This window comes from Caloenas nicobarica, chromosome 1, assembly GCF_036013445.1.
Source record: "Caloenas nicobarica isolate bCalNic1 chromosome 1, bCalNic1.hap1, whole genome shotgun sequence".
Classification (NCBI taxonomy): domain Eukaryota; kingdom Metazoa; phylum Chordata; class Aves; order Columbiformes; family Columbidae; genus Caloenas; species Caloenas nicobarica.
Window position 1 is genome coordinate 31153102 of NC_088245.1, and position 116742 is coordinate 31269843.

Sequence of the window (116742 nt, forward strand, 5' to 3'; positions counted from 1 at the left end):
GATGCAGGGCAATGGCTGCACAAGGTGGAATGGAAAGGTTTGCAGGCTTCATTCCTGTCCCTTGTGTGCTCTCTGTTTCCTGGCAGCGACACTTCCTCTGCTCCAGCATCTTCTCATTGCTAATGGCGGAGGTTCAGCAGTGACTGGGGAAGCGTGGGAAAAGAAAAGGCTTTGTATTAGTTTTACAGCAGGCTGGGCCAAAGGCTGTACTGGGAAGTGGCTTCTGGAAGTACAGCACTAATGCGCAGATCCAGATACCAAAAACCGAACACTCAAATGTGTCAACAACAAAGCTACAGCCTGGGGGCTACAGCCACAAGTGGAAAATTGTGTTCCATGGAGACAGGGATCAACTCCTTGTGGTTTTTGCCTTGTTTCCTGGCCAGCTCTTTCTCCCATCTCTCTTTTAGACTGCTTTACTGGGCTGTGACCTACCGAGGGAGTCCCAAATGACTTCTGAGCCTAATCCTGGGTTCTGGACTGGCTCTCCCTGAGCCCCAGGCAAAGCGGAAAAACTTCTCGCAGGTCCTGGGTTGATCTTGCCTGCTGCACGTGTTGTTTCAACTGAATCTCCAGCTGTTGGGAAACGTCAACAACTTGTAGGCGGCAAACCAAAAGCAAGCCAAAGAGAGAGCTCTGAAGTTACTCACTTCTGTGGAAATCCGCAAGGTGGGAGGCCATCGAGACTGCATTTGTCACCTGCCGACAGAATGTTAAAATGTTTTAAAATCCCGGGCTATGATGACGACCCGCTCCGCTCTTCTCGCTTGGCGCCCCTGGGACTGCATCCTGCTTGGAGAGGCCATTGAGCTCAGCAGCCCTGCTGGGACTCCTGGCTCGTGGCTTTTAGCCATCAGGATAACTACATCCGTGTTCCTCAATGTCATCACCATCTAATGCTACAACGGCAGCAGGAGCATCAAGAGAATTCAATCAATTGCAAAATACAGCTAACAGATAATCAGCAACATGGAAAATAGTATAGGACGAGAATCATACAGGTTCCAGCAGAAAAAGGAATCACCTCCAGTCCACCAAACGAACCAAAGCTCACCTTTCTTCTTTGTTTACCAGCTTGCTGGGCCACCTCAGAACAGCTCTTCTTCATGTCTCTCTGGACACTGGGCTGGGACTCTCTCTTCCTCCCTGCGTATTCCATCACCTTTGTCTGAGATGCCTCCAGAAGCGTCTCCAAGCTGTACAGCAAATTAGTAAGGAAAGTGTGACATAAAGCAACAGTCGGTCTTTTTCACCTCCTCTTAGGTAAGCAGCACAGCCATGGCTTGCTTCATCTGTAATGCGCTTGACAGGCCAGGAATTGCTGAGAGCAGCCAGCGCTCCAGTGCCACACATCACTTGGAGGGCTCAAAGTTCACCTGAAGAGAGGAAGAAAAGACTTCCTTCCCTCCCAGCAGAACTGCAGGCAGCCTGCATTTGCAAGGCCTTGTGTAACTTTCTAAAACCAGGGACTCGTGCAAAGAAGCGCCTTACAAGATGGAACATGAGGCTTGAATTTGCTCCCAAGCGGTTAGTATGTGCTGTTACGTTAAGAGTTCAGTAACGCTTGACTACTACTCAACGTGCTGGTTTTTTTAAATCACTAAAAAGCCATGCCTGGTAGGTTCTTCCTCCAGCGCGCCATTACTTCTCCGTGTTTTCTCCGGAAGCGCTTCCAACTGGCGTTTCTTCTCAGACGGCCTCTTCGATTCCCTGCTTTCGCTCCCACGCTTTCAAAATACAAAGATACTTCACACACAGAGCACAGGAACAGGATCCCTATGCAGAACGTCAGACAGATTTCTCCAAAGAAGTCAGGCCTTCAGGATGAAGCGCTCGGCACCACCACAGCCCAAGGAAAGTCTGCAGCTGAAGGTACCAAATGCCTCTCCACAGCCACTGTCTGAAGTGCTGCCTGAGGTCTCAACCTCACAAGTGTTCTAAAGCAGAACACAGCGAAGCCAGTCCCTGTCTGTCAAGTCCTTAACAAAGACGGCATTAGGTGGGACTAAAGTAGGACCGGCTGTAGTCTCATGGGGCAACTCTCAAAGCCAGAAAGCTGGGGAGTGAGGCAGCAGGACTTTCAGGGCAGCCTGTAGTCAGTAGAACAGATGAAATGGTCTCTCCCAGGCTCTTTGGGAAAACCTCTTCTTCAAATTTCCCCACCCGAATATGGACCTAGGCTCTGGTAGGTCGTGAAAAGGGAAGGTTCTGACTAGCTTACTGAGGCAGAGGCTTGCAGGTCTTTGTGAAGGGCCTCAATGGTCTTGGCTTGTTGCTGGGCTGTGGCTTCCAGCCTGGCCATTCCAACTTGGAGCCTGAAAAAGAAGTACAGGTCTTATCACAGAAGTCCACAAGACCACAAATCCCAAAGGAAGAGTGTGATAGAACCTCATCTAAAACAAAAGCGAAAACCATGTAGTACTATCTTGCCGGGATGCAGGAAGACAGTCCAGTTGTTTTCCCGCAATCGCAGAAAGCAAAGCCTTGCCCCACTGTGTGACTTCCTTACTGTTGCAGGCGTTCTTCCAGCTCTGGGATAGCCGCAGTTCCAGAAGATGTGACCAGAAGGCTCTGCAGGTTCCTGGAAGCTGTTAGCTCCCTCTCCTTATTCTCTATGGCATTCTCCAGGGACTTGGCATAACGCTCGCTCCGGATAAGCCGTTCTTGCAGTTCCTGCAGCTGTCAAACCAAAGCAAGAATCGCCAGCAGTCAGCTTAGGTTTGATAAAAAGGAGCGGACCCCCAACTAAGGCTCTGTTCCTCACTCTGGTTTGCAACAGAAAAGGCCTGGGCCCCTGCCAAGAGACAAGAGACAGGCTTTCTCCCTACCTGAGATTTAGAGCTGTCCAGTTCCTTCTGCAGCTGCAGTTTCTGTTCCTGCAGGCCCCTGCTGTAGCGCTTCTCGGCTTCAAGTGAAGCTTCTGCCAGGGAGTACTTTCTGAAAGTGTTGGCAAACTCCTGCTGCAGCCATGTGAACCGTCGCTAAAGAAACGGTGTTGCATGAGCATGGAGAAGTCAATAAGAAGATGACAACAGGACACATGCTTTTAGGCATGGGATCATATCATTAGATTGATCTTCAGCATGGCCAGCAGCTGGAGGGAGGTGGTTCTCCCCTTCTGCTCTGCTCTGCTCTTGTGAGCCCCACCTGGACTACTGCATCCAGCTCTTGGGTCCCCAGCATAAGGAAGACATGGGCCTGTTAGAGTGGGTCCAGAGGAGGGCCACAGAAATGATCAGAGGGTTGGAACCAGGGTGGTGGCACACTGGACCAGGCTGCCCAGAGAAGTTGTGGATGCCCCGTCTCTGGAATTGTCCAAGTCAGGCTGCACGGGGTGTTGAGCAACCTGATCTTTGGAAGATGTCCCTGCCCACAGCAGGGGCTTGGACCAAATGATCTTTAGAGGGCCTGTCCAACCCAAACCATTCTATGCTTCTATGACTCAGTGAATTCAAAGATGAGAGATTTTGGCCACCACCAGCAGGCATCTGCTGGCACCTTTCTCAGCTGAGCACACCCAAACTATCCGCAGCTCATCATGAAGCTTTCTCTTTCCTAATACACAGAAAAGGCTTCCGTATTTTCCTCCTCAGAACAGAGGCTGAGAGGCTGTGCCACCGGCTTTTTTCTAACCGACTGTTTTCCCTCTTTATGCAGCACTTCTGCTTCACAACGGGAACAGAATGAGGTCCGAAATAGACTTCAGGTCCCAATTCAAAAACTGCCTCTCAGCAGCACTCCTAAAGGAACTCCGTAGCAAGAACAGGCCTCCTGACACTGACAGGCTTGCTTTACAGATATCTGCATCAGGCCCTAAGAGTCACCTGACTGTCGCCTTGACAATCGGTTTGTGTCGAAGCCTCCTTCTTGAGCGGAAGCTCTTCTCTCTCCAGCGCACAAACCTGAGCGAGCAAGAGCACAGACCGACAGACAGTGAGGAAAGGCATCTGCAGCAACCCTGCAGCATCACGCTGCGTTTCAGCAGCTGGGCTTAAGAAGCGTAACAATTATGTTAGCTCAGGAAGACAAAGCACCTCATCCAAAGAAGAGGAGTCAAAATCTTCTTCTTCTTGTGCTGCTCCTGCAGCTGGCAACACATCTACAAAGAGGTAAAAAGCGCCACGCTGCTGGGAGTGCTTATTTCACTCTGCTATTCCCCATCCGCTTCAATCCAGAGAAGCTTACAAAGGGAACCATTTAGTCCGTCAGGAAATTACCATTGTGGCGCTCCTCTGCAACAGGCCGCGCACACGCTCCTTGTTGGTTTGCAGCTGGAAGCAGCACGGCATCCAACAGTTCCGTTAGACCTTCAGAATCCGTCTGTGTAAATATAAAGATACGCGTTAGAACTGCCACTTCCAAAGAAGGGCAATGAAGCTGGTGGAGGGTCGAGAGAGCAAGTCCTCTGAGGAGCAGCTGAGGGAATCAGGGCTGTTATTCAGAAGATAAGGAGGCCAAGGGGAGACCTTATCGTTCCCTACAACTACCAGAAAGGAGGTTGTGGCGAGGTTGGTGTCAGTCTCTTTTGCCCAATGTGCAGTAATAGGACAAGAAGAAAGAGTCTTATGTTGTTCCAGGAAAGGTTTAGATAGGATATTGGGAAAAATTTCTTCACTGAAAGAGTAATCAAGCACTGCAGCAGGCTGCCCAGGGAAGCCGTTGAGTTACCCTTCAACCATACGCTTGGACTCGATGACCTTAAGGCTCTATTCTGACCTAAGCGATGCTAGGATTCTACCTCAGAATCAAAAGGGGAGTCATCGTCTTCTTCTTGTGCTGCTCCTGCTGCTGGCAACACACCTACAAAGAGGTAAAAAGCGCCACGCTGCAGAGAGTGCTTCTTTCAATCTGCTTTCCCCCACCCGCTTCACTCCAGAGAAGGCTACAAAGGGAACCATTTAGTCTGTCAGGAAATTACCGTTGTGGCGCTCCTCTGCGACAGGCTGCGCACACGCTCCTTGTTGCTTTGCAGGTGGAAGCAGCACGACAGCTGACACTTCTGTTGGACCCTCAGAATCCGTCTGTGTAAATATAAAGATACATGTTAAACCTGGCACTTCCAAAGAAGGGCAATGAAGCTGGTGGAGGGTCTAGAGAAGAAGTCCTGTGAGGGGCAGCTGAGGGAAGCAGGGCTATTCAGTGAGGAGATAAGGAGGCCGAGGAGAGACCTTATCGTTCCCTACAACTACCAGAATGAAGGTTGTGGCGAGGTGGGTGTCGGTCTCTTTTGCCACATATGCAGTAATAGGACAAGAAGAAAGAGCCTTATGTTGCTCCAGGAGAGGTTTAGATGGGTTATCGGGAAAAGTTTCTTCACTGAAAGAGGTATCGAGCACTGCAGCAGGCTGCCCAGGGAAGTGGTTGAGTCACCCTTCAACCATACGCTTGGACTCGATGATCTTAAGGCTCTATTCCAACCTAAGTGATGCTAGGATTCTACCTCAGAATCAAAAGGGGAGTCGTCGTCGTCTTCTTCTTGTGCTGCTCCTGCTGCTGGCAACACACCTACAAAGAGGTAAGAAGCACCACGCTGCTGTGAGCGCTTATTTCAATCTGCTTTTCCCCATCCACTTCACTCCAGAGAAGCTTACAAAGGGAACCATTTAGTCTGTCAGGAAATTACCATTGTGGCACTCCTCCTCCTCGACAGGCTGCACACACACTCCTTGTTGCTTTGCAGATGGAAGCAGCACGGAATCCAACAGTTCCATTGCATCTTCAGAATCCGTCTGTGTAAATTAAAAGACATGCGTTAGAAGTGACACAGACTCCTTCTCGAAGATCTTAAGGGTCTGTTTCAACCTAAGTGATGCTGGGTTTCCAAGCCTGAGTCAGAAGCAGCAGCAGAAGGTAAAGAGCCAAAAAGTAAGCACGCCCAGCCGGGCCCCACCTTCAGAGAAGGTACCTCAAAATCAGACAGGGAATCAAAATCTTCCTCTTGCTGTGCTCCAGCTTCTGGCAAGGCACCTTCAAAGGAAATAAGAGGCACAATGCAGTTGTGAGTGCTTATTTTACTGTGCCTTCTCCCATCCCATGGGCCCTGCCTTTAACAAAGGGTTCTCATTCCCCTTCAGGCCACAGCGATTTGTCCTCATCACCTCCTCCACGGTGGGAGATCCTACCTGCTCCAATATGCGCAGGTGCTCCCAGGGGAGGGGCAGCAGTCGTCCCAGAGGAAGAGATCTCAGGTACTGCTGCACCTCCTGTGCCTCCTACAGAGCATTCTCCTGTCCTTTTACTTCTTGCGTATTCCTCCAGGATCTTAGAAAGACTATATACAAAAAGGAAGGAAACGAAATTGGTGAACGTACCCCCATACTTGCATACGCTCTCTACTGGAAGTGCAACAGCCATTCTGGAGCCATCGTACACATATTCAGAACCAGGTGCGAAAGGTAACACACACACACGCGCGCACACACACACGTACACAGAACTGACTGCAGTCCTGTTGCAGACTGAAGTACTCACTACAGGCATGTTCACAGTACAGGTGCCTGTTCCTGTTGATGGGGTAATTCACCCCTGCTGGCTACAGTCTCATGTTATAAACCCCCCTCTTCTCCATTTTGGGGGCCAGCGAGACTGACATCTAACTACAAGGCTTCTACCTCAGTGGGATGCTATACTAATGCTGCAGCCACTCTTCACGCCAAGCTGGGGTAACGTCTCCTGAAACTCCTTCCGGACTTTGAAGGGTTTCAGAAATTCCCATCCTTATTCTGAGGCCCCGAGAGTGTAGAGAGCTCCTAAGTGGGATGCCAAGAGGCCAACAAAGATTGCGGTTGCATTCCAAGCACTGCAGGGGTTAACTACATTGCACAGGTGTCATGTTCTAACAACCCTGGCAGAGGGGCAGTTGGGGCTCTGGAGAGAGACCACTTTCAGGGTTGCTTCATAAGCAGAAGTAAAAACAAAACAAAAAACCCCAAAGAAACAAGAAAACAGTAAAAACATGCTCCAGGCCAAGGCTGCTACGCAAAACGGTGCATTAGCACAAGACTGCTACTGTGCCAGAAGCCTGCAGCGAAGGAACCAACCGCTTGTTTTGCTAGAGCAATCGTCAAGCATGCTTTGTTCCGAAAGCTGTGGGTTTTTACTCCATGGAAGGAGATGCATCAGAAGATGTCACTGAGCCCAGCTTCAGAAAAGGTCTCAACACCCCATTCAAGCAAAAAGGGCTGTACATCAGCGCGGACATGCTGACAATGCAGCTGCTCTAACAAGGATGTCAAACACTTACCCAGAAGTAAACTGATCGAGATAACCCATATCTGTGAAGTCGTCCTTGCCGTGATGAGAAAGAACAGCACCATGCTGAAGAAGAAGCCGTGCTACATTCGTATTCCCAGCATAAGCGGCAATCTTAAGAGTGGTCCTAAAGCGTCCAAGAAACCATAGGAAATAGATCAGCTTCTGCAGACATTGACTTGCCCTTACTTGACTCCTCCTTTGCTCCTCAAACAATTCGTTTCCCCTCCTACAGGCAGAGTGAAATTACAGCAAAACGTGTGGATGCGTCGGACAATTGAGTGTGGTGGGACCTCAGGAGGCCTCCAGGCCAAGCGTCTCCCCAGAGCAGACTCAGGAGGTCTGTGTGTGTGTGTGCCTGTGTGCATGCGTGCATGTGTGTGCACGCTCACGCGCACGTGTGCGTGTGTTGGCACCACAGCCAACGCTTTCTTGCAGTCCTCAGTGCAGAGATCATCCCCTGAGGTAAGAGAGCAGCAGAGTGTGGGTCTGCTTTCCCAAGTGGCACAGAACGAGCTCCTTCTGGGCAGCTCCTGGTTCTTTTTCAAAGCTCATTCCTATAGCTCCCAACAATCCAATCGGAACAATGCTCAGGAGTCCCACGCACGCTTTTGACAAAACTTCACCTTTGACACTTATCTCGAGCGTTCACGTCAGCTCCGTTTTGAAGGAGGAACTCAACCATCTCTTCACGGCGCTCGATGATCGCAACGGCAAGAGGAGTATATCCCAACTGAAAGGAGAAATCGTCTCCCTTAGAAGAACACAGGAAAGTCAAGCGAGTTTGGGGAAGAGAAGCCTTACCCAAAGCCCAAGCTTACGTCATTCCGAGCATCAATATGGGCATTGTGCTCGAGTAAGAGCTCCACCATCGATTTGCTGGGCATGACAGCAGCCATGTGAAGGGCAGTGTTGCCACCAGCACCTTTGTGGTTGGGGTTGGCGCCGTGCTCCAGCAGAGCAGTCACGCAGTCTTTGTGCTGATGCTGTACTGCCTGGAAACAAGCCACAAGGGAGGAGTAACTTCCAACATGGACATTTCTCTCTCTCACAACTCCTGCATCTTTGCGACACGGGAAAGTACGAGCGTCTTCAAAGATTACGTAATATATGCTCCTTCCCCACTGACTGCAACATACCTGTTTCTACGCAGGCCTACGTAAAGAATCCCGCGAGGCAGGTATCGCTCAGTGCATCACTGACAAGCCCCACGTACAACTGCCTAACATATTCCACGTACCAGCATCAGCGGCGTTTTCTTAAACATGCCACGAGGGTTTAGCTTGCACTTCTTGCCTGCCAGAAATCGAACGACATCTGCATGGCCGTTCGCACAAGCAAGATGCAGAGGCGTCCTAGAAATTAAATACAGCCAGTTAACACAGACAAGACAGCTGAAGACATCGTTTCGGGCTGCGGTGCCCACCGCCTAGGGCCACAAGGCTCAACTGCCAAAAAGGAAGCCAAAAGCCAGCTTTCTCGTGCCAGAGCCGGTGGCAGCACTTGCACACCCAAAGCCTGGGGCTGGCTAGGCACAATCCTCAGCACATCTGCTGAGCCAGGAGGCATCTCCTAAGCTGTGTCAATGAAGCTGCACGAACGGACTCCTGTGCCCAGGCACTGGTCCCTGCCTCCAGCCAGGCCTGCCCGGCCACCCAGCACAGCAAAGGACATGGCGTCTTGGCAGCCTGGAGCTTCTGGAGGCCACGTAAGTCTACGGAGACCGTGGAGTCTGCGTAAGCTCCTGGCTTTGCCCCCGGCGAGTCCTGCACCGGATGTGTCCTAGAGACAGGGGAGATGGGATTTCTAGCAGCAACGGGAAGCTGTGCCCTGTGGCTCTGCGGCTCCATGTACCGCTCAAGCAAGACCGGCAACAGTCAGGCAAGAGGAAAGGAGCCGTCTCTGCTTGCACAAAGGCCTGCGGAGCTCCACAGAAGGGTCACTACAGGGAGCAGGCTGGCAGAGCAGGCAGAGTGGCGCATCCGCTGGCCCCTGTCCCAGCTCGGGCGGGCCTCCGGTAAGGGCAGCGCTGTGGAGCCGGCCTGTCCCTAGGGTGCTTGCGATCGTGCTGGGCTTCGCTGGCTCTTCCAGCCAGGGCACGTGGATCTTCGCTACGGGCACTGCCCGCTCCTTACTGCTTGTTGGCGTCCCGCGAGTTGATGCGGAATCTCTTCCGCCACCAGATTCCTTGCAGCCGGGCGAGGTCGCCGCTGGCGGCCGCGCTGTGCAGCCCGCCCCGGCCCTTCTCCCGGATCTCCGAGGCCCCGGCGGTGCTGGGTGCGCAAGCGCTGTCGGACGGCGGCCGCTCCCGCGCGCTCCTGAGCAATGCCATGAAGCACTGCATGCTTCGCGGCGACGAGGGCACAGCCCGCTCCGGGGTGAGCAGCCGCAGGAGGCGCCCGGTGGACTCTGCCGAGCCCCGGGAGAGCAAGGAGAGGAGGCGCGGAGAGGGCAAGTGAAGCCCAGACCCGAGCCCCTCGTGGACAGTTGTAGAGGGCGCGGAGAGGGCAAGTGAAGCCCAGAACTGAGCCCCGGGCGGACAGTTGTAGAGGGAGCGGAGAGGGCAAGAGCAGCCCAGAACCGAGCCCCGGGCGGACAGTTGTAGAGGGCGTTGAGAAGGCGAGAAGAGCCGAGAAGAGGCGAGTCCCGAGCGGGTCGCAGCTCCCGACGCTCCGAGCCACACACGCGCTGCCGGTCCCGCTGTGGCGGCGACAGCACTGAGCGCCGGCGCCTGCAGGGGGCGGCTTCACAGCGGCAGCTCGGGGCGTCACAGCCGGAGGGACGGGGGCGTCACCGCGGGAGGGACGGGGGCGTCACCGCGGGCGGGGGGACGCCGGCCCCGGGCGAGCGGGCTGCGGCTCCGGCGTTGGGGCTCCCGCGGGGCCGGGCGGCCGGGAAGTGCCTTTGCCAATGCGCCATTTGCACAGCTGCGGTTCAGGAGCCCAATTCGCTGCCGTGTGCAGACTGTTGAAGGATGCGTCCGTCTGCGTCGGGCGCGGTTCTGGGGGAGAATACGGCGGGGGTGGCCACAGACGGGGCTGCTGAGGAAGCGCTGAGCGCGCAGCAAAGCTTCGCCCTGTCCCACTGTTGCTAGACAGCCCAAAAGACCAGACAAGTGACTTCTGTGGGAATCTCGAGGTCCCTTGCCACCTGGCTTCCCCCTCCTTCCCTGCCTTGTGTCACCAGATTGCGTCATGCTGAAGCAGTAGGCTCTGACTGTGTTCAGTGCCACCTGAAGCCAAAACCCCAAGCAAGCCCGAGCTTAGAAACTGAAGGGCAGGTACATTTGCAGTCTGCTGGACTGCAGGGCAGGTACATTTTGCATGCAAGAGTGGGTGGGTTATTGAGAGGGAGGCCAAGACCTGTCTTTGAAAATGTGCCATTTACAGCATATGTGCTATTCAGGAGACCAATTTGCCTGCTCCTTAGGAACAAAATGTTGAAGGATGCGCCCCCCTGTGCAGTAAAATGCAGTAGGAGTGGACACAGAGGGGCTTGTTGACAGCCGCTGCACAGACACAAACACACAGTCATTTGCTTCGTGGCGGCCAGAGGTGAAAGCACCTGTTAGCTCCCTCTCCCTCTTCTTTAAAATCACAGCAAGAATCCCCAGTAGTCAGCTTAATTTTGACAAAAAGGAGTGGACTGCTTTGACTCTCATGTCAAGTCTCACAGGCCATGTTACTTCTTCATCTTGTATACTGGCCCCTCTCCTACGTCTGCAGTGATTTCCTACAGCCTTCCTTCAATGCTGCCGCAACACTCGTCCTCACTGTCCAGGACCCCAAACATCTCATTTGGTGAAGGATCCGACCTGCTCCGGTCAGTGCGGGGGTGCCCAAGGGAAGGACAGCAGTTGTCCCAGAGCAAGAGCTGTCAAGTACTGCTGGGCCTTGTGGGCCTCCCGCAGGATATTCTCCTGTCCTTTCACAGCCGGCATATTGCTGCAGCTGCTTAGGAAGGCTACATACAGAAAGGAAGGAAATGCATTTGGTAAAGATACTGATAACAGGAACAAAAATCCTGTAGAAACACCTAGGCATAATGTAACAAGACTAGGCCTGATGTAGCAAGACCAGGCATAATGTAACAGAAACCTAACAGAGAAACGATAGCTCTAGAGAGACTGGACATGAGGCAAAGCGGGCTATCCTTGGCTTGCAAGCTGGGAAAGCGGAATATTCCACTAAACGAAGAGCGGGGTACGTGACTTTTGCTGAGCAGCAGCACAAAATGACAATATGCTTGCCGAAGAAACTAGGTCAAGAAGCTGACACCGGGGGGGGCACCAGGTGCAAAGACTGCCGGGGACCACTAGAGACCCCCGATGAAGACTCTCGAATACCAAAGATGGACTTCCGGGAAAGGGTGGGGTTACGTAAATAATTTAGGCTTAATGTAGTAACTGAGCGGTAGAGACAAATGAATATGCAACAGGTATATGGAATAAATACCAAAAAGTGCAAATCACGCACACGCTCGATTAGAGGAGCAATCCTCCGAGCGTCCGGCGTACTGTAATAAAAGTGCCTGGTGTTTAAGACTTTCAAAACAGTGTTAGAGAGTCTTTTTTTGCTGACTTTTCGATATCAATACCCCCACACTTGCATACACTGTGTACTGGAAGAGCAACGGTCGTTCATGAGCCATCCTACACATCTTCACAGCCAGCTGATAAAGAGTAAGGCACAGACGCGCACACACACACAAACACACACGCACGCAGGGCTTACTGCACTACTGCTGGAGACTGAAGTGCTCACTACAAGCACTGCAGGGTTTATCTGGGTTGTGTAGCTGCCTCACCTCATGCTAATGGCAGCTCGGGCCTCTCTCCTCTGTGAAGGAGAGATCCGCTTTTGTCTCGAGTGCTGAGGTGGAGGCAGCAGTCCCACGTCTGTGGGAGAGAGAGAGCTGGCAGCAGCTGTGGGGTGGACATGATAGCAAGCAAAGAAAATATTGCCTTGCACTTGATTGCTGTGCTCTCATCAGCTGTTGCTGCGAAACATGGAGGGTGGCTGGGGCAGTGATGTGCCCAGAGAGTCTCCTGCGTGGAGACAAGACCCATGTGCACCCTTTCCCTGGGTGCTTCCAGCACCGACACCCACACACTGTGGGGAACCAGTGCAAGACATGCAGGAATGAAAAGAATTGCTTTCGGTCAGATGTGTTGCGTTCCCTGACGCTACCTGCTGCCAACTAGGGAAGAGATGCTGAGTCAGGCTTTTTGTGACGCCGGTGTTGGAGTTCAGAAGCTACATACTGCCTAGCAGCGACCTGGTGGTGGACAGGAGGAGGGAGGGCCAGAACCATTCTGGTCCTCTCTAGTGCTCTCTGTCACTGGAGCTGTCTCTCTCCCTGCACACCCCCAACATCAGGGCAAGTGCTGTGCTCAGGTGTTGCAGAGGGGTTGAGCAGACTGCTAAGCAGCCAGATTTCACCTGCTTGCACATCACCACGGAACTTACTGCTGCTTATTTCCTTGGCCTTTATGGGGAGTTTGCAGGACTGTTCCTGGGCAGAGGTCTCTTTCTGAGTTATGTGCAGAATGGGTCCAAATAACAGTTTGAAGGTACGTTTGGTATCTTCTAAAGGCTGTTTTGCTGTTAGAGCCCGGAGATCCCTTAACATTCACCAATGTGAAGGGTGGTTGACTGGAGGGGCAAGTCTGTTTTTGCCAAGTGTGCTTTGCCATCTTTGTGAAGGGCGGCTTCTCGAAGTCGTAATGCCTAGCTGGCTATCTCCTTGCACTTGAAGTAATGAGGACTGGGCCAGGTGGACCTCCAGAGCTGGCCGCTTCCACTGCTGCCCAGCCAGACCTGAAGCACGATGCTGCTTCTGCACTTGCAGGTCTCAAAGCAGGGCTTAGAAATCAAGATTCCCTTGGCTAACTCTATGGCCATTCTTCACTGGTGGCATCAGACCTCGCAACATGGCTTGGTGTCTGAGGAGCTTGTTGCCATCTTTGTGCCTGGCGATGCTGGCTACAGTCTGCGGTTGTTTTGTCTGTTGCATGTAGCCCGAGGAAGACTACAGTTGCAGCTAAGCTGAGGTCAGAATTGGGCTAAAGGCTCATTTAGTCGGGCAGGAGGTGTAGCCGAAGGAAAGCGGGCCTGCAGCTTGAAGTTTCCAGACCACAGAAGACATTTGTGCCTTGAAAAGCCCAGCATCATCGAGGGTGGAAGGAGTCTCGTCTCGCCCACCTCATCGGTCCCTGCCCTGCTCAACGCAGGGTCAGCCAGGGCAGGTGATATAGGGCCACATCCAGTTTGGAGCATCGCCAAGTGTGGAGACTTCGCAAGCTCTCTGTGGCACAAAGAAGCCACCAGCAGGCTGAGCTGGGGCCTCAGGCCCCAGGCCAGGTGTCTGGGGCCTCCAGCCCATGGGACAAGGAGGCCCACTGAGGCGCAGGCAGAGGCCGCCAGGCCCTGTCTCAGCTCTGTCAGGCCATCCCTGTCTCCACCTCTGTCTCAGCTCTGCCTGGTCCTGGCCACAGCCCTCGGTGCTCCAGACCTGCCCTCGACCTCCCCGTGGCCCTGCCTGGCCAGCACTGGGCTGCGTCTGAGCCTGCCTGCCAGCACTGGGCCTGATCCCCAGCCCGGCCTGGCCTGACATCTCAGCTTGCCCTCAGAGCCGCTGCCTCACCGGGCACTTGCTTGTCCCTCTGGGCTCTTGGCTGCGCCGTCTGCCTGCCCGGGACTGCCCGGCTGGCTATGGGACCCCCTTGTGCTCCCCGTCCCCAAGGGAGCAGCATGCCTGTGCTGCTCCCTGACACCGCTCTCTCACCACCCCCACAAGAGAAAATGTTTTTCCTTAGGCTGAGGTGGCATTCCCCCATTCCAGCTTTTGCCCACTTCTTCGCACCTTTCCCCTCGGTGGGCTACAAATCCATCAGATCCCTGTGGGAGCTGCAAAGCTTCCATGGCTACCAGAAGCTCAACCACCACCTTCTGCCCAGACCACCAGGAGGATTGCTCTAGAAAGGCGGGAAGAGTCTGGTAACTGATTATTAGCAGTAGCTCAGCGCTAGTCCCCGATCTGAGCACAATCATGGCTCAGGGCTCCCCAGAGGAAAAGGACACAGATGTGTGCTCCCTGTTGCAGACGTCTGCACGACTGATATTCCTTCAGAGCAAGGACAGAGAGAGACGTGTATCTAGTGGAGTGCCTCGAGGGTCAGTACCGGGGCCAGTATTATTCGGTATATTCATCAATGACTTGGATGAGGGAACTGAGTGCACTGTCAGCAAGTTTGCTGGTGACACCAAGCTGGGAGGGGTGGCTGACAGGCCAGAAGGCTGTGCTGCCATCCAACGAGACCTGGACAGGCTGGAGAGTTGGGCGGGGAAAAATTTAATGAAATATAACGAGGGAAAGTGCAGAGTCTTGCATCTGGGTAGGAACAACCCCAGGTTCCAGCATAGGTTGCGGAATGACCTAGTAGAGAGCAGCGCAGGAGAAAGGGACCTGGGGGTCCTGGTGGACAGGAGGATGACCGTGAGCCAGCGTTGTGCCCTTGTGGCCAAGAAGGCCAATGGCATCCTGGGGTGTATTAGAAGGGGGGTGGTTAGGAGGTCGAGAGAGGTTCTCCTCCCCCTCTACTCTGCCCTGGTGAGACCTCATCTGGAATATTGTGTCCAGTTCTGGGCCCCTCAGTTCAAGGACAGGGAACTGCTGGAGAGAGTCCAGCATAGGACAACAAAGATGATGAAGGGAGTGGAGCATCTCCCTTATGAGGAAAGGCTGAGGGAGCTGGGTCTCTTTAGTTTGGAGGAGACTGAGGGGAGACCTCATTAATGTTTCTAAATACGTGAAGGGTGAGTGTCACGAGGATGGAGCCAGGCTCTTCTCGGTGACAACCAATGATAAGACAAGGGGTAATGGGTTCAAACTGGAACACAAGAGGTTCCACTTAAATTTGAGAAGAAACTTCTTCTCAGTGAGGGTAACAGAACACTGGAACAGGCTGCCCAGGGAGGTAGTGGAGTCTCCTTCTCTGGAGACATTCAAAACCCTCCTGGACGCATTCCTGTCTAGCCTCATCTGGGCGTTCCTCCTCCGGCGGGGAGATTGGACTAGATGATCTTTTGAGGTCCCTTCCAATCCCTAACATTCTGTGCTCCTGTGATTCTGTTAAGTGCCCACATGGGTTGAGAGCCTGAGTGAGCCTTCAAAGATAGGACTGTCCCCATCCAAACCCGCGAGGTCCCAAGCGCTCCAGTTGGGCAGCAAAACGAAGACACGGACTAGACGACACAGTTTATTAAATAGCAAGCTGCAACAGAACAACTGGAACTAGATGCAGGGCAATGGCTGCACAAGGTGGAATGGAAAGGTTTGCAGGCTTCATTCCTGTCCCTTGTGTGCTCTCTGTTTCCTGGCAGCGACACTTCCTCTGCTCCAGCATCTTCTCATTGCTAATGGCGGAGGTTCAGCAGTGACTGGGGAAGCGTGGGAAAAGAAAAGGCTTTGTATTAGTTTTACAGCAGGCTGGGCCAAAGGCTGTACTGGGAAGTGGCTTCTGGAAGTACAGCACTAATGCGCAGATCCAGATACCAAAAACCGAACACTCAAATGTGTCAACAACAAAGCTACAGCCTGGGGGCTACAGCCACAAGTGGAAAATTGTGTTCCATGGAGACAGGGATCAACTCCTTGTGGTTTTTGCCTTGTTTCCTGGCCAGCTCTTTCTCCCATCTCTCTTTTAGACTGCTTTACTGGGCTGTGACCTACCGAGGGAGTCCCAAATGACTTCTGAGCCTAATCCTGGGTTCTGGACTGGCTCTCCCTGAGCCCCAGGCAAAGCGGAAAAACTTCTCGCAGGTCCTGGGTTGATCTTGCCTGCTGCACGTGTTGTTTCAACTGAATCTCCAGCTGTTGGGAAACGTCAACAACTTGTAGGCGGCAAACCAAAAGCAAGCCAAAGAGAGAGCTCTGAAGTTACTCACTTCTGTGGAAATCCGCAAGGTGGGAGGCCATCGAGACTGCATTTGTCACCTGCCGACAGAATGTTAAAATGTTTTAAAATCCCGGGCTATGATGACGACCCGCTCCGCTCTTCTCGCTTGGCGCCCCTGGGACTGCATCCTGCTTGGAGAGGCCATTGAGCTCAGCAGCCCTGCTGGGACTCCTGGCTCGTGGCTTTTAGCCATCAGGATAACTACATCCGTGTTCCTCAATGTCATCACCATCTAATGCTACAACGGCAGCAGGAGCATCAAGAGAATTCAATCAATTGCAAAATACAGCTAACAGATAATCAGCAACATGGAAAATAGTATAGGACGAGAATCATACAGGTTCCAGCAGAAAAAGGAATCACCTCCAGTCCACCAAACGAACCAAAGCTCACCTTTCTTCTTTGTTTACCAGCTTGCTGGGCCACCTCAGAACAGCTCTTCTTCATGTCTCTCTGGACACTGGGCTGGGACTCTCTCTTCCTCCCTGCGTATTCCATCACCTTTGTCTGAGATGCCTCCAGAAGCGTCTCCAAGCTGTACAGCAAATTAGTAAGGAAAGTGTGACATAAAGCAACAGTCGGTCTTTTTCACCTCCTCTTAGGTAAGCAGCACAGCCATGGCTTGCTTCATCTGTAATGCGCTTGACAGGCCAGGAATTGCTGAGAGCAGCCAGCGCTCCAGTGCCACACATCACTTGGAGGGCTCAAAGTTCACCTGAAGAGAGGAAGAAAAGACTTCCTTCCCTCCCAGCAGAACTGCAGGCAGCCTGCATTTGCAAGGCCTTGTGTAACTTTCTAAAACCAGGGACTCGTGCAAAGAAGCGCCTTACAAGATGGAACATGAGGCTTGAATTTGCTCCCAAGCGGTTAGTATGTGCTGTTACGTTAAGAGTTCAGTAACGCTTGACTACTACTCAACGTGCTGGTTTTTTTAAATCACTAAAAAGCCATGCCTGGTAGGTTCTTCCTCCAGCGCGCCATTACTTCTCCGTGTTTTCTCCGGAAGCGCTTCCAACTGGCGTTTCTTCTCAGACGGCCTCTTCGATTCCCTGCTTTCGCTCCCACGCTTTCAAAATACAAAGATACTTCACACACAGAGCACAGGAACAGGATCCCTATGCAGAACGTCAGACAGATTTCTCCAAAGAAGTCAGGCCTTCAGGATGAAGCGCTCGGCACCACCACAGCCCAAGGAAAGTCTGCAGCTGAAGGTACCAAATGCCTCTCCACAGCCACTGTCTGAAGTGCTGCCTGAGGTCTCAACCTCACAAGTGTTCTAAAGCAGAACACAGCGAAGCCAGTCCCTGTCTGTCAAGTCCTTAACAAAGACGGCATTAGGTGGGACTAAAGTAGGACCGGCTGTAGTCTCATGGGGCAACTCTCAAAGCCAGAAAGCTGGGGAGTGAGGCAGCAGGACTTTCAGGGCAGCCTGTAGTCAGTAGAACAGATGAAATGGTCTCTCCCAGGCTCTTTGGGAAAACCTCTTCTTCAAATTTCCCCACCCGAATATGGACCTAGGCTCTGGTAGGTCGTGAAAAGGGAAGGTTCTGACTAGCTTACTGAGGCAGAGGCTTGCAGGTCTTTGTGAAGGGCCTCAATGGTCTTGGCTTGTTGCTGGGCTGTGGCTTCCAGCCTGGCCATTCCAACTTGGAGCCTGAAAAAGAAGTACAGGTCTTATCACAGAAGTCCACAAGACCACAAATCCCAAAGGAAGAGTGTGATAGAACCTCATCTAAAACAAAAGCGAAAACCATGTAGTACTATCTTGCCGGGATGCAGGAAGACAGTCCAGTTGTTTTCCCGCAATCGCAGAAAGCAAAGCCTTGCCCCACTGTGTGACTTCCTTACTGTTGCAGGCGTTCTTCCAGCTCTGGGATAGCCGCAGTTCCAGAAGATGTGACCAGAAGGCTCTGCAGGTTCCTGGAAGCTGTTAGCTCCCTCTCCTTATTCTCTATGGCATTCTCCAGGGACTTGGCATAACGCTCGCTCCGGATAAGCCGTTCTTGCAGTTCCTGCAGCTGTCAAACCAAAGCAAGAATCGCCAGCAGTCAGCTTAGGTTTGATAAAAAGGAGCGGACCCCCAACTAAGGCTCTGTTCCTCACTCTGGTTTGCAACAGAAAAGGCCTGGGCCCCTGCCAAGAGACAAGAGACAGGCTTTCTCCCTACCTGAGATTTAGAGCTGTCCAGTTCCTTCTGCAGCTGCAGTTTCTGTTCCTGCAGGCCCCTGCTGTAGCGCTTCTCGGCTTCAAGTGAAGCTTCTGCCAGGGAGTACTTTCTGAAAGTGTTGGCAAACTCCTGCTGCAGCCATGTGAACCGTCGCTAAAGAAACGGTGTTGCATGAGCATGGAGAAGTCAATAAGAAGATGACAACAGGACACATGCTTTTAGGCATGGGATCATATCATTAGATTGATCTTCAGCATGGCCAGCAGCTGGAGGGAGGTGGTTCTCCCCTTCTGCTCTGCTCTGCTCTTGTGAGCCCCACCTGGACTACTGCATCCAGCTCTTGGGTCCCCAGCATAAGGAAGACATGGGCCTGTTAGAGTGGGTCCAGAGGAGGGCCACAGAAATGATCAGAGGGTTGGAACCAGGGTGGTGGCACACTGGACCAGGCTGCCCAGAGAAGTTGTGGATGCCCCGTCTCTGGAATTGTCCAAGTCAGGCTGCACGGGGTGTTGAGCAACCTGATCTTTGGAAGATGTCCCTGCCCACAGCAGGGGCTTGGACCAAATGATCTTTAGAGGGCCTGTCCAACCCAAACCATTCTATGCTTCTATGACTCAGTGAATTCAAAGATGAGAGATTTTGGCCACCACCAGCAGGCATCTGCTGGCACCTTTCTCAGCTGAGCACACCCAAACTATCCGCAGCTCATCATGAAGCTTTCTCTTTCCTAATACACAGAAAAGGCTTCCGTATTTTCCTCCTCAGAACAGAGGCTGAGAGGCTGTGCCACCGGCTTTTTTCTAACCGACTGTTTTCCCTCTTTATGCAGCACTTCTGCTTCACAACGGGAACAGAATGAGGTCCGAAATAGACTTCAGGTCCCAATTCAAAAACTGCCTCTCAGCAGCACTCCTAAAGGAACTCCGTAGCAAGAACAGGCCTCCTGACACTGACAGGCTTGCTTTACAGATATCTGCATCAGGCCCTAAGAGTCACCTGACTGTCGCCTTGACAATCGGTTTGTGTCGAAGCCTCCTTCTTGAGCGGAAGCTCTTCTCTCTCCAGCGCACAAACCTGAGCGAGCAAGAGCACAGACCGACAGACAGTGAGGAAAGGCATCTGCAGCAACCCTGCAGCATCACGCTGCGTTTCAGCAGCTGGGCTTAAGAAGCGTAACAATTATGTTAGCTCAGGAAGACAAAGCACCTCATCCAAAGAAGAGGAGTCAAAATCTTCTTCTTCTTGTGCTGCTCCTGCAGCTGGCAACACATCTACAAAGAGGTAAAAAGCGCCACGCTGCTGGGAGTGCTTATTTCACTCTGCTATTCCCCATCCGCTTCAATCCAGAGAAGCTTACAAAGGGAACCATTTAGTCCGTCAGGAAATTACCATTGTGGCGCTCCTCTGCAACAGGCCGCGCACACGCTCCTTGTTGGTTTGCAGCTGGAAGCAGCACGGCATCCAACAGTTCCGTTAGACCTTCAGAATCCGTCTGTGTAAATATAAAGATACGCGTTAGAACTGCCACTTCCAAAGAAGGGCAATGAAGCTGGTGGAGGGTCGAGAGAGCAAGTCCTCTGAGGAGCAGCTGAGGGAATCAGGGCTGTTATTCAGAAGATAAGGAGGCCAAGGGGAGACCTTATCGTTCCCTACAACTACCAGAAAGGAGGTTGTGGCGAGGTTGGTGTCAGTCTCTTTTGCCCAATGTGCAGTAATAGGACAAGAAGAAAGAGTCTTATGTTGTTCCAGGAAAGGTTTAGATAGGATATTGGGAAAAATTTCTTCACTGAAAGAGTAATCAAGCACTGCAGCAGGCTGCCCAGGGAAGCCGTTGAGTTACCCTTCAACCATACGCTTGGACTCGATGACCTTAAGGCTCTATTCTGACCTAAGCGATGCTAGGATTCTACCTCAGAATCAAAAGGGGAGTCATCGTCTTCTTCTTGTGCTGCTCCTGCTGCTGGCAACACACCTACAAAGAGGTAAAAAGCGCCACGCTGCAGAGAGTGCTTCTTTCAATCTGCTTTCCCCCACCCGCTTCACTCCAGAGAAGGCTACAAAGGGAACCATTTAGTCTGTCAGGAAATTACCGTTGTGGCGCTCCTCTGCGACAGGCTGCGCACACGCTCCTTGTTGCTTTGCAGGTGGAAGCAGCACGACAGCTGACACTTCTGTTGGACCCTCAGAATCCGTCTGTGTAAATATAAAGATACATGTTAAACCTGGCACTTCCAAAGAAGGGCAATGAAGCTGGTGGAGGGTCTAGAGAAGAAGTCCTGTGAGGGGCAGCTGAGGGAAGCAGGGCTATTCAGTGAGGAGATAAGGAGGCCGAGGAGAGACCTTATCGTTCCCTACAACTACCAGAATGAAGGTTGTGGCGAGGTGGGTGTCGGTCTCTTTTGCCACATATGCAGTAATAGGACAAGAAGAAAGAGCCTTATGTTGCTCCAGGAGAGGTTTAGATGGGTTATCGGGAAAAGTTTCTTCACTGAAAGAGGTATCGAGCACTGCAGCAGGCTGCCCAGGGAAGTGGTTGAGTCACCCTTCAACCATACGCTTGGACTCGATGATCTTAAGGCTCTATTCCAACCTAAGTGATGCTAGGATTCTACCTCAGAATCAAAAGGGGAGTCGTCGTCGTCTTCTTCTTGTGCTGCTCCTGCTGCTGGCAACACACCTACAAAGAGGTAAGAAGCACCACGCTGCTGTGAGCGCTTATTTCAATCTGCTTTTCCCCATCCACTTCACTCCAGAGAAGCTTACAAAGGGAACCATTTAGTCTGTCAGGAAATTACCATTGTGGCACTCCTCCTCCTCGACAGGCTGCACACACACTCCTTGTTGCTTTGCAGATGGAAGCAGCACGGAATCCAACAGTTCCATTGCATCTTCAGAATCCGTCTGTGTAAATTAAAAGACATGCGTTAGAAGTGACACAGACTCCTTCTCGAAGATCTTAAGGGTCTGTTTCAACCTAAGTGATGCTGGGTTTCCAAGCCTGAGTCAGAAGCAGCAGCAGAAGGTAAAGAGCCAAAAAGTAAGCACGCCCAGCCGGGCCCCACCTTCAGAGAAGGTACCTCAAAATCAGACAGGGAATCAAAATCTTCCTCTTGCTGTGCTCCAGCTTCTGGCAAGGCACCTTCAAAGGAAATAAGAGGCACAATGCAGTTGTGAGTGCTTATTTTACTGTGCCTTCTCCCATCCCATGGGCCCTGCCTTTAACAAAGGGTTCTCATTCCCCTTCAGGCCACAGCGATTTGTCCTCATCACCTCCTCCACGGTGGGAGATCCTACCTGCTCCAATATGCGCAGGTGCTCCCAGGGGAGGGGCAGCAGTCGTCCCAGAGGAAGAGATCTCAGGTACTGCTGCACCTCCTGTGCCTCCTACAGAGCATTCTCCTGTCCTTTTACTTCTTGCGTATTCCTCCAGGATCTTAGAAAGACTATATACAAAAAGGAAGGAAACGAAATTGGTGAACGTACCCCCATACTTGCATACGCTCTCTACTGGAAGTGCAACAGCCATTCTGGAGCCATCGTACACATATTCAGAACCAGGTGCGAAAGGTAACACACACACACGCGCGCACACACACACGTACACAGAACTGACTGCAGTCCTGTTGCAGACTGAAGTACTCACTACAGGCATGTTCACAGTACAGGTGCCTGTTCCTGTTGATGGGGTAATTCACCCCTGCTGGCTACAGTCTCATGTTATAAACCCCCCTCTTCTCCATTTTGGGGGCCAGCGAGACTGACATCTAACTACAAGGCTTCTACCTCAGTGGGATGCTATACTAATGCTGCAGCCACTCTTCACGCCAAGCTGGGGTAACGTCTCCTGAAACTCCTTCCGGACTTTGAAGGGTTTCAGAAATTCCCATCCTTATTCTGAGGCCCCGAGAGTGTAGAGAGCTCCTAAGTGGGATGCCAAGAGGCCAACAAAGATTGCGGTTGCATTCCAAGCACTGCAGGGGTTAACTACATTGCACAGGTGTCATGTTCTAACAACCCTGGCAGAGGGGCAGTTGGGGCTCTGGAGAGAGACCACTTTCAGGGTTGCTTCATAAGCAGAAGTAAAAACAAAACAAAAAACCCCAAAGAAACAAGAAAACAGTAAAAACATGCTCCAGGCCAAGGCTGCTACGCAAAACGGTGCATTAGCACAAGACTGCTACTGTGCCAGAAGCCTGCAGCGAAGGAACCAACCGCTTGTTTTGCTAGAGCAATCGTCAAGCATGCTTTGTTCCGAAAGCTGTGGGTTTTTACTCCATGGAAGGAGATGCATCAGAAGATGTCACTGAGCCCAGCTTCAGAAAAGGTCTCAACACCCCATTCAAGCAAAAAGGGCTGTACATCAGCGCGGACATGCTGACAATGCAGCTGCTCTAACAAGGATGTCAAACACTTACCCAGAAGTAAACTGATCGAGATAACCCATATCTGTGAAGTCGTCCTTGCCGTGATGAGAAAGAACAGCACCATGCTGAAGAAGAAGCCGTGCTACATTCGTATTCCCAGCATAAGCGGCAATCTTAAGAGTGGTCCTAAAGCGTCCAAGAAACCATAGGAAATAGATCAGCTTCTGCAGACATTGACTTGCCCTTACTTGACTCCTCCTTTGCTCCTCAAACAATTCGTTTCCCCTCCTACAGGCAGAGTGAAATTACAGCAAAACGTGTGGATGCGTCGGACAATTGAGTGTGGTGGGACCTCAGGAGGCCTCCAGGCCAAGCGTCTCCCCAGAGCAGACTCAGGAGGTCTGTGTGTGTGTGTGCCTGTGTGCATGCGTGCATGTGTGTGCACGCTCACGCGCACGTGTGCGTGTGTTGGCACCACAGCCAACGCTTTCTTGCAGTCCTCAGTGCAGAGATCATCCCCTGAGGTAAGAGAGCAGCAGAGTGTGGGTCTGCTTTCCCAAGTGGCACAGAACGAGCTCCTTCTGGGCAGCTCCTGGTTCTTTTTCAAAGCTCATTCCTATAGCTCCCAACAATCCAATCGGAACAATGCTCAGGAGTCCCACGCACGCTTTTGACAAAACTTCACCTTTGACACTTATCTCGAGCGTTCACGTCAGCTCCGTTTTGAAGGAGGAACTCAACCATCTCTTCACGGCGCTCGATGATCGCAACGGCAAGAGGAGTATATCCCAACTGAAAGGAGAAATCGTCTCCCTTAGAAGAACACAGGAAAGTCAAGCGAGTTTGGGGAAGAGAAGCCTTACCCAAAGCCCAAGCTTACGTCATTCCGAGCATCAATATGGGCATTGTGCTCGAGTAAGAGCTCCACCATCGATTTGCTGGGCATGACAGCAGCCATGTGAAGGGCAGTGTTGCCACCAGCACCTTTGTGGTTGGGGTTGGCGCCGTGCTCCAGCAGAGCAGTCACGCAGTCTTTGTGCTGATGCTGTACTGCCTGGAAACAAGCCACAAGGGAGGAGTAACTTCCAACATGGACATTTCTCTCTCTCACAACTCCTGCATCTTTGCGACACGGGAAAGTACGAGCGTCTTCAAAGATTACGTAATATATGCTCCTTCCCCACTGACTGCAACATACCTGTTTCTACGCAGGCCTACGTAAAGAATCCCGCGAGGCAGGTATCGCTCAGTGCATCACTGACAAGCCCCACGTACAACTGCCTAACATATTCCACGTACCAGCATCAGCGGCGTTTTCTTAAACATGCCACGAGGGTTTAGCTTGCACTTCTTGCCTGCCAGAAATCGAACGACATCTGCATGGCCGTTCGCACAAGCAAGATGCAGAGGCGTCCTAGAAATTAAATACAGCCAGTTAACACAGACAAGACAGCTGAAGACATCGTTTCGGGCTGCGGTGCCCACCGCCTAGGGCCACAAGGCTCAACTGCCAAAAAGGAAGCCAAAAGCCAGCTTTCTCGTGCCAGAGCCGGTGGCAGCACTTGCACACCCAAAGCCTGGGGCTGGCTAGGCACAATCCTCAGCACATCTGCTGAGCCAGGAGGCATCTCCTAAGCTGTGTCAATGAAGCTGCACGAACGGACTCCTGTGCCCAGGCACTGGTCCCTGCCTCCAGCCAGGCCTGCCCGGCCACCCAGCACAGCAAAGGACATGGCGTCTTGGCAGCCTGGAGCTTCTGGAGGCCACGTAAGTCTACGGAGACCGTGGAGTCTGCGTAAGCTCCTGGCTTTGCCCCCGGCGAGTCCTGCACCGGATGTGTCCTAGAGACAGGGGAGATGGGATTTCTAGCAGCAACGGGAAGCTGTGCCCTGTGGCTCTGCGGCTCCATGTACCGCTCAAGCAAGACCGGCAACAGTCAGGCAAGAGGAAAGGAGCCGTCTCTGCTTGCACAAAGGCCTGCGGAGCTCCACAGAAGGGTCACTACAGGGAGCAGGCTGGCAGAGCAGGCAGAGTGGCGCATCCGCTGGCCCCTGTCCCAGCTCGGGCGGGCCTCCGGTAAGGGCAGCGCTGTGGAGCCGGCCTGTCCCTAGGGTGCTTGCGATCGTGCTGGGCTTCGCTGGCTCTTCCAGCCAGGGCACGTGGATCTTCGCTACGGGCACTGCCCGCTCCTTACTGCTTGTTGGCGTCCCGCGAGTTGATGCGGAATCTCTTCCGCCACCAGATTCCTTGCAGCCGGGCGAGGTCGCCGCTGGCGGCCGCGCTGTGCAGCCCGCCCCGGCCCTTCTCCCGGATCTCCGAGGCCCCGGCGGTGCTGGGTGCGCAAGCGCTGTCGGACGGCGGCCGCTCCCGCGCGCTCCTGAGCAATGCCATGAAGCACTGCATGCTTCGCGGCGACGAGGGCACAGCCCGCTCCGGGGTGAGCAGCCGCAGGAGGCGCCCGGTGGACTCTGCCGAGCCCCGGGAGAGCAAGGAGAGGAGGCGCGGAGAGGGCAAGTGAAGCCCAGACCCGAGCCCCTCGTGGACAGTTGTAGAGGGCGCGGAGAGGGCAAGTGAAGCCCAGAACTGAGCCCCGGGCGGACAGTTGTAGAGGGAGCGGAGAGGGCAAGAGCAGCCCAGAACCGAGCCCCGGGCGGACAGTTGTAGAGGGCGTTGAGAAGGCGAGAAGAGCCGAGAAGAGGCGAGTCCCGAGCGGGTCGCAGCTCCCGACGCTCCGAGCCACACACGCGCTGCCGGTCCCGCTGTGGCGGCGACAGCACTGAGCGCCGGCGCCTGCAGGGGGCGGCTTCACAGCGGCAGCTCGGGGCGTCACAGCCGGAGGGACGGGGGCGTCACCGCGGGAGGGACGGGGGCGTCACCGCGGGCGGGGGGACGCCGGCCCCGGGCGAGCGGGCTGCGGCTCCGGCGTTGGGGCTCCCGCGGGGCCGGGCGGCCGGGAAGTGCCTTTGCCAATGCGCCATTTGCACAGCTGCGGTTCAGGAGCCCAATTCGCTGCCGTGTGCAGACTGTTGAAGGATGCGTCCGTCTGCGTCGGGCGCGGTTCTGGGGGAGAATACGGCGGGGGTGGCCACAGACGGGGCTGCTGAGGAAGCGCTGAGCGCGCAGCAAAGCTTCGCCCTGTCCCACTGTTGCTAGACAGCCCAAAAGACCAGACAAGTGACTTCTGTGGGAATCTCGAGGTCCCTTGCCACCTGGCTTCCCCCTCCTTCCCTGCCTTGTGTCACCAGATTGCGTCATGCTGAAGCAGTAGGCTCTGACTGTGTTCAGTGCCACCTGAAGCCAAAACCCCAAGCAAGCCCGAGCTTAGAAACTGAAGGGCAGGTACATTTGCAGTCTGCTGGACTGCAGGGCAGGTACATTTTGCATGCAAGAGTGGGTGGGTTATTGAGAGGGAGGCCAAGACCTGTCTTTGAAAATGTGCCATTTACAGCATATGTGCTATTCAGGAGACCAATTTGCCTGCTCCTTAGGAACAAAATGTTGAAGGATGCGCCCCCCTGTGCAGTAAAATGCAGTAGGAGTGGACACAGAGGGGCTTGTTGACAGCCGCTGCACAGACACAAACACACAGTCATTTGCTTCGTGGCGGCCAGAGGTGAAAGCACCTGTTAGCTCCCTCTCCCTCTTCTTTAAAATCACAGCAAGAATCCCCAGTAGTCAGCTTAATTTTGACAAAAAGGAGTGGACTGCTTTGACTCTCATGTCAAGTCTCACAGGCCATGTTACTTCTTCATCTTGTATACTGGCCCCTCTCCTACGTCTGCAGTGATTTCCTACAGCCTTCCTTCAATGCTGCCGCAACACTCGTCCTCACTGTCCAGGACCCCAAACATCTCATTTGGTGAAGGATCCGACCTGCTCCGGTCAGTGCAGGGGTGCCCAAGGGAAGGACAGCAGTTGTCCCAGAGCAAGAGCTGTCAAGTACTGCTGGGCCTTGTGGGCCTCCCGCAGGATATTCTCCTGTCCTTTCACAGCCGGCATATTGCTGCAGCTGCTTAGGAAGGCTACATACAGAAAGGAAGGAAATGCATTTGGTAAAGATACTGATAACAGGAACAAAAATCCTGTAGAAACACCTAGGCATAATGTAACAAGACTAGGCCTGATGTAGCAAGACCAGGCATAATGTAACAGAAACCTAACAGAGAAACGATAGCTCTAGAGAGACTGGACATGAGGCAAAGTGGGCTATCCTTGGCTTGCAAGCTGGGAAAGCGGAATATTCCACTAAACGAAGAGCGGGGTACGTGACTTTTGCTGAGCAGCAGCACAAAATGACAATATGCTTGCCGAAGAAACTAGGTCAAGAAGCTGACACCGGGGGGGGCACCAGGTGCAAAGACTGCCGGGGACCACTAGAGACCCCCGATGAAGACTCTCGAATACCAAAGATGGACTTCCGGGAAAGGGTGGGGTTATGTAAATAATTTAGGCTTAATGTAGTAACTGAGCGGTAGAGACAAATGAATATGCAACAGGTATATGGAATAAATACCAAAAAGTGCAAATCACGCACACGCTCGATTAGAGGAGCAATCCTCCGAGCGTCCGGCGTACTGTAATAAAAGTGCCTGGTGTTTAAGACTTTCAAAACAGTGTTAGAGAGTCTTTTTTTGCTGACTTTTCGATATCAATACCCCCACACTTGCATACACTGTGTACTGGAAGAGCAACGGTCGTTCATGAGCCATCCTACACATCTTCACAGCCAGCTGATAAAGAGTAAGGCACAGACGCGCACACACACACAAACACACACGCACGCAGGGCTTACTGCACTACTGCTGGAGACTGAAGTGCTCACTACAAGCACTGCAGGGTTTATCTGGGTTGTGTAGCTGCCTCACCTCATGCTAATGGCAGCTCGGGCCTCTCTCCTCTGTGAAGGAGAGATCCGCTTTTGTCTCGAGTGCTGAGGTGGAGGCAGCAGTCCCACGTCTGTGGGAGAGAGAGAGCTGGCAGCAGCTGTGGGGTGGACATGATAGCAAGCAAAGAAAATATTGCCTTGCACTTGATTGCTGTGCTCTCATCAGCTGTTGCTGCGAAACATGGAGGGTGGCTGGGGCAGTGATGTGCCCAGAGAGTCTCCTGCGTGGAGACAAGACCCATGTGCACCCTTTCCCTGGGTGCTTCCAGCACCGACACCCACACACTGTGGGGAACCAGTGCAAGACATGCAGGAATGAAAAGAATTGCATTCGGTCAGATGTGTTGCGTTCCCTGACGCTACCTGCTGCCAACTAGGGAAGAGATGCTGAGTCAGGCTTTTTGTGACGCCGGTGTTGGAGTTCAGAAGCTACATACTGCCTAGCAGCGACCTGGTGGTGGACAGGAGGAGGGAGGGCCAGAACCATTCTGGTCCTCTCTAGTGCTCTCTGTCACTGGAGCTGTCTCTCTCCCTGCACACCCCCAACATCAGGGCAAGTGCTGTGCTCAGGTGTTGCAGAGGGGTTGAGCAGACTGCTAAGCAGCCAGATTTCACCTGCTTGCACATCACCACGGAACTTACTGCTGCTTATTTCCTTGGCCTTTATGGGGAGTTTGCAGGACTGTTCCTGGGCAGAGGTCTCTTTCTGAGTTATGTGCAGAATGGGTCCAATTTACAGTTTGAAGGTACGTTTGGTATCTTCTAAAGGCTGTTTTGCTGTTAGAGCCCGGAGATCCCTTAACATTCACCAATGTGAAGGGTGGTTGCCTGGAGGGGCAAGTCTGTTTTTGCCAAGTGTGCTTTGCCATCTTTGTGAAGGGCGGCTTCTCGAAGTCGTAATGCCTAGCTGGCTATCTCCTTGCACTTGAAGTAATGAGGACTGGGCCAGGTGGACCTCCAGAGCTGGCCGCTTCCACTGCTGCCCAGCCAGACCTGAAGCACGATGCTGCTTCTGCACTTGCAGGTCTCAAAGCAGGGCTTAGAAATCAAGATTCCCTTGGCTAACTCTATGGCCATTCTTCACTGGTGGCATCAGACCTCGCAACATGACTTGGTGTCTGAGGAGCTTGTTGCCATCTTTGTGCCTGGCGATGCTGGCTACAGTCTGCGGTTGTTTTGTCTGTTGCATGTAGCCCGAGGAAGACTACGGTTGCAGCTAAGCTGAGGTCAGAATCGGGCTAAAGGCTCATTTAGTCGGGCAGGAGGTGTAGCCGAAGGAAAGCGGGCCTGCAGCTTGAAGTTTCCGGACCACAGGAGACATTTGTGCCTTGAAAAGCCCAGCATCATCGAGGGTGGAAGGAGCCTCGTCTCGCCCACCTCGTCGGTCCCTGCCCTGCTCAAAGCAGGGTCAGCCAGGGCAGGTGATATAGGGCCACATCCAGTTTGGAGCATCGCCAAGTGTGGAGACTTCGCAAGCTCTCTGTGGCACAAAGAAGCCACCAGCAGGCTGAGCTGGGGCCTCAGGCCCCAGGCCAGGTGTCTGGGGCCTCCAGCCCATGGGACAAGGAGGCCCACTGAGGCGCAGGCAGAGGCCGCCAGGCCCTGTCTCAGCTCTGTCAGGCCATCCCTGTCTCCACCTCTGTCTCAGCTCTGCCTGGTCCTGGCCACAGCCCTCGGTGCTCCAGACCTGCCCTCGACCTCCCCGTGGCCCTGCCTGGCCAGCACTGGGCTGCGTCTGAGCCTGCCTGCCAGCACTGGGCCTGATCCCCAGCCCGGCCTGGCCTGACATCTCAGCTTGCCCTCAGAGCCGCTGCCTCACCGGGCACTTGCTTGTCCCTCTGGGCTCTTGGCTGCGCCGTCTGCCTGCCCGGGACTGCCCGGCTGGCTATGGGACCCCCTTGTGCTCCCCGTCCCCAAGGGAGCAGCATGCCTGTGCTGCTCCCTGACACCGCTCTCTCACCACCCCCACAAGAGAAAATGTTTTTCCTTAGGCTGAGGTGGCATTCCCCCATTCCAGCTTTTGCCCACTTCTTCGCACCTTTCCCCTCGGTGGGCTACAAATCCATCAGATCCCTGTGGGAGCTGCAAAGCTTCCATGGCTACCAGAAGCTCAACCACCACCTTCTGCCCAGACCACCAGGAGGATTGCTCTAGAAAGGCGGGAAGAGTCTGGTAACTGATTATTAGCAGTAGCTCAGCGCTAGTCCCCGATCTGAGCACAATCATGGCTCAGGGCTCCCCAGAGGAAAAGGACACAGATGTGTGCTCCCTGTTGCAGACGTCTGCACGACTGATATTCCTTCAGAGCAAGGACAGAGAGAGACGTGTATCTAGTGGAGTGCCTCGAGGGTCAGTACCGGGGCCAGTATTATTCGGTATATTCATCAATGACTTGGATGAGGGAACTGAGTGCACTGTCAGCAAGTTTGCTGGTGACACCAAGCTGGGAGGGGTGGCTGACAGGCCAGAAGGCTGTGCTGCCATCCAACGAGACCTGGACAGGCTGGAGAGTTGGGCGGGGAAAAATTTAATGAAATATAACGAGGGAAAGTGCAGAGTCTTGCATCTGGGTAGGAACAACCCCAGGTTCCAGTATAGGTTGCGGAATGACCTAGTAGAGAGCAGCGTAGGAGAAAGGGACCTGGGGGTCCTGGTGGACAGGAGGATGACCGTGAGCCAGCGTTGTGCCCTTGTGGCCAAGAAGGCCAATGGCATCCTGGGGTGTATTAGAAGGGGGGTGGTTAGGAGGTCGAGAGAGGTTCTCCTCCCCCTCTACTCTGCCCTGGTGAGACCGCCTCTGGATTATTGTATCCAGTTCTGGGCCCCTCAGTTCAAGGACAGGGAACTGCTGGAGAGAGTCCAGCATAGGGCAACAAAGATGATGAAGGGAGTGGAGCATCTCCCTTAGGAGGAAAGGCTGAGGGAGCTGGGTCTCTTTAGTTTGGAGGAGACTGAGGGGAGACCTCATTAATGTTTCTAAATACGTGAAGGGTGAGTGTCACGAGGATGGAGCCAGGCTCTTCTCAGCGACAACCAATGATAAGACAAGGGGTAATGGGTTCAAACTGGAACACAAGAGGTTCCACTTAAATTTGAGAAGAAACTTCTTCTCAGTGAGGGTAACAGAACACTGGAACAGGCTGCCCAGGGAGGTAGTGGAGTCTCCTTCTCTGGAGACATTCAAAACCCTCCTGGACGCATTCCTGTCTAGCCTCATCTGGGCGTTCCTCCTCCGGCGGGGAGATTGGACTAGATGATCTTTTGAGGTCCCTTCCAATCCCTAACATTCTGTGCTCCTGTGATTCTGTTAAGTGCCCACATGGGTTGAGAGCCTGAGTGAGCCTTCAAAGATAGGACTGTCCCCATCCAAACCCGCGAGGTCCCAAGCGCTCCAGTTGGGCAGCAAAACGAAGACACGGACTAGACGACACAGTTTATTAAATAGCAAGCTGCAACAGAACAACTGGAACTAGATGCAGGGCAATGGCTGCACAAGGTGGAATGGAAAGGTTTGCAGGCTTCATTCCTGTCCCTTGTGTGCTCTCTGTTTCCTGGCAGCGACACTTCCTCTGCTCCAGCATCTTCTCATTGCTAATGGCGGAGGTTCAGCAGTGACTGGGGAAGCGTGGGAAAAGAAAAGGCTTTGTATTAGTTTTACAGCAGGCTGGGCCAAAGGCTGTACTGGGAAGTGGCTTCTGGAAGTACAGCACTAATGCGCAGATCCAGATACCAAAAACCGAACACTCAAATGTGTCAACAACAAAGCTACAGCCTGTGGGCTACAGCCACAAGTGGAAAATTGTGTTCCATGGAGATAGGGATCAACTCCTTGTGGTTTTTGCCTTGTTTCCTGGCCAGCTCTTTCTCCCATCTCTCTTTTAGACTGCTTTACTGGGCTGTGACCTACCGAGGGAGTCCCAAATGACTTCTGAGCCTAATCCTGGGTTCTGCACTGGCTCTCCCTGAGCCCCAGGCAAAGCGGAAAAACTTCTCGCAGGTCCTGGGTTGATCTTGCCTGCTGCACGTGTTGTTTCAACTGAATCTCCAGCTGTTGGGAAACGTCAACAACTTGTAGGCGGCAAACCAAAAGCAAGCCAAAGAGAGAGCTCTGAAGTTACTCACTTCTGTGGAAATCCGCAAGGTGGGAGGCCATCGAGACTGCATTTGTCACCTGCTGACAGAATGTTAAAATGTTTTAAAATCCCGGGCTATGATGACGACCCGCTCCGCTCTTCTCGCTTGGCGCCCCTGGGACTGCATCCTGCTTGGAGAGGCCATTGAGCTCAGCAGCCCTGCTGGGACTCCTGGCTCGTGGCTTTTAGCCATCAGGATAACTACATCCGTGTTCCTCAATGTCATCACCATCTAATGCTACAACGGCAGCAGGAGCATCAAGAGAATTCAATCAATTGCAAAATACAGCTAACAGATAATCAGCAACATGGAAAATAGTATAGGACGAGAATCATACAGGTTCCAGCAGAAAAAGGAATCACCTCCAGTCCACCAAACGAACCAAAGCTCACCTTTCTTCTTTGTTTACCAGCTTGCTGGGCCACCTCAGAACAGCTCTTCTTCATGTCTTTCTGGACACTGGGCTGGGACTCTCTCTTCCTCCCTGCGTATTCCATCACCTTTGTCTGAGATGCCTCCAGAAGCGTCTCCAAGCTGTACAGCAAATTAGTAAGGAAAGTGTGACATAAAGCAACAGTCGGTCTTTTTCACCTCCTCTTAGGTAAGCAGCACAGCCATGGCTTGCTTCATCTGTAATGCGCTTGACAGGCCAGGAATTGCTGAGAGCAGCCAGCGCTCCAGTGCCACACATCACTTGGAGGGCTCAAAGTTCACCTGAAGAGAGGAAGAAAAGACTTCCTTCCCTCCCAGCAGAACTGCAGGCAGCCTGCATTTGCAAGGCCTTGTGTAACTTTCTAAAACCAGGGACTCGTGCAAAGAAGCGCCTTACAAGATGGAACATGAGGCTTGAATTTGCTCCCAAGCGGTTAGTATGTGCTGTTACGTTAAGAGTTCAGTAACGCTTGACTACTGCTCAACGTGCTGGTTTTTTTAAATCACTAAAAAGCCATGCCTGGTAGGTTCTTCCTCCAGCGCGCCGTTACTTCTCCGTGTTTTCTCCGGAAGCGCTTCCAACTGGCGTTTCTTCTCAGACGGCCTCTTCGATTCCCTGCTTTCGCTCCCACGCTTTCAAAATACAAAGATACTTCACACACAGAGCACAGGAACAGGATCCCTATGCAGAACGTCAGACAGATTTCTCCAAAGAAGTCAGGCCTTCAGGATGAAGCGCTCGGCACCACCACAGCCCAAGGAAAGTCTGCAGCTGAAGGTACCAAATGCCTCTCCACAGCCACTGTCTGAAGTGCTGCCTGAGGTCTCAACCTCACAAGTGTTCTAAAGCAGAACACAGCGAAGCCAGTCCCTGTCTGTCAAGTCCTTAACAAAGACGGCATTAGGTGGGACTAAAGTAGGACCGGCTGTAGTCTCATGGGGCAACTCTCAAAGCCAGAAAGCTGGGGAGTGAGGCAGCAGGACTTTCAGGGCAGCCTGTAGTCAGTAGAACAGATGAAATGGTCTCTCCCAGGCTCTTTGGGAAAACCTCTTCTTCAAATTTCCCCATCCGAATATGGACCTAGGCTCTGGTAGCTCATGAAAAGGGAAGGTTCTGACTAGCTTACTGAGGCAGAGGCTTGCAGGTCTTTGTGAAGGGCCTCAATGGTCTTGGCTTGTTGCTGGGCTGTGGCTTCCAGCCTGGCCATTCCAACTTGGAGCCTGAAAAAGAAGTACAGGTCTTATCACAGAAGTCCGCAAGACCACAAATCCCAAAGGAAGAGTGTGATAGAACCTCATCTAAAACAAAAGCATCTTTGAAAACCATGTAGTACTATCTTGCCGGGATGCAGGAAGACAGTCCAGTTGTTTTCCCGCAATCGCAGAAAGCAAAGCCTTGCCCCACTGTGTGACTTCCTTACTGTTGCAGGCGTTCTTCCAGCTCTGGGATAGCCGCAGTTCCAGAAGATGTGACCAGAAGGCTCTGCAGGTTCCTGGAAGCTGTTAGCTCCCTCTCCTTATTCTCTATGGCATTCTCCAGGGACTCGGCATAACACTCGCTCCGGAGAAGCCGTTCTTGCAGTTCCTGCAGCTGTCAAACCAAAGCAAGAATCGCCAGCAGTCAGCTTAGGTTTGATAAAAAGGAGCGGACCCCCAACTAAGGCTCTGTTCCTCACTCTGGTTTGCAACAGAAAAGGCCTGGGCCCCTGCCAAGAGACAAGAGACAGGCTTTCTCCCTACCTGAGATTTAGAGCTGTCCAGTTCCTTCTGCAGCTGCAGTTTCTGTTCCTGCAGGCCCCTGCTGTAGCGCTTCTCGGCTTCAAGTGAAGCTTCTGCCAGGGAGTACTTTCTGAAAGTGTTGGCAAACTCCTGCTGCAGCCATGTGAACCGTCGCTAAAGAAACGGTGTTGCATGAGCATGGAGAAGTCAATAAGAAGATGACAACAGGACACATGCTTTTAGGCATGGGATCATATCATTAGATTGATCTTCAGCATGGCCAGCAGCTGGAGGGAGGTTGTTCTCCCCTTCTGCTCTGCTCTGCTCTTGTGAGCCCCACCTGGACTACTGCATCCAGCTCTTGGGTCCCCAGCATAAGGAAGACATGGGCCTGTTAGAGTGGGTCCAGAGGAGGGCCACAGAAATGATCAGAGGGTTGGAACCAGGGTGGTGGCACACTGGACCAGGCTGCCCAGAGAAGTTGTGGATGCCCCGTCTCTGGAATTGTCCAAGTCAGGCTGCACGGGGTGTTGAGCAACCTGATCTTTGGAAGATGTCCCTGCCCACAGCAGGGGCTTGGACCAAATGATCTTTAGAGGGCCTGTCCAACCCAAACCATTCTATGCTTCTATGACTCAGTGAATTCAAAGATGAGAGATTTTGGCCACCACCAGCAGGCATCTGCTGGCACCTTTCTCAGCTGAGCACACCCAAACTATCCGCAGCTCATCATGAAGCTTTCTCTTTCCTAATACACAGAAAAGGCTTCCGTATTTTCCTCCTCAGAACAGAGGCTGAGAGGCTGTGCCACCGGCTTTTTTCTAACCGACTGTTTTCCCTCTTTATGCAGCACTTCTGCTTCACAACGGGAACAGAATGAGGTCCGAAATAGACTTCAGGTCCCAATTCAAAAACTGCCTCTCAGCAGCACTCCTAAAGGAACTCCGTAGCAAGAACAGGCCTCCTGACACTGACAGGCTTGCTTTACAGATATCTGCATCAGGCCCTAAGAGTCACCTGACTGTCGCCTTGACAATCGGTTTGTGTCGAAGCCTCCTTCTTGAGCGGAAGCTCTTCTCTCTCCAGCGCACAAACCTGAGCGAGCAAGAGCACAGACCGACAGACAGTGAGGAAAGGCATCTGCAGCAACCCTGCAGCATCACGCTGCGTTTCAGCAGCTGGGCTTAAGAAGCGTAACAATTATGTTAGCTCAGGAAGACAAAGCACCTCATCCAAAGAAGAGGAGTCAAAATCTTCTTCTTCTTGTGCTGCTCCTGCAGCTGGCAACACATCTACAAAGAGGTAAAAAGCGCCACGCTGCTGGGAGTGCTTATTTCACTCTGCTATTCCCCATCCGCTTCAATCCAGAGAAGCTTACAAAGGGAACCATTTAGTCCGTCAGGAAATTACCATTGTGGCGCTCCTCTGCAACAGGCCGCGCACACGCTCCTTGTTGGTTTGCAGCTGGAAGCAGCACGGCATCCAACAGTTCCGTTAGACCTTCAGAATCCGTCTGTGTAAATATAAAGATACGCGTTAGAACTGCCACTTCCAAAGAAGGGCAATGAAGCTGGTGGAGGGTCGAGAGAGCAAGTCCTCTGAGGAGCAGCTGAGGGAATCAGGGCTGTTATTCAGAAGATAAGGAGGCCAAGGGGAGACCTTATCGTTCCCTACAACTACCAGAAAGGAGGTTGTGGCGAGGTTGGTGTCAGTCTCTGTTGCCCAATATGCAGTAATAGGAGAAGAAGAAAGAGTCTTATGTTGTTCCAGGAAAGGTTTAGATAGGATATTGGGAAAAATTTCTTCACTGAAAGAGTAATCAAGCACTGCAGCAGGCTGCCCAGGGAAGCGGTTGAGTTACCCTTCAACCATACGCTTGGACTCGATGACCTTAAGGCTCTATTCTGACCTAAGCGATGCTAGGATTCTACCTCAGAATCAAAAGAGGAGTCATCGTCTTCTTCTTGTGCTGCTCCTGCTGCTGGCAACACACCTACAAAGAGGTAAAAAGCGCCACGCTGCAGAGAGTGCTTCTTTCAATCTGCTTTCCCCCACCCGCTTCACTCCAGAGAAGGCTACAAAGGGAACCATTTAGTCTGTCAGGAAATTACCATTGTGGCGCCCCTCTGCGACAGGCTGCGCACACGCTCCTTGTTGCTTTGCAGGTGGAAGCAGCACGACAGCTGACACTTCTGTTGGACCCTCAGAATCCGTCTGTGTAAATATAAAGATACATGTTAAACCTGGCACTTCCAAAGAAGGGCAATGAAGCTGGTGGAGGGTCTAGAGAAGAGGTCCTGTGAGGAGCAGCTGAGGGAAGCAGGGCTATTCAGTGAGGAGATAAGGAGGCCGAGGAGAGACCTTATCGTTCCCTACAACTACCAGAATGAAGGTTGTGGCGAGGTGGGTGTCGGTCTCTTTTGCCACATATGCAGTAATAGGACAAGAAGAAAGAGCCTTATGTTGCTCCAGGAGAGGTTTAGATGGGTTATCGGGAAAAGTTTCTTCACTGAAAGAGGTATCGAGCACTGCAGCAGGCTGCCCAGGGAAGTGGTTGAGTCACCCTTCAACCATACGCTTGGACTCGATGATCTTAAGGCTCTATTCCAACCTAAGTGATGCTAGGATTCTACCTCAGAATCAAAAGGGGAGTCGTCGTCGTCTTCTTCTTGTGCTGCTCCTGCTGCTGGCAACACACCTACAAAGAGGTAAGAAGCACCACGCTGCTGTGAGCGCTTATTTCAATCTGCTTTTCCCCATCCACTTCACTCCAGAGAAGCTTACAAAGGGAACCATTTAGTCTGTCAGGAAATTACCATTGTGGCACTCCTCCTCCTCGACAGGCTGCACACACACTCCTTGTTGCTTTGCAGATGGAAGCAGCACGGAATCCAACAGTTCCATTGCATCTTCAGAATCCGTCTGTGTAAATTAAAAGACATGCGTTAGAAGTGACACAGACTCCTTCTCGAAGATCTTAAGGGTCTGTTTCAACCTAAGTGATGCTGGGTTTCCAAGCCTGAGTCAGAAGCAGCAGCAGAAGGTAAAGAGCCAAAAAGTAAGCACGCCCAGCCGGGCCCCACCTTCAGAGAAGGTACCTCAAAATCAGACAGGGAATCAAAATCTTCCTCTTGCTGTGCTCCAGCTTCTGGCAAGGCACCTTCAAAGGAAATAAGAGGCACGATGCAGTTGTGAGTGCTTATTTTACTGTGCCTTCTCCCATCCCATGGGCCCTGCCTTTAACAAAGGGTTCTCATTCCCCTTCAGGCCACAGCGATTTGTCCTCATCACCTCCTCCACGGTGGGAGATCCTACCTGCTCCAATCTGCACAGGTGCTCCCAGGGGAGGGGCAGCAGTCGTCCCAGAGGAAGAGATCTCAGGTACTGCTGCACCTCCTGTGCCTCCTACAGAGCATTCTCCTGTCCTTTTACTTCTTGCGTATTCCTCCAGGATCTTAGAAAGACTATATACAAAAAGGAAGGAAACGAAATTGGTGAACGTACCCCCATACTTGCATACGCTCTCTACTGGAAGTGCAACAGCCATTCTGGAGCCATCGTACACATATTCAGAACCAGGTGCGAAAGGTAACACACACACACGCGCACACACACACACGTACACAGAACTGACTGCAGTCCTGTTGCAGACTGAAGTACTCACTACAGGAATGTTCACAGTACAGGTGCCTGTTCCTGTTGATGGGGTAATTCACCCCTGCTGGCTACAGTCTCATGTTATAAACCCCCCTCTTCTCCATTTTGGGGGCCAGCGAGACTGACATCTAACTACAAGGCTTCTACCTCAGTGGGATGCTATACTAATGCTGCAGCCACTCTTCACGCCAAGCTGGGGTAACGTCTCCTGAAACTCCTTCCGGACTTTGAAGGGTTTCAGAAATTCCCATCCTTATTCTGAGGCCCCGAGAGTGTAGAGAGCTCCTAAGTGGGATGCCAAGAGGCCAACAAAGATTGCGGTTGCATTCCAAGCACTGCAGGGGTTAACTACATTGCACAGGTGTCATGTTCTAACAACCCTGGCAGAGGGGCAGTTGGGGCTCTGGAGAGAGACCACTTTCAGAGTTGCTTCATAAGCAGAAGTAAAAACAAAACAAAAAACCCCAAAGAAACAAGAAAACAGTAAAAACATGCTCCAGGCCAAGGCTGCTACGCAAAACGGTGCATTAGCACAAGACTGCTACTGTGCCAGAAGCCTGCAGCGAAGGAACCAACCGCTTGTTTTGCTAGAGCAATCGTCAAGCATGCTTTGTTCCGAAAGCTGTGGGTTTTTACTCCATGGAAGGAGATGCATCAGAAGATGTCACTGAGCCCAGCTTCAGAAAAGGTCTCAACACCCCATTCAAGCAAAAAGGGCTGTACATCAGCGCGGACATGCTGACAATGCAGCTGCTCTAACAAGGATGTCAAACACTTACCCAGAAGTAAACTGATCGAGATAACCCATATCTGTGAAGTCGTCCTTGCCGTGATGAGAAAGAACAGCACCATGCTGAAGAAGAAGCCGTGCTACATTCGTATTCCCAGCATAAGCGGCAATCTTAAGAGTGGTCCTAAAGCGTCCAAGAAACCATAGGAAATAGATCAGCTTCTGCAGACATTGACTTGCCCTTACTTGACTCCTCCTTTGCTCCTCAAACAATTCGTTTCCCCTCCTACAGGCAGAGTGAAATTACAGCAAAACGTGTGGATGCGTCGGACAATTGAGTGTGGTGGGACCTCAGGAGGCCTCCAGGCCAAGCGTCTCCCCAGAGCAGACTCAGGAGGTCTGTGTGTGTGTGTGCCTGTGTGCATGCGTGCATGTGTGTGCACGCTCACGCGCACGTGTGCGTGTGTTGGCACCACAGCCAACGCTTTCTTGCAGTCCTCAGTGCAGAGATCATCCCCTGAGGTAAGAGAGCAGCAGAGTGTGGGTCTGCTTTCCCAAGTGGCACAGAACGAGCTCCTTCTGGGCAGCTCCTGGTTCTTTTTCAAAGCTCATTCCTATAGCTCCCAACAATCCAATCGGAACAATGCTCAGGAGTCCCACGCACGCTTTTGACAAAACTTCACCTTTGACACTTATCTCGAGCGTTCACGTCAGCTCCGTTTTGAAGGAGGAACTCAACCATCTCTTCACGGCGCTCGATGATTGCAACGGCAAGAGGAGTATATCCCAACTGAAAGGAGAAATCGTCTCCCTTAGAAGAACACAGGAAAGTCAAGCGAGTTTGGGGAAGAGAAGCCTTACCCAAAGCCCAAGCTTACGTCATTCCGAGCATCAATATGGGCATTGTGCTCGAGTAAGAGCTCCACCATCGATTTGCTGGGCATGACAGCAGCCATGTGAAGGGCAGTGTTGCCACCAGCACCTTTGTGGTTGGGGTTGGCGCCGTGCTCCAGCAGAGCAGTCACGCAGTCTTTGTGCTGATGCTGTACTGCCTGGAAACAAGCCACAAGGGAGGAGTAACTTCCAACATGGACATTTCTCTCTCTCACAACTCCTGCATCTTTGCGACACGGGAAAGTACGAGCGTCTTCAAAGATTACGTAATATATGCTCCTTCCCCACTGACTGCAACATACCTGTTTCTACGCAGGCCTACGTAAAGAATCCCGCGAGGCAGGTATCGCTCAGTGCATCACTGACAAGCCCCACGTACAACAGCCTAACGTATTCCACGTACCAGCATCAGCGGCGTTTTCTTAAACATGCCACGAGGGTTTAGCTTGCACTTCTTGCCTGCCAGAAATCGAATGACATCTGCATGGCCGTTCGCACAAGCAAGATGCAGAGGCGTCCTAGAAATTAAATACAGCCAGTTAACACAGACAAGACAGCTGAAGACATCGTTTCGGGCTGCGGTGCCCACCGCCTAGGGCCACAAGGCTCAACTGCCAAAAAGGAAGCCAAAAGCCAGCTTTCTCGTGCCAGAGCCGGTGGCAGCACTTGCACACCCAAAGCCTGGGGCTGGCTAGGCACAATCCTCAGCACATCTGCTGAGCCAGGAGGCATCTCCTAAGCTGTGTCAATGAAGCTGCACGAACGGACTCCTGTGCCCAGGCACTGGTCCCTGCCTCCAGCCAGGCCTGCCCGGCCACCCAGCACAGCAAAGGACATGGCGTCTTGGCAGCCTGGAGCTTCTGGAGGCCACGTAAGTCTACGGAGACCGTGGAGTCTGCGTAAGCTCCTGGCTTTGCCCCCGGCGAGTCCTGCACCGGATGTGTCCTAGAGACAGGGGAGATGGGATTTCTAGCAGCAACGGGAAGCTGTGCCCTGTGGCTCTGCGGCTCCATGTACCGCTCAAGCAAGACCGGCAACAGTCAGGCAAGAGGAAAGGAGCCGTCTCTGCTTGCACAAAGGCCTGCGGAGCTCCACAGAAGGGTCACTACAGGGAGCAGGCTGGCAGAGCAGGCAGAGTGGCGCATCCGCTGGCTCCTGTCCCAGCTCGGGCGGGCCTCCGGTAAGGGCAGCGCTGTGGAGCCGGCCTGTCCCTAGGGTGCTTGCGATCGTGCTGGGCTTCGCTGGCTCTTCCAGCCAGGGCACGTGGATCTTCGCTACGGGCACTGCCCGCTCCTTACTGCTTGTTGGCGTCCCGCGAGTTGATGCGGAATCTCTTCCGCCACCAGATTCCTTGCAGCCGGGCGAGGTCGCCGCTGGCGGCCGCGCTGTGCAGCCCGCCCCGGCCCTTCTCCCGGATCTCCGAGGCCCCGGCGGTGCTGGGTGCGCAAGCGCTGTCGGACGGCGGCCGCTCCCGCGCGCTCCTGAGCAATGCCATGAAGCACTGCATGCTTCGCGGCGACGAGGGCACAGCCCGCTCCGGGGTGAGCAGCCGCAGGAGGCGCCCGGTGGACTCTGCCGAGCCCCGGGAGAGCAAGGAGAGGAGGCGCGGAGAGGGCAAGTGAAGCCTAGAACCGAGCCCCGGGCGAACAGTTGTAGAGGGCGCGGAGAGGGCAAGAGCAGCCCAGAACCGAGCCCCGGGCGGACAGTTGTAGAGGGCGTTGAGAAGGCGAGAAGAGCCGAGAAGAGGCGAGTCCCGAGCGGGTCGCAGCTCCCGACGCTCCGAGCCACACACGCGCTGCCGGTCCCGCTGTGGCGGCGACAGCACTGAGCGCCGGCGCCTGCAGGGGGCGGCTTCACAGCGGCAGCTCGGGGCGTCACAGCCGGAGGGACGGGGGCGTCACCGCGGGAGGGACGGGGGCGTCACCGCGGGCGGGGGGACGCCGGCCCCGGGCGAGCGGGCTGCGGCTCCGGCGTTGGGGCTCCCGCGGGGCCGGGCGGCCGGGAAGTGCCTTTGCCAATGCGCCATTTGCACAGCTGCGGTTCAGGAGCCCAATTCGCTGCCGTGTGCAGACTGTTGAAGGATGCGTCCGTCTGCGTCGGGCGCGGTTCTGGGGGAGAATACGGCGGGGGTGGCCACAGACGGGGCTGCTGAGGAAGCGCTGAGCGCGCAGCAAAGCTTCGCCCTGTCCCACTGTTGCTAGACAGCCCAAAAGACCAGACAAGTGACTTCTGTGGGAATCTCGAGGTCCCTTGCCACCTGGCTTCCCCCTCCTTCCCTGCCTTGTGTCACCAGATTGCGTCATGCTGAAGCAGTAGGCTCTGACTGTGTTCAGTGCCACCTGAAGCCAAAACCCCAAGCAAGCCCGAGCTTAGAAACTGAAGGGCAGGTACATTTGCAGTCTGCTGGACTGCAGGGCAGGTACATTTTGCATGCAAGAGTGGGTGGGTTATTGAGAGGGAGGCCAAGACCTGTCTTTGAAAATGTGCCATTTACAGCATATGTGCTATTCAGGAGACCAATTTGCCTGCTCCTTAGGAACAAAATGTTGAAGGATGCGCCCCCCTGTGCAGTAAAATGCAGTAGGAGTGGACACAGAGGGGCTTGTTGACAGCCGCTGCACAGACACAAACACACAGTCATTTGCTTCGTGGCGGCCAGAGGTGAAAGCACCTGTTAGCTCCCTCTCCCTCTTCTTTAAAATCACAGCAAGAATCCCCAGTAGTCAGCTTAATTTTGACAAAAAGGAGTGGACTGCTTTGACTCTCATGTCAAGTCTCACAGGCCATGTTACTTCTTCATCTTGTATACTGGCCCCTCTCCTACGTCTGCAGTGATTTCCTACAGCCTTCCTTCAATGCTGCCGCAACACTCGTCCTCACTGTCCAGGACCCCAAACATCTCATTTGGTGAAGGATCCGACCTGCTCCGGTCAGTGCGGGGGTGCCCAAGGGAAGGACAGCAGTTGTCCCAGAGCAAGAGCTGTCAAGTACTGCTGGGCCTTGTGGGCCTCCCGCAGGATATTCTCCTGTCCTTTCACAGCCGGCATATTGCTGCAGCTGCTTAGGAAGGCTACATACAGAAAGGAAGGAAATGCATTTGGTAAAGATACTGATAACAGGAACAAAAATCCTGTAGAAACACCTAGGCATAATGTAACAAGACTAGGCCTGATGTAGCAAGACCAGGCATAATGTAACAGAAACCTAACAGAGAAACGATAGCTCTAGAGAGACTGGACATGAGGCAAAGTGGGCTATCCTTGGCTTGCAAGCTGGGAAAGCGGAATATTCCACTAAACGAAGAGCGGGGTACGTGACTTTTGCTGAGCAGCAGCACAAAATGACAATATGCTTGCCGAAGAAACTAGGTCAAGAAGCTGACACCGGGGGGGGCACCAGGTGCAAAGACTGCCGGGGACCACTAGAGACCCCCGATGAAGACTCTCGAATACCAAAGATGGACTTCCGGGAAAGGGTGGGGTTACGTAAATAATTTAGGCTTAATGTAGTAACTGAGCGGTAGAGACAAATGAATATGCAACAGGTATATGGAATAAATACCAAAAAGTGCAAATCACGCACACGCTCGATTAGAGGAGCAATCCTCCGAGCGTCCGGCGTACTGTAATAAAAGTGCCTGGTGTTTAAGACTTTCAAAACAGTGTTAGAGAGTCTTTTTTTGCTGACTTTTCGATATCAATACCCCCACACTTGCATACACTGTGTACTGGAAGAGCAACGGTCGTTCATGAGCCATCCTACACATCTTCACAGCCAGCTGATAAAGAGTAAGGCACAGACGCGCACACACACACAAACACACACGCACGCAGGGCTTACTGCACTACTGCTGGAGACTGAAGTGCTCACTACAAGCACTGCAGGGTTTATCTGGGTTGTGTAGCTGCCTCACCTCATGCTAATGGCAGCTCGGGCCTCTCTCCTCTGTGAAGGAGAGATCCGCTTTTGTCTCGAGTGCTGAGGTGGAGGCAGCAGTCCCACGTCTGTGGGAGAGAGAGAGCTGGCAGCAGCTGTGGGGTGGACATGATAGCAAGCAAAGAAAATATTGCCTTGCACTTGATTGCTGTGCTCTCATCAGCTGTTGCTGCGAAACATGGAGGGTGGCTGGGGCAGTGATGTGCCCAGAGAGTCTCCTGCGTGGAGACAAGACCCATGTGCACCCTTTCCCTGGGTGCTTCCAGCACCGACACCCACACACTGTGGGGAACCAGTGCAAGACATGCAGGAATGAAAAGAATTGCTTTCGGTCAGATGTGTTGCGTTCCCTGACGCTACCTGCTGCCAACTAGGGAAGAGATGCTGAGTCAGGCTTTTTGTGACGCCGGTGTTGGAGTTCAGAAGCTACATACTGCCTAGCAGCGACCTGGTGGTGGACAGGAGGAGGGAGGGCCAGAACCATTCTGGTCCTCTCTAGTGCTCTCTGTCACTGGAGCTGTCTCTCTCCCTGCACACCCCCAACATCAGGGCAAGTGCTGTGCTCAGGTGTTGCAGAGGGGTTGAGCAGACTGCTAAGCAGCCAGATTTCACCTGCTTGCACATCACCACGGAACTTACTGCTGCTTATTTCCTTGGCCTTTATGGGGAGTTTGCAGGACTGTTCCTGGGCAGAGGTCTCTTTCTGAGTTATGTGCAGAATGGGTCCAAATAACAGTTTGAAGGTACGTTTGGTATCTTCTAAAGGCTGTTTTGCTGTTAGAGCCCGGAGATCCCTTAACATTCACCAATGTGAAGGGTGGTTGACTGGAGGGGCAAGTCTGTTTTTGCCAAGTGTGCTTTGCCATCTTTGTGAAGGGCGGCTTCTCGAAGTCGTAATGCCTAGCTGGCTATCTCCTTGCACTTGAAGTAATGAGGACTGGGCCAGGTGGACCTCCAGAGCTGGCCGCTTCCACTGCTGCCCAGCCAGACCTGAAGCACGATGCTGCTTCTGCACTTGCAGGTCTCAAAGCAGGGCTTAGAAATCAAGATTCCCTTGGCTAACTCTATGGCCATTCTTCACTGGTGGCATCAGACCTCGCAACATGGCTTGGTGTCTGAGGAGCTTGTTGCCATCTTTGTGCCTGGCGATGCTGGCTACAGTCTGCGGTTGTTTTGTCTGTTGCATGTAGCCCGAGGAAGACTACAGTTGCAGCTAAGCTGAGGTCAGAATTGGGCTAAAGGCTCATTTAGTCGGGCAGGAGGTGTAGCCGAAGGAAAGCGGGCCTGCAGCTTGAAGTTTCCAGACCACAGAAGACATTTGTGCCTTGAAAAGCCCAGCATCATCGAGGGTGGAAGGAGTCTCGTCTCGCCCACCTCATCGGTCCCTGCCCTGCTCAACGCAGGGTCAGCCAGGGCAGGTGATATAGGGCCACATCCAGTTTGGAGCATCGCCAAGTGTGGAGACTTCGCAAGCTCTCTGTGGCACAAAGAAGCCACCAGCAGGCTGAGCTGGGGCCTCAGGCCCCAGGCCAGGTGTCTGGGGCCTCCAGCCCATGGGACAAGGAGGCCCACTGAGGCGCAGGCAGAGGCCGCCAGGCCCTGTCTCAGCTCTGTCAGGCCATCCCTGTCTCCACCTCTGTCTCAGCTCTGCCTGGTCCTGGCCACAGCCCTCGGTGCTCCAGACCTGCCCTCGACCTCCCCGTGGCCCTGCCTGGCCAGCACTGGGCTGCGTCTGAGCCTGCCTGCCAGCACTGGGCCTGATCCCCAGCCCGGCCTGGCCTGACATCTCAGCTTGCCCTCAGAGCCGCTGCCTCACCGGGCACTTGCTTGTCCCTCTGGGCTCTTGGCTGCGCCGTCTGCCTGCCCGGGACTGCCCGGCTGGCTATGGGACCCCCTTGTGCTCCCCGTCCCCAAGGGAGCAGCATGCCTGTGCTGCTCCCTGACACCGCTCTCTCACCACCCCCACAAGAGAAAATGTTTTTCCTTAGGCTGAGGTGGCATTCCCCCATTCCAGCTTTTGCCCACTTCTTCGCACCTTTCCCCTCGGTGGGCTACAAATCCATCAGATCCCTGTGGGAGCTGCAAAGCTTCCATGGCTACCAGAAGCTCAACCACCACCTTCTGCCCAGACCACCAGGAGGATTGCTCTAGAAAGGCGGGAAGAGTCTGGTAACTGATTATTAGCAGTAGCTCAGCGCTAGTCCCCGATCTGAGCACAATCATGGCTCAGGGCTCCCCAGAGGAAAAGGACACAGATGTGTGCTCCCTGTTGCAGACGTCTGCACGACTGATATTCCTTCAGAGCAAGGACAGAGAGAGACGTGTATCTAGTGGAGTGCCTCGAGGGTCAGTACCGGGGCCAGTATTATTCGGTATATTCATCAATGACTTGGATGAGGGAACTGAGTGCACTGTCAGCAAGTTTGCTGGTGACACCAAGCTGGGAGGGGTGGCTGACAGGCCAGAAGGCTGTGCTGCCATCCAACGAGACCTGGACAGGCTGGAGAGTTGGGCGGGGAAAAATTTAATGAAATATAACGAGGGAAAGTGCAGAGTCTTGCATCTGGGTAGGAACAACCCCAGGTTCCAGCATAGGTTGCGGAATGACCTAGTAGAGAGCAGCGTAGGAGAAAGGGACCTGGGGGTCCTGGTGGACAGGAGGATGACCGTGAGCCAGCGTTGTGCCCTTGTGGCCAAGAAGGCCAATGGCATCCTGGGGTGTATTAGAAGGGGGGTGGTTAGGAGGTCGAGAGAGGTTCTCCTCCCCCTCTACTCTGCCCTGGTGAGACCTCATCTGGAATATTGTGTCCAGTTCTGGGCCCCTCAGTTCAAGGACAGGGAACTGCTGGAGAGAGTCCAGCATAGGACAACAAAGATGATGAAGGGAGTGGAGCATCTCCCTTATGAGGAAAGGCTGAGGGAGCTGGGTCTCTTTAGTTTGGAGGAGACTGAGGGGAGACCTCATTAATGTTTCTAAATACGTGAAGGGTGAGTGTCACGAGGATGGAGCCAGGCTCTTCTCGGTGACAACCAATGATAAGACAAGGGGTAATGGGTTCAAACTGGAACACAAGAGGTTCCACTTAAATTTGAGAAGAAACTTCTTCTCAGTGAGGGTAACAGAACACTGGAACAGGCTGCCCAGGGAGGTAGTGGAGTCTCCTTCTCTGGAGACATTCAAAACCCTCCTGGACGCATTCCTGTCTAGCCTCATCTGGGCGTTCCTCCTCCGGCGGGGAGATTGGACTAGATGATCTTTTGAGGTCCCTTCCAATCCCTAACATTCTGTGCTCCTGTGATTCTGTTAAGTGCCCACATGGGTTGAGAGCCTGAGTGAGCCTTCAAAGATAGGACTGTCCCCATCCAAACCCGCGAGGTCCCAAGCGCTCCAGTTGGGCAGCAAAACGAAGACACGGACTAGACGACACAGTTTATTAAATAGCAAGCTGCAACAGAACAACTGGAACTAGATGCAGGGCAATGGCTGCACAAGGTGGAATGGAAAGGTTTGCAGGCTTCATTCCTGTCCCTTGTGTGCTCTCTGTTTCCTGGCAGCGACACTTCCTCTGCTCCAGCATCTTCTCATTGCTAATGGCGGAGGTTCAGCAGTGACTGGGGAAGCGTGGGAAAAGAAAAGGCTTTGTATTAGTTTTACAGCAGGCTGGGCCAAAGGCTGTACTGGGAAGTGGCTTCTGGAAGTACAGCACTAATGCGCAGATCCAGATACCAAAAACCGAACACTCAAATGTGTCAACAACAAAGCTACAGCCTGGGGGCTACAGCCACAAGTGGAAAATTGTGTTCCATGGAGACAGGGATCAACTCCTTGTGGTTTTTGCCTTGTTTCCTGGCCAGCTCTTTCTCCCATCTCTCTTTTAGACTGCTTTACTGGGCTGTGACCTACCGAGGGAGTCCCAAATGACTTCTGAGCCTAATCCTGGGTTCTGGACTGGCTCTCCCTGAGCCCCAGGCAAAGCGGAAAAACTTCTCGCAGGTCCTGGGTTGATCTTGCCTGCTGCACGTGTTGTTTCAACTGAATCTCCAGCTGTTGGGAAACGTCAACAACTTGTAGGCGGCAAACCAAAAGCAAGCCAAAGAGAGAGCTCTGAAGTTACTCACTTCTGTGGAAATCCGCAAGGTGGGAGGCCATCGAGACTGCATTTGTCACCTGCCGACAGAACGTTAAAATGTTTTAAAATCCCGGGCTATGATGACGACCCGCTCCGCTCTTCTCGCTTGGCGCCCCTGGGACTGCATCCTGCTTGGAGAGGCCATTGAGCTCAGCAGCCCTGCTGGGACTCCTGGCTCGTGGCTTTTAGCCATCAGGATAACTACATCCGTGTTCCTCAATGTCATCACCATCTAATGCTACAACGGCAGCAGGAGCATCAAGAGAATTCAATCAATTGCAAAATACAGCTAACAGATAATCAGCAACATGGAAAATAGTATAGGACGAGAATCATACAGGTTCCAGCAGAAAAAGGAATCACCTCCAGTCCACCAAACGAACCAAAGCTCACCTTTCTTCTTTGTTTACCAGCTTGCTGGGCCACCTCAGAACAGCTCTTCTTCATGTCTCTCTGGACACTGGGCTGGGACTCTCTCTTCCTCCCTGCGTATTCCATCACCTTTGTCTGAGATGCCTCCAGAAGCGTCTCCAAGCTGTACAGCAAATTAGTAAGGAAAGTGTGACATAAAGCAACAGTCGGTCTTTTTCACCTCCTCTTAGGTAAGCAGCACAGCCATGGCTTGCTTCATCTGTAATGCGCTTGACAGGCCAGGAATTGCTGAGAGCAGCCAGCGCTCCAGTGCCACACATCACTTGGAGGGCTCAAAGTTCACCTGAAGAGAGGAAGAAAAGACTTCCTTCCCTCCCAGCAGAACTGCAGGCAGCCTGCATTTGCAAGGCCTTGTGTAACTTTCTAAAACCAGGGACTCGTGCAAAGAAGCGCCTTACAAGATGGAACATGAGGCTTGAATTTGCTCCCAAGCGGTTAGTATGTGCTGTTACGTTAAGAGTTCAGTAACGCTTGACTACTACTCAACGTGCTGGTTTTTTTAAATCACTAAAAAGCCATGCCTGGTAGGTTCTTCCTCCAGCGCGCCATTACTTCTCCGTGTTTTCTCCGGAAGCGCTTCCAACTGGCGTTTCTTCTCAGACGGCCTCTTCGATTCCCTGCTTTCGCTCCCACGCTTTCAAAATACAAAGATACTTCACACACAGAGCACAGGAACAGGATCCCTATGCAGAACGTCAGACAGATTTCTCCAAAGAAGTCAGGCCTTCAGGATGAAGCGCTCGGCACCACCACAGCCCAAGGAAAGTCTGCAGCTGAAGGTACCAAATGCCTCTCCACAGCCACTGTCTGAAGTGCTGCCTGAGGTCTCAACCTCACAAGTGTTCTAAAGCAGAACACAGCGAAGCCAGTCCCTGTCTGTCAAGTCCTTAACAAAGACGGCATTAGGTGGGACTAAAGTAGGACCGGCTGTAGTCTCATGGGGCAACTCTCAAAGCCAGAAAGCTGGGGAGTGAGGCAGCAGGACTTTCAGGGCAGCCTGTAGTCAGTAGAACAGATGAAATGGTCTCTCCCAGGCTCTTTGGGAAAACCTCTTCTTCAAATTTCCCCACCCGAATATGGACCTAGGCTCTGGTAGCTCGTGAAAAGGGAAGGTTCTGACTAGCTTACTGAGGCAGAGGCTTGCAGGTCTTTGTGAAGGGCCTCAATGGTCTTGGCTTGTTGCTGGGCTGTGGCTTCCAGCCTGGCCATTCCAACTTGGAGCCTGAAAAAGAAGTACAGGTCTTATCACAGAAGTCCGCAAGACCACAAATCCCAAAGGAAGAGTGTGATAGAACCTCATCTAAAACAAAAGCGAAAACCATGTAGTACTATCTTGCCGGGATGCAGGAAGACAGTCCAGTTGTTTTCCCGCAATCGCAGAAAGCAAAGCCTTGCCCCACTGTGTGACTTCCTTACTGTTGCAGGCGTTCTTCCAGCTCTGGGATAGCCGCAGTTCCAGAAGATGTGACCAGAAGGCTCTGCAGGTTCCTGGAAGCTGTTAGCTCCCTCTCCTTATTCTCTATGGCATTCTCCAGGGACTTGGCATAACGCTCGCTCCGGATAAGCCGTTCTTGCAGTTCCTGCAGCTGTCAAACCAAAGCAAGAATCGCCAGCAGTCAGCTTAGGTTTGATAAAAAGGAGCGGACCCCCAACTAAGGCTCTGTTCCTCACTCTGGTTTGCAACAGAAAAGGCCTGGGCCCCTGCCAAGAGACAAGAGACAGGCTTTCTCCCTACCTGAGATTTAGAGCTGTCCAGTTCCTTCTGCAGCTGCAGTTTCTGTTCCTGCAGGCCCCTGCTGTAGCGCTTCTCGGCTTCAAGTGAAGCTTCTGCCAGGGAGTACTTTCTGAAAGTGTTGGCAAACTCCTGCTGCAGCCATGTGAACCGTCGCTAAAGAAACGGTGTTGCATGAGCATGGAGAAGTCAATAAGAAGATGACAACAGGACACATGCTTTTAGGCATGGGATCATATCATTAGATTGATCTTCAGCATGGCCAGCAGCTGGAGGGAGGTGGTTCTCCCCTTCTGCTCTGCTCTGCTCTTGTGAGCCCCACCTGGACTACTGCATCCAGCTCTTGGGTCCCCAGCATAAGGAAGACATGGGCCTGTTAGAGTGGGTCCAGAGGAGGGCCACAGAAATGATCAGAGGGTTGGAACCAGGGTGGTGGCACACTGGACCAGGCTGCCCAGAGAAGTTGTGGATGCCCCGTCTCTGGAATTGTCCAAGTCAGGCTGCACGGGGTGTTGAGCAACCTGATCTTTGGAAGATGTCCCTGCCCACAGCAGGGGCTTGGACCAAATGATCTTTAGAGGGCCTGTCCAACCCAAACCATTCTATGCTTCTATGACTCAGTGAATTCAAAGATGAGAGATTTTGGCCACCACCAGCAGGCATCTGCTGGCACCTTTCTCAGCTGAGCACACCCAAACTATCCGCAGCTCATCATGAAGCTTTCTCTTTCCTAATACACAGAAAAGGCTTCCGTATTTTCCTCCTCAGAACAGAGGCTGAGAGGCTGTGCCACCGGCTTTTTTCTAACCGACTGTTTTCCCTCTTTATGCAGCACTTCTGCTTCACAACGGGAACAGAATGAGGTCCGAAATAGACTTCAGGTCCCAATTCAAAAACTGCCTCTCAGCAGCACTCCTAAAGGAACTCCGTAGCAAGAACAGGCCTCCTGACACTGACAGGCTTGCTTTACAGATATCTGCATCAGGCCCTAAGAGTCACCTGACTGTCGCCTTGACAATCGGTTTGTGTCGAAGCCTCCTTCTTGAGCGGAAGCTCTTCTCTCTCCAGCGCACAAACCTGAGCGAGCAAGAGCACAGACCGACAGACAGTGAGGAAAGGCATCTGCAGCAACCCTGCAGCATCACGCTGCGTTTCAGCAGCTGGGCTTAAGAAGCGTAACAATTATGTTAGCTCAGGAAGACAAAGCACCTCATCCAAAGAAGAGGAGTCAAAATCTTCTTCTTCTTGTGCTGCTCCTGCAGCTGGCAACACATCTACAAAGAGGTAAAAAGCGCCACGCTGCTGGGAGTGCTTATTTCACTCTGCTATTCCCCATCCGCTTCAATCCAGAGAAGCTTACAAAGGGAACCATTTAGTCCGTCAGGAAATTACCATTGTGGCGCTCCTCTGCAACAGGCCGCGCACACGCTCCTTGTTGGTTTGCAGCTGGAAGCAGCACGGCATCCAACAGTTCCGTTAGACCTTCAGAATCCGTCTGTGTAAATATAAAGATACGCGTTAGAACTGCCACTTCCAAAGAAGGGCAATGAAGCTGGTGGAGGGTCGAGAGAGCAAGTCCTCTGAGGAGCAGCTGAGGGAATCAGGGCTGTTATTCAGAAGATAAGGAGGCCAAGGGGAGACCTTATCGTTCCCTACAACTACCAGAAAGGAGGTTGTGGCGAGGTTGGTGTCAGTCTCTTTTGCCCAATGTGCAGTAATAGGACAAGAAGAAAGAGTCTTATGTTGTTCCAGGAAAGGTTTAGATAGGATATTGGGAAAAATTTCTTCACTGAAAGAGTAATCAAGCACTGCAGCAGGCTGCCCAGGGAAGCCGTTGAGTTACCCTTCAACCATACGCTTGGACTCGATGACCTTAAGGCTCTATTCTGACCTAAGCGATGCTAGGATTCTACCTCAGAATCAAAAGGGGAGTCATCGTCTTCTTCTTGTGCTGCTCCTGCTGCTGGCAACACACCTACAAAGAGGTAAAAAGCGCCACGCTGCAGAGAGTGCTTCTTTCAATCTGCTTTCCCCCACCCGCTTCACTCCAGAGAAGGCTACAAAGGGAACCATTTAGTCTGTCAGGAAATTACCGTTGTGGTGCTCCTCTGCGACAGGCTGCGCACACGCTCCTTGTTGCTTTGCAGGTGGAAGCAGCACGACAGCTGACACTTCTGTTGGACCCTCAGAATCCGTCTGTGTAAATATAAAGATACATGTTAAACCTGGCACTTCCAAAGAAGGGCAATGAAGCTGGTGGAGGGTCTAGAGAAGAAGTCCTGTGAGGGGCAGCTGAGGGAAGCAGGGCTATTCAGTGAGGAGATAAGGAGGCCGAGGAGAGACCTTATCGTTCCCTACAACTACCAGAATGAAGGTTGTGGCGAGGTGGGTGTCGGTCTCTTTTGCCACATATGCAGTAATAGGACAAGAAGAAAGAGCCTTATGTTGCTCCAGGAGAGGTTTAGATGGGTTATCGGGAAAAGTTTCTTCACTGAAAGAGGTATCGAGCACTGCAGCAGGCTGCCCAGGGAAGTGGTTGAGTCACCCTTCAACCATACGCTTGGACTCGATGATCTTAAGGCTCTATTCCAACCTAAGTGATGCTAGGATTCTACCTCAGAATCAAAAGGGGAGTCGTCGTCGTCTTCTTCTTGTGCTGCTCCTGCTGCTGGCAACACACCTACAAAGAGGTAAGAAGCACCACGCTGCTGTGAGCGCTTATTTCAATCTGCTTTTCCCCATCCACTTCACTCCAGAGAAGCTTACAAAGGGAACCATTTAGTCTGTCAGGAAATTACCATTGTGGCACTCCTCCTCCTCGACAGGCTGCACACACACTCCTTGTTGCTTTGCAGATGGAAGCAGCACGGAATCCAACAGTTCCATTGCATCTTCAGAATCCGTCTGTGTAAATTAAAAGACATGCGTTAGAAGTGACACAGACTCCTTCTCGAAGATCTTAAGGGTCTGTTTCAACCTAAGTGATGCTGGGTTTCCAAGCCTGAGTCAGAAGCAGCAGCAGAAGGTAAAGAGCCAAAAAGTAAGCACGCCCAGCCGGGCCCCACCTTCAGAGAAGGTACCTCAAAATCAGACAGGGAATCAAAATCTTCCTCTTGCTGTGCTCCAGCTTCTGGCAAGGCACCTTCAAAGGAAATAAGAGGCACAATGCAGTTGTGAGTGCTTATTTTACTGTGCCTTCTCCCATCCCATGGGCCCTGCCTTTAACAAAGGGTTCTCATTCCCCTTCAGGCCACAGCGATTTGTCCTCATCACCTCCTCCACGGTGGGAGATCCTACCTGCTCCAATCTGCGCAGGTGCTCCCAGGGGAGGGGCAGCAGTCGTCCCAGAGGAAGAGATCTCAGGTACTGCTGCACCTCCTGTGCCTCCTACAGAGCATTCTCCTGTCCTTTTACTTCTTGCGTATTCCTCCAGGATCTTAGAAAGACTATATACAAAAAGGAAGGAAACGAAATTGGTGAACGTACCCCCATACTTGCATACGCTCTCTACTGGAAGTGCAACAGCCATTCTGGAGCCATCGTACACATATTCAGAACCAGGTGCGAAAGGTAACACACACACGCGCGCGCACACACACGTACACAGAACTGACTGCAGTCCTGTTGCAGACTGAAGTACTCACTACAGGCATGTTCACAGTACAGGTGCCTGTTCCTGTTGATGGGGTAATTCACCCCTGCTGGCTACAGTCTCATGTTATAAACCCCCCTCTTCTCCATTTTGGGGGCCAGCGAGACTGACATCTAACTACAAGGCTTCTACCTCAGTGGGATGCTATACTAATGCTGCAGCCACTCTTCACGCCAAGCTGGGGTAACGTCTCCTGAAACTCCTTCCGGACTTTGAAGGGTTTCAGAAATTCCCATCCTTATTCTGAGGCCCCGAGAGTGTAGAGAGCTCCTAAGTGGGATGCCAAGAGGCCAACAAAGATTGCGGTTGCATTCCAAGCACTGCAGGGGTTAACTACATTGCACAGGTGTCATGTTCTAACAACCCTGGCAGAGGGGCAGTTGGGGCTCTGGAGAGAGACCACTTTCAGGGTTGCTTCATAAGCAGAAGTAAAAACAAAACAAAAAACCCCAAAGAAACAAGAAAACAGTAAAAACATGCTCCAGGCCAAGGCTGCTACGCAAAACGGTGCATTAGCACAAGACTGCTACTGTGCCAGAAGCCTGCAGCGAAGGAACCAACCGCTTGTTTTGCTAGAGCAATCGTCAAGCATGCTTTGTTCCGAAAGCTGTGGGTTTTTACTCCATGGAAGGAGATGCATCAGAAGATGTCACTGAGCCCAGCTTCAGAAAAGGTCTCAACACCCCATTCAAGCAAAAAGGGCTGTACATCAGCGCGGACATGCTGACAATGCAGCTGCTCTAACAAGGATGTCAAACACTTACCCAGAAGTAAACTGATCGAGATAACCCATATCTGTGAAGTCGTCCTTGCCGTGATGAGAAAGAACAGCACCATGCTGAAGAAGAAGCCGTGCTACATTCGTATTCCCAGCATAAGCGGCAATCTTAAGAGTGGTCCTAAAGCGTCCAAGAAACCATAGGAAATAGATCAGCTTCTGCAGACATTGACTTGCCCTTACTTGACTCCTCCTTTGCTCCTCAAACAATTCGTTTCCCCTCCTACAGGCAGAGTGAAATTACAGCAAAACGTGTGGATGCGTCGGACAATTGAGTGTGGTGGGACCTCAGGAGGCCTCCAGGCCAAGCGTCTCCCCAGAGCAGACTCAGGAGGTCTGTGTGTGTGTGTGCCTGTGTGCATGCGTGCATGTGTGTGCACGCTCACGCGCACGTGTGCGTGTGTTGGCACCACAGCCAACGCTTTCTTGCAGTCCTCAGTGCAGAGATCATCCCCTGAGGTAAGAGAGCAGCAGAGTGTGGGTCTGCTTTCCCAAGTGGCACAGAACGAGCTCCTTCTGGGCAGCTCCTGGTTCTTTTTCAAAGCTCATTCCTATAGCTCCCAACAATCCAATCGGAACAATGCTCAGGAGTCCCACGCACGCTTTTGACAAAACTTCACCTTTGACACTTATCTCGAGCGTTCACGTCAGCTCCGTTTTGAAGGAGGAACTCAACCATCTCTTCACGGCGCTCGATGATCGCAACGGCAAGAGGAGTATATCCCAACTGAAAGGAGAAATCGTCTCCCTTAGAAGAACACAGGAAAGTCAAGCGAGTTTGGGGAAGAGAAGCCTTACCCAAAGCCCAAGCTTACGTCATTCCGAGCATCAATATGGGCATTGTGCTCGAGTAAGAGCTCCACCATCGATTTGCTGGGCATGACAGCAGCCATGTGAAGGGCAGTGTTGCCACCAGCACCTTTGTGGTTGGGGTTGGCGCCGTGCTCCAGCAGAGCAGTCACGCAGTCTTTGTGCTGATGCTGTACTGCCTGGAAACAAGCCACAAGGGAGGAGTAACTTCCAACATGGACATTTCTCTCTCTCACAACTCCTGCATCTTTGCGACACGGGAAAGTACGAGCGTCTTCAAAGATTACGTAATATATGCTCCTTCCCCACTGACTGCAACATACCTGTTTCTACGCAGGCCTACGTAAAGAATCCCGCGAGGCAGGTATCGCTCAGTGCATCACTGACAAGCCCCACGTACAACTGCCTAACATATTCCACGTACCAGCATCAGCGGCGTTTTCTTAAACATGCCACGAGGGTTTAGCTTGCACTTCTTGCCTGCCAGAAATCGAACGACATCTGCATGGCCGTTCGCACAAGCAAGATGCAGAGGCGTCCTAGAAATTAAATACAGCCAGTTAACACAGACAAGACAGCTGAAGACATCGTTTCGGGCTGCGGTGCCCACCGCCTAGGGCCACAAGGCTCAACTGCCAAAAAGGAAGCCAAAAGCCAGCTTTCTCGTGCCAGAGCCGGTGGCAGCACTTGCACACCCAAAGCCTGGGGCTGGCTAGGCACAATCCTCAGCACATCTGCTGAGCCAGGAGGCATCTCCTAAGCTGTGTCAATGAAGCTGCACGAACGGACTCCTGTGCCCAGGCACTGGTCCCTGCCTCCAGCCAGGCCTGCCCGGCCACCCAGCACAGCAAAGGACATGGCGTCTTGGCAGCCTGGAGCTTCTGGAGGCCACGTAAGTCTACGGAGACCGTGGAGTCTGCGTAAGCTCCTGGCTTTGCCCCCGGCGAGTCCTGCACCGGATGTGTCCTAGAGACAGGGGAGATGGGATTTCTAGCAGCAACGGGAAGCTGTGCCCTGTGGCTCTGCGGCTCCATGTACCGCTCAAGCAAGACCGGCAACAGTCAGGCAAGAGGAAAGGAGCCGTCTCTGCTTGCACAAAGGCCTGCGGAGCTCCACAGAAGGGTCACTACAGGGAGCAGGCTGGCAGAGCAGGCAGAGTGGCGCATCCGCTGGCTCCTGTCCCAGCTCGGGCGGGCCTCCGGTAAGGGCAGCGCTGTGGAGCCGGCCTGTCCCTAGGGTGCTTGCGATCGTGCTGGGCTTCGCTGGCTCTTCCAGCCAGGGCACGTGGATCTTCGCTACGGGCACTGCCCGCTCCTTACTGCTTGTTGGCGTCCCGCGAGTTGATGCGGAATCTCTTCCGCCACCAGATTCCTTGCAGCCGGGCGAGGTCGCCGCTGGCGGCCGCGCTGTGCAGCCCGCCCCGGCCCTTCTCCCGGATCTCCGAGGCCCCGGCGGTGCTGGGTGCGCAAGCGCTGTCGGACGGCGGCCGCTCCCGCGCGCTCCTGAGCAATGCCATGAAGCACTGCATGCTTCGCGGCGACGAGGGCACAGCCCGCTCCGGGGTGAGCAGCCGCAGGAGGCGCCCGGTGGACTCTGCCGAGCCCCGGGAGAGCAAGGAGAGGAGGCGCGGAGAGGGCAAGTGAAGCCCAGAACCGAGCCCCTCGTGGACAGTTGTAGAGGGCGCGGAGAGGGCAAGAGCAGCCCAGAACCGAGCCCCGCGCGGACAGTTGTAGAGGGCGTTGAGAAGGCGAGAAGAGCCGAGAAGAGGCGAGTCCCGAGCGGGTCGCAGCTCCCGACGCTCCGAGCCACACACGCGCTGCCGGTCCCGCTGTGGCGGCGACAGCACTGAGCGCCGGCGCCTGCAGGGGGCGGCTTCACAGCGGCAGCTCGGGGCGTCACAGCCGGAGGGACGGGGGCGTCACCGCGGGAGGGACGGGGGCGTCACCGCGGGCGGGGGGACGCCGGCCCCGGGCGAGCGGGCTGCGGCTCCGGCGTTGGGGCTCCCGCGGGGCCGGGCGGCCGGGAAGTGCCTTTGCCAATGCGCCATTTGCACAGCTGCGGTTCAGGAGCCCAATTCGCTGCCGTGTGCAGACTGTTGAAGGATGCGTCCGTCTGCGTCGGGCGCGGTTCTGGGGGAGAATACGGCGGGGGTGGCCACAGACGGGGCTGCTGAGGAAGCGCTGAGCGCGCAGCAAAGCTTCGCCCTGTCCCACTGTTGCTAGACAGCCCAAAAGACCAGACAAGTGACTTCTGTGGGAATCTCGAGGTCCCTTGCCACCTGGCTTCCCCCTCCTTCCCTGCCTTGTGTCACCAGATTGCGTCATGCTGAAGCAGTAGGCTCTGACTGTGTTCAGTGCCACCTGAAGCCAAAACCCCAAGCAAGCCCGAGCTTAGAAACTGAAGGGCAGGTACATTTGCAGTCTGCTGGACTGCAGGGCAGGTACATTTTGCATGCAAGAGTGGGTGGGTTATTGAGAGGGAGGCCAAGACCTGTCTTTGAAAATGTGCCATTTACAGCATATGTGCTATTCAGGAGACCAATTTGCCTGCTCCTTAGGAACAAAATGTTGAAGGATGCGCCCCCCTGTGCAGTAAAATGCAGTAGGAGTGGACACAGAGGGGCTTGTTGACAGCCGCTGCACAGACACAAACACACAGTCATTTGCTTCGTGGCGGCCAGAGGTGAAAGCACCTGTTAGCTCCCTCTCCCTCTTCTTTAAAATCACAGCAAGAATCCCCAGTAGTCAGCTTAATTTTGACAAAAAGGAGTGGACTGCTTTGACTCTCATGTCAAGTCTCACAGGCCATGTTACTTCTTCATCTTGTATACTGGCCCCTCTCCTACGTCTGCAGTGATTTCCTACAGCCTTCCTTCAATGCTGCCGCAACACTCGTCCTCACTGTCCAGGACCCCAAACATCTCATTTGGTGAAGGATCCGACCTGCTCCGGTCAGTGCAGGGGTGCCCAAGGGAAGGACAGCAGTTGTCCCAGAGCAAGAGCTGTCAAGTACTGCTGGGCCTTGTGGGCCTCCCGCAGGATATTCTCCTGTCCTTTCACAGCCGGCATATTGCTGCAGCTGCTTAGGAAGGCTACATACAGAAAGGAAGGAAATGCATTTGGTAAAGATACTGATAACAGGAACAAAAATCCTGTAGAAACACCTAGGCATAATGTAACAAGACTAGGCCTGATGTAGCAAGACCAGGCATAATGTAACAGAAACCTAACAGAGAAACGATAGCTCTAGAGAGACTGGACATGAGGCAAAGTGGGCTATCCTTGGCTTGCAAGCTGGGAAAGCGGAATATTCCACTAAACGAAGAGCGGGGTACGTGACTTTTGCTGAGCAGCAGCACAAAATGACAATATGCTTGCCGAAGAAACTAGGTCAAGAAGCTGACACCGGGGGGGGCACCAGGTGCAAAGACTGCCGGGGACCACTAGAGACCCCCGATGAAGACTCTCGAATACCAAAGATGGACTTCCGGGAAAGGGTGGGGTTATGTAAATAATTTAGGCTTAATGTAGTAACTGAGCGGTAGAGACAAATGAATATGCAACAGGTATATGGAATAAATACCAAAAAGTGCAAATCACGCACACGCTCGATTAGAGGAGCAATCCTCCGAGCGTCCGGCGTACTGTAATAAAAGTGCCTGGTGTTTAAGACTTTCAAAACAGTGTTAGAGAGTCTTTTTTTGCTGACTTTTCGATATCAATACCCCCACACTTGCATACACTGTGTACTGGAAGAGCAACGGTCGTTCATGAGCCATCCTACACATCTTCACAGCCAGCTGATAAAGAGTAAGGCACAGACGCGCACACACACACAAACACACACGCACGCAGGGCTTACTGCACTACTGCTGGAGACTGAAGTGCTCACTACAAGCACTGCAGGGTTTATCTGGGTTGTGTAGCTGCCTCACCTCATGCTAATGGCAGCTCGGGCCTCTCTCCTCTGTGAAGGAGAGATCCGCTTTTGTCTCGAGTGCTGAGGTGGAGGCAGCAGTCCCACGTCTGTGGGAGAGAGAGAGCTGGCAGCAGCTGTGGGGGGGACATGATAGCAAGCAAAGAAAATATTGCCTTGCACTTGATTGCTGTGCTCTCATCAGCTGTTGCTGCGAAACATGGAGGGTGGCTGGGGCAGTGATGTGCCCAGAGAGTCTCCTGCGTGGAGACAAGACCCATGTGCACCCTTTCCCTGGGTGCTTCCAGCACCGACACCCACACACTGTGGGGAACCAGTGCAAGACATGCAGGAATGAAAAGAATTGCATTCGGTCAGATGTGTTGCGTTCCCTGACGCTACCTGCTGCCAACTAGGGAAGAGATGCTGAGTCAGGCTTTTTGTGACGCCGGTGTTGGAGTTCAGAAGCTACATACTGCCTAGCAGCGACCTGGTGGTGGACAGGAGGAGGGAGGGCCAGAACCATTCTGGTCCTCTCTAGTGCTCTCTGTCACTGGAGCTGTCTCTCTCCCTGCACACCCCCAACATCAGGGCAAGTGCTGTGCTCAGGTGTTGCAGAGGGGTTGAGCAGACTGCTAAGCAGCCAGATTTCACCTGCTTGCACATCACCACGGAACTTACTGCTGCTTATTTCCTTGGCCTTTATGGGGAGTTTGCAGGACTGTTCCTGGGCAGAGGTCTCTTTCTGAGTTATGTGCAGAATGGGTCCAATTTACAGTTTGAAGGTACGTTTGGTATCTTCTAAAGGCTGTTTTGCTGTTAGAGCCCGGAGATCCCTTAACATTCACCAATGTGAAGGGTGGTTGCCTGGAGGGGCAAGTCTGTTTTTGCCAAGTGTGCTTTGCCATCTTTGTGAAGGGCGGCTTCTCGAAGTCGTAATGCCTAGCTGGCTATCTCCTTGCACTTGAAGTAATGAGGACTGGGCCAGGTGGACCTCCAGAGCTGGCCGCTTCCACTGCTGCCCAGCCAGACCTGAAGCACGATGCTGCTTCTGCACTTGCAGGTCTCAAAGCAGGGCTTAGAAATCAAGATTCCCTTGGCTAACTCTATGGCCATTCTTCACTGGTGGCATCAGACCTCGCAACATGACTTGGTGTCTGAGGAGCTTGTTGCCATCTTTGTGCCTGGCGATGCTGGCTACAGTCTGCGGTTGTTTTGTCTGTTGCATGTAGCCCGAGGAAGACTACGGTTGCAGCTAAGCTGAGGTCAGAATCGGGCTAAAGGCTCATTTAGTCGGGCAGGAGGTGTAGCCGAAGGAAAGCGGGCCTGCAGCTTGAAGTTTCCGGACCACAGGAGACATTTGTGCCTTGAAAAGCCCAGCATCATCGAGGGTGGAAGGAGCCTCGTCTCGCCCACCTCGTCGGTCCCTGCCCTGCTCAAAGCAGGGTCAGCCAGGGCAGGTGATATAGGGCCACATCCAGTTTGGAGCATCGCCAAGTGTGGAGACTTCGCAAGCTCTCTGTGGCACAAAGAAGCCACCAGCAGGCTGAGCTGGGGCCTCAGGCCCCAGGCCAGGTGTCTGGGGCCTCCAGCCCATGGGACAAGGAGGCCCACTGAGGCGCAGGCAGAGGCCGCCAGGCCCTGTCTCAGCTCTGTCAGGCCATCCCTGTCTCCACCTCTGTCTCAGCTCTGCCTGGTCCTGGCCACAGCCCTCGGTGCTCCAGACCTGCCCTCGACCTCCCCGTGGCCCTGCCTGGCCAGCACTGGGCTGCGTCTGAGCCTGCCTGCCAGCACTGGGCCTGATCCCCAGCCCGGCCTGGCCTGACATCTCAGCTTGCCCTCAGAGCCGCTGCCTCACCGGGCACTTGCTTGTCCCTCTGGGCTCTTGGCTGCGCCGTCTGCCTGCCCGGGACTGCCCGGCTGGCTATGGGACCCCCTTGTGCTCCCCGTCCCCAAGGGAGCAGCATGCCTGTGCTGCTCCCTGACACCGCTCTCTCACCACCCCCACAAGAGAAAATGTTTTTCCTTAGGCTGAGGTGGCATTCCCCCATTCCAGCTTTTGCCCACTTCTTCGCACCTTTCCCCTCGGTGGGCTACAAATCCATCAGATCCCTGTGGGAGCTGCAAAGCTTCCATGGCTACCAGAAGCTCAACCACCACCTTCTGCCCAGACCACCAGGAGGATTGCTCTAGAAAGGCGGGAAGAGTCTGGTAACTGATTATTAGCAGTAGCTCAGCGCTAGTCCCCGATCTGAGCACAATCATGGCTCAGGGCTCCCCAGAGGAAAAGGACACAGATGTGTGCTCCCTGTTGCAGACGTCTGCACGACTGATATTCCTTCAGAGCAAGGACAGAGAGAGACGTGTATCTAGTGGAGTGCCTCGAGGGTCAGTACCGGGGCCAGTATTATTCGGTATATTCATCAATGACTTGGATGAGGGAACTGAGTGCACTGTCAGCAAGTTTGCTGGTGACACCAAGCTGGGAGGGGTGGCTGACAGGCCAGAAGGCTGTGCTGCCATCCAACGAGACCTGGACAGGCTGGAGAGTTGGGCGGGGAAAAATTTAATGAAATATAACGAGGGAAAGTGCAGAGTCTTGCATCTGGGTAGGAACAACCCCAGGTTCCAGTATAGGTTGCGGAATGACCTAGTAGAGAGCAGCGTAGGAGAAAGGGACCTGGGGGTCCTGGTGAACAGGAGGATGACCGTGAGCCAGCGTTGTGCCCTTGTGGCCAAGAAGGCCAATGGCATCCTGGGGTGTATTAGAAGGGGGGTGGTTAGGAGGTCGAGAGAGGTTCTCCTCCCCCTCTACTCTGCCCTGGTGAGACCGCCTCTGGATTATTGTATCCAGTTCTGGGCCCCTCAGTTCAAGGACAGGGAACTGCTGGAGAGAGTCCAGCATAGGGCAACAAAGATGATGAAGGGAGTGGAGCATCTCCCTTAGGAGGAAAAGCTGAGGGAGCTGGGTCTCTTTAGTTTGGAGGAGACTGAGGGGAGACCTCATTAATGTTTCTAAATACGTGAAGGGTGAGTGTCACGAGGATGGAGCCAGGCTCTTCTCAGCGACAACCAATGATAAGACAAGGGGTAATGGGTTCAAACTGGAACACAAGAGGTTCCACTTAAATTTGAGAAGAAACTTCTTCTCAGTGAGGGTAACAGAACACTGGAACAGGCTGCCCAGGGAGGTAGTGGAGTCTCCTTCTCTGGAGACATTCAAAACCCTCCTGGACGCATTCCTGTCTAGCCTCATCTGGGCGTTCCTCCTCCAGCGGGGAGATTGGACTAGATGATCTTTTGAGGTCCCTTCCAATCCCTAACATTCTGTGCTCCTGTGATTCTGTTAAGTGCCCACATGGGTTGAGAGCCTGAGTGAGCCTTCAAAGATAGGACTGTCCCCATCCAAACCCGCGAGGTCCCAAGCGCTCCAGTTGGGCAGCAAAACGAAGACACGGACTAGACGACACAGTTTATTAAATAGCAAGCTGCAACAGAACAACTGGAACTAGATGCAGGGCAATGGCTGCACAAGGTGGAATGGAAAGGTTTGCAGGCTTCATTCCTGTCCCTTGTGTGCTCTCTGTTTCCTGGCAGCGACACTTCCTCTGCTCCAGCATCTTCTCATTGCTAATGGCGGAGGTTCAGCAGTGACTGGGGAAGCGTGGGAAAAGAAAAGGCTTTGTATTAGTTTTACAGCAGGCTGGGCCAAAGGCTGTACTGGGAAGTGGCTTCTGGAAGTACAGCACTAATGCGCAGATCCAGATACCAAAAACCGAACACTCAAATGTGTCAACAACAAAGCTACAGCCTGTGGGCTACAGCCACAAGTGGAAAATTGTGTTCCATGGAGATAGGGATCAACTCCTTGTGGTTTTTGCCTTGTTTCCTGGCCAGCTCTTTCTCCCATCTCTCTTTTAGACTGCTTTACTGGGCTGTGACCTACCGAGGGAGTCCCAAATGACTTCTGAGCCTAATCCTGGGTTCTGGACTGGCTCTCCCTGAGCCCCAGGCAAAGCGGAAAAACTTCTCGCAGGTCCTGGGTTGATCTTGCCTGCTGCACGTGTTGTTTCAACTGAATCTCCAGCTGTTGGGAAACGTCAACAACTTGTAGGCGGCAAACCAAAAGCAAGCCAAAGAGAGAGCTCTGAAGTTACTCACTTCTGTGGAAATCCGCAAGGTGGGAGGCCATCGAGACTGCATTTGTCACCTGCTGACAGAATGTTAAAATGTTTTAAAATCCCGGGCTATGATGACGACCCGCTCCGCTCTTCTCGCTTGGCGCCCCTGGGACTGCATCCTGCTTGGAGAGGCCATTGAGCTCAGCAGCCCTGCTGGGACTCCTGGCTCGTGGCTTTTAGCCATCAGGATAACTACATCCGTGTTCCTCAATGTCATCACCATCTAATGCTACAACGGCAGCAGGAGCATCAAGAGAATTCAATCAATTGCAAAATACAGCTAACAGATAATCAGCAACATGGAAAATAGTATAGGACGAGAATCATACAGGTTCCAGCAGAAAAAGGAATCACCTCCAGTCCACCAAACGAACCAGAGCTCACCTTTCTTCTTTGTTTACCAGCTTGCTGGGCCACCTCAGAACAGCTCTTCTTCATGTCTCTCTGGACACTGGGCTGGGACTCTCTCTTCCTCCCTGCGTATTCCATCACCTTTGTCTGAGATGCCTCCAGAAGCGTCTCCAAGCTGTACAGCAAATTAGTAAGGAAAGTGTGACATAAAGCAACAGTCGGTCTTTTTCACCTCCTCTTAGGTAAGCAGCACAGCCATGGCTTGCTTCATCTGTAATGCACTTGACAGGCCAGGAATTGCTGAGAGCAGCCAGCGCTCCAGTGCCACACATCACTTGGAGGGCTCAAAGTTCACCTGAAGAGAGGAAGAAAAGACTTCCTTCCCTCCCAGCAGAACTGCAGGCAGCCTGCATTTGCAAGGCCTCGTGTAACTTTCTAAAACCAGGGACTCGTGCAAAGAAGCGCCTTACAAGATGGAACATGAGGCTTGAATTTGCTCCCAAGCGGTTAGTATGTGCTGTTACGTTAAGAGTTCAGTAACGCTTGACTACTACTCAACGTGCTGGTTTTTTTAAATCACTAAAAAGCCATGCCTGGTAGGTTCTTCCTCCAGCGCGCCATTACTTCTCCGTGTTTTCTCCGGAAGCGCTTCCAACTGGCGTTTCTTCTCAGACGGCCTCTTCGATTCCCTGCTTTCGCTCCCACGCTTTCAAAATACAAAGATACTTCACACACAGAGCACAGGAACAGGATCCCTATGCAGAACGTCAGACAGATTTCTCCAAAGAAGTCAGGCCTTCAGGATGAAGCGCTCGGCACCACCACAGCCCAAGGAAAGTCTGCAGCTGAAGGTACCAAATGCCTCTCCACAGCCACTGTCTGAAGTGCTGCCTGAGGTCTCAACCTCACAAGTGTTCTAAAGCAGAACACAGCGAAGCCAGTCCCTGTCTGTCAAGTCCTTAACAAAGACGGCATTAGGTGGGACTAAAGTAGGACCGGCTGTAGTCTCATGGGGCAACTCTCAAAGCCAGAAAGCTGGGGAGTGAGGCAGCAGGACTTTCAGGGCAGCCTGTAGTCAGTAGAACAGATGAAATGGTCTCTCCCAGGCTCTTTGGGAAAACCTCTTCTTCAAATTTCCCCACCCAAATATGGACCTAGGCTCTGGTAGCTCGTGAAAAGGGAAGGTTCTGACTAGCTTACTGAGGCAGAGGCTTGCAGGTCTTTGTGAAGGGCCTCAATGGTCTTGGCTTGTTGCTGGGCTGTGGCTTCCAGCCTGGCCATTCCAACTTGGAGCCTGAAAAAGAAGTACAGGTCTTATCACAGAAGTCCGCAAGACCACAAATCCCAAAGGAAGAGTGTGATAGAACCTCATCTAAAACAAAAGCATCTTTGAAAACCATGTAGTACTATCTTGCCGGGATGCAGGAAGACAGTCCAGTTGTTTTCCCGCAATCGCAGAAAGCAAAGCCTTGCCCCACTGTGTGACTTCCTTACTGTTGCAGGCGTTCTTCCAGCTCTGGGATAGCCGCAGTTCCAGAAGATGTGACCAGAAGGCTCTGCAGGTTCCTGGAAGCTGTTAGCTCCCTCTCCTTATTCTCTATGGCATTCTCCAGGGACTCGGCATAACACTCGCTCCGGAGAAGCCGTTCTTGCAGTTCCTGCAGCTGTCAAACCAAAGCAAGAATCGCCAGCAGTCAGCTTAGGTTTGATAAAAAGGAGCGGACCCCCAACTAAGGCTCTGTTCCTCACTCTGGTTTGCAACAGAAAAGGCCTGGGCCCCTGCCAAGAGACAAGAGACAGGCTTTCTCCCTACCTGAGATTTAGAGCTGTCCAGTTCCTTCTGCAGCTGCAGTTTCTGTTCCTGCAGGCCCCTGCTGTAGCGCTTCTCGGCTTCAAGTGAAGCTTCTGCCAGGGAGTACTTTCTGAAAGTGTTGGCAAACTCCTGCTGCAGCCATGTGAACCGTCGCTAAAGAAACGGTGTTGCATGAGCATGGAGAAGTCAATAAGAAGATGACAACAGGACACATGCTTTTAGGCATGGGATCATATCATTAGATTGATCTTCAGCATGGCCAGCAGCTGGAGGGAGGTTGTTCTCCCCTTCTGCTCTGCTCTGCTCTTGTGAGCCCCACCTGGACTACTGCATCCAGCTCTTGGGTCCCCAGCATAAGGAAGACATGGGCCTGTTAGAGTGGGTCCAGAGGAGGGCCACAGAAATGATCAGAGGGTTGGAACCAGGGTGGTGGCACACTGGACCAGGCTGCCCAGAGAAGTTGTGGATGCCCCGTCTCTGGAATTGTCCAAGTCAGGCTGCACGGGGTGTTGAGCAACCTGATCTTTGGAAGATGTCCCTGCCCACAGCAGGGGCTTGGACCAAATGATCTTTAGAGGGCCTGTCCAACCCAAACCATTCTATGCTTCTATGACTCAGTGAATTCAAAGATGAGAGATTTTGGCCACCACCAGCAGGCATCTGCTGGCACCTTTCTCAGCTGAGCACACCCAAACTATCCGCAGCTCATCATGAAGCTTTCTCTTTCCTAATACACAGAAAAGGCTTCCGTATTTTCCTCCTCAGAACAGAGGCTGAGAGGCTGTGCCACCGGCTTTTTTCTAACCGACTGTTTTCCCTCTTTATGCAGCACTTCTGCTTCACAACGGGAACAGAATGAGGTCCGAAATAGACTTCAGGTCCCAATTCAAAAACTGCCTCTCAGCAGCACTCCTAAAGGAACTCCGTAGCAAGAACAGGCCTCCTGACACTGACAGGCTTGCTTTACAGATATCTGCATCAGGCCCTAAGAGTCACCTGACTGTCGCCTTGACAATCGGTTTGTGTCGAAGCCTCCTTCTTGAGCGGAAGCTCTTCTCTCTCCAGCGCACAAACCTGAGCGAGCAAGAGCACAGACCGACAGACAGTGAGGAAAGGCATCTGCAGCAACCCTGCAGCATCACGCTGCGTTTCAGCAGCTGGGCTTAAGAAGCGTAACAATTATGTTAGCTCAGGAAGACAAAGCACCTCATCCAAAGAAGAGGAGTCAAAATCTTCTTCTTCTTGTGCTGCTCCTGCAGCTGGCAACACATCTACAAAGAGGTAAAAAGCGCCACGCTGCTGGGAGTGCTTATTTCACTCTGCTATTCCCCATCCGCTTCAATCCAGAGAAGCTTACAAAGGGAACCATTTAGTCCGTCAGGAAATTACCATTGTGGCGCTCCTCTGCAACAGGCCGCGCACACGCTCCTTGTTGGTTTGCAGCTGGAAGCAGCACGGCATCCAACAGTTCCGTTAGACCTTCAGAATCCGTCTGTGTAAATATAAAGATACGCGTTAGAACTGCCACTTCCAAAGAAGGGCAATGAAGCTGGTGGAGGGTCGAGAGAGCAAGTCCTCTGAGGAGCAGCTGAGGGAATCAGGGCTGTTATTCAGAAGATAAGGAGGCCAAGGGGAGACCTTATCGTTCCCTACAACTACCAGAAAGGAGGTTGTGGCGAGGTTGGTGTCAGTCTCTTTTGCCCAATGTGCAGTAATAGGACAAGAAGAAAGAGTCTTATGTTGTTCCAGGAAAGGTTTAGATAGGATATTGGGAAAAATTTCTTCACTGAAAGAGTAATCAAGCACTGCAGCAGGCTGCCCAGGGAAGCCGTTGAGTTACCCTTCAACCATACGCTTGGACTCGATGACCTTAAGGCTCTATTCTGACCTAAGCGATGCTAGGATTCTACCTCAGAATCAAAAGGGGAGTCATCGTCTTCTTCTTGTGCTGCTCCTGCTGCTGGCAACACACCTACAAAGAGGTAAAAAGCGCCACGCTGCAGAGAGTGCTTCTTTCAATCTGCTTTCCCCCACCCGCTTCACTCCAGAGAAGGCTACAAAGGGAACCATTTGGTCTGTCAGGAAATTACCGTTGTGGCGCTCCTCTGCGACAGGCTGCGCACACGCTCCTTGTTGCTTTGCAGGTGGAAGCAGCATGACAGCTGACACTTCTGTCGGACCCTCAGAATCCGTCTGTGTAAATATAAAGATACATGTTAAACCTGGCACTTCCAAAGAAGGGCAATGAAGCTGGTGGAGGGTCTAGAGAAGAAGTCCTGTGAGGGGCAGCTGAGGGAAGCAGGGCTATTCAGTGAGGAGATAAGGAGGCCGAGGAGAGACCTTATCGTTCCCTACAACTACCAGAATGAAGGTTGTGGCGAGGTGGGTGTCGGTCTCTTTTGCCAAATATGCAGTAATAGGACAAGAAGAAAGAGCCTTATGTTGCTCCAGGAGAGGTTTAGATGGGTTATCGGGAAAAGTTTCTTCACTGAAAGAGGTATCGAGCACTGCAGCAGGCTGCCCAGGGAAGTGGTTGAGTCACCCTTCAACCATACGCTTGGACTCGATGATCTTAAGGCTCTATTCCAACCTAAGTGATGCTAGGATTCTACCTCAGAATCAAAAGGGGAGTCGTCGTCGTCTTCTTCTTGTGCTGCTCCTGCTGCTGGCAACACACCTACAAAGAGGTAAGAAGCACCACGCTGCTGTGAGCGCTTATTTCAATCTGCTTTTCCCCATCCACTTCACTCCAGAGAAGCTTACAAAGGGAACCATTTAGTCTGTCAGGAAATTACCATTGTGGCACTCCTCCTCCTCGACAGGCTGCACACACACTCCTTGTTGCTTTGCAGATGGAAGCAGCACGGAATCCAACAGTTCCATTGCATCTTCAGAATCCGTCTGTGTAAATTAAAAGACATGCGTTAGAAGTGACACAGACTCCTTCTCGAAGATCTTAAGGGTCTGTTTCAACCTAAGTGATGCTGGGTTTCCAAGCCTGAGTCAGAAGCAGCAGCAGAAGGTAAAGAGCCAAAAAGTAAGCACGCCCAGCCGGGCCCCACCTTCAGAGAAGGTACCTCAAAATCAGACAGGGAATCAAAATCTTCCTCTTGCTGTGCTCCAGCTTCTGGCAAGGCACCTTCAAAGGAAATAAGAGGCACGATGCAGTTGTGAGTGCTTATTTTACTGTGCCTTCTCCCATCCCATGGGCCCTGCCTTTAACAAAGGGTTCTCATTCCCCTTCAGGCCACAGCGATTTGTCCTCATCACCTCCTCCACGGTGGGAGATCCTACCTGCTCCAATCTGCGCAGGTGCTCCCAGGGGAGGGGCAGCAGTCGTCCCAGAGGAAGAGATCTCAGGTACTGCTGCACCTCCTGTGCCTCCTACAGAGCATTCTCCTGTCCTTTTACTTCTTGCGTATTCCTCCAGGATCTTAGAAAGACTATATACAAAAAGGAAGGAAACGAAATTGGTGAACGTACCCCCATACTTGCATACGCTCTCTACTGGAAGTGCAACAGCCATTCTGGAGCCATCGTACACATATTCAGAACCAGGTGCGAAAGGTAACACACACACACGCGCACACACACACACGTACACAGAACTGACTGCAGTCCTGTTGCAGACTGAAGTACTCACTACAGGCATGTTCACAGTACAGGTGCCTGTTCCTGTTGATGGGGTAATTCACCCCTGCTGGCTACAGTCTCATGTTATAAACCCCTCTCTTCTCCATTTTGGGGGCCAGCGAGACTGACATCTAACTACAAGGCTTCTACCTCAGTGGGATGCTATACTAATGCTGCAGCCACTCTTCACGCCAAGCTGGGGTAACGTCTCCTGAAACTCCTTCCGGACTTTGAAGGGTTTCAGAAATTCCCATCCTTATTCTGAGGCCCCGAGAGTGTAGAGAGCTCCTAAGTGGGATGCCAAGAGGCCAACAAAGATTGCGGTTGCATTCCAAGCACTGCAGGGGTTAACTACATTGCACAGGTGTCATGTTCTAACAACCCTGGCAGAGGGGCAGTTGGGGCTCTGGAGAGAGACCACTTTCAGGGTTGCTTCATAAGCAGAAGTAAAAACAAAACAAAAAACCCCAAAGAAACAAGAAAACAGTAAAAACATGCTCCAGGCCAAGGCTGCTACGCAAAACGGTGCATTAGCACAAGACTGCTACTGTGCCAGAAGCCTGCAGCGAAGGAACCAACCGCTTGTTTTGCTAGAGCAATCGTCAAGCATGCTTTGTTCCGAAAGCCGTGGGTTTTTACTCCATGGAAGGAGATGCATCAGAAGATGTCACTGAGCCCAGCTTCAGAAAAGGTCTCAACACCCCATTCAAGCAAAAAGGGCTGTACATCAGCGCGGACATGCTGACAATGCAGCTGCTCTAACAAGGATGTCAAACACTTACCCAGAAGTAAACTGATCGAGATAACCCATATCTGTGAAGTCATCCTTGCCGTGATGAGAAAGAACAGCACCATGCTGAAGAAGAAGCCGTGCTACATTCGTATTCCCAGCATAAGCGGCAATCTTAAGAGTGGTCCTAAAGCGTCCAAGAAACCATAGGAAATAGATCAGCTTCTGCAGACATTGACTTGCCCTTACTTGACTCCTCCTTTGCTCCTCAAACAATTCGTTTCCCCTCCTACAGGCAGAGTGAAATTACAGCAAAACGTGTGGATGCGTCGGACAATTGAGTGTGGTGGGACCTCAGGAGGCCTCCAGGCCAAGCGTCTCCCCAGAGCAGACTCAGGAGGTCTGTGTGTGTGTGTGCCTGTGTGCATGCGTGCATGTGTGTGCACGCTCACGCGCACGTGTGCGTGTGTTGGCACCACAGCCAACGCTTTCTTGCAGTCCTCAGTGCAGAGATCATCCCCTGAGGTAAGAGAGCAGCAGAGTGTGGGTCTGCTTTCCCAAGTGGCACAGAACGAGCTCCTTCTGGGCAGCTCCTGGTTCTTTTTCAAAGCTCATTCCTATAGCTCCCAACAATCCAATCGGAACAATGCTCAGGAGTCCCACGCACGCTTTTGACAAAACTTCACCTTTGACACTTATCTCGAGCATTCACGTCAGCTCCGTTTTGAAGGAGGAACTCAACCATCTCTTCACGGCGCTCGATGATTGCAACGGCAAGAGGAGTATATCCCAACTGAAAGGAGAAATCGTCTCCCTTAGAAGAACACAGGAAAGTCAAGCGAGTTTGGGGAAGAGAAGCCTTACCCAAAGCCCAAGCTTACGTCATTCCGAGCATCAATATGGGCATTGTGCTCGAGTAAGAGCTCCACCATCGATTTGCTGGGCATGACAGCAGCCATGTGAAGGGCAGTGTTGCCACCAGCACCTTTGTGGTTGGGGTTGGCGCCGTGCTCCAGCAGAGCAGTCACGCAGTCTTTGTGCTGATGCTGTACTGCCTGGAAACAAGCCACAAGGGAGGAGTAACTTCCAACATGGACATTTCTCTCTCTCACAACTCCTGCATCTTTGCGACACGGGAAAGTACGAGCGTCTTCTAAGATTACGTAATATATGCTCCTTCCCCACTGACTGCAACATACCTGTTTCTACGCAGGCCTACGTAAAGAATCCCGCGAGGCAGGTATCGCTCAGTGCATCACTGACAAGCCCCACGTACAACAGCCTAACGTATTCCACGTACCAGCATCAGCGGCGTTTTCTTAAACATGCCACGAGGGTTTAGCTTGCACTTCTTGCCTGCCAGAAATCGAACGACATCTGCATGGCCGTTCGCACAAGCAAGATGCAGAGGCGTCCTAGAAATTAAATACAGCCAGTTAACACAGACAAGACAGCTGAAGACATTGTTTCGGGCTGCGGTGCCCACCGCCTAGGGCCACAAGGCTCAACTGCCAAAAAGGAAGCCAAAAGCCAGCTTTCTCGTGCCAGAGCCGGTGGCAGCACTTGCACACCCAAAGCCTGGGGCTGGCTAGGCACAATCCTCAGCACATCTGCTGAGCCAGGAGGCATCTCCTAAGCTGTGTCAATGAAGCTGCACGAACGGACTCCTGTGCCCAGGCACTGGTCCCTGCCTCCAGCCAGGCCTGCCCGGCCACCCAGCACAGCAAAGGACATGGCGTCTTGGCAGCCTGGAGCTTCTGGAGGCCACGTAAGTCTACGGAGACCGTGGAGTCTGCGTAAGCTCCTGGCTTTGCCCCCGGCGAGTCCTGCACCGGATGTGTCCTAGAGACAGGGGAGATGGGATTTCTAGCAGCAACGGGAAGCTGTGCCCTGTGGCTCTGCGGCTCCATGTACCGCTCAAGCAAGACCGGCAACAGTCAGGCAAGAGGAAAGGAGCCGTCTCTGCTTGCACAAAGGCCTGCGGAGCTCCACAGAAGGGTCACTACAGGGAGCAGGCTGGCAGAGCAGGCAGAGTGGCGCATCCGCTGGCCCCTGTCCCAGCTCGGGCGGCCCTCCGGTACGGGCAGCGCTGTGGAGCCGGCCTGTCCCTAGGGTGCTTGCGATCGTGCTGGGCTTCGCTGGCTCTTCCAGCCAGGGCACGTGGATCTTCGCTACGGGCACTGCCCGCTCCTTACTGCTTGTTGGCGTCCCGCGAGTTGATGCGGAATCTCTTCCGCCACCAGATTCCTTGCAGCCGGGCGAGGTCGCCGCTGGCGGCCGCGCTGTGCAGCCCGCCCCGGCCCTTCTCCCGGATCTCCGAGGCCCCGGCGGTGCTGGGTGCGCAAGCGCTGTCGGACGGCGGCCGCTCCCGCGCGCTCCTGAGCAATGCCATGAAGCACTGCATGCTTCGCGGCGACGAGGGCACAGCCCGCTCCGGGGTGAGCAGCCGCAGGAGGCGCCCGGTGGACTCTGCCGAGCCCCGGGAGAGCAAGGAGAGGAGGCGCGGAGAGGGCAAGTGAAGCCCAGAACCGAGCCCCTCGTGGACAGTTGTAGAGGGCGCGGAGAGGGCAAGTGAAGCCCAGAACCGAGCCCCGGGCGGACAGTTGTAGAGGGAGCGGAGAGGGCAAGAGCAGCCCAGAACCGAGCCCCGGGCGGACAGTTGTAGAGGGCGTTGAGAAGGCGAGAAGAGCCGAGAAGAGGCGAGTCCCGAGCGGGTCGCAGCTCCCGACGCTCCGAGCCACACACGCGCTGCCGGTCCCGCTGTGGCGGCGACAGCACTGAGCGCCGGCGCCTGCAGGGGGCGGCTTCACAGCGGCAGCTCGGGGCGTCACAGCCGGAGGGACGGGGGCGTCACCGCGGGAGGGACGGGGGCGTCACCGCGGGCGGGGGGACGCCGGCCCCGGGCGAGCGGGCTGCGGCTCCGGCGTTGGGGCTCCCGCGGGGCCGGGCGGCCGGGAAGTGCCTTTGCCAATGCGCCATTTGCACAGCTGCGGTTCAGGAGCCCAATTCGCTGCCGTGTGCAGACTGTTGAAGGATGCGTCCGTCTGCGTCGGGCGCGGTTCTGGGGGAGAATACGGCGGGGGTGGCCACAGACGGGGCTGCTGAGGAAGCGCTGAGCGCGCAGCAAAGCTTCGCCCTGTCCCACTGTTGCTAGACAGCCCAAAAGACCTGACCATGAGGCCTACTCAAAAGTTCATATTCGACTTATAATAAATGAGAAGTCCAGCAGTAATTAAGGTCCAATTCTAGAGCCAAATCTCTCCCGGAATTGAGAAGCCAACCGTGGACAAAGGCCTTCTGAGCTCCATGGAAGTGTCACTACAGGGAGCAGGCTGGCAGAGCAGGGCAGAGCAGGGCTGAGTGGAGCATCTGCCCGCTCCACCATAAGGGTGGCCTGCGGGGGGGTGGGTGGCCGGAGGCGGCGGCAGAGGCTGTAGCACCCTTGCCTCGGCAGCTCTGTGTTATCCCTCAGCACACGGTCACGGAGCCTGGCGATGCAGGTCCCCAAAAGTGGAGCTGAAGGCAGCCAGCACTTCTCTCGGGTGGGCAGGGACCTCTGGAGGTCAGCTCTCACTGTCACTCGTAGTGACAGCCCCTCGGTCCTACTGTGAATGTACATCCTGCTGGTTTGAGGCACGTGTTTGCGTGGCCAGATTTCCTCCAGTGAGCTCTTCTGCAAGGCTGCTGAGCTCCTGTGACCCAGAAGAGAATGTGCCTCAGCTGCTCTGTGCGTGGTGCTGGGCACGTGAAGCACGTGACCCCTGCCCAGAAACCAAGGGGGCAGAAGAGGGCCAGAAGGACAGCAAGGAAAGAGCTGGGGAGCTGCAGGCCTGCTCCATGGGCTGAAGTGCTGGCAGAGCAGCCCGGGGACCACAGCTGGTCCTGCTGGTTGGCTCCTTTTTGCCGGCGCGTAAGGGTAGCTGTGCTCCAGCAGGCTGCAAGCAGACAAGTGGCTTCTGAGCCGAAATAAAGCCTCACAAAATAAATCTTTAACTTTTTTTTTTTTTTTAGATCAGTGTAATTCACAGACACTTTGTTTTCTTCTTTCCGACAAGAAACAGAAATTTCACAACTGCAAAACTCTGTAGCAAGCTAAACAAGATGTCTTTCTAAGTCCAATTTGCTTCTAGATATTGACAAAAATCCATATTTAAACTTATTTTTATTTCTAAAGAAGATAGAGCCTCTAAAAACAGAGGTTTTATTACCTCTGGGTAAATACTGGTGATATTTCCCAAATCATTTGTATAATTTATACCCACATCTCATGGATATGCTTGTAAATCTATTCCTAGTTGCTATAAACACCAATGTAGACTTGAAAATGTATCCTGTATGCACACACTAGTTCTGAAAATGTTTCTAGCCTGTGTATTTTACCACAAAGCACTTCTCAGTCTTTCAGTGGTCAAAAATCCCTAAGCTTCTGAAGTTCTTCAAGAAAAAAAAATGTACATTCATACAGTTGCTGGCTGCAGAGTGCATTCATATTCATGAAAACACTTCTGGCACGTTTAACGTTAGGTTTGTTCTTAAAGCTAGTTTGTGTTAATGGTATTGTAGCATTTTTATTAAATGTAAGCATGTTTCTTAATGTTTTTTTGAACTGAGGTCAGGATCAGAGTTCCTTAAATACTACAAATAACTGAAATTTTTAAATATACCTTCCATTGCTATTCTGCAATAGTCATTTGCAATCAGTGATTTCCACGAATGTATCTTCTGGTAAATTTAACTTGATGCATTATTTAGAATACTCTCAAAAGATTTCAAATACTATCACTGCAAATATCTGTTTTGAAGACTAGAATTGCGTTTATGCAGAAACAAAATAAAAACTATAGTTAGAAACTGATTTGATTTCTGCGAATGTAAAAGCATCAAGGAGCAGAGAAAAGCAGGTTGTCATGGCTTGATGAGCCCACACAGCAGGTTTTTTGAAACTCAAAATGATTTTCAACTGTACACCTGTGCAGAAGAATTCAATTCTATAACGTTAATGAGTCCAATCACGTTGACATGAGAAGAGAACTTATCTATAAGTCGAAGCAATTTTGCACAGCGATAAGTGCTTAGTCCTCCAAGTTCAGACTATAGCTCTGCTACTGAAAACTTCAACATTTAGATAAACACAACTATGATATTTCTAAAGCAGTATGCCCAGTATTACTGTTTAGGGAGAGTTTTAGGAATTGATTTTTTACATGTAAGTACATACATGCAAATTTAGATGTAATAATTATTAACATTGGTAGTAGTGGTAATTAAGCGACTAAAATCTAGTTCCGATGGAAAATTTCCATTCAGTTACTCTTTGCCTAAAAGTACACTTTCAACTGAATTCAGTCTTCTCATTGGTTTCCTGTTCCTGCCCATACCCAATACTCAGTGTGAGAAATACTTGTGATATAATTTGTTTTGCATCAATTCAGTTTTCTCATGTTGCATTAAAATGTTCCATTTTAAGTTTTGCCTGTCTTAACTGCCTCTTTTCTAATCTACTACAACAGTAGCAGATCTGCTACTACAGTGCTTCAGGGGAATAGCACTTTGACTTTGCCATTATTTCATTCTTCCATAAAAGATCTCCATCTAGATTTACAGACATAACAGTGTACTGGCATTTTTCTCCATCTGCAGTGAGATTGCCACATCACTATCTATCACAGAAAACAGAGGTTCTCCTGAGAGCCCAGTCCACAGAGAAGAGTAGAATCATGAGATATTCAAAGAAATAAGGTAGCAAAATGCATCCACATGATTTGTCTTGGAAATATGTGTGCTAGATGACCACTCATGCTCTGCTAAGTGCTCAGATGTGTGCTAGATGACCATCCATGCTCTGCTAAGTGCTCAGGTGTCTCTGCCACCACACATCAGGGTTCCACTGAAGGCTGGCCAGGTGTCTCCAGGAAACTCTGGTTTTCCATCTTTTGCTGTCCTAACCAGCCATGAGAGTGGAGTGCCAATATTCAAGCAATGGTCTGCATCAACCAGTGTCTATCTAGACGCAGAGGAAAGAGGGCTCTCTGAGCTGTGTCTCATGGGAGCAAGCAGAGTGTTTCTGGGAGGTGACACTGAGCAGAAAATACTTGTTCTAAGTGCAGTACCTCTCAAATCATAATTAATTTTAATTTTTGCCCTCATTCTTTCTGGATTACCCAGAAATCTATAACTAAAACATTTAAAATACTAAAAATATTTATTTTTCCTGTTCTATGCAATTCTATGGAATTTTATAATGTGACACAGAGAAACACAATTAATGCAGTAACACTATGATTTTGACCACAACATTAATGTCTTCGCTGCAAGCTGTCACCTGACAAAAACATAGAAATACAAAAGGTATATCCATCCAGCTTGTTCAGTGAATCCGGATGGGGATTCAGTTCGTTCATTCTGCAACAAAAGAGCAACTCCTTCCAAGGCTAGCCAACAGAGTAGGAGAAGAAAAAACAGAACTTGGGCAGCTGGCTAGACCCTGGAACACAAGTTGGATAGAGTCCACACCTTGAGGTGAGACAACTGAAATTTATTCCTGCAGCCCAAATACATTCTCACATTTTAATTAGCAAATGCCAAAGGCAAAGCAGAGATTTTTTTTTCCTAGAGTAACACATGGTTATGAGTCTCCTGCACCTTCACTTAGAGCCTGCACAAACCCATATGGCTAAAGAAAATTTCAGATGTAGTGGTCTGAAATCAAAACAAGATGCCAAGAAGGGTTGTTACACCTGCAAGATACTGTGAACACCTCATATTGATGAATACAGTAGAAATATTTCTTTCTTATCCACTGTCAGGATAGTCACAGAACCAAGAGCCAAGGAAGTCAGAACAGACCAGTCTGTCTCCTTCCCAGTCCATTTTGAGATGAAAAAGGATGGAGTGGTTCAATTTCCAGAATGACTCAAGAAAATCCCATGAAAATTCCTGAGATGAAGTAATAACAAATCAATAGGTTCTTTGCATCTTACCCAACTGTAAAACCAAGACAAAACTAGGTAACCACTAGAGCATTCTGTAACCAATTAATTTATGTTATACTATATATTTGTGTAAAATAGTGTAATGTGCAACTGGTGAATTATGGCTAAAGAAGACAATACTTAATATGAAAACTTCAATTAAAATAGTGAAATTAATAGTGTACTTCATCGCTTTTAGTTCTTAAAGATGGAATCCTTGGAAATGCAGTTCTTGCCTCCTCTGCATAAATGGCATTAATATATCGTGATTCAACAAAGCATTTAAAGTCCTCCCTGTTATGAGAAATGGGTTATTTCATTTATGCTTGAAAGATCTGGTAATCATTAATGACCCTTTTTCAGAGAGAGAGCTATTATTTTCCCCTATTGCCTTTCAAAAGATGTTTATTCCATACAATGGGGGATTTTAATGTACTGGTAGGCTGGGAATATGAATGAACTGCAGGTCAATGTCAGGCAGATTTCAACTTACGAAGTGATGATATTAAAAAACAAAACAAAACAAAACAAAAAAACCCCAATACTTAATACATGTTAAAGTATCAAGCGTATGTAAGAGCATGGAAGTCATTTCTACCAAAAAGAAAAGAAAAGAAGAACTGGAGGCTAAACAACCAGTGTTCCTTAAAGAAATTTTGCAGTGGATTTGAAATTAAAAAGTGTTTGTCTGCATTGTCTTTGTACAACCAGGTCCATTTATTATTTTCTATCTCCTTCAGTTGCTCTAAGATTTCCTCATAGCTCATTGTTTTCTTTGGGTAGATGCCTATAATACCTCACTATGTTTCATGTGTTTTCATTAATTGTCCCAATACAGTGAACAAAACACAGAATAGATGCAAGTTCAGGTGGAATTTGCCTCAATAAATTTGGCTTTGTTTAAATCAACTTCCAGAATACAATAAACCTGGAATTACATATTATATTATATTATATGATATTATATGATATTATATGATATTATATTATATTATATTATATTATGTTATGTTATGTTATGTTATGTTATGTTATGTTATGTTATATCTTATGGAAAATAGGGACTCTAAAATGTTATAATTGAACTTTATTTAAACTAAAATAATAAGCAAATAATTTAAATAATCTGTTGAAATATATATTTTTTAAAACACATTATGTAGATTCAATTCTCTGTAACAGATGGTACCCTCTGGATGCAGAAAAAAAAATAATTATTATTTAATAGGTATTTCATATAAGGAAGCAGAATGATATATTCCCTTGCAGTCTTAAAACAATGGAGTAACTTTCCCTCATTAGTTACAGTTGTTGAGTGAATAAATCCTAATTTACTATCATCAACCAAAAAGAATTAAAAAGTAGTTAATCTGAAGGATCAGCTAAACAAAGAATCAAGGTTATTAAAAAGGTCAAAAAGCTGTCTGAATCTCTATTGATATTTTTTACACCACTTTGAACACTGACAATGTTCTTAGAAACATAAAAATGGTTATTTTGTAGTGATACTTCAGAAAAGTAAACAGAGCAGACAATAAATTAACACCAAATTTGCCCAGCTCTTGGCCAGTCATGAGTTCTAACAAAGGATACAAGCAACAGTGCATTCAGGGAAGATGACACAATTAATGTCTATCTGCATGGTCTTGTGGAAAACAGAGCTTCCGAAACTTGTTTTCTACAAAAATATCTCAGATTTTATAGAATAAAGTATCCATAATGGAATTTACATCTGGAAGTTTCAGAACCAGCGAAGCAGGATTAGTTGAGAAAGTACTAGATTTGCATGCAGCTGACCATGATTCAGATACAACCCCCAGGTTCAACACTATTTGCCACATTATTATTATTATTATTATTATTATTATTATTATTATTATTATTATTATAATTATTATTAAAACAGCAGCCAGGATATCTTCCAGGTTCAGTGTCACTGGCTCCTTTCTCAATCTGCCCTTCTTCAACTCCATGGTTTCACCATCAACTGGGCTGCCAAGTGAGAAAAAGAGACAGAGGAAATCCTCTCCGTATTCCACCACAATGAGCCTTCCAGATAAATGTTTCCAATGGGAGAGGATTGAGAAAGTTTTGGGAGATGTCCTTGAACAGACAATCTCCAAAGCCACTTGCAGGATGCAAGAACCACTCAGCACTACCTGTCCAAGGTGACTATGGTTTGCTCCCTGCATTTAATGCACTGAGCAGCATGAAAAAAACAAATAGGTCTCTGTGAAGTAGTTTGCACAGCTTCTGTATAACATGGCACTGACATGCTTGAGTAAGGCCTTTGGTTGGCCTAAATTGTTTACCTGAAATGTCCTATCAAACTAGCCTTACCTAAATCTATTCGTCTTTAAATCAGGTAGGCTTCTCTTGTCTTCTTCCAGATATGTTGGCCTGAGCTGCATAGCTGAGTACTTTTTGGCCAGATGCATGGGATTCTTGCAGGGAAAGGGAGGTCAGAGTGCTCTCACTGACCACCAAGAACAGGGTGGAGAGATGCTCCAAGGTCTGATCTAGCTACGTAGCCTTGAACGAAAGGGGTTGGTTGTCTCTACAGACATTCACATATGCTGAGCCTGGTTAATGTGAGCTGTCTCATGCAGGTCTGCAGGGTCGGTGGGGAATAGAAAATGCCACACGGTCATTGTCTGGACACTGAGCTCCTTGAGTAGATGCTGGCCTAGGATCAGAAAGGGCAGGCAATTTCAAGGGTATGGCCAACTACTGGAGGGGTCTGGTAAGGTCTTAGGGCCCTGAGGGCACCCACTGACTCTGCAACCACTTCTCCCTCCCAAGAGACTCAGCTGTGGGTGATTGTGGTCAGCTCTGACCATTGGCCTGGCTTTTCCTCAAGGATTCTGGTGAAATAAATGCATCAGTGAGAGCAATTAAACAGTTCACAAAGTATTTTAAGGGATTTCTGTGTTACAAATGTAATACAACTATGCAAACCGTATGTCACAGAAATACCTCATGCTGTCAGTTTTTATTACTGAAATTACAGTTAGTGGCACTTGAGCAGATTAAAAAGGATATTTTCTCTTTTCATTCTAATTTTTAGTAAGAAAAATAAGATGTCAGATGTTCTTCAAAATCTTAATGCTTCACTAGATAATAGTCAAAATGAAGTTTATAAAGTCTTTTTCTATTATTTTTTTAATTACATGGCTTATGATTAGCTGCATATTCCCATAGTTAAGCTTAGTACTATCCATCAAGAAACAAACAAAAAAGTCAGTTATAATGAAAAACATATAAAGAAAATTCCTAAAACTATTATTACTTTACGTCAATAAAATCCCATTAAAAAATGTTGTTGAAAGCTTCTCTTTACAGAAAATTGCATTTAGCTAATAATTTTTACTTTATTTTATTCCAGGAAGTACCCAGAAAAAGCGTTTCCGTGATCCAGGGAAAAGAAACTGATAGGGAAGACCATTGCACAAAGGCCAGTTAGAAAAGGTGAGGGCAGCTGGGTAGCTGAATTCTTTTCTCTGGGCAACTGAATACCAATCAAAAGACACGTGAAATATACAGGCAGTCATTGAGGCTGAAGTCATATTATTAAAAGGAAAAAAAAAAAAACTTGTTTACTAGGACTGACATCCACTATCTACCTGAAGATTAAAATTTTCTAAAGGAAAATCTTGAAGTTATGTAAAATTATTGATGAAATAATAGAATCGTAGAATGGTTTGGGTTGGAAGGAGCCTGCAGGGGGTCGGACTAGATGACCTTTGAAGGTCCCTTCCAACCCAAACTATTCTATGATTCCATGATTTTATCTCTGTAAGGCTCCAAGTGTGCTGCAGGGTAGCCAGCACATCTCAGAGCAACAGGCTGGGAGCCCTCTCCAGCACTCCTTCCCTCTAACCTTGGCATGTCATCCCACAGCTTGTCATGGGCAAGCCTCATATTATCCCCCTCGCCCATCAAGTCTAGTTTAAATCTCTGTCAATAAGCCCTGCTGGCTCATGAGCAAAGACTCTGCAAAAGGTGAATCCCATGTGATGCCAGCAAGCCTGGTGCCATGTAGGCCATCCCATTATCGGGAAACACAAAACTGTGATGGTAACGCCAGCCAGTAAGCCATGTATTAATAGACTGGGTCTGTCTGTTTCTTCCAGTGTCACTGCCTGCAACTGGAAGGTGAGAGAACAAAAAAACTATCCTCCAGATTCCCTTACCAACCATTCCAAGGCCCTGAAGAATTTTTTTTATCATCCTGGGACTGCATGTTGCAGCTTCACCACCCACATGGAAGAGCAATAATGGGTAATAGTCTGAGGGCCATAGCAGGCTAGGAAGTTTCCTAGTGACATCCTTAACCCAGGTCCCAGGGAGGCAGCAGACTTCCCTAAGACAAGGGTCTGTCTGGCATATTCGACCCTTTGTTCCCATCAGAAGGGAGTCACTTACAACTATAATATGTCTTTTCTTCCTCTTGGAGGTGGCTGTGATACAGGGGTAGGCCTTTCTGACCCCAGTAACACCTCTGGTGTAGATGGACCATCATGTGCATCATCCATTGACTGGTCTTCCACATCCAGAGCCTCATATCTATTGTACAGAGGCACCTGGGAAGGTGAGGTGGACAAGGAGGGGTTTTGCCTGCTGCCCCAAGTATGGACTTGCCTCCATTCGCTCCTCTCCTTTAAGCTACTGCCTTCAGCCTGGCAGGGGGAGGATACACCGGATCCCCTTGATGTTGTTGTTTATTTTTTTCTGGTGCCTGGTCCTGTTTCTGTCTCAGGGAGGGCAAAGTGTGGTTCCACCAATCTATCTCCTTCTCAGACTTCCCGATGCTTCTTAGACTTTCTGCTTCCTCTCTTTGCTCTGCCACCAGGCTGAGCAGATCATCCACCTGGTCACACCTCACACAATGGTTATCTCTACTGCCATCTGTTACCAGGGAAAGGCCCTGCAGCCTGAGGACTGGATGGATGCATGTTTTCCTGAGGACTGGGTGGATGCATGTTTTTGTGGGAGTTCTGTCCGGGTTGCCACACCCATTCTGGCAAGTGTAGAGGACAGAAAATAGCCAAAGACACCTCCTAGAGTCTCATTGTTACTGTGTGTTGAACTCTTGCACACCATATAAATCAGGACTCAATACTCTAGGCAATTAAATTACTGTATCCACTGCTTCTCTGTACCAAAATGTCCTATGTTTTAGTATAACATGCTCTTCCAGTGACACTGGATGTAAGGGGAAATAGTTGATTTCATTTTTGAGCACCCCAGAGTCTAGCAGCTAAAAACTAAGGTCTGTTAGTAATGTACTGCATAAAATCTCTCAATAGGCAAGGTTTCTGAGGAGAATCTATCTCTTACTAGACCAATCAATATAAGGAGGAACATAATATTAGTAAAAGATACTGCCTTTTGTCTCAGACTTTGACTTGTTTACATTCTTTGACAGGCACAGCTACCATAAGAATAGTTTTACTTTAGAAAAGCACTTACCAGATGTGTCTGTGGCCGGATGCTGAAAGCTCTAAAAGGACATTGCCACACACAGTGGTGTTCATGCCCACCTAGTATATTTAGAGTGCAGTAACAAAGGCTACCATATAGAAGGGTATTAGGAAAAAAAAAATCTTTCCCTAAAGATATAACTGGAAGATTTAAAACCTTTGTTCTATATATCACTTAACTCCTCCAGCTGAACAGATTCCTCGTTTGTTTTAGTTTTTCTTAAATCCTGCATACAAATCTAGGGTTAATATTAATTTCTTAGTAAGATAGCAAGTATTTCTCCTCGCCAAAAAGTTGATCAAATGTGATGGTTTGTCCAGTTAGTCAATCAGAAATAAATATCGGAGGGTATTTAAGGGGGAGTTCCTTCTTTTTAACTATAGTGATAAATAAGGAGAGGGTTGCAATTTTTCATATTTCTCTAGGAATCGTAAGATAACCTCCATAAAGGGATTTGTTGGTGTGAATTTATCTCTTATTCAGAAGCCATTTGAGAATTCCATCTCCTCAAACTATTTTTTCCTCATTTTAATACACAGTTCTGAATAGGCTTTCACACTGTTTTGTAACATCCTTCTCCCAAACTGCATGATAATACACCACTGTGTTGCAAGTTGCAAGACCACCTGTCTTGGAAAACCTATTTAATACTGATATGCAAATCCTTGTACTGTGTTTTCAGAGCAGCACCGTGCTGGGTCTTTGTAGTGTTGTCTGTGATAGAAATGCATGTGAACATGGAGATAGAAAATCAAATTTGGGGAGCATATACATTTTAATAGTAGCTTTTCTACCCACTTAAAAGTCTCTGTACTGCCTAATTTAAGAGCTTGTGGGTTTTTTTACACTAGACCAATAATATAATTAGCTTAAAAAAATTATATTCTGTATGATTAATAGCATTTTAATCATTTATTGCCCTTTTAACCCAGTTAAGCTAACAGCATGTTTCATAGACCAACTGGACGTTTTCAGAAATTAGAATTCCCAACAACTGAGATTTAGCTATTTATTTCCCAAGGAAGTACAAAGTCCAGATGCTTGGAATACAGTTATTTTTCAGAGGGAAAGTTAGAAAAATGAGCTCATCAGAGAGCTGTCTAAGGTTCTGTGTCTGCTCTGACCTTTGTTCCTTTGATTAGAGGGCTCCTGTGTGGCTGCAGCCAGCAGTGGCAGCAACAAGGAATTTCCCTCCCTGGATCTCCTCCCTAACCTACAGAAACACAGGAAAGTACCTTTCCAGTTTGCTGAAAGCCAAAGCGCCTTGTAAAGAGCAAGAAGGCAACAGCTCAGTTTCTACCAGATGTTTCTGGTCAATCCTCCCTCTCTTTTGGGTATTGGCTATATCACAAGGTTGTTAGACCACAAACATATCTTCGGAGTGTCATGAATCCCAAGATCTTCTTTTTTAGCCTAGAAAAAATCTTGATTAATTTGGATATTCTCATCTAAATAGACTCCCAAGCCCACCAGCACTTTGTTAAGGACCTCTGCATCAATGATTCTCACTGTAATGGTTCTCTGTAATCAGTAGTTCATTCAAAAGCACAATAGCCTTTGTTTCCTTCCAAGAAAAGAAATTTTCCCCTTCTCACATGAAATCTTGAATAAGTCTATTATGTTTAATATGTAATACTCTACAAAATTGTCTGAAACTCTCATATTTCTTCTGAACTAGCTATCTTTTGTCATTTTCTATTCCTCAGTAGTGGGGTTGCTAAAATACCTATTTTCTCAGAAGCTTTTCAGTTAGAGGCATATCTTCCTTGATGTCTTTTGGAGTGCTTTGTTATATTTATCTGAGAGCTCATTCTGCTTTACTGGCTTGTCATAAATCCAGTTAATCTCAAACTTTCTAAACCATTGTGTAATTTATTTATTTATTTTAAATCAATCAGCTTATGCTTGAATTCCAGGCCTCAAAAGATAGTCATATACTGTTCATCCATGGATTATAGTTTGTTTTCTTGTTTGTGGGTAGTTTGTTGGGAGGTTTTTTTGGTGTTTTTGGTTTGTTTATTTGGTTGTTTTTTTACAGCTAGGGAACTTTTCTAAATACTGTTTATCACTGCTTCGCCTGATATGCTGAAGAGCATTTATCCTTTTGATACTTTATATTTTCTTTAAAATGTCTCTGAAATTTCACACAAACTTCTTTTATTCTCTAAGGAAACATAGACCAGCATTCCAGTTTGTTTCTGCAAGGTCTGCAAGTTTTGATTCCCAGGGTTTTAACACCAAATATGCTACCAGGTATTCAGGCTGAATGTTCGTATGGACAGAGGTAACTTGATTTTCCTGAATATTTGATTTATAGACTAAACCAGTCCTAGAGACAGTCATAGTAAATAAGTCACGATAAATCAGCCCTTGAAGTTGAATCATGTGACACAGAATCACATATCACAGATTAGTCAATATAGTCCGTAAGTTTCAAATATAATTTGGATATTCCCCTGCACTTGAATCAAGAATAATTTCTTGTCTCAAAATTTCCCAAGAAAACTAAAAAGATACAGAACAATAAACAAACAAACAATTCCGAATGTACAATATTAGGGTTAGGGTAGCTATTGCTATTAATTTTCACTGTGAATGAATCTGGATTAGAAAATATCTGTTGCTTTCTTTATCTGCCCTTTAAAACAAAACATGTTTAACTATTATAATAAAGCTGCTATTTGACTGGCTTGTAGAACATTATGTTGCCTGACTTTCTTGTGTTCAGGCATTTTTCATAACCATTCCACAAACAGTTTTTTTGCAACAGTTCAGTGCTTCATACTTTCTATTTCAGGAATATAATTACATTCCTGTCACATAGGCCCTGCCAGTATTTTCATGGACTGCTAAGTACTTATCATCAGTTGTAATAACATGTGCATTTATTATCACTTTCTTCATCTCTTTTTCAGACTGTATCTGCTTCACTGAGATTTGTTTTTTAAATGTGAAAATTGTGAGCTTTCTTTTGCACACTTTACTCTGCCTATATCTCATCAATATAATACACCACAGAACTAAGGTCTAGCAGTATCCAGAAGAGAAATGTTTTACTTAATAAAGAACTTTTTTTCACCAGAGAGATACCAAGTGAAATATTTTGAAATATTTCTACAGTTAAAAAGAGAAGAATTTCCTGCTTCACTTACATTAGAGATTAGAAAATCCAAAATCCACAACCAGTGGAGTTCAGAAACAGTTTATTTTACTTTTAACAATTTGTTTAATAAATTTCTGAATAGGTATTGACTCTGTAAATGTAGAAGGTGACTTCATGCATATCTGAAAAATATAAGGACTTTGTTTTCTACTTAAAGAATTTACCACTTTACATTTTATATTGCAATATTTTACTACTCAGTATGCCATGTAAAAATAAAATTAAATCCTAGACAATGCTTTAGTATGTCTTAAAAAAATCTCTCCAACTAAGTTTTTCCAAAGCCAAAACAATAAATTATTTCCCACCAGGTCCTATTTTTATCTTAACCACTCTATCTGAACAGAATGGTACTCCATTATAAAGATTTTCAATTTATCCGGTTTCTGAAGTGAGTAGAATGGTGTTGAACATATGACTTTTTGTAAAAGAAAATCCAAGTGTTATATCTAGGTGTTTCGTTTCCCTTGAACTTCTAAAATTGCTGTGTTTTAGGGAGTCAAAGGCCCATTTCATTTAGCATTTGCTGATTTGTAAATAGGATAATTTTATTAATGAACTGTAGTAGTACCTGCATCTTGTCTTCAGAAGCATAACACTTCTTTTAACTCCTGAGCCACACAAATGAGCCAAAGGGTACATTCACATTGCCTAGTATGTCTTGATTTCTGTTTTAACCTCTGTCTATTTTAACTTTTAGAAATCACCCTGACAACGTACTTAACACAAGTTCCGGCTGTTTGATGATCACAAAAGTACTTTAAGCATATAAAGTTATGGCAAGTCCACTACCTACTGTGCAATCTATAGTGGCATTATAAAACATCAGAGAATTAGAAACATTTTGTTTTTTCCAGCAACAGTCTTGTTTACTTTATTAATAGATTTATCAAAGAAGATCCATGTCAGGCATTGTGGCTACTTAGTGCTGCCCCCTAGATATTAGAACTGGGCTATCCTTAACAGGGAAAACTAACGGTGGCATAGCTGGAGCTATTTTAAACTCAGCAGAAGAATGTATGCAAAATTATTTACCCCCTATGAAAAGAAAACGAGTTAAGTAGAAAACAGTAAGAGCATAAAGAATTTCTGCACTTTCAGGATTGGGGAAACTATGTTATGATTTATTTTAGAGTAAACGTATGCCATTCCTCCTGCTCTTTCCTCAATGTGCACATTTGTTACCTAAGACACTTCCAATGTTTCTTCAGAAGCCTTTATTTTTACATATATTCTGCTAATTGAAAATTACACCATACAACCTATTTCTGAAATTTTGTTGATTCAGATGTAGTGTTTGGCATTAAGGGCAATATTTCCATCTATCAAAGCATGTAAGTCATACTACTTGGCACAATCAAAACCAGTGTTAAACTTTAAATGTTTAGGATTTCAAGACTTTTTTTATGTAGGCAATTCCTGTTCTTCCAATAAGGAAGACCCACATGTCTATAAAAGCTCCATTTTGCAGTACCATCATTTAGTCGCCATCTTCTACCTTTGATCCAGTCATCATAAGAATGTGTATTTCTCTGTGGTAATACAAAATAAGTCTTGATGTCAGTTAAAATCAGATTTTTTTATTGCTGTGCTGTCAAAGTGGTAGATAGAAAGACATGGATCAACATTCATCTTTGCTGGTTAAACTCAGAAAAAATTAAGGTGCCTGTGATTATTTCTCACTGTCAGCTCAAAGTATACTTGGTTTTGATTGATATGTAGAGCATAAGAGAGGTTCATTAGATAAAAAATCTTGCTACAGTCTGACTCCAAAATGTAACCTGAACAGTGTGTTTGACAGATTATTAAGAATATGCATTATCCTTTCAAAAATACAGGCAGACCTTAGAAATGTTTGTCTTCGTCTGATTTTTGAGAAGCCTCTTCATGGTTTTTTTTTCTGTAAGCAAGACATATTCACCAGTGTACTTAAGCAGACTAAATTCTGAACAGCTTCAGCATACAAAAACCTCCTTTTAAAGATTTTTATCTCTGTGTGATGAAATGAACATAACAGATTCTTCCAAGTTAGGTTAATACTGGTGGTAAGGAGTAAAACAAAAACTTTTTAAGAGTTCTGAGATAAATGCAGAAATTCGCTATCTGACAGAGTCAGAGTCCTTAATTAAAAATGATTAGTTTAGAATCATATTCCATTCAGGCTTCCTTACTACTTTCCTTTACTGAGGATGCCAGTTAACAACATTCACTTTTGAAAGCCATCTTTACAGTGAGCGTGGCTAGTTTAATATCAAAGTGGAAATGTTTAGCAAAGAACACAGTCAAAAAAAAAAAAAAAGGCAAACACAAACAATCAGGAACATGAAAATTACCAGTTCAGAGAAAACAGATTTTATATATTCACAATTCATACAATATTTGAAAGAAAAGAAACCACATTGTGCAATCCAAAACAATTGTAAGCCCCCAGTCAAAAGTCTTCTCACAGAGCAATCAAATCTCTAGACCAAACTCAGACTGTAAATATACATCCTCGCATCTGTTCACTCCTGTTCTACCCTACATATCTTCAAAGAACAGCCAGGGCTGGACCTTAAGGGCAGACAGATCTCCACTGTGAACCACAAACATCACTGCTTCCTCCTGTGTTTATGTGGAGACTTCAGCTTTATCAACCCTGAATTTCAAGATGAACCACCATGTATCTTGAGCACGATTTGCCCCATAAGCCATTACTATTTCCTAGTGTGTATGTCAAAACACAAAACTCAAAGGTTGACTGCAAAACTCATCCCCAAACTGTCCTTGGTTTATAAATGAGACCTAGATAATCTACTGCAACAGGACAAAAAGTTGCACATAGACCATCGCCTGGTCCTTTTCTCAGACAGCTCATGTCCATCCAGAACTGTCTGTCTCTCTCACCAGCCTTCCTTCTCCTGACATTTTTTTTACAATTCTACTTGCTTGAGTGACTGAGATAGCTGATCTGCCCTACCACAGAGGGTATTGAGATATTGGTAGATGTCATCTTTGTACTGATTTTCACAGTTATCTGAAAGAAATAGGAATAAAATTCCTCTCCTTTTTTTTCCAGAAAAATATTCATCTTTCAGAGTAACAATGGAAACGTTTCCTGGCTAAATTTCAAAATCTAAGGTTGAAAGTAACATGAAATAGAACTTAAAGGGAATGGGTTTGAAATTTTAACAATGGAACAACAAGGACTTCATTAAAAAGCAGTGGTAAAGTGTATGTCATCTTAGTCCAAAATTACTGGGTGATGGCTTCATTTTCTTCAGAACTAAAGAATACATCTGTTTTCACATCTCATTTGAGAACATATTTCCCTCTATTGCATCTTATTAAATTTGTTGTTGCACTATTGCGCAGTGGGAGTACAATGCAAAGACACCACACAAAACAGACTTGGTTTTGCACTGCTGTGGAGCAGATGTCAGGTTAAGTTTCTTTCTAGATAAATTCTTTATTTTTCCTTTTTTTTTGAGGGAACTGAAACACATACAGTGCTGCTGTAAAATTCTGCTCATGTAGAAATAAGTCAGCACTGAGATGTTTGTTAACAACCTGCTTCTCTTTTACAAAAGAAAACTGAAGAAAAACTAACAAAAACTAAAGAAAACTATCAGGAAGAAAGTGCTGGAGTGAGTCTGCTTAAACGGCAGTCTGAGGAAAATGATGGACAGTATTTTTTTGTTACAGTTTAACTCCATTCTCCAGATTTTGATCACACTGACATCCGTGTTACTTCATTGACTCTATGGTTTCTCTGTCGAAAGGCTGATTTAGTTCAGCATAGCTATTCAGCATTATGTATGTATTTAAGCATGCAGTTGTCCAAAAGTCATTGGGATCTAAACATTAGCTTGAACTGCCCTGTTGAATAGAGACACACATTTAGGTGTTCTCTGGAATTGAAGCTGTGGGCAGGAAGGCGCAGAGAGAGAGATGGAGGGAACAGGGAGCCAGAAAGAGACCATAGAGCAATGAAAAAAAAAAAAAAAAAATCTCATCTCTGTGAACACAGTGCCACATCAATTTTCTCATCTGATATATTTTTTTCCTTCTAGATCCTTTCCTTCTGTGGATGTGCTAAGAACCTTCTCATAGCTTTCAACCAGAGCTGTAGCAGCTGTCTCTCATCAAGATACAACTATTGCACCTGGGGGAACAGCTGGTTTCTCTTTCAATGGCCATTTCAGGACATAAAGAAAATGTTCTCTCTAGAAGTTAGCCAAGTCAAAGCCTTTGAAACTGGAGACAGAAAACCAGCCTGCTCCTCACAGAAGAACTGTTTGCCAGGCTAGATGTGTGGAACAGAGAGACCAAGATGCGGGTCCCAGCTCTGTGTAGACCACACCAAGGGCAGGAACATCAGTGCTAGCTGAGTAACTGCTCTCTCTCTAGTTAGCCCAATTAATAGTGCCAACAAACAGTGATACTGAGACCAAGATACTAGCTGAATTTCCACAGTCGGGTCTCTCACTCAGGATGCACGAGTTTGAGAAATCAGTCTCAATCTGAGAAAAAACAACCTGATTTTTTTTTTCCCCCTGCATCCTGGTTTTCTGTATCGCACCCCGGTATTGTGTTACTGCCCACACTGGTTACACAAGTCCTCACTGTGACCAGAAATCCCATCTGTCCATTTCAAAACCTGCTTATAATGACAACGAAAAATTTCTGTCTTTGATTTTGTTGCCTGATTTTCACCTGAACACTCCCAATTAGCAATATCTACTGCACCAAATACATTCTGCTTGCCTGATATCTCCAGCTTGAAAATTCAGCCAGTGACTATAAATTCCATTAATACGGATATGACAAAGCCTAAACAACATACCTGTCACTTCTCTATACAGTCATGTGCAAACATGTATCTTACTTCCCAGAGAAATACTCAAGATTTTTCAAAAGTGACACTTTCTACAGAAGCTTCTGTTTTCCCATGAGCTATTTAGAAACTCTGTATCAGTCGACTTTCAAAGTTAGGCAAACCATTACTGTCAGAGTCTTGAATGTCCCTAATTTCGTTCTGCTTTGTCTTCTTTATAGAAGTCATTAATTAAGGACATTATTCTGAAGCACTACTGTCTGAATACGCCAATGAAAATTCATTTAAATGACTCAGCTTCTAAGAACAAATTTGTTTCTTTTTAAACAAAGAAGCGCTAGGCCTAAAGGTTTAGAACAATCTGTTCAAATTTTGTGAGCTACTTCCAAGTTTTGCCTTCTGACAGTTAGTCTGTGTCTCTCTCAATCTGCTGAAAGCTAAGCATAAGTCAAACTCTTTTGCTTTTTATCCCAAGAAGTTCAAAAACCGCAACTTTATTGTTGGCTTTTATGGCTGTAACATGCTGACTTCCCATAACAATAATTGTCTCTCGTCTTCCTACAAAATACTTACATTTTCAAAAAAAAAAAAAATAGAAACTTTTAGTGGGAGTCATTTCCACGTAAGTAGAAAATACAGGTAAAACAAACCATTAGACAAGCTTTGTAACAACTGCTGCAATCCATGGCAGGGACATAAGGAAAACAGATTAGGTCCACAAAGCGCATCTCTTGTGGCTGTCTGCAGAGTCTAAAGAGAATGGATTGCTTCATTTCCTGGATTCATGGATCCCTAATGAATTATAATTGTATCTCCATGATGGTTTCATGCTAATTGAAGGACACTACAGAGGAAACCAGCTTCTGAAAAGAATTTTTTTAAATGAGCTGTTAGCATTAGTTTTCTTTCAAGGTAGTTACAGCTATTCTTCTCCCCATCATTTCTATCATCAGTCTCATCTTTTCAGAGAACACAGAGACATAGGAATAATGATCATATAATATGATTTTTATAATACATAATATTAATATTTTAATATCTTCTTGCAAATAAGTCATGCTTTTAATTGGATTACAAATTTTCATTAGCTTGCCTATGCTGGCATAAAGTCAGCCTCACATTCTCATGCTACACAGTTCTAGATCCTATTTTCTAAACCCTGTCTCTTTCATTTTCTTCCTGAGCCCCAATACAGGAGGGAAGGTCCTGCATTGATCCAGACTGGCAGACCGCTGTACATGAAGCCCCTAGTGACCCACACAACAGTTAAGCTGAGCAGGCACAGGTCTGTGCTGTGTCCAGCGTGGCCTTCAAGCTGTGATGTGCTGCACAAATCCTCGACCCCAGGCTGAGCTTCACCAACTCAGTGCAACAGAGGAACCTGCAGGCAGCTCCCACTTTCTGCTGGAGATTACACCACCTACGTGGCCTTGCCTTTATCTAAAAGTGCAGCAAGAAGTTCTCACTGAAACATCCTTTATGAGTAGAGCTGTTTTCTTGTAAGAAAATTATATTAGAGCTCGAATAATCAAAAAAGAGAAGCTTCCATCCATGGACAGGATCTGCACAGTGTGCCCTGGGAAAATCCACCCAGGATCTGCCTGGTGCTTCATGAATGCGGGGATCCCAGTATCTGAAGGGATATTAGATATACTCCCTCTCAGTATCTCTTATATACAAACCTTCCATATGCCGCTCTTGCTGACAGTCTTCAGAGGTGTCACAGGTTAAATGACCATAAGAAAAAGTATGCTCACATTCCCCAGCTGTTTGTTGAGATTCTGCCCTGGAGTACATAAAAGTACGGATACAAAAAAGCATCATCAGTCTGGCAACTTACAGAACATACATGTATTTAAGAAACAGCCAGTGTTTAAGAAACCCTTTCAAAATCTTTTTTCTTTTACAGCTATCCTGGGTGACCAGCTATACAGAAATTCTTGAGAGTACATGGAAAAGAAATACTTTCAGGCATCATTTTGTTATTTCAACTGTTACATTGACTTTTTCAAAAGAATTATATTTTGGTTCTGTGGAAAAATTATGCACACTAACCATTCTGTTCTTTACAACACTTCTTTGGAAAGCTTGTCTTGCCTACGCCTCCCCTATTGACTCTGTAGTAAAGTTAAAATTCACTCATTTTCAAATACTTTGGAGTTTTCCTTATATTTGTAGAGAATTATGGAGGTGGCTCTGACTGAATCAAATTATGCTCCAAAAGCTTTTGAAGCAAATTTCAGTCTCTCCAGGCATCGAGAAGTCTCTTCCGTAGGCTAAAAAAGCTGACAGAAAGATTTAATCAGGTTTAATCAAAAGACCTCTCTTCCAGAATCCAGATTTCCCTAAGTACAGTAGAACTGGAATACTTAATTTGAACAGAGTCAGTAATGTATATGTTTAAAATGAAAATAATTCTAGGAATTTTTTTACCTTAGGAAATGTGTGTACAATCTACATTTCTAAATCTGCAGACATAATTCAATGCCACTGCACATCATCAAGTTACTTAATGTTTCTATAAACAATTACCATTTTGATAAAATGTCACATTTAGAATTTACAATTCAAACACATAAAATGGAAAACAAAAAAAGTCAATAACATAACCAATCATGACAGTAAAAAACAGAAGAGGCATTGAGGGGAAAACGAACTAAATGTTTCTTTCTGGAGGCAATTTGTGCATTTCAATATTCGTTGGCTCAGAGGTTTTTAGCACCCCTGGAGATGCTATTTCACTTCATCAGCTCCTGATTCTACAGTTAAGATCCTACCATGGAAAGCCCAGAGCCCCACTGAAGTCAACAGAGCTCTTATTGGGCACCACAGCTCAGCTCTATGTTATCAACTTGAAGAGTTAGTATCTTTTTGGCTGCTAAGACATACAAAGCAATTCCATTAATCTGAAGGAAAAAGCTTCTTAGGACTGTAGTGATTGGAATTATTACTAATGATTTATTAATGAGCTGAAATTTTGTTTTGAAGTCTCCAGAAATATCTGAAACAAATGTTGCTGAAACCTCCCAATTACATATTTAATACATTCATTAATCTAATAAAAAACATTGACATTTTAATGCTCATGTTTTTTCTTTAAAAAAAAATGATATATTGCCAATCCAAGCTTCCACTGCAGTCTAAGTCCAAATTGTATTTGTTCTCCCTCAACCCTGCAATGCTACCAATTCATATCTATACCACTGCCAATTATTTGCACTAAGATAGCCATTTTCAAAAAGCACATAAATTTACGCCCTCAGATTCTGCGCTGCAGCAAGATGTCTCTGGCTATGAGTGGGAGTTGCTTCTACTTTTAGCTCTCTGATGTTAGAAGTGTCTCAACCTGAGGAGAAAACCAAATGCTTTATTTTGAGTCACTGGAGACCATAAGTTTGCAACAAATGCTGAAAATTAGTTTCAAGATAAATCTCAAAACTTAGCTAACAAACCTGGTATCTGTTCTATTATCATATTATTGGCAGGTGTGTCTTAGTGAGATGAACTGTTGTCTGCCTGCCTTTACAAACCAGTGTGAATGTACGTCAAGCCTTACAACCACTTTTGAAATTGGTCTATAGTGGCCATTGTTATATTGGTGTCCATTTTACACATAAATCAGCATGCCCTAACAAGCTGCTTTTGGTATTTAACACTCCCATTAAAAAATCAAGTAACTTCATCTTCTCTAAATTATTATGAAATACATCATACTCTGTAAATTGGAAGGCCTTACTTATAATCTTGTTCTTTCCCTTTCAACTGAAGCAATTGATTTCCAGTTTTTCATGTTCTTATTCGCCTGACTAATTCACTCTTAATTAAGTAATATCATGAATGCCAACAACTTACTTGTGCTGGGGAAAAGTTCAAAGACTTTTACCATCGCATTTAGTGACGTAGTGCAATCAAATTTGTGTGAGCAGGGCTGGAGTGTGGCATGTATAACATAGCTGATCAATAGGGTTCCACTAACATCAGCTCTGTGGATGAATCGTTGTAAAGCTGGGACATAAATGAGCGTTTTCCGTGTGGCTTTCGTAGTTTGTTTGCTAAACAATGTTTCAGGGATTTTTTAACATCTATTTCTTCAATTCACATGTTGTAGGGTTTTTTGTTTTGTTTTTAATAATCAAGAATCTCTGCAGGTGATACAGAATAACTTTATCTACTAGGCTACACATTTTCACCAATCAGCCAAGGAACCTGAGGGTTCTCCTATCATCTCCTATCACTAATCAGCCACAGGAGGGTTCTCCTATCATTTCTTTATCACAATGGTAAAATATATGAAAATTTTAAAAAATATTCCATGTTTCCTGTCAAAAACATTGCACATACAATAATGCATGCAAATAAAAAAGGGGTTCTGATTTTCATTCTTCCAAGCTGTAGGTCTAGCTTTATGAAAGACTCTGCCTTACTCAGATTCCACTCCACCCTGCCAATGACAGACTTTACAGAGAGCTGTCCATGGCTACAAACTTACTCAAATATGCTATGAACCCAGAGCCAACACATCACTGAGACAGTGATGAACTAGTTACTCCTGGGAAAGTGGCAGAGCCTACACAAACATATCCTTACCCAATATCTGATTGAATTAGTAAACGTAGCTGTTAATCATCTGTTATACTTTAGAAGAACACTGTTAATGATCTGATTCTATGTATACAAAAGAGGTGTAGTTCCATTACATTATATTTACTTCTTATTGTATAAGGACATTTTTATATACTGTACAAGTATAAAATAATGCCTGTTTGCCCATAAATTTTTAGCAGTTCAGACACATATAAAATATTTATAGAAGCAACTGATACTTCATTAAAGCTTTCTGCAACTGACAAATTCTTAACGACTGAATCCAACTGGTTTCTGTATTTGGTTCAATTTGCATTGCAGCTGACTTTTCAGTGAGTCCTTAAATTAATATTACATGTTAAATCTGCTGAATGTTTTTTTTAAAATAATCTTTTTTGGTGTTTCAACTATGAGTACTTAATTTTGCTTGCAATTAAGTTAACATGAAAGGCTTAATAATTTCAATCATCTTGTCCTTTGAATCACAAAAAAAATATTTTTTTTTTAGTAGAAATGTTAGATTATGAACCACTAAAGGGTTTGGGCTGTATTGAGCTCCTTTTCAACTCATACACACAACTTGCTGCTAGAACAGCACATAAGGTACTTTCTGGATTCTAACCTTAATAGATTGAAACACCTGTATGTGTCAAAAGAGCTGCTGTGTAAATAGGCTTCTTTAGTATTTACCAAAGCTCCTTTCTGTCAAATAGGTCAAAAAATGACAAATTCCCTTGGATTTTAAGTGGTCCTCCCTTCATGTTTTGTCCAGTTAATACTGGAAATTCTATGTGGCATTTAATTATGCAAGACTTTTTTCAGCTGAAACACAAGGAAGAAAGTGACAGTCACCAGAACTGCAAAAAGATGAGTGCAATGACTGCCAAAAAAGTCATGTATATTGTAGGCTGGCTAGAACATAAAGCCTATCTAAAGGGCAGCGGGGATGAGATGTTTAGCTGCAGGAAAGCAGATTTAAGTCTACACAAAGATATTCTCGTCCAAGTCTAACAGAATTGCCAAATGTATCTCTTTAACTTCTATTATTGTTTATAGAAATATTATGTTATCACATCTTTATGATTGCATAAATTCATATCATAAGTTTTTATAAGTGATTAAATATATAAAAATTGGGGGTTGTGTATATATATATACATCAAAGGTGGTGTACCTTACCTGACCCCAGATCTCAATCGCATTAATAGGATCTCTTTGTTGTTGCGAGTACTTTAACTAATTGAAGAGAACGGGGCGGGGACCTCTTAGGATATAGGTTCAAAACTGAAATGTTTGTGCTTCTTTCAGTCCAAGAAACCTTGATATATTCAAGGTAAACCAGAGAACACCTCTTAAAAACAGATAAGAAAGGAAAGCTTCAGCATCACCTGTCTGAGGCAGAAGCCAGTCATGACAATATACATATTTCTATTTTATGAGTTCCTGCATTTACTGAACAGGGAAATTTTCAAGAGAAACTAGACATCCACATCCCACTGAAGCTGGCTGTTCAGTTCCCTTGGACTCTATGGGAAATTCTACAAACAAAAATATTTTAACATAATAATAATTTTAATAATATTTTAATATAATAATTCTGACTTTATATTATGAAAATAAGATAATCCGTAGAATTCTCACTGATGGTAACTAGTAATATTATTCTTCTCTTTCTATAGGTTATCAATTCCTCTGATTATTCTTAAAAATAAAAAAATAATAAAAATTCATAGATTTAAAAAGACCTTTCATGACATAGAAAACAATCAATGGAGCAAGGGAATGAGCTGCTTACAAATGCAGCTGAAAATCCAGAAAAAACAAAGATTCTGTTCGGTAAAAAACAATCCTTGTATTTCATTTTTGAGCAAAACAAGTGATTCAGTGTGGCTGAACTGTCAGGCTTTAATTGCTCCAAAAGTCTAAAGACAAAGGGGGAGAAGTGCCAGAAATTCACATGATTTATTATCTTCCTACACTTCAGTTTCAAGAAAATGTACAATCCCAGAGGGATTCTCAACCACTTCCTGACAGCCCCTCAGCATTGAATTAATACACAAGGTAAAAGAAAATTTAACGTAGAGTATCAGAACTGATTAATGGAAGTCATGTCAGCTGTCAGTCCTCTGCAAACTAATTAGGCAAAGCACTCAGAAAAAGTCAGTGCTGCATATGAAGGTTGCCAGAAACTTTAAAGAGGATCACAAAAATAATAGTAGATAATTAAAAAAAAAAAAAAAAAAAGACATTTTTTTCTTCAATGTTTAATATGTGTTTATTTGGCCATCTGATTTCTGCAAAGAAACTAGGATATTTATCCTACAAATTCATTCTAATGACTTCTGTTTGAGTTTTCTAATGTCTAGAGTAACTTTTTACTTTGAGGCCTTTGTTTATTTCTTTAACAGAATTCTAAAATTCTACTGAAGCAACAAAGCACGAACATTTTAGGTAAAAATTATCTCATTCATAGTCTAAGAATTTATGTGAGGATGAACTAATTCATTTTACTGTATGCCAGGACTACTGAACACTGAAATATTCTGTCTTGAAAGACCCCCTTTTAAGCATGTCCAAAAATCTAACTCTGAAACATTGACATGCTCTCAGCATTGAACCATGTTGGGGGTGTCACATAGAATCACGGAATCACAGAATGTTAGGGATTAGAAGGGACCTCAAAAGATCATCCAGTCCAATCCCCCTGTCAGAGCATGTGAGAGGACATAGTACGCCAAAGGAAACCATGTAAATGTATAGGACAGCCTAGAACATCTTATCAAATAGTCAGAATGTTCCTACACCCAGAAACATCTACAGCTGCTGCTGCCTTTTTTTTAATATTGCCTGTCCTGTAAAACATCAATGAACTCTTTTCATCATTGAGGCCTTTAGCCACAATACAGGGCACTGATGAACATTACTCTGTCAAAAATCTTGGACTCAGTTCAGCCCCTCCCTCTCCTGAACTGTTCAAGCTATTGCACTAGTACCCAGTACTACTATCAAGTGCCATCACCTCTGTTGCAGAGCAATATCACCTTACAGGATTTTCTCTGTGGAAAGCATATCCTGTGTGGAAGCATCAAAAGTCAGAGCTCACTGTAGCTCCTAACTGTAAGCAGAACTCGTACGACTACTCCATCCACATTGCCTTTATATTTTGACGTGTATTCTACACAAAATCCCACAAGGGACCTTTGCTGCACTACTGGAGATCAAAAGCCAAGCCCAGTGTATCCAGGCAACTTATACCCTTTTCATGCCATGTTTTCCCAGTGAAAAACAGCTGAAGCTCATAGACATCTTGAGCTAGTGAGGCAGATGGCCACAGGCCCATAGCATCACTCTAAAAATGCTTCTTGGTCTGCTTGATAATGGCTGTTCCTGGGGTTGGGTCAGCTCAGCCCTTCGATAGCTGAATCCGTAGCTTTACCAGTGTCATCCACCCCTATAGAGTATTCCCAGCTTCATTAGCCTGTTTCCAGGCCTTGTCCATGAATCAGATCCCAGCTGAGACAATGTGATGGGGTATGTGAAATCGCACATGGCCTTGCTATGCGTAGAGGCACTGAGGGACACCACCTTGTACTGAAGTTTCAGTGCGAACATGCTTGACAGCCTGGTTCTTGCAGGGCATGCAAAGTCCCATTTCTGCTTAAACCTCCCTGGAGTCCACACTTCCATAGAATGCAGACACATTTGGAAAAGCTATAAACATAGAGAACAGATCTCAACATACGAGTTGAAGATTTTCTTGTAGCTGGTTTTGTCACATCATTTCTTCATCCCCAGATCCCAATCTCTTGTTTGTCCTTTTACTCCTTCTTCAAGAGATCACTGGGCCACCTCTCAAAGCTACAATTTGTGAGTCCAGCTCCAAATTAATCAGTTCCAAGACACATCAGACTCCCAGTCACTTGAAATGCCACACAAGAGCAAAAGAGAAGCTCCAGTTACAAGCTTGTTGTTCTGAGATTTTTAAGGGAATTTCTCCCATGGAATAGCATTGCCAGAGGTACCAGCTTCCACAAGGGGGACTTTGGGAGCACCATCCCTTCTGCCCGTAGACATTTCAGTCCATAAAGAGAGTCTGGGGATGACAGATTAGGTGTCCACTGTGTTTTGTATCCACATGTCTGAGAAAGAGTCAGGAAGGTGTCCTTTGAGGGCCGTTTTTTTGATTGTGGTCTCTATAAATGAGAGGAGGAAAGTCCTAGGTTGTAACAATTCGGCCAAATTGCCAGGATGAAGCCTGTGGTGTCTGATATGCTATATTCTCAGGAAATAACAGATTCAAATTCATCTACCCACACAAAATTAGGGATCAACATGCAAGCCAACCAGTGCTATATCCATGCATGCTGATATGCTCTGTTCAGATACTAAAATGCCAAGCTAATAGGGGCAGATGTTTGCCAGTATGTTTTACTTTGCCTTGTAGAGGAAGAGAGAGGTACTTCATGTGCAGTGGAGAAATGTGGTAGTTCGTATTTTACAGTACCACAGCTTTAAATCCTCTTCCTCTCCTCTGTTTATCCTCCCAGAGCAGCTCCCTGGAAAAAAGAGGAGCTGATATATAATTGCCCCTGATTTAGGACAGTGGAGAGGAGCAGACATGATGCAGGTAAGATGGGCACAGCTTAATGTTTAGAAGCAGTCAAGGGGCCCCAGAAGTCTTGGCATGGCCAAGGCATTCTATGGGCCCTGATACATGCCTGTAACCAGAGCATTCTGAGGGTACCCACAGCCCTCAGAGATCAAATGACTAAACAGGTGCCAAAGACCCCTCCAAGAGTTTGAGTCGATGATTAAATTTAAACTTAATTAATCTACACAAACTTTCTTCTAATTCCTCACATATTTGTGGCAACTAATATCTAATTCCAGCCAAAATACACTCTAAATAAAAACTGCATAGCATGGTCAGAAACATGTCAGCTTGAAATAATTAACCCAAACAGCAGAGCAGCAATTAGTTATAGTTCCATCTGCTGATGGAACTCAATAATATTGAGTATAAATATGTCTTGGAGTTACAGGCAGACCCTGCCCTCTCACCATGGTTCTCATATTTTGCCAGCACCACTTGACCTCCTTATGGGTCTTCTTGACTATCCTTTGGAAAAAAAGAGACAGATCAAAACAGCATGGCAACCAGGGGCTACAGCCTGCTCCTATTTTATGACTGATTGACATTAAGTTTTCTGGAGAAGAATCAGATCTATGCTCAGAAGAGAGTCACACGCATCCTGTCTGCAAAGGCAGCCTGGCAGGCACAAATAGCCCCTCTCTGTCCCCAGGCATCCTGGTGGAACACCGTACTGTTAAACCACGAGGGACAAATTCAGCCCTGCAGCTCTCAGTGTGCAAACTCAGCACAATAGCTTCCTCAAACCTTGTGAAAAGCTCATATTCGTTTTGCACAGAGATGCTACTGCCACCATTAGAGCCCTTAAATCATGCCTGTGGCTGGCAGAGGCTGGAGGACGATGGACATAAAACTGCTGTATGCCTGCGCCTCGATTCTGATTTCCAGAAGCAAACCCAAAGTACCACCCTAAATATCCTGCTGGACTTGCTCTTGCACATCCAGGCATGTTATATTCTTTAGCTAGCACATCAGATGATCTCGGAGTAATTATGTCAGTGAAACTAAGCAAACATTTCACAGCAGAATGAACTCACTCAGGCAATCTATAAAGGATTAAGCAGCTGCCAGTGGATGAACATTTTTCACAGAATAATCATTCTATTTCTAATCCTCAGCCCTGTAGTTCAGGGAAAACCTACAAAATACCATCCAAAAATGAGCATGGGAGCTAAAATTCATAACTCTACTGGATGTAAGAAACATGGACTCACCAAATATAGCAGTCGTACCACACATAATATGATCCCTCCCTCCAGTAATGTGATCAGCAGCCTGATAACTGTCTTTCACTCTTTCAAAGATAGAAATATCTTATCACCTTTCTCCTTTTATCCTTTCTTTCCAAGATGGTCTATCTGCTATGTAAGCTAACTGAACTCCAAGCAGGTATTCTTGAATTGTGTTTGGTTTAGAAGTCTTCTGCTTTTCTTTCAGACCTGACATGTGCCCAAATATTGGTCTAATTTTTCCAAATGAGGAAGGAAGTTGGCTTCCACCATACTGACTAGAAAGCAACACAATGAGGACCTATAGACTTCTATCACTTTAAAGCTATTGCAGAATAAATACAGGACTTATAGACTGTTTCTTCAACAAAAGAGAAAGAAGAGGCATTTGCTATCAGAAATATTTTCTGAAGCCATAATGTCCAGATGCAGATGAGCTCTTCAACTATTTAATTCCGTACCAGGTCGGATATGTGTAATGATTTCACCTTATACTGAATTGAGAGTAGCCTGTTGTCTTGAAGCAATCTGTCAAGGAATTCAGTACCATTTTTTTCTTCTCTGTTGCAGTAGTGGAAAATTTTCTATTGAGACGATTATAAAGGAAAATTGGATTTTTTTACTAAATAAATTATTTCAAAAAAAGGGTGAGAGTGTGGCTGCTTCCTTGCAAAATGTCAGCACCTACCAGAAGCCCTTGTGGTTTTCCAGAAAAATACTTTCCAAGCAAGAAGTGACAAATCCTCAGCTTGTGAAGAGATATTTCTTTTTTTTACAATGGCTTGAAATTTCTTTGGGTTAAATACTTCAAGCATTTCTGTTTCTGGTCTTGGACATTTTATTAACTTGTATCACACCATGGAGGAATACCTCACAGGTTGTGTACTACTGTAATTTTAAGATATCTGCACAAGCCAGTGAAATAGCATAAGTACCTCTCACACAGCCGACCTGCAAAAAAAAAAGAGCATGTTACAAACTGCAGATGCATTTGGCAGCATGAATCTCAGTCAGTATAAAAAGCTGGAGTGTGCCTAATGAGCTGTATGAGAACAAGACTTGAGGGGATATGTTAACTAACACAACATCAGCCATGACTCTGCAGTCAGGGCTGACAGAAATGAGTCTGGTTCATGACCAGCTGGCTGCTTCAGGCTTGTTCTCACTGGCGTTTCTGAGCCAGGGTCAGCGTGTGAGGTGGCGAGCAGAGACACGGGGCTTGGACAGCCACCATGGCACTGCTCTCCTTCCTTCATCCTTCCCATGCACAGGGAAGATGTGCACCCAGCAGCCCCAGAGCCTGCGAGCCTCAATCTCCTGATACTCTCTTGAGCTTAATAGGCACTTCATTTCATCCTTGACATGATAGCAAGAGACCTAAAGCAGAGTGTTAATTTTATCTTCTGTCTGCTGGCCACTTAGGATGTTTAACCCTCCCGCACCTTGTAATGCGGCTGACTAAACCAAGTCGCAGTACCAAGAAAAATGTTTCTTTTCAGGCAAAATGTGTAAAACACTTCTTTATGCCTTTTTTTAACTTTGAACCAAAAAAAAAAAAGAAGTGAGATCAGAGGTCTTTTTGAAACTAAATAAAGGCACCGAATATATGAATAGAGTGACAGATGATGGAGGTCTGAAATACACTCAGCGGTCTGAATTTTGCTAAGCCTTGGCTCTGGCAAAGCTGTTGAGTGGGCCAGGGCAGCCTACAAAGCAGGAAATGAAATGGAATTTCGGTTAATTTTATTTCATCATCTGCAGCAGATGTTCAGGTGTTCTGTTGCAGAGATTCAAGTAGAGATGTTTAAAACTTCTTTATCACAAAAGCTCATCAGAGAAGCCTACTGTTTGCAATGGCAGCTAAAGGTGGTAAAATACATCTGAATAACAAGAATGAAAAGAGCCAAAGGAACAGAGCAACTAAATCATTCTCTCTTTATTAGTGAGACATGACTTCCACCCCTTCATTTTATCTCAATTTATCTCAGTCTATTTTATCTCCTTTATCCTAGTCACTAGAAGAGAGAAGCATATTTCTTTCTGAAACTATTTGCTCAGTTTAATATACAACTACAAAAATATCCATAAAGAACAAAGACAAGGACAAGACTTTTGTTCGGACATGACTTAACAAAAGTTACGGTATTATTATGTTAGTGGAAATAGGCGCAGTTTGACTCCAGAGATTACCCTACTCACTATATTCTAGTGCAGTCACCAAAACATAGCAAGCATATATCTTATCCACAGTGCTATGACACTAAAAATTATAGGTAAGGCATGTGTAAATTTGTTCCATGGTAAATAAAATTTGAGCATTTGTATATTTCTTTTTTTATCCTCTGAAGGAGTATTTTAATACTTGACATTGAGAAAATTTAGCTCTGAAAAAAAGCTAAATTTATTGACCTAAAGCAAACCAGAAACGTCATCTTTTGCTTTTATTTCCTTTTCCTATTATAAAATGATCTACAGCAAATTCTACTATCTGGTCTACCTGGAACAAGAGAATGCTGCTGGGAGTTCAGCATACTCAGGAGGAACAGAGAGACTGTCAGTCAAACTTGACTACACAGACCTCAAAGGAGGATCCTGACCGCAAACGGTAATTGCAAAGTTTTGCTAGTTGGTTATTTTTATTGCTACTCAGTATGTTAGAGAAGATCACATCAGAAAAGATGGCTTGGGTCATTCAGCCTGTCCTCTGAGCTTCTCGCCACACCGTTCTTGCCAACTCTGTTATCTCACCTAAGGAGCTTCCCCAGCAGCGCTGTAGTCGTCCCAGCTGTCACCTGGCTTCTTGCTTAATGCACAGATTCAGGATCACTCTCTGTAACCCCACAGCATCGCGACCACAGGAAGGGGCAGCACATGTCCCTCACCGTACATATGAGCCTATAAGCCCCACTTGGAGGTATAGTCAAAATGAAAATGAGAGGGTTCTCTACCACAGGGCTCTGCAGTTCAATACTGTCACACCCTGGGAGGCGATGCACAGTCCCTTGTGTTGTCTGCCTTCTGCCCACACGGATGCTTTTTCCCCATATTCTCACCAGCTGAGCAGAGCAGCTGCCTCTTCCAAGTCAATCTGCACATTTCTCCATGCACTAGCTTTAGATCACAAAGGAACAAACATGCTGCCCCACTTGAGAGGTTTCATGTTCAGTACACTTCACACACACTGATACAGGAGCTTTACGCCATCAAAAACGCAGTTGCCCCTTCAGTACAACCTACAGCATTTGTTTTCCTAGGTGAAGTGACTATCAATACACAAGAAGTTATTTAAATATTTTAGAGTTATTTTAAATACATGCCATGTTTTATTTTGCTCTTATTCATTTTCTACAGGTAAAACCAGAGGAATTAAGTTAGCTAGCATTATGGAAGAAAATAGGTAGAAAAGAATTACTGCATATTTTTTAAAAAAACAAACTGAATACTTACATGTCTTACAAAACATTTATCGGCCCTCAACTAAAATGAAATCACAACTTAGTAACAGTGATTGCACTCTAATGGAAAACAGATGTGGAATAGACCTCCAAAGGTTGCCTAGTGCATGCCCAGGCAAGAATAACAATGTTCAATGTCTCTAATTCATGTTTGCATTGAGAGGTTACAGTGTCCAATATCTTCTTAGTACACAGGTCCACCACTTAACAAGAGTAATCAGAGATTTTTTGCTGATGTTCAGCCAGAAACCCCTTTCCTACCATTTAAAAACCACCACCTCCCTTCTTCATATTAACGTACATGGAAACAGTTAATCTCTTTTTCCTTTGTGGCCTCCTTGGCTTATTTTAAGAGTGTTACCATGTCACCATCTCTTCCAAGTTTTCCCAGCTTTTCCCTCAAGGGCCACATTTTCTGTTCTTATTGCTCTATCCTGGATTTACTACATTTATCCACATCGAGTCACACCTTTGGTATTTTTTGGGCCACGTATCCAATTTACCAGTTATTCTGAATTCTAAATGCTATCCATCAAATTTCTTCCAGCCGCTTCCAGTTCACCATTTCCAAGTGAAATAAATATATTCTTTAATAATGTCATTGATGGAAGTAGTGACTGACGCTGGAAAAACTGTTTAGAACATAATTTGAAATATTTTATCACTTTAACCAGGAACTTTCAGATTTATTTTGTGAGCGCAGTTCCCCAGTCCTTTTTTTCACATCACAGTAATTTCATCAAGACAGGTTTTGCCTAGAGTTTTTTAGGAGAACAAGATATGACAGAGAGTCAACCAGCATACTGAAGTCATCGGATTTTTTTTCTTTATCTGAAAAGCCTGCTATTCTTCATAGAAAGAGATTTAGTTAATGTGACATTATTTTTTTTCCTGAATCTATTCTGGCTGTTATTTGTCATTTAGCTATTTTCCAAGCTTTTTGATTATTTCTTCAGTAACAATTCTAGACATTAAAGTTGAGCTGACTGTTCTATAATTTCCTTTTTCTTTTTTGCTACGTTTAAAGACAGGTAATATGTTTGCCCTTTCTGGAATGTCATCCTTTCTGAATAAGTTTATAGAATAAAAGTTAATGGCTCTGACAATGTTTCTGTTTGTTCTTGAAGCACTTTTGAAGAAGTTTAAAGTCCACTCAGTATGGAGACACTAACCTATCCGAGCATTCAAACATATTCTTTCACCAGTCTGCTCTTCTGGGTTTCTTGCCACTGGTGTCCATTTTATTAACCATCTGGTCAATGCACACTCAATGTGATGGTCAAAGAAGGCTATATATCAAACTCCTTCCACCTTTCTTAGTCTTTCCCTCACTACTACTGTACTCATAAAATATTTTCCTGTTATATTTTATACCCCTGACACCTGCATCTCAGTTCTTGCACTCCCAGTGCTGTGCATACAAGGTCTTCTCATCCTCAGTACCGGACTGTCAGCTCAACATTTTGTTTGGATCCAGCAAGCAGTAATGATTTAGTGAAGTTGTTTCCTTATCCTTCATTTGCACAGACATTGTACAAATTTATTCTTTTTCTGAGGCTGCTAACTCTCCTGAAATATTTTTCCTTGGCATTCCTTCTGCAGAAAGGTCATGTTTTGGCTTTATAAAGTCTGTCCATTGTGTTTATTTTTTTTGTCCTTTCTCCTTCTTTTCCAAAGAACTGTGCCTTTTATCTTTAAATTCCCATTTACTTTTTCCCTGTTGTTCATAATCAAGACTTACTAATTTTAATTACTTTCTTTAAAGTTCCAGTGTCAAGAAATTTCTTTCAACACACTGCAAGAGTTTTCTCCATGGTTTGGTTGCATCTACAGCTCAGCTGACAGTTTCTGACACGCCTGCAGCCTTAGAGACAGCCAGGAATGCCTTTTTAGCTGTTGTTTGGAGGTGCCTGTCGGGCCCTGGATAGTCTCTGTGATGATATCCATCACCTGATCCCATTGCAAGAACACGTGCAATGTGAGAAGTTCCTATGTCTGAAAAGAAGGATGAAAGATACTCCTAGGAGTTATGTGCTGTGCCATCTCACCCAGTCTGGAAGCATCTCCTGGCTAGTAGAGTAGAAGCAACCTGCACATCCAGTGAGCTCCTTTCGTGTGCAACTTTTACTTTTTGAAGAAATGCTACTTTTAGAAGAAAGGACCAGCTGCTTTACCTTTTTAAAATGATCATCACAGTTGACCCTTGTAAGGACTGTTGTCTCATTCTCTCCTTTTATTGTTAGCAGAGAATTTTACCAGTGTTTGTTTATGTCTCTGCCTCCTCTTCCTCTATATATTCTTAACTGTAAAGCCATTTGTTTTCCTCCTTTTATCAGCCCAAACTTCTTAAGCCAGCTACACTCCAGTATATCAATATTGCAGACATGCCAGTTTTTCCCTAAAGCCTCTGCTAAGTCAATTAAGTAATAATTTTAATTATGTGTTGAGATTTCTATGCCTCCTCTTCATAGAGACACAATATTGAGCATGTGCATCAATAAAGCCTTCTGTTCAGTTTTTCAATATTTTACTTCTCTATTTTTATTACATTTCTGAATTGCCTTTGCCTGGATACCACCTTGTACACTATGCACCCATTGGTCTCTTCTAGCCCTCTAAATATCCCTGAATGAGAAAATTGCACTGTAAACTCATAAAAACTACATTTTAAATTGAAGGTGGCATTTATGATACATTTTAAAGATATGCCAGCCCAATAGGCTTTTTAATATTTGCTGTAAACAACAGAACACACACTCATATAGAAATACCAGAGAATTTTGCTTATGCAAAGTGAGTTGCTGCATGCTTTAATACAGCAGTCACTTGAAGTGTTAAATCCAGTTTTCTGAACAGAAAGCCACACTGTTGAGAGGCTGGGGGGTGGAGGGGGATGGCACTCAGTTTGTTATATTTCTTACTGACTTCCACAGTGCTAAATCAATTTACACCAGTTCACATTCTCTTCCTAGGTCACTATTGCCTTCTTTGTATCCAATTTCCAGGCAGTCAGATATTAACATTTTAAGACCTAATGTGCTCTTTAGCCAGCAATCTCTTCAGTGTCCACTAGTGGCTGAATGAAATATGATGTTGCAGGATAGGACACTGTCATAATTCCATTTAACTTCTTTTTGTTTAATTTTTGAAAAAAGAAATGGTCCCTGATAAAGGTGTTCTCTCCAAGCGTTTTTGCTTTAGATTTTAGCTTGAAATAAACCAGCATTATACAAAGGAAAATTCTAGAAGTAGTATTTAGAAATGAAACACTGAAAATGAGAGTAAACTTACAGAATACCTAGGGCCAAATTCTGCTATCATTTCTCTTCAGTGAGGTTGGATCAATACATCAAAAAAAGGTTTACAACAGCAGGACACATAACAAAAGAAGGGTTATGTCAAATTGAAAAAGTTAAACAAAAAGATGAAGGCTTTGATGTTTCTGAACTGGTATCTATCTAAAGTGTTATTGAAGCCATTGGGGCTGTAGGGGTGGAACTAAGAGAAGTGTAAGTCAGTAGTAATGTATTACAGGGGCTGTACTGCCAAAATCTATTTTATGAAAATACACATTCAAGGTACTTTCACTTGTGTCTCCTCTACACTGATTCCAACCCTATCTTATGAGAGTTCTCCTGTGATTCAAACTAACAACTTCATCCTGCTCTTCTAACTCTTTATCTTAAGACATAGTGTAAATGATAATAACTCAGATTTTCATACAGCAAAATAATCTTCTTAGTTGATTCTCCATGGGGATTATTTATTCAGCCTTCTTTCCCAAGACTTGAAATACTGTAGGCAATAACCCCTTTTACACTTCTCTTCCACTGAAAAAATGTCATTTTTTTAAACAAGAGACACTGAGGTCATTGCTGAACACAGAAAAATTCTTCTGAAGAATGCTTATTATTTATTCAATTTTCAGATTCAGCATACACATAAGGTATTCAAATTGTGCCATTTAATACTGATCAGTCCCTTTTAGAAGGCTCTCTAATCTGTACAGTTATTAAGTATAATGGGATTTACCTCAATGAAGTGTAACACTAGGAAGAAAAGTACATGTGGTAAATCCTATTATAGCTGAAGAGATGGGTTGTCTTTCCTTTTGCTTTTTTTTAATCCTCTTTGGCAGGTACAAAAAAATGCAGGTGTCTGGGGATTTTTTTCCTTGTCATTTTTACCATTTGAAAGGAAGGTGAGGGTTGAACATTTCGCTTTGAAGTGGGCAAACAGAAATCTCATGAAGTTCAATACAGGGAAGCACAAAGTCCTGTCTCTGGGCAGGAACAAGCCCAGGAACCAGCACAGGCTGGGGACTGCCCAGCTGGGAAGTAGCATTGCAGAAATGGAACTGGGAGTCCTGGTGGGCACAAAGTCGAACATCAGCCAGCCCTGTACCCTTGCAGCAAAGAAGGCCAACAGCATCTGGGGCTGCATTAAGAGAAGCACGGCCAGCAGATTGAGGGTAGTGGTCCTTCCCCTCTGCCCAGCACTGCTGAGACACATCTGGGGTGCTGGGTCCAACTCTGGACTCCCCAGTGCAGGAGAGATATGGACATACTGGAGTGAGTCCAGCGAAGGGCCAAGGAGATGATGAAGGGCTTACAGCACCTGACATACATGAGAGACTGACAGAGATGGGATTCAGGGAGATCCTATCCATGTGTATAAATACCTGATGAGGGTAGCAAAGAAGATGAAGCCCAGGTTCTTCACAATGGTTCCTAGAGACAGGACAAGAGGCAATGGGCACAAAGTAAAATAGAGGAAATTCCATTTAAGCATAGAAAAAACTTTTGCTATGAGGGTGGTCAAACACTGGAACAGGTTGCCTAGAGAAGTTGTGCACCCTCTGTTGTTGGATCTACTCAAAACCCAACTGAAACTTGTCCCTGATAAACCTGCCCTAGCTGACCCCACAATGAGCAGGGTGTTGGTCTTGGCAATCTCCAGAGATGTCTTCCAGCCTCAGTGATTCTGTGAACCTGGGAAAACATCCATTTATTGACTGCAAATCTGCCATGGACTAATCAAACAGAATCTCACTCTATACCACTAGTTTCAAGCACAGGAAGGCAAGCTCGTTCTGCCTCTTTACTGAAAGAATACATTATGCTGATGTGGAGAGGACAGGAGAGGAGAGGAGAGGAGAGGAGAGGAGAGGAGAGGAGAGGAGAGGAGAGGAGAGGAGAGGAGAGGAGAGGAGAGGAGAGGGAAAATATAATGTGAGACATACAGCTGCAGGTGAGTCAGGATGGAATTTGTTTGGTGGTTTTTTTTTTTTTTAACACAGCAGGAGGGGCGTAGGTCTTTGACAGTTAATGCAATTTACATTTTCTAGTTTGACAGTATTCTTCTGTCGAAGTCTTGTGCCTTGCAATGTAATTCTTTGTTTTAGGCAAATGTACCTGACAACCCCACTTAACAGCTCCAGACAAGTAAACACCAAACACATGGAAATCTACAGATAAGCAACCACATCCCCTGCAGTTCAGTTTTGGAAAAATACGGAAGGGACCAGTTGTCTTACTGCAGATGACAGTACAATGCAATGTATGTCAGGGAAGGACCCCACAAATCAGTTTAGGAAGGTGATAAGCTCAAAACAGACTTTATTCTAACCATAATTGTTTACATGAGAACCAAGTAAAAATGCTTTTTATCCGAAATCATTCAGCACTCTGATAACATTATAAAACACAGATTCAGATACTGGTTGGGAGTTCAGATACTACAGAGCCAATTCAGAGTTAGGGGATCCCAGAATTTCAGAACAACGATTCAAAATTTGCATCTACTCACTCATAAAAATGAAGACTCTCAAGGGTACCCAGAAGACATCACTCACCAATAAAACAAGATGTCTCAGTCCTTGAGGAAGTTTCCTTAGATGACATCCCAGATCTAAGGAGGCGAGTCTTCAACTGCAGACGCACTGCTCTGAGCAAGACCAACTCAAAAGTGGCCTCCAGCGGGCTCCATTTATACCCCAGTTCAATTTGAGCTGTGGTCATTTATGGTAGTGGTCTAAAAACTTCTCTCAGCTGAGGTGTTTCACTGGTCAAGGGCCCTGTCTGTCGACCAGGGGGCATGTACACAACCACAGTCGTCCATCGGTCTAGGAGTTTCTGGTGCTTTTGAGGCAGGGTGCAAAATGCACCTGCCACAGTGTACCATTTGTGTACCAATGCATATTGCACAGACTGACAATTCTAAGACAGAAAATATACTTCATATAAAAATAAAACTCTCCATAACTACAGAGTAAGGACAACTGTATATTTCCTGACAGTAGCATGCCTATAGCACCAATCCCTTCTTATTACAGACCGCATTTTCTAGATATAACACCAGTGAGGTTATGTCCTCCTATTCATCAGATTTTGATCTGTGTAATTTTCATTTTGGTATTTGGAGGGGTGGGGCTTGGCTCATGTAAGAATAAATCTGTAGGATTTCAAACATTGCTTCTAAGTGGTTTTTAGACAGTTGTCAAAAGTAGCCTTTATTCATTGTGTACATACTGCCACATACAAGATCTTGCCTGTGACTTAATTTTAATACAACACATAATATAACCTTTATATGGAAATCTTGAAACCTTCAAAACATTTTCCTATGTAAATATTAAATTGATAAAGCATTGTTCCTAGATTATACGTGATGGCTGGTATTGTTTCTCAAACAATTTTTCAAGAAGAAATTAATGGACAACGCAATGCATACATGAATAATGGATGCAAATTACTTTAGAAGTAACTCATTTTGCAAAGAAATCACTGGACTGTTGGAGTAGAAATTGATATTTGTATGTAATACCATAGTATCAGGAGAAAAAAAGTGAGCTTTGGCTCCACTAGCAATACAACCCAAGACAAAATATCACTTATTTGCCTCTTGGTGCCATTTGCTTCTGTGCTTCTGTCAGCTTCTCTCAAGTCCCTCTAAGCTGAGGAGCCTCAGACAAGTAGGGCTCTTTCTTCTGCTTTTAGCAGAGGCTCTTGTTGAGCACCTGGGAACTTGCTCCCCAGGAGGAATGGGGCACAGTCTCTGCCTTGTAGCACAGCCCACCATAGCTCTCCACTTTCCACCTGAGAGCAGGAGTGCCCATCATTCTTGACCACAATCAGGCTGGTTTGGCATCCCAAAATTTTTTTATGGTGAATATCATACACATTGGAGAACTGTGGTGAGGGAAACTCCATGTGTGGCTTACAGGTAGGGGTAGCAAATACTCTTTTGAGGTCTCAATTGTCCTTTTCAGGACAGAGTGTGCAACTGAGTAAGCTCAGCTGCCTCTTGAGTCAGGCTTACTCTAAAGCCAACACTACTCTGGTGCCGATCGTGTCACCTTGCCCCACTCTTAAATTCTTCAAAAGACATAAGTTAACCTTAACATAAACCTCTAATGTCAGATCCATGGTAGTAGGCTCTCTACAGTAGTTTAAAAAGGGAGATCTTGCTCTGTTCTTAGTATGCAATATAAAAAATTGAACAGAGGAAAGGAGATAAGACAAAAATAAAATAGACATAATTAGTATAAAGAAAAGTGAACTGTGTTGAGCAGCAACTTCTCCAGACAGCTCTTCCACCTTGCATTGTCAGATCCTGCACAGGAATGATAAAACCAAATAATCCTGTCAGCATCTTCACATAGGAAATCATTATGATATGTTCTAAGGTATCAGCTTAACAGCACATGTTTCCCACTGAGGATTATAACCTCCTTTTGCAAAGGGAATGAACTCTCTCTAATTGTTTTTTCCATGCCTAATTATTACATTCTGTGTGTCTGTGACCTATTAAAGTATAATAACCCTGGAGAGGAAGCTGCTATAAATGCATGACAGAATATGTATGCACACACACACACATATATATGTGTGTGTGCAAGCAGTTCAGACAATCACAAGACATACTATTTTTTTATGGTATATCTTATGCAATGGGATCCCAACACCACCAATAGGAAAACTAGTGTTTTGCAAATTTTATTTATTTGCCTTTTAAATTGGAACCAGAGAGACCGTGGGAATTTATTGGTACCACTTATATAGCAATCCTCAAGGAGGTTCTTACATTTTCCAAAATTAGCACTAAAGCCTACAGTTTGGAATCTTAATTCCTGTTCTGTAAAGAAAAACAACTGAATTAAAAGCTGTGTTATTGTCATTATTTAGGCATTCCTTTCACAAGATAATGTATGGAAAAAGCAGCACAAAAGAGAGCAGAATGAGGCGAGAAGCAGCGTCCCCTACAGCACTATTCTCTTCTGCTTCTGTTGCCAGTATGGTACATCAGGAAGTTTTCCCTGTATTTGTATTCTCTGCATGTAGCTCCCCACTGATTATCTACCTGACTTTGTCTAATTGTAACATTAGGAGAAAGGTGTGCTTTACTTTGTGCGTGGCAGTTGAGGATTACTTAAAAATAGTTTTTAAACAATGACTCATTTCTGAGTGGGCTTCACGATGACTGGGCTCTGTCAGGAAAGGAAAAGGTGTCACCATCTCTGAAAAGATCATCATGTCACCCTGAGACTCTTTGAATACCAACATGCCTGGGCAGTGGCAGAATGACTTATGAGCTTGGTAGTTTAATTCCTCTTCCTGCAGCAGAAATATGAGTTGCTAATACAGCAGGAACTTCTCCTCCTTTGCAATGATACTGCCATAATTTTAAGTGACAAGTGGAAACGATAATACTGCTACAAGTCTCTCTGGGTTATTTAATGTCACTAATCAGAAAATAGCATTCAATAGCTGTTGCATTCCTAAAGTAGTCTTAGCCATTTACCCTGGAAGCAGCTGTCATTTCCTCCTGTTAGCAGAAAGCGACATAAAGAGGGTCTTTAAGGCAGCCAAGGTCATACTCAGTCTGATCTCTCTTCCGGCAGTCCCAGAGCTGTGTGCGTGTGCTGAGCACACCCTACTCCTCTCACCTGTTGCCCTTCTATACTGCTAAACACCAAGCTTCACCGAACAGAAATGCTTCTTAATAGATAAGTATTATCAAAGAGGTAGGTGCTTTGCAACCGCTTAGTGGATGGGTCTGTTCCCATGCCTTGGACCTGCACACAGGCTGCTGTTTTCCTTGCAATGCTTGCACAACAGCAGGAGGCAATGGCAGCCAGTGAAATCTAACAACATAAAGCAAGCAAATAGGGCATCAGGAGAAATCCTGCATTGCACAAAGCAACGTGCCTACGTTTGTACTTCGCGTAGTTTCAAAGTGGAGGAAACTCCCTATGTGATTAGCATTTTATGTATGAGTAGAAGCATATTTAACAGATGAAATCATTTAATAGGTTCATTAAAAAGCATGGGAATATGCTGTGAGCCAGACTGAAACACTTTACAATAATCTTTATGGTTCTTTTAATATATGCTGTTCTCTAGGTACAGTTCAAGATTTATCTCTATTTTAATTTTAAATCCTTTATTTTAAAGCAGGCAAGTTACCCCCCTAGAGGAAAAAAAATAAAATCCCACCTGCTGCTTGGAGTTATATACCTTAAACACTGACACTTCTTTACCAAAAAATTTCCAGAGTGTAGCTGTGTTCATAATTTGATATCAGCTTTTTTTAAGATGAACTTTTCACACAAAATTCCACTAAAATTGAATGGTATTTTCTTACAAAGGTTGCAAGTCAGAAAAAAAAGTGAGTTTAGGAAAAATACTTCAGTAGTTTGAGACTCTCCGGTATCTGGGGCCAATTCAAGGGACAATGACTGTCTCACTTTGGAGGTTTATGGTCAACCCAAAATTTGTTACTTAAGCTTTGGAATGGCGCTAAAACCCAGTCAGGAGAGTAAGTTTGGCAAGTGAAAAACCATATTCCTGATTCAAATAGAAATAAAACCACATATTCATCCCTTGTGTCATAAAACTGGATTCTCAGGGATATTCACATACGTACCTTACTCTTTGGGCATCCAGCATCATGGATGTTCCCAAGAACATTGCCCTGCTCTTTACATGTCACACAGGCCACTAGGCACAGCAAGACCTATATTTTCATCATTCATCATGAAGAAAACTCTTGAAGTGATAACATTGCTTAATAAATTACCTGAAGATCCTGTGCAAGGCAAAGTAAGAGAGCCTTTAAGTAAGATAAAATCCCTGATGTCCTCAGCAGGACCTACCCTACTGTTTGGGAATGCTTTAAGCAGTGACTTATTAGTTGTTACTGAGTCTCCCTCTCTCTCTCTTTCCACTACTGAGAGAAAAAACAGGGCTTAAGTAGATAGGTCATACAGAAGATATGAACAGAATAGGCATATGGGAGTAAATGGTAGGACTGCTCTGGCAGATGTCCGTATGCTACAGTATTGTCTGCAGACTCATGATATGTTAGCTGTCCATACATATGAATGAATGCTAAACTCTAAGAAAACTCTTGGTTAGCTTTCTGTGTGACAACTGGTCATGGTGGGGGTTTTGCTTATTTTGATTTTTTGTTGTTGTTGTTTGTAGGGTTTTGCTGTTGTTCTTGGTTTGGGTTTTTGTGGTGTTGTGGTTTTTGGGGGGTTTTGTTTGCTTTTTTTTCCTAGCACTAAAATCAGAGATTTTCCTGTTTGCCATAGCAAGCTTCTTAATCAGCCTGGCATGCTGCCTGGTTGAGACTGGAAGGTATGGGACAACCATGGATCTGGCAGATCTCTTAATGGCTGTGGTCCGAGTGATTAATCCTGTGGAGTGGTCATTTGATGAGACTGGGAAGCTTTTCATGATTGATGGATCTGGGCCAGGCAGGAGGAAACAGAAGCTGAGGAAGAACCAGATATGACTGATTTGCAATCCCACATAATGGGTTAGAAGATTATGATACTAGTGACAAATTCCTCCGTCTCCTCAAGCATTTTCTAGCATTTCTGCATCAGGAGAAAGAGCAGTGAATGGCAAGTTACTACCGTCTTATAGACCTGGCTTCTGATCTTCTTTATGAGGAAGGAAACATTCATATGCCTGTCTGTAGCACTTGCACCAGTGCTACAGCACAGGAATAGATCAGCAAAGAAACCATACCTGTGTATAAGTACACGCTCTCCTCACACAGATTGCTTAGCCCAAAGTATTACTTGGCTCTGGCTAGTCACTTACAAAGCCAGAGTGGAGGTTTATGATGCTTGCCTGGCATGAATGGACATCCAGGAGCAGAGAACTGAGAGAACATTCAGCTCTGCCTTTGGTACTTGGGGAGCCATGGTGGAGTGCACACTCAGAGAGATGCGGGACATTGTCCCACAGTCACCTGGAAACCTGCACAGCAAAAACAGTGGTTTTGACCACTCTGTAGCACTCTGCATGGTGACTGTGGAGCTACAAGTTGCTGCATGAAGGAGAGTGAAAGAGGGCACTCATAGATTTGTGAAGTCACACATACCCATTAAAAACAAAAAAACCAAAACAACAACAATAACAACAAAACAAACAAACAAAACCAAACCACCACAGAGGCAATATGGGAGCGGGAAAGAGAGATTAGGAAAACAAGATATGATGAACATTCAAATTCATGATAATTGTCATGGTTAATCACCTGCAAGCTCCTATGGTATTTTGCAGGTCATGTCTCACCATCACCAAGGCCTGAGCCTGTGATGCTGTTCACTGCTCAGAGTCCTGGCCTTGTTATTTTACCTCTACCAATCCTGCACATAAATTTTCTAATGTATCTACTGCACATCTACACTCATCACCACTATAAGCACGTACTCCTGATGTTCCTGACCTCACTCTCCTTCCATTTCTTATGTCTAAATCTAGCCTCTTAATTCCATCCAGTAAATCTTCCTGCTCCCATGTCAAGCACCTTGAGCAGATTTTGGCTTTTGATATATTTCTTTCCTCAGAGGGCTTCTCCTCTGAAACAAAGACTATTACCCCTGACCAAAGCCGCGGTCCATAATTTCACACTGACTGGCCACATAACAGCATAGCCCTTCCTGACCAGCTCCCTCATCAAGGCTTTCCTCAAAAACAACGAAAAGTATGGTGGTCAGAAAAACTGAGTCTGGTTCCCTTTAATCTCAGCCTTCTGCAAGTCAGAGTGCTCCCACAACACAGTAAGGGAAAGCTAGTTTTCAAGATTTTCTGTATTTATCTCTTTCTGCAGGCAACAGCATACCAGATGAATAACAGATGAGGCGGGTACATATCCAAAAGCTGAGCAGTCAAATAAGTAAACAACAAGGCACATGCTTGCAAACGTCTGTCTGTCGCTGCAAATAAATCCTACCTGCAGAAGGTCGGCTCCCCCTCATGCCTAGGCACTGCCTGTGCCCTTCTCGGTAGCAGTTTAGGACTCTGTTCATCCAGCTCATCAAGTGTCTTATCTCAGAACCAGATTTCTCCTTGAGAATCCTGGATGGTGAAGTTAGGCAGGAGTAGGACACCTACACACGTTTAAGGATCTAGCCTTGGAGATCGGTATCAAACTTGGCTGCAGCCAAAGGAATTACATCTGAAACCTTGATGTCAGAGAAAATTAAGGCATTTTCATGTAAATCAGCATGTAATCGATCCAATAGACACTGTATTTTGGGAAACAAAAGTGACAGGCAGATATCAGCAGTTGTCACACATTCTTACATTCAACCTCCCCTCCCCATGCCTTTCCCCAAAGAGCTTCACTCCACTAACCACTGTGCAATGTCAGAGCTGTCCGAACATACATCTCCTGAATATAACAAGCAGATACATGAAAAATCAGTGGATATTCTTTTCTTTGTTGCTGCTTTTATTTGTGAAAATCCTGAGCTTTTAAATTCTGTGCAGACTCTGTGAGCTGGAGGCAGAGGAGAGATGGTGAAGTAGTAGGTCAATTTTTCTGTTTGTTGCTTTTTGAAAAAATTTCTAGTGCTTATTGAACTGACGAGGACTGTCTGCCTATGTTTTTTTTTATCTTATGGTTGATTGGAAACTCTGATTAAAGCTTCTCCCAGGGAAGGGGCACTTGTAAGAGCTCTCTCCAGAGTGAGTTCTCTAATATATGAGCTCACGCTTCAGCCTTTCCTTTAGTCGGGACACTCCAATCTATCTGGCTGCCTATTTCCACAAAATTTATAAGAACACAATTATTTTTGAATTA

At 47.7% G+C, this 116742-nt stretch overlaps 5 protein-coding genes across 5 annotated transcripts; all 5 read right to left on the minus strand.

Annotated features, from left to right (window-relative positions):
• Positions 1–406: 406 nt before the first annotated feature.
• LOC135984820 (ankyrin repeat domain-containing protein 20B-like) lies at positions 407–10170 on the minus strand. The gene is made up of 19 exons (XM_065627466.1): positions 10069–10170; positions 9387–9982; positions 8853–9033; positions 8492–8680; positions 8073–8246; positions 7878–7984; positions 7244–7378; positions 6123–6271; positions 5891–5967; positions 4919–5021; positions 4035–4099; positions 3825–3902; positions 2829–2981; positions 2510–2679; positions 2222–2315; positions 1615–1727; positions 1055–1196; positions 651–699; positions 407–576 (listed from the first exon to the last, which is right to left on the minus strand). The coding sequence occupies exons 1-19, from the start codon at positions 10168–10170 to the stop codon at positions 407–409; spliced, it is 2847 nt and encodes a 948-aa protein (XP_065483538.1).
• Positions 10171–15955: 5785 nt separating this feature from the next.
• Positions 15956–25719, minus strand: LOC135984863 (ankyrin repeat domain-containing protein 20B-like). Its single transcript, XM_065627606.1, has 19 exons — positions 25618–25719; positions 24936–25531; positions 24402–24582; positions 24041–24229; positions 23622–23795; positions 23427–23533; positions 22793–22927; positions 21672–21820; positions 21440–21516; positions 20468–20570; positions 19584–19648; positions 19374–19451; positions 18378–18530; positions 18059–18228; positions 17771–17864; positions 17164–17276; positions 16604–16745; positions 16200–16248; positions 15956–16125 (listed from the first exon to the last, which is right to left on the minus strand). The coding sequence occupies exons 1-19, from the start codon at positions 25717–25719 to the stop codon at positions 15956–15958; spliced, it is 2847 nt and encodes a 948-aa protein (XP_065483678.1).
• A 5785-nt stretch (positions 25720–31504) lies between these two features.
• LOC135984909 (ankyrin repeat domain-containing protein 20B-like) lies at positions 31505–41218 on the minus strand. Its single transcript, XM_065627744.1, has 19 exons — positions 41094–41218; positions 40491–41030; positions 39957–40137; positions 39596–39784; positions 39177–39350; positions 38982–39088; positions 38348–38482; positions 37227–37375; positions 36995–37071; positions 36023–36125; positions 35139–35203; positions 34929–35006; positions 33933–34085; positions 33614–33783; positions 33320–33413; positions 32713–32825; positions 32153–32294; positions 31749–31797; positions 31505–31674 (listed from the first exon to the last, which is right to left on the minus strand). The coding sequence occupies exons 1-19, from the start codon at positions 41216–41218 to the stop codon at positions 31505–31507; spliced, it is 2814 nt and encodes a 937-aa protein (XP_065483816.1).
• A 5785-nt stretch (positions 41219–47003) lies between these two features.
• On the minus strand, positions 47004–56709 carry LOC135984965 (putative ankyrin repeat domain-containing protein 20A2). Its single transcript, XM_065627883.1, has 19 exons — positions 56585–56709; positions 55982–56521; positions 55448–55628; positions 55087–55275; positions 54668–54841; positions 54473–54579; positions 53839–53973; positions 52720–52868; positions 52488–52564; positions 51516–51618; positions 50632–50696; positions 50422–50499; positions 49426–49578; positions 49107–49276; positions 48819–48912; positions 48212–48324; positions 47652–47793; positions 47248–47296; positions 47004–47173 (listed from the first exon to the last, which is right to left on the minus strand). The coding sequence occupies exons 1-19, from the start codon at positions 56707–56709 to the stop codon at positions 47004–47006; spliced, it is 2814 nt and encodes a 937-aa protein (XP_065483955.1).
• Positions 56710–62494: 5785 nt separating this feature from the next.
• On the minus strand, positions 62495–72264 carry LOC135985023 (ankyrin repeat domain-containing protein 20B-like). Its single transcript, XM_065627971.1, has 20 exons — positions 72140–72264; positions 71871–72076; positions 71481–71754; positions 70947–71127; positions 70586–70774; positions 70167–70340; positions 69972–70078; positions 69338–69472; positions 68217–68365; positions 67985–68061; positions 67013–67115; positions 66129–66193; positions 65919–65996; positions 64923–65075; positions 64604–64773; positions 64310–64403; positions 63703–63815; positions 63143–63284; positions 62739–62787; positions 62495–62664 (listed from the first exon to the last, which is right to left on the minus strand). The coding sequence occupies exons 1-20, from the start codon at positions 72262–72264 to the stop codon at positions 62495–62497; spliced, it is 2754 nt and encodes a 917-aa protein (XP_065484043.1).
• Positions 72265–116742: the final 44478 nt, after the last annotated feature.

Bases quoted from the DNA above. Each gene is read 5' to 3' on its own strand.
- LOC135984909 (XM_065627744.1), bottom strand. From the start codon at position 41,218: ATGGCGCATTGGCAAAGGCACTTCCCGGCCGCCCGGCCCCGCGGGAGC. The intron at 36,126-36,994 runs GTGGGGCCCGGC...ATATTTACACAG, and splicing joins TTGAGGTACCTTCTCTGAAG to ACGGATTCTGAGGGTCCAAC. The intron at 35,007-35,138 runs GTGCTTTGTCTT...TTGCTCGCTCAG, and splicing joins ACTCCTCTTCTTTGGATGAG to GTTTGTGCGCTGGAGAGAGA.
- LOC135984863 (XM_065627606.1), bottom strand. From the start codon at position 25,719: ATGGCGCATTGGCAAAGGCACTTCCCGGCCGCCCGGCCCCGCGGGAGC. The intron at 22,928-23,426 runs GTGAAGTTTTGT...TGGACGCTTTAG, and splicing joins GCTCGAGATAAGTGTCAAAG to GACCACTCTTAAGATTGCCG. The intron at 18,531-19,373 runs GTGACTCTTAGG...CCGTTTCTTTAG, and splicing joins ATTGTCAAGGCGACAGTCAG to CGACGGTTCACATGGCTGCA.
- LOC135985023 (XM_065627971.1), bottom strand. From the start codon at position 72,264: ATGGCGCATTGGCAAAGGCACTTCCCGGCCGCCCGGCCCCGCGGGAGC. The intron at 65,997-66,128 runs GTGCTTTGTCTT...TTGCTCGCTCAG, and splicing joins ACTCCTCTTCTTTGGATGAG to GTTTGTGCGCTGGAGAGAGA. The intron at 62,788-63,142 runs GTGAGCTCTGGT...TTCTGTCAGCAG, and splicing joins CTGGTAAACAAAGAAGAAAG to GTGACAAATGCAGTCTCGAT.
- LOC135984965 (XM_065627883.1), bottom strand. From the start codon at position 56,709: ATGGCGCATTGGCAAAGGCACTTCCCGGCCGCCCGGCCCCGCGGGAGC. The intron at 56,522-56,584 runs GTGACGCCCCCG...CGCCCCCTGCAG, and splicing joins ACGCCCCCGTCCCTCCCGCG to GCGCCGGCGCTCAGTGCTGT. The intron at 54,580-54,667 runs GTAAGCTTGGGC...TTCTCCTTTCAG, and splicing joins ATATTGATGCTCGGAATGAC to TTGGGATATACTCCTCTTGC.
- LOC135984820 (XM_065627466.1), bottom strand. From the start codon at position 10,170: ATGGCGCATTGGCAAAGGCACTTCCCGGCCGCCCGGCCCCGCGGGAGC. The intron at 8,681-8,852 runs GTTCGTGCAGCT...TTGTGGCCCTAG, and splicing joins GTGCCTGGGCACAGGAGTCC to GCGGTGGGCACCGCAGCCCG. The intron at 1,197-1,614 runs GCATGGCTTTTT...TTTGCTGTACAG, and splicing joins CTGGAGGAAGAACCTACCAG to CTTGGAGACGCTTCTGGAGG.